Source organism: Eucalyptus grandis, chromosome 11 (assembly GCF_016545825.1).
Source record: "Eucalyptus grandis isolate ANBG69807.140 chromosome 11, ASM1654582v1, whole genome shotgun sequence".
NCBI lineage: Eukaryota > Viridiplantae > Streptophyta > Magnoliopsida > Myrtales > Myrtaceae > Eucalyptus > Eucalyptus grandis.
In genome coordinates this window covers 48396419-48518047 of record NC_052622.1, presented here as the reverse complement: position 1 = coordinate 48518047, position 121629 = coordinate 48396419, and the positions used below count along the sequence as shown (strand labels likewise).

Sequence of the window (121629 nt, the reverse complement as noted above, 5' to 3'; positions counted from 1 at the left end):
GGTTGGCCTTGCCCGAGCAAGGGTCGACTTGGCCGGGCTTTGCTTGGGTGAGGGCGAGCACTAAGGAGGGCTCCTCTCGCTAGATCTGGCCTAGGGTGACTCAGCTTTTTTTAAAGTTTGGAGGGAAGTTGCTTGGAGGATAAGCTGTTGAGCTAGCCAAGATCCAAAGGCTCAGCCGTGGCCATTTAGTTCACCGAGATCTCGATGGCCACAAGTTCAGCAAGCATGGAGGAGGAGTGTTGAGCTGGTCGATAGGGGGTTCGACGGTGGCGGTGAGGCAACATCATGTGGTGGAGGTTGTGATCGAGAATGGATTGGTGGCCAACCCTCACTTGGGCAAGGGTAGCCTTCATCGGTGCTCGCACTTGCTCGGGTGAGGCCAACCCACCCAATCATTACTTGTGGCCAGCCATTGTCAAAAGAAAGAAAAAATAGAAAATAGAAAAAAAAATCAACAAATTTAAATTTACTTTAAAATATTATCTAAAATTATCCACAGCAATGCCAATTGTACCATATATAAAATGGTCAACGTCTATATTAGTGATTTCCCATTAAAATTAATTCGATGGAATTAGTTGGCAAAATGTGAAAACGGTTAAGAATTAATTAACAAAATTGAAAGATTCATAACTGAATTGGTAAAAGTACAATAATTTTTTTTGACAATTTTCTTTAGCCAAAAAAGGGTAATAATTTGTTCCCCAAATTCCCAACTTTTTTTTTTTTTGGATAGTTGAGATCTGACTTGACTCGGGCTTCATCTCTTAAAAGTATGGAACTTTAATACGTTGCTCGTAGCAAAACTCATATCAAAGACCACGCTAGCTGGAGTTGAGGCTCGAACCACTATTTTACGAGTGCAATGAAAATTCGTGAATAAACTGTAGAGACATAGTTTAGATGTAAGAAAATTTCAACTATTAGGCTCACAGCGAATAGAAACCCAATTAGTTTATAAGTCAATCTAAATTCTGAGAGCTAGATAGCTCACTAATAACTCGACTGGTTTATGCTCTTTGGCGATTAGCTTTGTTGTTAGTAGTGTACAAGTTTCCTGACTATGGAACTTTGAGTCGTCGCCACTGGCAAAACTTAGATCACAGACCATGCCCGGCTTGAGTTGAAGCTCGAAATTGTACTCTACAAGTCCTGACTATGGATGTATGTAATCTTTGTACTTGGTAGAAACCTGGAGAGATGGAAGAGGCCTTTCTCGTTCAGCTATTCCTCTCAAGCCGTAACCCAGGCCCAGCTTGCGTGCCTAAGGATCCAGGATACTCGGGAAGGACCAAGCTACTCGAGGACCGTCAGGTCGACTTGCCCTCTTGGCTGAACGAGGACGACATCAACTACTACGCCACCCAATTCGTCCGGACCGACTTCGCCGGAGAATTCAACTATTATCGTTGTTTGGACTTGTACGTTCCTCCTCTCTCTAAGCTTATGCTCTCTTATGGGTTTACCATTGAAGATGGTATAAATATAAATTTGAAGAAAGTCATCAGCGGCTGTGCGATCTAGCTTGAATTAAGGCGAAAGTTTACAGGGTAGAAATCCAATGACATATGAGGGAAAAGTATAAAAAAAAAAAGAGAAGAGAGTCTTAAACCTATTGTATTGGCACAAATATAATATCAAATCTTTTAATTTGATCAATTTAGTCATAAACATTTTCATATTGGTACTAATCCAGTTTATTCTATCAATTTAGGCTAAAAATTACTGACATGATTATTGACGGTCCTACGTGACACCAATGGCGTTGACATAGACAAAGTTTAAAATTTTTAAATATTTTTCATATTTTTTTCTATTTTCTCTTTTCTTTCTTTCTTTTTTTTTTTTAAAATATTTTTTTTACGTGAGGTTACCGTCGACCCTTACTGACCATGGGTGAAGGCTGTCACGCCTTCGTCGGCCACTAGCAAGGGCGTCAACCCTTGCATAGATCCAAGTGAGGGCCAAAACCCTCGCCTATTGGTCGGGGAGGGCCTTTGTGCCCTCGTCGACCACGGGCGAGGGGTGTGACACCCTCACCTAGTCTAGGCAAGGCATCGTGGCCCCCACCTACCACAAGCAAGGGTTTTCATGCCCTCACTTAAGGCCAATGAGGGTGCAAAGGCCCTCGCTCATGGTCGGTGAGGGTTGCGACACTCTTGCCTAGTTTGGGCGAGGGCATCGCGCCCCTCGCTTGTGGTTGGCGAGGGCGTGGAGGCTCTCACCCTAACTAGCTTATGGCTAGCAACCTTGCTGGCCAAGAGATTAAAGAAAAGAAATAAAAGAAAATATTAAAAAATTGTTAAATTTTTTAAAATTTATTCATGTCAATGCCGATCGTGTTATATTGGATCATTGATAGGGGTGTGCATTGTCTAGGCGGGCGGTTCCCAACCTAGAACTGGGAACCGCTCGCTAAGTACCGGTTTCGAAAAATTGGAATCGGGATTCACCCATTTGTTGCATGGAATCCACCCGGGAACCGGACCGCTCTTGACGCGGGCGATGCTGGTCCTTCGGGATCTGCAGAAGGGTCGCTTGGGCTAGAGGTAGCGGCGGAGCTGGGTCGCAGGTCACTGAACTGGATCGCGGGTCGCTGGGCAGCTGAATGGCGACGGCGTCAAGGCTGAGATGAGCTCAGATCTGTAGTTGTCGAGTGAGATCAGTGTGGCTGAAGCATGGGACGCCGAGCGTTGGTTGCGGATGGGTCTCGTGGGTTGCTGGAGTCGCGGCCACCGGCGTGAAGAAACGAGTGGCGGTTGCGGTGCTGCACGTTGAGGGGAAGGCGGATCTAGCAGGACGACAATGGCGGAGGTGTGGAGCTATCACAGGTCGGCGGGCGCATGGGTATGAGATCGGAGCGACGCCGGCAGGAGGGTGGCGGACAATTGGGCTACAGCGGCTTCACGGCTCGGGCGGTGAGGCGGACGCACAGGTCACCGAGGAGGAATCGAAATAGCGAGAGGAACCGAGGAAGAGAGAGAGAGAGAGAGGGCAGCCGCGAGAAGAGAGAGAGGGCCCGCGAAACCGAAGTGAAGTGGAAGAGACAAAGAGAGAGAGAGAGGCAGCCGCAGAAACCGAAGAGAAGTGAGATGAGACGGTGAGCGTGAGACCTAGGTTTGTTTTAGTAATTTTTTTTTAATATTAAAAGGGAACTAATCCGGTTCGGGTGGGTGGGCGGATGGGCGGATCCGACCATGGAACCGGAAACCGGACCAGTTTCCAAAAATTGGAACCGGGAACCGGACCGGTTCCCTCAAGAATCGCCGGTTCCGGGCGGTTCCGATCCGGTTTCGGACGGTCCGGATAGATCTCCAGGTATTTTGCACACCCCTAATCACTGACATCCACATCAGTAATTTCCGATCTAAATTGATAAGATGGAATGAACTAGTGCGAATGCGAAAATATTTATAATTAAATTGGTTTAATTGAAAAGTTAATGGTTTAATTGATATCAATGCAATAAATTTAAGACTTTTTTTAATACTTATTCTCACGTATGAAGATGGTCTTGTATGTGAAGGGCAGCAGTTTATGATATGTCAATATATTCGTAAAATCGTTGGTGCCATTACTAAAATGGTTTTTTTTTTTTTTTTCCAATGGAAGTACAAAGCATTTCTTATCGAAGAAAACTTGCCGAGAGTCGTGTCGGTTTCGAGCTTAGGGTGCCAGTCGTAGTGGATTTGGATTTCTCTTGATTGATTCATATCGTGTCTGAATCGTGCTCTTCCATCGCGTCAGCAACAATTGCCAAGTCTAAATTTGTTGACATTTGCCCACTCATTCATGTTTATGGATTTATGAGGAGGAAAACACTAGAAATTCTCATGAACTTGATTTTGTACTCTCTCAACAAAATACAGGATGGAACTGTTGCTTTTTGCCCCACTCCAAAAAAGACGCCGAGCGTCTTGTTTCTTAATTTTCTGTCGCTTGATATTACAATGGGAATTATATGTTAAGTGATTTAACATATTATAGTCAAGTAATTTGAATAGATATATTATATTTGACACGTAATAATAACATATTATGATACTAAATACATCAATTTTGCATCCTAATGTTGTTGACTCGGCATTTCTCATCATGATATATATATTTGCCTTATTGCAGGGATTAAAAAAAAAAAAAAACTTGTTCTTATCTCTAGAAAAAATCACAGCCGGACTTTTAAAACTTGCCATGATAATTCGCTTCATGCTTTTGAATTTTAAGACTTGTCACAATTGACTGCGCCAATCATTTCCCTAACTTTGTTCGCTTTTCTTAGACAAATATTTTTTGTGGCATTTTTTTAATTAAATTTCCCTTTACTTTTGCAGGGGTGGCATGGCGTTGCATCATAAAAGACTAAGGATGCGTTTGGGAACCACTTTTGGGGAAAGTCTTTGAGAAAATACAAAAACTTTTGAGTTAAAGGTGTTTTTCAAAATGCAACTGTGTTTGATAAATTGCATTTTGAAAGCCCCTTTATGAAGTACTTTGAACAAAATGGTGTTTGGGGAATTACATTTACAAAGGATCTTTGTGATAAAAAAATTTTATCAAAATAAAATTTTTAAAAATTGACCAGCAAGGATAGCGGCTGCCGACGACCTCCGGCGACCCGGATGGGGCGGCGAGGTCACGCGACGCCACCTCGACCTTCAGCAACCTCGATCCGAGGCGTCAAGGTCGCGGGAGGACCTCGCCGCCCGATCCGGGGATCCGGGCGGCGAGGTCGCGCGACCCAAATCTGATCGCCGCTCAGCCTCCAGCACCAGATCTAGTCGTGACCAGACCTGCAACTAGATGGGTCGCGCGGCCCCGGTGAGCTCCGTGCGAAGGTTGCGGTGCGGCAGGCAACGGTCGTCGGCGACCGCGTGCGTTTGGCCACCAGATTTGCGACTCGCAGAGGTCACCCGAATCTCCAACGACGATCACCTAGGTCGCGGCGTCCCTTTACGCCCAGAGAAGATGAACAGTGCTCATACAAGGGCACACACCCGAAAAATCAAAAAAATTGTGAGGATGATTTCAGAAAATAAATAAATAAATAAATAAAAGAACGGTGCGGGGCATGGGCATGCCGAAAAAGCCGAAAGTCCAAGGAAGGTCTTCATCTGTCTTGGGCTTTCAACTACACAAGGCTGACATTTGGAGAATGGGGGTTCAAAAATTTTTGCCAAACGGGCTGGCATTTGCCCAAGGATCTTTAGGCCTCCAAAGGGCTTTGGGAAGTGGTTCCCAAATGGAAGTTAAAAACAAAAATTTAAATTAAGAATAAAATAGTGTAAAAAATTGGAGATAGGAGGGTGGTGGCGTTGCCCCTTTTTGTGGTCGGAGTGGGTGCCTTGCCCTCGATGGCGACGGATGGGGCGACAACGCCTCCCCGTGCCAAGTGAAATCACTTGCGAAGTGGATCCCCTCTTTTTAAACATATGAGTTTACTCTTCTGAATTTTAAGTTTCTTTTTCCAATTTTCATTTCTTTTAATTCTTGAGAAAATTTCAAAAAAAATCTAATAATCTCAAATGCTATCATTTTCTCAAATAAGAATTTAAAGTGAATATTGTTTCAAATATGAGGCCGAAGTACCATTACTTTCTCAAATAAATGTCTAAAATGAATCTTATTTCAAATAAAAACCCAAAACTATTATGTTTATTTCAAATAAAAGCCTAACTTTCTAGTGATTAATAACATTTTCGTCATTCTCCCTCTTTTCTTTCCTTTTTTTTTGGTGGCCACCAATGATGCCCACAAAGGGCTAGGCAAGGGTTGCCCTCACCCGATTCGGCGAGGGACAGGTGAAGGACAGCCTTGCCTTGAGGAGGTCGCCCCTCACAGCCATTAGCGAAGTTGGCCGTAGGTGAGGCCAACCCTCACTCGTGATTAGTGAGGGAAAAGAAAAAGAAAAAAAAGAAAAAAAAAAGATTTGGACAAAATTGCACTTAATTGGTCACAAAATTTAATCTATCGATAACCAGCAAAGTATCAATGAAGTAAGGTCTAGTTTAAAACAATCATGACTACTTCAAGCTTTTATTTGAAACAATCATAATTACTTTAGATTTTTATTTGAAATAATATCAATTTCAGACATTTATTTGAGAAAATAAGTGCACTTGACCCTTTTGAATTTTTCCCATTCTTCATTCTTTTTCCAAGCTTTCCTTTGTTGTTCCTTCTAGGAATAGGGTTTAGGGCTTTGCTTCAGTAAACAACGTTGTATTTTATGAGCAGCCAAGTGTATGAAAGAGGGGAAAGTGTTATAAAAGATATAAATTTATTGCATTTGTGTCAATTCAGTTATAAATTTTCAATTAGACCATTTAAACCTTAAACCATTTTTATATTTTGTCAACCGAATCCATCCAATCAATTTTGATAAAAAAATCATTGATGTGAATAAGTTTTACAATTTAAATAAATGAGTTTTAAATAACTTTTTCTTTTTTTTTTTTCATAGTGGCCGGCTCTAGTGGGGGTCACGATTTGCCCAAGCCCTTTGCCAAATTTGGGCAAGGGCCACAACCTTTACATGCCAAAATGAAAATTAAAAAGGGAAGAGGAAAAAATAATAAAAAGAAAGGAAAGAAAAGAAAAGATATTATAAAAATCAAAATATTATTCAAAAATATTAATGTCGGTGCATGTCGTGTTATGTAAGATAATCGATGTTCATATCAAATTATAAATGATGGACTCATTAGGAAATTGTGAAAAAATTATGTGTGACATCCCGATTTTCCGATTCTATTTTCAATAAATTGAGGCAGGCATTTCGTTGGCACGCATATAGTTCTTTCCCCTTGAGTTGGCCACTCATGTGGAAACTAATCTATCGGGTGAAGGCACAAGAGTTTCTAATGCATCGGACTCGAGAATTTGACCGGGAAGCGAACTTTCGGCCAGAGCTAGTCCGCAAAGGTCATTACGGACAATTAAAATCGATTAAAGATCGGAGATAGGTCGACTCGACGGATCGCATGTGATCGGTGTGGGTGATTCCACCGGATCGCACAATTCATGTCGATCGGCATTGGACCAATTTTCTATCGATTGGAGTGCTTGTGTTCGTATTTGAAACCTTGAGATTACCCCGACCACCGAAAGTCACCAATGTTTCAAAGATGTACATTGTGGCTTAAGATGATCAACCACGGGTCGAATGCGTGAAAATTTCTAAAGGCTACCGATAGGTTGGTAGCGCCAGTATCGTCTTAAAGTGAAATTAGTGGAATTGAGATCGAATTCAAAAATGGAAGCCTGGGTGTGTCCAAATCATTTTAGGATCATTGACTTATCTTTGGAAGATTTTTAAATGCATCGAGTTCTTTGGCAAATTAAATCCGAAAATGGCTAATTTGGCTCGAGAAATAGTAGGCTCGTCTTTGGTCGTCTTTTGGGACTTAAGTTGGTTAAGGGACAGTGAAGATGTAAATTGAAGTGTTGTGACATTGGATTAATTTTATGAACTTCATTGGACTTAATGAAAAGAGAATTGAATAGAATTGGAGAAATTAGAGTCTGGGTGGGGCGGAAAATGAAATTTGCAACCATGGAAGGGGTTGTGAAGGATTGGGTGAGTGGAGTGTGATGTCACCCACGACGTCGTGGTGGTGGGCCATTTTGTGGGTTAAAAAGAAAAGAAAAAGAAAAAGAAACTGGTCCCATCTCTCTCTCTCTCTCTCTCTCCTTCTTCTCTCTCCTCCCCCTCTCTCTCCCGTTGCCTCTCTTCTCCATTTCCATGGTGCGAAGTCCAGAAAAATGCAGAGAAGAAGAAGCCGCAGCCATGGCCGTCCGCTCCTGCTCGCACGCCGCCGTCGTCCGCCGCCCAGCGCCCGCGTGTGCGCGCCTCGCCGCTCCGCTCCGCCCAGCTCGCGCCAGCAGCCACCGTCGTCGTCCTCACTTGTCTTCGCCTCCGGGAGGTTGTTCGGCCAGCCAAGGCCGCGAATCGGCCGCCGTGAGCCACCGTGCGGCCCCGCCTTAGCCCGCCGGAGCTTCCCCTTGCCTCCACCGCCCTTGGCCGCCTCAACCGGCGCCGGATCCGCCCTCCATCGGCCCCAAACAGAATCTAGAAAAATGGGTATGGCAGCGGGTGTTTGGCCTGTTTTGGCCGCCTTCCCGAGCTCGGATGCTCGGCCCGCTTTGAGGAAAGTCGATCCTCGCGTCGTCCCCGTCGTTTTGGTCCGCTCGGCTCGCTAATCTGGTGAGTTTAACTCACTAAACCTTGATTAGACGGTTAATGATGCCCTAAGTGTGCTTAGCCTAAGTTAAGTAAGCTTAGTTGGTTAAATTAGTTTATTTGGTTGATGATTAGATTATGGTGTTTAATTAAGTTAAAGTGTGTTTAATTTAAAGTTAAGTATGTTTATTTTTAATATAAAGTCTTGATGTGACATAATAGGGTTTTAATTTTGAATTATTTAATTGCTTCGAAATTCTGGAAATTTATAATATTATATTAATTCCGAAATTATTAAATATTATTATTTAAAAAAATCAGAAAAATAATTTTTGACCCCATTTTAGTTCTTTCAGAATTTCGTCGGTCATTACAGGACATTCGGATTTTGAAATTGATGATTGGATATTATAAATCGAGTGTGGATTGTGAAAGATAGGGATATTATTATTTAATTAATTTTCGGAATAAATTTAATTATTAAATAAATTCCGAAAATTAAGTTGGGACCCTAAATTCTAAGAATTTTGTGCTGATCGTTCTTTGTGTATTCAGATTATGAATTTGATGATTAGATATTACAAATTGAGTGATGATTTGTGCAATTAATTATTGAATTGTTGTGTCTTTGGTTGAAAGACTCGGGTCGCGGTAGTGGCTAAGTGTGGATCCTTATTCTTCTAGAAATGCCGTCAAGAGAGTGACGTGGCTCGAGTCGTAGTAGTGGCTAGCCCGACTTGGATCCTTATTCTTCTAGAAATCTTTGTCAAAGAGAATGACGTGGCTTAGTCGCGATGAGTGGCGAAACCAGGCGGACCTTTATTTTTCTAGAAATGCTCGATAGAACGACGTGGCTTGGTCGCAGTAGTGGCGAGACCGGACCTTTATTTTTCTAGAAATGCGTCGATAGAACGACGTGGCTTGGTCGCGTAGTGGCGAGACCGACTAGACCTTTATTTCTCTAGAAATGCTGTCGATAGAACGACATGGCTTGGTCGCAGTAGTGGCGAGACCGACTGGACCTTTATTCTTTTAGAAATGCCGTAATGTTAGTAGATAGCCGACCCGCGAGTAGGCTATGCCCTCATGTGGCAGTGAATAATAATTGGAATGCATGCTAAGTGCGATTATGATTTATATGAAAGTGATGGCTTTCCAACTGTTTGAATTATTATTACTACCGAGATTGTGTGGTATAAATTGTGCTAATGTCTGCAAGAAGGAATTAAGACGAGGTAAGTCTTCGTGTGACGTGGCTAGGCCACCCGGGTGTATTTTCTTTCTAATAGGGGTTTAGGGGTTGAACTTCTTGAGACATCGTCTCATCCCGGGCCATTGTGGGATTAAAATTTCAGGTCCCTAGATGGCGGTCGTGGAGGACCCGAAGCCCTAAGTCTGGAAAGGTGGAGATTGAACTATCGGTGAACGTGACCTGCTAGTTGGTTTTAGGATTGTCCCCCTTTTGTCGAGCTGGTCTATTTTGTAGACAGTCCAGAGTTGTATTTAAACCTATTATTTGGTATTGTGATTGATTGCCTGATTTTCTATCCCAAGTTAAATGTTGTCAGGGGATTTGTTTCGCTTCCGCATGCGTAATAAAATGAATGGGTCGGCGACGTATCTTGGGATGTCGCATATTTGATCGACCGCAGTGGGATGTGTGCGCGCTCGGGGTTCGGGGCGTGACATTATGACTAAATTGATATCAATATGAGAAATTTAGAATTTTTTTGGTACTTTTACCATATTAGAAAAATAACAAAAAACCCCGCCTCAAACTTTTTCTGCCCGTCAAAGCTAAGAGAGCTAACAGAAGAATTATAAGTGGACCATTACGGCAAATTTTATGACTTATATACACTAAATTATAGTTATTAGGATTCAAGTGTATTGTTACGATGAGTTTTAGAATTACTACTATAACTATCCTCTGCCTTGTTTTCTTTTACGTTATATAGGTGTAGCTTTTAAATTAAGATACGTATCATGAATCAAAATTTTTAATTTATGAGACGTGAAACCGAATTGTACTATTCGCTAAAGTCCTCAATTTATAGTTTGTGTCATAAACATGTATACTGATGTAAATAAATTCGTGAGACATTAAATGGTGAGTAGATCTATCATTTAACAAAAACAAAAGATCTTAATTTCGAATCCATGTGATGAATTCTATTTATAAGAAGATATGTTTTCCCATTGTTTTATTAACACGCGAATTTATTGAAATATTAAAAAAAAATCTATGACATTTTATTTATTATTACACTGTAAAGTGCAAAATATATTTTCAATTATTTAGTTAGTGTCGAAATGTAATTAATCCATCATAAAATACAATAAAAGTTGCACATTGTTATAGGTATACATAAAATTGAGTCGTTTGGATCGCAAATAGATATTGAATAGTAGCTTCTTGCCATTCAATAGAGCCATTCCATAGACTAGCATAGCTTCTTGCCATTCAATAGAGCCATTCCATAGACTAGCATTTCACCTCAGAGATACTTAGGGGGTGCATAACAACCATTATGTTCAAGAAATAGTTTTGGAACAAAAATAGATTTTTCTATTTCTAGAAGAGTTTCTAAGCAAAAATAACTGTTTGATAACGACACAAAATTTCTACTCTAAAAATAGAAATTTGTTTGATAACGATACAAAAAATTTTCTTTTTGGACGGCGGTGGACTGGCGACTGGTGGTGGGCGGTAGCGGCGGCGGGCGATCGCGCTGCCGTCGGTCGCCAACCGCTGCGCGGCCACCCGGCCACCGACCCCAGGTCACTGATCGCCGCTGGCAACCGATGGCGGCCAGCGACCAACCATCGGCGGAGGCGGCCGGCGACTAACGGACGGTGGTCAACGACAACCAATGAAGGACCGGTTGACGAACATTGAGAAGAATTTTTATTTCTTATTTCTGTTCCAAAAATAGAGAAGTAGAAAAATAGTTTCTGATTTATATTCCAAACCTATTTCTGGAACAATAATCTATTTTAGAAATAAAAAAATGGAATAGGTTTATCAAACGGATTTTTATTCCAGAAACAGGTCTGGAATAAAACAATTATTTCTAGAACATAAATTTTGGTTATCATGCACCCCCTTATTACTTGGACCTCAAATCCGATTATACAATATGAATCAAGAATCAACTGATTTTAATAACTATGGTTGTAAGGTGTTCAACCCAACTAACAATAGAAAATCGACTAGCCTCCTATCATACGTGGTCAATGCCATCCAATTTACATCAAATAATTCTTTGAAGCACGCCGATCTCTATTCCTTAGGTAACATTTAAACTGACACTTGAGCAACTCATGGATTAGAACATTTAATTATAGTTAGTAAGATCATATTAACATGTTACACAAAACACATATAACATGATATAATTTATTCAATTAAGAAACATTGTTTTATCGAGTCGATAGTAATTAATGAATTGCGATCACTCTTATGATTTGCAAAGCAACTGAAAATGGATAGAATTCTCCTAATTAGAGGCTAGAGAGATCTTTCTTGTCCATAATTCTGCATATCTCAGCATAGCAATTAATTTCTTTTTAATTCTTTCCATTCAAATAAATTTTCCTTCCTTTTTTTCGTTGCTTAGTCAGCTCTTCTACTTTCCTTCTACGTTTCAAACAAACCCCCTCTGACCCAAAAAAAAAAAAAAAAAAAGAGAGATAGAAAAATAGACTTCCTTTGAGGGGGCGCCGCCCTGTACAGAACTTTTTCTGTCGATAGGGGAGATAATCCAACCGTTTTTTTTTTTTTTTTTCACACGTTTTATTGCCTAACTTTAATCATGAGAAAAGTTTTATTTCCTTGGCGGCTTTTCAGAAATTCAATCCCGTGAAGTGTGGGACTCCTCAACTTGCGAGGTGAACTTCCCAATCGCTCCTTTCCAGCAACGGGACAAGACAAACGGAACGTCAACTTTCTTGGTTCGATAGATCGACTAATCCGACGACGACCTCCATTTTCTGGCTCCAACCCAAGCTCGCTCGACGCTGAGAGAAGGACGCAAGAGCACCGCCAGGACTTCCGAGGGATGGAGACGATAGAGCACGCGACGGTCCCCACCAACGGCATCAACATGCACGTCGCGTCGGTCGGCGGCGACGGCGGCGCCGGCGGCGACACGGTCCTCTTCCTCCACGGCTTCCCCGACCTCTGGTACACCTGGCGCCGCCAGATGCTGTCCCTCGCCGCCCTCGGGTACCGGGCCGTCGCCCCCGACCTTCGCGGCTACGGCGACACCGACGCGCCACCCTCCGCGGCGTCGTACACGGCGTTCCACATCGTGGGCGACCTGGTCGGGCTCCTCGACGCGCTCGGCGTCGAGCGCGTGTTCCTGGTGGGGCACGATTGGGGAGCGGTCATGGCGTGGTACTTTTGCCTGCTGAGGCCCGATAGGGTTAAGGCGCTGGTGAACACGAGCGTCGCGTTTCTGCCGGGGAGTCGGAAGAGGAAGCCCGTCGATTCGCTGAGGGCGTTGTTTGGCGATGATTACTACATCTGTCGGTTTCAGGTGAGTGATAATTAGAGATGTGATCGTGGATTGGTTCGGTTACGTTGACTTGATTGACCGTGTTTATGTGAAGATTTTTGTTGGTTTTGGGATGTTTTAGCGAGTTTTTTTTGCCTAAATTGAGGCTGTGAATCAATGGAGCTGACTATCTTTGGTTTCCAATAGACTTGTTAAACGGGTAGATCGGATCATAAATGATTCAACATGTTTATAACTCATTTATTGTAATGCAAAATTTTCGACTTTTTATGATTTAAAAAAATGATATTGTTAAAATTTAATCGATAATTTATTTTCTTTAAATTGAATTTTAATTATTTTCATTTTAAAAAATTGAATTTTTAATTATCTTTATTTTTATTTTTTAAGAATATAATTTTTTAATTTTCTTTTTCTTTTTTTCTTTTTGCATTTCTTCTTCTTCTTGATCTCTGCTGGCGAGCTTGAGTCTTGCCAAATCGACGAGGCTTGAGCCTTGCCTGGCCGGTCATCGATCATTGCCATGCCGGCCACCGACTAAAGAACACGGAAGAAGGAAAAAAAAATGAAAGAAAAAAGAAAAAAATAATTTCTTTTTTTTTACAAAAAAATATTTTTGTAAAGTTAAAGAGAGAAAAGAGAGATTGTAAGGCTTTAGATGAAAATGGTTTAAGTCCATCCCATTTAAGACCTACTTAAGATCCATCTATCTTAAATCTTCAATTATTAAACCAATCTAATTAGTTTCTTCAAAAAATAAGTGACTCATATATGACCTACTAATGATTTAAATGGGTCATATATGGGTCTAAAACCTATTTTGCCACCTTTAATTACCAACAATGACTTGATAGTGATGGAGTTAACGGCTCTAGTTTTTGTGGCTTCTAATAAATCTGAAAAAATAAAACAACTTTTCCGTTTAAAAAAGTTGTCTGGAGAACAGAATTGGCTCTCAAATTGGGTCACCTTGAGTTTGTTGTTGCACCATTTGAGTAGATTTATAGGCGGATAATTGTATCCTACAAGAAGACCTTTCGTTTTGGTGTTTCTACGAATAGCAAGCGGGTCCTTCGTAATGATGGCTAAAACTGCTATGATGCTTTGATCTCATCTCTTACTGCTTTGTTGGTTTGACTTCACTTCTTGTTTCTAGTTGGGATGCTTTGAATTTAATGTGCTGCCCATGAATCAGACACGAGAGAGTTCCCCTTCTATCATCACAACCAACTGTGTTTATATGTGTTAAGTGCACGTGTGAGATGTGAATGCAGAGAACAGTTTCGCACAAGATGCCTAGAGTGAAAAAGGAGCAATATAATGCACCCAGTTTAAGCTTTCGACCCTCTTGGATCTCCCCATTATTAAAGTGTTGGACTTCGCTTGCCCCCAGATGAGCACTCTGGCCATTAACATGTGGACCACCTAAAATTTGATGTTTTTAACCAGTTTCAAGTTGTAGAACCAGAGCAAGTGATGTTGACTTCTGTTTTTCGCTATTAGTAAGCTGTGTTTTATATAGAAGGCTAGAAGAAAGTCCTCTGGTAGACAAAGTTCGATGGCCGTAGGGCTCCTATCCATGGTAACTTACTAGATTTTTCTGCATTGCAAGGATCTGTGTTCTAAAACTGCACATGTTGTTTAGTGCTCCTTGGAAACTTCGCTTAGTGCAGAGAGAGGACATGGAATATTATTCTCGATAAGATCCTTCCCAGATCTTCTGCGGCGAGAAGGGCCTCCACTACAATACAAGTACACATGTTGAGCATGTTTTGCAAGTATCATATTCATGTTCTAACTGAACACTGAACACTGTAATTGTTGATTCAATTAGATTTTACATTTTACCTTTTTATTGCTCAAGTGCCACTTTTATCCTTTCAGGTGGTTCCTTAATTCCTCCCTTATATGATTTGATCATTATATTTTTATTGCTCCTGAAAGGACTTATGATCTGTCTTAGGAACCTGGAGAAGCTGAAGAAGACTTTGCACGAGCTGATATCACAAAACTTATGAAGCTATTTCTCACATGCCGGAGTCCAAAACCACCTTGTATTCCGAAAGAAATAGGATGTTCAGGTTTGGCCAGCTCTCGAGATAAATTGCCCCCTTGGCTGTCAGAGGAAGACATCAATTTTTATGCCAGCAAATTCAGTCAGAAAGGCTTCACCGGAGGATTGAATTATTATCGAGCGATGAACTTGTAAGTGTCAACCTATTCTATTGGATTGGAGGCAGTTGTCTGTCGGATTGATATTCACAATATTCTGAAAGAACTGTGAGTATCTTCCCAACGTGGGCTAGAAGGTTTGACTGATGAGTAGTGAAAGATATAGTAGTGGGGCTGAAGTCCATTAGCAGTCCTGACATGTACCGTTGAACACAATCCTCTCTTTTGCGTAATTTGGATCTGATGTAAAGTTGTTCTCTGTGGAGGCTCTTTCACGAGTTTTGATACATCATCCTACGTGATTTTCTGTAGGACTTGAGTTTAGACCTAGTGAAATGTCAATCGCTTGGAACTAGCAAAGAGATAATTCCTTCCTTGTTGCAGAACCTGGGAGCTGGCCGCACCATGGACTGGAGTACAAATTAAAGTGCCGGTTAAATTTATTGTTGGAGACCTCGACATTACCTATCATGTACCTGGTGCTAAGCAGCACATTCACAATGGTGGGCTCAAGAAACTTGTGCCATTCTTGCAAGAAGTAGTCGTGATGGAAGGAGTGGCTCATTTTCTCCAGCAAGAAAAGCCAGAGGAAGTTACTAATCACATATATGACTTCATCAAAAAATTTTAAGTTTTATGCTCCTTCGAAAGTTCTCTTTGAGGAAGGAGAGGTGAATCGTTTCATCTCCGTCTCCACAAAATAACTGGAACGTTTGCTGAGGATGGGCTGTGGTGTTTAAGATGTTGCTTATTTTAGCTACTGGTTCAGAGTTATATGTACACATTTCTCACCTGTATTATGTCGTTCTTGTAACAAGGATAAGAGAAGTGGAACGATTTCTGAACACCCCATAAGTAGAGCTGGTCAAGAATTAAACTCCCTAGATCCCATACACGAACTCGCATGGTTTCACCTTTTCATGCTTCAATGCAGTGAAAACACGCCCCAATCACATTAAGTTAAGTTGAAGGACATCACAAATGCCATGACCATCATACGGCGTTTACTTGAGGATGCTCAAATGAATGCTTTTTAGAAGTTATGACACTAAAATAATCAGAAAAAAAAGTTGTGATACTTAAAGTTGTCTTTTTTCAACCATAAAGTTGCTTTGACATAGGGAGGTGGTGTTATTCTAAGCCGTGATGGTCCCATGATTCTTGTTTTGTGGTTCAAGGCAAGCTGTGTTGTATATTTGACTTCATATATTAGGGGCAACGAGCAGCTTTCCAAAAAATATTCAGGAAGCAAACCGATGCATCATGCTCATCTGTCCAAATTAATTGAGGTAGAGCATTTCTGGGCTGATGAATTGCTGCATGTGTTTTGATCGAGAGGCTGATGCTTATGTCGACGCGGGAACGTCTTGCTCGTCCCCTCAATCTGACAGAGCTTTCACGGGAGCAATTTGAGTCCAGGACTCAAGGAGGGTCTCGAGGACAATGCTCCAAGTAGTCAGGATTGAAATTTTTGTTAAAACAGAGAGGCGTTGGAATCGTCTCATGTAATGAATTAATTGGAAGCTGCTCTTGTGAGGACAATGTCACGTGCTCGTTGGCTGACGAAGATTTGGTAGGGTTATATTGTGAGACTAAATTGCTCATTTAGGTCTTTACATGATAAGAGGACGTTCTTGAAAATTTAGGTCCGACCATTATTTGAAATTTTTCCATGTCTTTTTTATGGCCATCACCCCTTAGGAAGGCCATTCCCATGTCCCATATATGGGGGAATTAGGTGGGCTTTTTCATTGGGCCTCGAGCTGCGAGCAATCTAGCAAAGCCGGTCGGCCAGCCTTGAACTTAAGTCTGCATTTTGAGCTTTCTATTGGATATTGTGAGGCGCTATTATAATAGCCACCCCTTGTCGGGAGAGACCCTTCATTTTTCTGTACCATGCCCCAGATACTTGGGGGAAGGCGTCGTGGGAATCTAGGCGGGCCACCCTTACCCCTTAAAGGGGTTTGGCCATGTTGGGCCATGGGGATAGAACATTTTTCGAGATCTGTTCCCCGCCTCTATCCAGTCTTTCCTGGATGTCATAGCCTTTTAAAGACATGCTAATGTCCAATTATATCTCTGTTATATGGCAAGTGTTAATGCATGATATTTTTTTTTTTTTTGGTAAAGAGTGTTAATGCATGATATTTATCTACTTAAAGATCAAGAAGAAGACATGAACCGTCGGGTTCATGCATTCCTCCGGCAACTGGCAAGAAGGGGTGGAAAATCGCCGCACGCAGGTGTCAAATCGATCTCAGACGTGTCACGAGCCCGCGTGCTCCTCTGCGAAAAACGCATCCGCGACTCGACTGCTCTGCCTCCAGATCATATGTCCAAAACAGTCCAGAGTCGACAACAATGCAGTCCATGACAATTGTATGATCCGGGACGTGAATGAAACGAGAATCTCCACGCTCTCTCCGTCGCAGTTCCCGTCCAAAAAAGCCTTCCTCGTCGATTCTTTCCAAGCCAAGAATCGTCGATCTTCGGCCATCAGAATCCATGTTTCCCACCGAGTCTCTCTACGCGACGGCCTTCTTTTTCTGGGTTGCCATCCTCTCGGCACCGGTCACTGGAGGGAGCGGTCGCCGTCGGCATACCAGGTGCTCCAGTCGTACGGGTTGCCGGTGGCTCTCCTCCCGAAGGGCATAACGGGGTACCAGTTGCACGAGGCCACCGGCGAGTTCACGGCGAGCATGAACGGGACGTGCAGCTTCACGCTCGAGAACTCGTACCAGCTCAAGTACGAGCAGAGCATCGAGGGGGTGATCGAGAGGGAGAGGCTGAGGAGGCTGAAAGGCGTCAGCGTGAAGGTGACGGTGGTGTGGCTGAGCATCGTGGAGGTGGTGCGGCAGGGGGGCAATCTGGAGTTCTCCATCGGGGTCGCATCTGCGGGATTCCCAGTGGAGAACTTCACCGAGTGCCCATGGTGTGGGTGCGGGCTGGCCTGCAATGCCACGGTGAGCGAGTTTAAAGCTTCCTCTTCTTCTTCTTCTTCGTCGTCTTCGTAGGAGGTGAGTTCGTGCTTCGTGGTTTGAGTCTGGAAGCACGCCATGAATGCACGTGTTGTCGTTGAAGTCTTCTGTAATTTCATCGCAACAACTTGTTCGGTTTTGTGATATGCCCTGTGTCTAAACGAGCTAACGGTGCGTATTCAGAGAAGCGGCATTTGAAGCCCGGAAACAGAGGATTTATGGTTATATCATCATTAATCGATTGAATCACGGCATACGTCCGATGTTCTGTATTACCATAGAAAGGATCGACCAAAAATTTGGGGCAAACAACTGGCGAATGGGACTCGTTCTTCGTGCGAACCAAACGATAACAGAGCCTCATTCGCGCATATCAGCCAAACTCCACTCGTTAAAATCATTCCTTCTGCCATAAGTGCTTTGCTCGCAGCTCAGCCACGTCGATCTCCTCGATGCAGTTGTCGGGTCTGTAACACCCGGTCCTCGGGTCGGGTGCCCAGGAGACCTGCCCATCTGAACTCACCATCTTCTCCTCCTCCCCTGTTTTCTCCTCGGCCGCAGCGCCGCTTCTCGTGGCGCCACCGGCCTTTGCCATTTGGGCCGTCGCGCCTTGTGTCGCTGCCGAATACCCACGCCTGTAATTTCGAGCACATCAAGCGCGTACCGGGTCAGTTGACTCGAATGGGTTTATTCGGGAGATGAAGAGGGACGCACGGGAAGCGTGGGGTTTACCTGGCAAAGGCGCTGGACATTGCGTCCGCGGCGAGAGCCGAGAGAAGCTTGGCGCTCGAGAGAGATCGAGTCATGACGAGGCAAAGATTCTGAAAATCCTAAAGAAACCTTCGCTTATTCACTGGAAATCTTCCCTCTCGCGATCCCTTCTTCTTCTTTCTTTGACGATGACAGAAGGGTAGGTGGGGGAGACTTTATATAGGGCCGAGACAGACGAGAGAAATGAATCTTCTGCTTCTTCGTCCACGAGGATTGATGGAGTCCAGAAGGGACCAGGTCCAAGGCAGGACTTTGCGGCGAGCCATCTGCGCCCACAAACAAAGCTTCTTGGCGTGCGTTTACGCATCAACGGCGCTTTTCCTTTTCCGGACCATATTTGTTCTTGACTGGTCAAGCGACTTTCTTCCCAGGGTCTAAACATGTCTAGAACTGACGTGAAAATAATTTTGAATGACCTTTCTTTAGAATCGATTTATATATGAGCTAGTCTCCCTTATTTCTTTAGGATGTTTACATATAAATAAATAAAAATCACTGACGACTAATCTAGAGTAAATTTAATGAAGTGACGTGAAAATAATTTTGCATTTGAATATCAAAGAAAGAAATATTTTTAGGCTACATTTGTTAGCTTGTATGGATACAATGATAACTTATAATATTTGGTGTTTGGCAACATACTTTTTTGGATAAACTCAAATTGGATAAAAAAATTAAAAATAATTTAATAGACCATGCTGTCTTTGCCTGATAAATTAATTAGGTGATGCATTCGGATATTGCTTCATCGGCCACCACCTGAGGACCACCACCATGATAGCCGATTGTTTATCACTCTCGATCACCATGTGATCATCTTCACCTTCAATCGTGTTTCAGGGTCCATAATTGAATACCATGCACACATAGTGGACTTACCGAGTAGATCTAGATCATTATCGAAGCCCTTCAGTTTATAGCTTATGGATTCAACGCCTTCCAAGGCTGATACACTGGTTTGGCGTGCGATTCTTTGAGCCTGCTAAGTTCCCGACATTGTTGAGCTTGCAAAACAAGCTGCAACAAAAAGATTTTTAAGCAGGAACTAGACGACTGTCGCTGAAATTTTGCTATCAGATATGTGTGCCCCATAAGGTCTTATGGGAAGATGTAGCAGCAATCAAAAAGAATATGAAACTGAAAAGGCAGGTTCTAGCTGGCTTCAAGTGAAAAATATAGTCCACAAGTCCTATGTAGGCGACATTTCACACCCAAAGGCACTAGAGATCTATGACAAACTGGACCAATTGATTTGGTAAATTAGGGCTTGTTAGGTAACTATTTTGTTTTTCTATTTTGCTATTCTTTTGTTCCCCTTTTCTTCTTTCATTTTTCATAACAGAAATCCATTTGATAATGTCATATTTTTTTTTCTCTCAAAAATAAAAGTGGTCAGTAAATAGATTTTGAATAAAAAAATTTCAAAAAACTACTTTTTTATCCTCGCGAACAAGAAGAAAGATAAGGTCATTTTAGAAAAATAAGCTCAACGTAATCTAATGTTTTTTTTTTTTTTGGGTAAAAGGTAAGAATATATATTAAACTTTGGATAAATGAACAAGAATTCGGCAGCGTAACTCACACTTTAGCTGTGGGGGCAGGGAGAGTGTGAGGGTGCCGAATCAAAAAGATACAGAGAGAAAGAAACATAGCAGCAACTACTCGGCTGAACTACAATTAAAAAACAGACTAATGACCCTCAGGCACCCCTCCAAAGATTGAAGAGATGGAGGAGAGCTAGGAAGAGGACGTCGAGCTGAAGATGGATGGATCGAACCCCCAACTTCTCTGGAGTCGCTTGTTTCTTGGAGTAGGCGGGACATTAGAGAACAAAAGAGCCTTATCCTTCACAACCTTGATCAAGTGATTCTTCATGGCCAGAATTGCCAAAGAGTCACCTCGAAAGATGATAGAATTCCTTTTTTTTCCATATGAAATGGCATAAAGCCCCAAAAGAGAAACGGACAATACTGTGAAAAAAATCTTTACCGAATAGGAATTTGAGAGCCCAAGAGAGGTTGTCCTTCCAAACTCTATTCTTCCAAGGTAAATTACATCTAGAAGCCCAAAAGAACGCAAGAGTCGCAGACGTTGTGCACTCAAAGAACGAATGGCCCATGGAGTCCGGAACGGAGCAGCAAAAAGCACAAACAGAGAACTCAATCCTCCCATAAGAGAGAAGGAGAGTCTAAGTTGGCAGCCTATTTTTTGCGAGCAACCACAAATGAAATTGAAATCTGGGTGCAAGGTCATTGTCCCAAATAAGAGGAGCCCAAGACACTCGATTCTTTTTAACCTTGATGTACTTTCGGGCGAGGCAACGAGAACGAACCCGATGGATCTTCTTGCCAGGTGAAGCGGTCAGAATCAGTAGAAAGAATGGGTACAGTAATTCCCATATTTGCGAGGAGGTCTCTCAAAAAGCACCCACACGGGAGAATAAAGGTCCGCCACTACGAATAGCTTGGAAGGCGACAGCTCTCCACAAGGTCCGGCAGTATAAGTAAGAGAAGCGGGCCACATTCCAGCCAATTGTCGTGCCATAAGGAAACAGAGGAACCGTGGCCAATCTTCCAAAAGAAAGAGAGCCTAAAGTGTCTTCGAAGTTGAAGGATTTTTTTCCACGCCCATGAACACGTAGTGGGTGTGGAGGAGTTCCAAAAGTTGTCATTCTTTAAAAAATAAGAATGGATCCAACGACACTAGAGAGATTCTCTATCGGTGAAGAGAAACCAGATGTACTTAAGCAAGGAAGCAGTATTGCAGTCTCTCAATTTCCGAATACCCAAGCCACCTTCATTTTTTGGGAGGCAAATGTCATCCCAAGATACTTTGGCACCGCTCGGCCAAGCGAGGTGCCCTTCCACAGAAACTGTCTTAGCAGTTGTTCAATTCTATCAAGAACAGAGATAGGCAGAGAAAAAACACTAGCCCAAAAGGCTTGGATAGAATGCAGTACCGACTTTATAAGTTGAAGCTTGCCAGCAAAGGATAAAAAGCGGTGAGCCCACAATTGAATTCTTGCAGTAATACAATCAATCAACGAAGCACAATCAGCTTTCCCAAGTCTTGAAGTAATGATGGGCACCCCTAAGTATCAGACTGGGAGTCAACCTTCCCGAAAGCCAAATGCATGTCGAATATTCTCTCTGATGGAAACAGGGCCTCCTGAGAGAAACACCTCGCTCTTGTTTTTGTTCGGAAGCAATCCACTCCAATATGATAATATATCAAGACTTCTCTTGAGGATCCTGGCGGAAACCCAATTAGCTTGACAAAAAAGAAAGACATCATCGGCAAAGAAAAGATGGGTTAGCTTTACCTTATTGCATCTCCAAAAGTATTTGAAGTCTTTCACCGAAGTATGGGAATTTAAAATCCCTGAGAACACATCCATAACAAGGGTAAAGAGGTACGGCGACAAAGGGTCCCCTTGGCAAAGGCCTCGACCTCCAGAGAAGAAGCCATGAAGTTCGCCATTAATAGAAACTGAAAACTTGGGTGTTCTCACACACACCATTATCAAATGGATGATCCATTATGGGAATCTGAAAGCTTGCAGAGTGAGTTCCAAAAAATCCCAGTCTATAGTATCATACGCCTTTTGAAAGTCCACCTTAACAGCACATTTCGGAAGGTAAGGATCTAAGTGAAAACCAGAGATCCTGAACAAGAAAAATGTTATCTCTAATTCTCCTTCATTTAACAAATGCATTTTGAGATGATCCAACCAAAACATTGAAAACAGCAGCCACACAATTAGCTAGAATTTTTGTAATAACCTTGTAGATGGTATTACTACATGCAATAGGTCTAAAATCTGTGACTGCAGTAGCATTCTGAACTTTGGGAATCAACGTAAGGATAGTACTGTTTACCTCTTTTAGGAGGAAGCCCGAAGCAAAGAAATCCTAAACAGCTTCAATAACCAATGGCCCGACAAGATCCCAGTTGGTCTTGTAAAATTCAACCAAAAAGCTATCAAGACCCGAGGCTTTTCCTCTTACTAGGGAGAAAAGAGTATCCTTGATCTCCGAATCTGTGACCGGGCAAGAGATGGAGCTACATTGAATATCCGAGAGATGCCGATGGATGAGCTCCTTCATCTCATGAAGAGACGGTTTTGAGAGGCACACCTGAGGTGAGAGCAACTTTGAGAAGTAGGACACAAACACTTGAGGCACAAGGGCTGGATCATCTATGAGGACACCGGATGAATCTATAACCGAGAGGATGTGGTTTCTGGCCTGTCTGTTCTTAACCGAATGGTGGAAGAATCTAGTGTTCCGATCACCCTCTTTCAACCAAGTCACACGAGACTTTTGGCGGTAAAAAGACTCCTCAAGGATCCGCAATTGGACAAAGGCACGTCGCTGGTTTTTTTCCAGGTCAACAAGAGATGAATTAGAAGGATCATCATGAAGCCCAACCTGAGTGATGCAAAGGGCTTCTCTAGCTTCAGCCGTCTTCATCGAAATGTCGGAGAAAGACTCTTTGTTGAGTAATATGAGGCGAGCTTTAACCAATTTCAGCTTGGACACGAGGCGGAACATCGGCACTCCGAAGACTGGCGAATTCCAAGCTTGATTGATGCAATACGAGTAATCCGGGTGTTCAGACCAAAAATGAAAATATTTAAACAGCTTCCTTCTCGACACCGGATCAAGCACTCTAACAATCATAGGAGACTGATCAGATGTACCCGGATTGAGAAAGGAGGCTTGAGAGAAGGAGAATCGATGGTTCCACAGATTGTTAATAAGGACCCGATCAATCTTGCGCATTTTCCTTACAGCACTAGAGGAAGTAGACCAGGTAAAACGGAGGCCAATGTATCAAAGGTCCACCAACTCGGTTTGAGCTAAACATAAACGAAACTCGTCAAAAGATGGAATCCAAGCGTTCGAACCCCCCATCCTATCCGATGGGTCCTTAATGGCGTTAAAGTCACCTGCTACAATCCAAGGCGAGTCTTGGAAGACTTCATTATAATGGATTAGATCATCCCAAAGGGGCCTACGACTGACAAACGTGTGATCAGCATAGATCGCAGAAATACAACAACTCATGTTAGAAGAAGTAGAAGAAAGAAAACCATGAACATCTTGCTTATTCGAAGAAATAGGAGCAAACTCAACTATACTTGGGTCCCAGCCAACCCAAGTTCTACCACGAGGAGCGTATTCATAGTTCGTCGTCCATTTCCAGCCTCTTAAAAAGGTCGAAGATATGGTATCAAACAATTCTTCGGGCACCTTAGTCTCAAAAATACCGATCAAGCAAAGCTTGTTGGAGAGAACAAGCTTCCTTACCTCAGCACACCTAACAGGATTGAGGATACCTCTAACATTCCAGAATCCAAAAAACATATGTACACAAAGAAGGGAGGCAGTTACCTCTTCATAGAGGCTTTGCGGCCAGTAGAGGTGGCCTTAGCAAGAACCGAAGTAGGAGGTTCAGGGAAGTAGACGATCCAACTGGTCTTGAATAGTCTGGCTTTGCACAAGACATCGTCCCCCGAGGTGAGGAACTGATGGATAGTAGATCATCATCCTCCGAGATAGTATGAATACTAGAACTAGCAATCTCATCCGAGCCAATAGAATGTCCCGAGCGGGAGGTGCGATCCAAGGTCTTGGCAGTATTATCATGTACCTTAACAGATGCTTTCAAAAGTCCCTTAGAAATCCTAACAGGAGGGAGCACAGGTGGTTTAACCAGTTTAGTGGAAGCGGTCTTCAGATTCAACTGTTGTCCACCTCTGGTAGCGCCTGCCACACTGATAGATGCCGCCTTCTTAGAAAAGGGAAGCTTTTTCTTTTTCTTTTTACCTACCACTTCATGCCATTCCTCACCCGCGGGAGGAATAAGTGGAGGGGAAGAAGCGAGGGCAGGCGCGACTTCACGCACTGTGACTAAATCAGAGGAATCAGCATCGTTTCTTGTAGGTATAGGCAGAGCAACCGAAGACGACACTTGGGAAAAAGCAGCGGCTTCTGCATGAGGAGCAACAAGTTCCCCACCGGCTTCCAAAGCATCGAAAGGCTGCTAGACTCTTTCCGAATCTTGCTGATGCGGGGCATGAGCAGCCACCAAAATAGGGGAAGCAAGGGAAACAGGGGAAGCAGGCCTGTCCTGGGGGAGCTGAACAAGAGCAGGAACAACTGATACAGGAGCCTTGGCTGCAGGTCTCCTCAAATTAGATGCTTGGAGAGGGGCTGGGGGAATGCAGTTGTAGCCAAAGATGCCGCACTTGAAACAAACTTGTGGACGCCACTCATATTCCACAGCAACAATACGGAATTTCCATTATGAACCAGCAGTATAGAATCACGAGAGGGTTGGTCTGCAGTAATTTCAACACACACACACGAGCAAAAGCTAACATATCCATTTGCTCAGTACGATGATCCACATACAAAGGTTTGCCAACCGCACTCGCAACTTTGCCAATAGCCTGGGCTGACCAAAAGGAGAAAGGAAGGTTTCTCAACTTGACCCACACGGGAACAGTTAAATGGGTGTCTTTCTCGAGTTCAAGACCAGGCTTCCATTGTTGCAGAATAAATGGAACCTTCGCAACTGTAATTGGGCCACCTTCGAGGAGCTTCCTCATAAAATCCATATCAGGAATATGTAGCACGAAGAAACCTTGTTCATCTGCCATGACTTCGGTGAGGTACGGGCTCCACGCCCTTTTAAGAGCTTCCTCAATGACTTTAAACGGAATTCTCCTACCTAGATAATAGCCAATCAAACAATCATGGAGACCTTGAAGGTCAAGGTCTGACAGCTCAACCATCGGTTTATCATCCAAAAATGCAGGAGGGGTGAATTCTAAATCGTAGCCTTTCCTCAACACTTGAGCAACAGATGCCCAAGAACGGCTAGATGGATTTGCCTTGCCCGTAGGCTGAGGCTGGTTCGGTCTGGATCTACCTCTACTTTTCGTGCGAACACCAGCATGGTTACGAACAGGGATGGGAATATCCGTCTGTCTCGAATCAGGGGAAAACGAGAGGCTTCGCCCCTTATCCTTGCACGAGGGCCCATCAAGAAAAGGTCGTCCTACAACTTGAGGGACATGGGTGAGAGAACTCAGCCCTTCATCAACACGAGAGGCCTGGCCAAAAGTCGAGGCCATCACAACAGCAATTCGAAATCCAGAACCTAAACGGGAGAAAAACCCTAATTGAATTCATCCATAATTGGTCCGAAAAGAGTGGACATACCAGGGCCAAGCTTTGGGGTTCGGGGTTCTTCCAAGACAGAGTTTGGCAACCGGTTTGGAGCTTTGGTGCGGGAAGTCGGGTGCTGGTGCAGATGTAGGCAAAGCAGGCAGCGGTAGCGTGGGTGCGAAGCTGGCTGTCAGGCACCGAGGAGAGGCGAGCAACGACGGTGTGGGTTCTAGCGGCGTTGGGTCGCGAGACCGGCGAAGCGGCGCAGGCGCGGTGCAGGTGGAAGAGGCGCAACGCGAGCGTGGGGGGAGCAACAGCGGGCGTCAGAGGTGCGACGATGGAGCTGCAGACGCGAGCGAGGCCGGCGGAGTGGCAGCGGCGGGTCGCAGGTGCAGAGGCACGGCGATGGGCGATGACTCAGGCAGCAGGAGTCACCGGTGGGAGAGGCTCCAGCGGCAGGCGGAAGGCCGGCGTGCGGTCGTCGGGCGCCTAGCGTTTGCGAGCGCGGGGGGAGCTTTTTTATGAAAAACGGAGGGGAGACTCTTGTTCTCGACTGCGAGAGGGAAATAACGTAATCTAATGTTTATCTCTACACAATCAACATAAGGTCTATCACTACTTAAAATTTCAGGTGCACCACCTAGGATTAATGGATTACTAAGTCTAAACTTAGTTTGGGCTCTCCCAAGCTTATACCAATTTGCGATTTATGTTCAAATATTTAGCATGCAAAAAATTATTAGCTATAAGTCGCAATTAATTAGTTTACGGTAAGTCGATTAGATACCTAAGTAAAATAATGAGAGATTTATTTTACTGCTGCGAACCAGAGATTATGAGTTCGGGAATTTGATTACGCTAAATTTCTCTAATGCTATTTCGGTACATTTCTCTATTTTTCTTTTATTTTGAAAAATGTTTTGTAGGTAGTTTTAATTAATTTTAATTTACTTCACTAACGAGGTGATCATGCGGGTGCACACACCACCAATTTAACGCCCAAATAAAATAATGAATAAATTACAAAACTTACATCATAACAATGAAAGCGTCTGCAATGTTATATCATAATTCATATCAACAACCCTAGATATGATTTCTAATTAACACGCAATCACTCCAAATTTTTAGGATTTTCCTTTGTTTAATAAATTCTAATCTATATACAATGCAATTTAATCAAATGACCTAATTCTAATTACGGACAAATTCTAATTAAATGGATCTAGCAATAATCACTAAATGACATGCATTTTATAAACATAATTCTACATGACATGCGCATGATTTTTTGCATTTTTTTTATAAAAATTCGTAACTAAAAAATAGAAATCTAATTAAAGTGAGATATTATCTATTTTAAGTTAGGAAATAAACCAATTTGAATCCTATCTTAACTTAGAAATTTATTTCGACATGCAATTTAATTCAAAGATATTATCTAACCTAGATACTACCTAAACATGCATTTTAATATAATTAGAAAAAAATCTAACTATTTTATCATGTAATTCTATCTAGGAAATCAATTATAATCTACATGATATGCAAATGCAATCCTTAAATAAAGCAATTAAAAGATAAGCAGTAAATCATTCACGATTATCAAAGACATTATCTATTGTTCGAATTCGGAAATGATATCTAATCAAATCTTATTATTTTGCTAATAAAATCGATAAATTGATCTTATGCTTTAAATATCAATATATCAATTAAATATTCCAACGTGATTTAAACCCTTATGGATGGAGTAAAAAATTTGCGTGCGGTTGCGAATTAGGTGATATGTCGGGATTTCAATCATGCATCAGCAAACATTTCAAATGAAGAAACAAAATATTAAAAAAAAAAAGCTACCTAATTTTGAATTTTTGTTTCCAAATCTGGCTTAACGAATGACGCCTTGTGTGGGTCACGATGGAAGCTCGGCATGGCTCAAGGACGGGTGGCCATGATGATGGACAGCCAAGGGTGATAGGCCACCATCGATCGGGGCTCCGGTGAGGGGACCGGAGGCGAGCGGAGGAGGTCATGACAGCAAGTGGCGGCGTTCAGCAAGCTGCTGTGGTGGCGTCGCTCGGAAGGGGGCGGCTGCTGGCGGAGCTAGGCGGGCTCGAGCAGTTGCTGCGACGGCGAGCAGTGGCGTCGGGCAGAAGGAGGTGCGGCAGCAACAGCGAAGGCGGTGCTCGCGGGATCTTGCAGGGGCGGAGACGCGGCAGGGCAGGCGCGCGGAGGCGGTGATTGACAGAGGCGCGGAGTAGGTCGCCGACGTCGGCCACGGCGAAGGCTCGAGTGCTTGGTGCTCGGGCGAAGGCACTTGCTGGTGCTCCGGGCTGCGGCGTCTCGGCGGTTCTTTGCGGCGAGGGTGCGGTAGCGGTGGAGGCACGGCAACAAAGATTGAGGCGCGACGGAGCAAGGGGCTGCTTCGGCGTCGGGCTGCGTGGCGCCGCTCGGAGGGGAGTGACTCGGACCGGCGTGCGAGATGGTGGGCGCGATAAGGAAGACGGAGTCGCGAGCGGGTGGGTCACGGGCCGCCACGGGCTCCAGGCGAGGAGGGGCGCGGTGGAGGCGAAGTGGCAGTGGTGCGGCCGCAGCGGCACGGGCGCAGCAGTCGGCGGCTGTAGTTGACGGAGGGAGCCCGTGAAGAAGAACAGTGCTCCTCCGCTTTCTTCTTCTTTTCTTTTTCTTCTCTGCTACACGTCACTTCTCTCTCTCTCTCTCTCTCTCTCTCTGTACTTCCTTTTGGTCCCTGCTCACGTCCCCTCTCTTACCCTCCTTCACTTTTCTTTGTTTTTTTTTTTGTTTTTTTATTTTGATCAATCTTACTCTATACACTCACTCTTAGACTTTTGCCATGTCTCTTGCAGGACGTGGAAGTCGAAACCCACTCCTGAAACTTACACGTCCCCATCCCATCTCCCTAAAAATGTGAGGATTTGAACCCCTCACCTCCCCCTTCCATGTTGGAAGAGTGGTCATAAAGCGAATCCCAGTGGTTTCATTTTTCTTTGTTGACTTTTCACTCATAGAAAACGAAAACCGAGGGAAAAGCCCCCCCAAAAACCCTAAAAAAGGGAAGAAATAAAATTTTCTCTTTTATCTTGAATTTTTGACTTAGAAACCAATAGAAAAGCCCCCTTCTCCGTACGCAAGCAACCTTTTATACGTTAAGGGCTAGGGCTTTAATTTCTTCCTCAAATCAACGTCCACAAAGATTTTTTTCCAAACACAATTTTCTTTTCCACATCTTTTCTAGATTTCCTTTGCAAAAATTAATATTCTCCATCGATTTTATCATATATTACTAAAGATTCAAAATTGTAATAGGATTTTTCTCAAATTTCAAATTTTACAAAGATGAGCTCGTAATATATATTCGGGTTTGGGCCAATTTACTTTTTTCGTAGCTTAATCCAACTTGTCAATTTAAAATTCAGAACCATCAAATCAAACACATCCATCACGGGTCCAATGCAAATGCAATAATAATAAATAAATGCATCTAAAATTATATTATACAATTAATCATTTTTTCAGGGGTTAAAAATTAATTCTTAATTTTTATGCAATAAATAAATAATGGGTTGCCAAAATTTATTTGTCAATAGTTGCCCCACTTTAAAGGTGAATTTGTAGAGGTTGCCTTCAATGAATAAATTGAGATCTAAATTTTAATCATGCGCGCACTGAATGATTTTTTTTTTGTTGGAAAATGAATTCCATTTTGAAATGCAATTTATGTGATACATGAAAATGCTAATACAGACAATAAAGGAACTTACCTGGAATAACTTACCTTTATTATAACTTACTTTCAAGGAGGGTAGAATAATTCAATATATTGAAGGTAGAGTAATTTAAGATAGTTGGTGTTACATATCCAGGACCCGTACCTTTTTACGGTCGCCCAGAATAGTAACAAGGCTTTGTAAGGAGACTGTTTTTTTAGGACTCGTGTTTTTCTAGGACTTGTACTTTTCTACGGTTGTCCAGTATGACAATATTTGGTTGTCTATGACCCGAATCTTTCTTCGGTTGCTTTGACAGAAAAAATTGTTTTCTCATGACCCGTACATTTCTATGATCGCTTAAATGAGAAATTGCTTTTCTAGATACCGTACCATTCTACGATCGCCTAGTATTGCGACATAGACCATCTGACCATGACTCGAACTTTTCTTCAGTCGCCTTAATCAGATTGAATCTGGAGAAAAATCTTTGGAGAACAGCTTGACCGAGTCGAGTGTCAATGCACTTGAGACCTCCTAAGCACGTCGATTTGATAAAGGGACTTTGAGTTACAGAAGCACGCCATGTCGATAAAAAGGTCTCCAGGCTACAGAAGTACACGCTACAAGAGTATGCCATGTCAATTAAGAGAGACATCGGGCTATGAAAGCACATCAAGTCAATGAAAATGACTTTGGGCTACAAAAACACGCTAGGTCATATTAAGGAATTTCGAGTTATGGAAGCACGCCGGATCAATAAAAATGGACTATGGGTTATGAAAGCATGCCAGGCCAATATAAATAAACACCAGGTTACGGAAGCATGCTATGTTAAGTAAGAGAAACATCAGGTTATGGAAGCATGCCCAATATAAATAAGCACCAAGCTACGGAAGCACGTTGTGTTAATTAAGAGAGACATCAGCTTATGGAAGCACGCTGTGTTAATTAAGAGAGACATCAGGTTATGGAAGCACGCCCAATATAAATAAACACCAGGCTACGGAAGGAAGCACGCTACGGAAGCACGCTGTGTTAATTAAGAGAGAGATATCAGGTTATGGAAGCATGCCCAATATAAATAAACACCAGGCTACGGAAGCAGGATGTGTTAATTAAGAGAGACATCAGGTTATGGAAGCATGCCCAATATAAATAAACACCAGGCTACGGAAGCAGGATGTGTTAATTAAGAGAGACATCAGGTTATGGAAGCATGCCCAATATAAATAAACACCAGGCTACGGAAGCAGGTTGTGTTAATTAAGAGAGACGTCTGGTTATGGAAGCACGCCGAGTCGATGAAAGGGACGTTGGGTTATGAAAACACACCAGATCAATATAAAGGGACACAGGTTACGAAAGCATGCCGTGTCAACTAAGAGCAGATCAATATAAAGGGACACTAGGCTACGAAAGCATGCCATGTCAACTAAGAGGGACATCAGGCTATGGAAGCATGCCGAGTCAAGAATCGATTAATTCTAATAACTATGGTTGTAAGGTGTTCAACCCAACTAACAATAAAAAATTGATTAGCCTCTTGTTGTATGTGGTTGGTACCATCCAATTTACATCAAATAATTCTTTGAAGCACGCCAATCTCTATTCTTTAGGTAGCATTTAAACAATTTTAGTTATAGTTAACAAGATCATATTAACATGTTACGTAAAACACATATAACATGATATAATTTATTCGATTAAGAAATATCATTTTATCGAGTTGATAGTAATTAATGAGTTGCAATTACTCGTATGATTTACAAAGCAACTAAAAATGGATAAAATTCTCCTAATTAGAGGCTGGAGGGATCTTTCTTGTCCATAATTCTGTATACTCAGCATAGCAGTTAATTTCTTTCTAATTTTTTCCATTCTAGAAATAAATTTTCCTCCCTTTTTTTTTTTCTTGCTTTAGTCAACCCTCCTACTTTCCTTCTACGTTTCAAGCAACCCCCTCTGACCCCCAAAAAAAAAGAAAAAAAAACCACCACCCCAACCCTCCCAAAAAAAAGAAGAAGAAAAACCAGAGAGAGAGAAGTAGACTTCCTTTGAGGGGGCGCCCCCCTGGACAGAACTTTTCCTATCGACGAGGGATAATCAAACATTTTTTTCGTTTTTTAACTTCACACTGTTTTTATTATTGCCTAACTTTAATCATGAGAAAAGTTCTATTTCCTTGGCGGCTTTTCAGAAATTCAATCCCTTGAAACGTGGACTCCTCGGCTTACGAGATCGCTCCTTTCCAGGAACGGGACAAGACAAGCGGAACGTCAACTTTCTTGGTTCGTCGTCTTCTTCGTCTTCTTTCTGACGAAGACTCGAAATTTGGTTCGATAGATCGACTAATCCGACGACGACCTCCATTTTCTGGCTCGAACCCAAGCTCGCTCGAAGCGGAGAGAAGGACGCAAGAGCACCGCCTGGACTTACGAGGGATGGAGACGATAGAGCATGCGACGGTCCCCACCAACGGCATCAACATGCACGTCGCGTCGGTCGGCGGCGCCGGCGGCGACACGGTCCTCTTCCTCCACGGCTTCCCCGACCTCTGGTACACCTGGCGCCACCAGATGCTGTCCCTCGCCGCCCTCGGGTACCGGGCCGTCGCCCCCGACCTCCGCGGCTACGGCGACACCGACGCGCCCCCCTCCGCGGCGTCGTACACGGCGTTCCACATCGTGGGCGACCTGGTCGGGCTCCTCGACGCGCTCGGCGTCGAGCGCGTGTTCCTGGTGGGGCACGATTGGGGGGCGGTCATGGCGTGGTACTTTTGCCTGCTGAGGCCCGATAGGGTTAAGGCGCTGGTGAACACGAGCGTCGTGTTTCAGCCGAGGAATCCGAAGAGGAAGCCCATCGATTCGCTGAGGGCGTTGTTTGGCGACGATTACTACATCTGTCGGTTTCAGGTGAGTGATGATTAGAGATGTGATTGTGGGTTGGTTCGGTTATGTTGACTTGATCGACCGTGTTTATGTGGAGATTTTTGTTGGTTTTGGGATGTGTAGCGAGTTCTTTGCCTAAATTGAGGCTGTGAATCAATGGAGCTGACTATCTTTGGTTACCAACGATGACCTGATAGTGATGGAGTTAATGGCTCTGGTTTTTGTGGCTTCTAATAAATCTGGGATAAACGACTTTTCCTCTGAAAAAAGTTGTCTCGAGAACAGAATTGGCTCTCAAATTGGGTCACCTTGAGTTTGCTGTGGCACCATTTGAGTAGATTTGTAGGTGGATACTAGTATACTACAAGAAGACCTTTCGTTTTGGTGTTTCTACGTATAGCAAGTGGGTCCTTCATAATGATGGCTAAAACTGCTATGACTCTTTGATCTCTATCTATTACTGCTTTGATGGTTTGACTTCACTTCTTGTTTCTAGTTGGGATGCTTTGAATTTAATGTGCTGCCCATGAATCAGACACGAGAGAGTTCCCTTTCTATCATCACAATCAACTGTGTTTATATGTGTTAAGTGCACGTGTGAGATGTGAATGCAGAGAACAGTTTCGTACAAGATGCCTGGAGTGAAAAAGGAGCAATATAATGCACCCGTTTTAAGCTTTCGACCCTCTTGGATCTCTCCATTATTAGAGTGTTGGACTCCCCCCCGCATGAGCACTCTGGCCATTAACTTGTGGAATGCTTAAAATTGAAGTTTTTCACCAGTTTACAGTTGTAGAACCAGAGCAAACTTGTTCTGAGCAGGGGATGTTGACTTCTGTTTTTCGCTATTAGTAAGCTAAGTTTTACATAAAAGGCTAGAAGAAAGTCATCTGGTAGACAAAGTGCGATGTCCTTAGGACTCCTATCCAGGGTAACTTACTATACTTTTCTGGACTAAAAGGATCTGTGTTCTAGAACTGCACATGTTGTTTAGTGCTCCTTGGAAACTTCGCTCAGTGCACAGAGAGGACAGGGAATGTAATTCTCAATAAGATCCTTCCCAGATCTTCTGAGGCGAGAAGGGTCTCCACTACAATAGAAGTACACATGTTGAGCATGTTTTGCAAGTATCATATTCCTGTTCTAACTGAACACTCTGATTGTTGATTCGATTAGATTTTACATTTTACCTTTTGATTGCCCAAGTGCCACTTTTATCCTTTCAGGCGCTTCCTTAATCCCTCCCTTTATATGATTTGATCGTTATATTTTTAATGCTCCTGAAAGGACTTACAATCTGTCTTAGGAACCTGGAGAAGCTGAAGAAGACTTTGCACGAGCTGATATCACAAAACTTATGAAGCTATTTCTCACAAGCCGGAATCCAAAACCACCTTGTATTCCGAAAGAAATAGGATATTCAGGTTTGGCCAACTCTCGAGATAAATTGCCCCCTTGGCTGTCAGAGGAAGACATCAATTATTATGCCAGCAAATTCAGTCAGAAAGGCTTCACTGGAGGATTGAATTATTATCGAGCGTTAAACTTGTAAGTGTCACCCTATTCTATTGGATTGGAGGCAGTTGTCTGTCAGATTGATATTCACAATATTCTGAAAGAACTACGAGGATCTTCCCTATATGGACTAGAAGGTTTGACTGATAATTAGTGAAAGATATAATGGTGGGGCTGAAGTCCATTAATAACTATTAGCAGTCCCGACATGTACTGTTGAACACGGTTCTCTCTTTTGCGTAATTTGGATCTGATGTAGCATTGTTCTCTTTCAAGGCTCTTTCACAAGTTTTGATGTATATCATATGTGGGTTGCCGTAGAACTTGAGTTTAGTCCTAGTGAAATGGCAATTGCTCACGAACTTGTGAAGAGATAATTCCTTCCTTGTTGCAGAACTTGGGAGCTGGCTGCACCATGGACTGGAGTACAAATTAAAGTGCCGGTTAAATTTATTGTTGGAGACCTCGACATTACCTATCATGTACCCGGTGTTAAGGAGTACATTCACAATGGGGGGCTCAAGAAACTTGTGCCATTCTTGCAAGAAGTAGTCGTGATGGAAGGAGTGGCTCATTTTCTCCAGCAAGAAAAGCCAGAGGAAGTTACTAATCACATTTATGACTTCATCAAGAAATTTTGAGTTTTATGTACCTTCAAAAGTTTTCTTTGAAGAAGGAGAAGTGAATCGTTTCATCTCCGTCTCCACAAAATAACTGGAACGTTTGCTGAGGATGGGCTTTGTTGTTTCAGATGTTGCTTATTTTAGCTACTGGTTCAGAGTTATATGTACATATTTCTCACCTGTATTATGTCGTTCTTGTAACAGGGATAAGAGAAGTGGAACGATTTCTGAACACCCCATAAGTAGAGATGGTCAAGAATTAAACTCCTTAGATATCAACCACAAACTCACACGGTTTCCCCTTTTTCATGCTTAACACATTGAAAACATGCCCCGAAAAGTTAAGTTGAAGGACATCATAAATGCCATGACTGTTGTGCGGTGTTTACTTGAATACATTCAAAATAACGTTTTTTTTAGAAATTATGACACTAAAATAATTGGAAAAAAGAAGAAGAAAAAGAAAAGAATCTATGACACTTAAGTGGGTATTGTATAAAAGTTGTAATACTTATCTTTTTCTCTATAAAGTTGCTTGGACAAAGGGAGGTGGTGTTATTCTAAGCTATGATAGTCCCATGATTCTTGTTTTGCGGTTCAAGGCAAGCTGTGTTGTATAATTCGACTTCATGTATTAGGGGCAAACGAGCAGCTTTCCAAAAATATTCAGGAAGCAAACTAATGCATCATGCTCGTCTGTCCAGATTTATTGAGGTGGAGCATTCTGGGCTGATGAATTGCTGCGTGTGTTTTGACCGAGAGGCTGATGCTTTTGTCGATGTAGGAACGTCTTACTCGTCCCCTCAATCTGACAGGGCTTTCAGGAGCGCAGTTTGAGTCGAGGACTCAAGGAGGGCCTCGAGGACAACGCTCCATGCAGTCAGGATTGAAATCCTTGCGAAAATAAAGACGTTGGAATCGTCTCATGTAATGAATTAGTTGGGAGCTGTTCTTGCGAGAAGAATGTCACGTGCTCGTTGGCCGACGAAGATTTGATGGGCTTACATTGTGAGACTAAGGCCCGTTTGTTTGTGTTTCTTTTTTTTGTTTTTAAACACTTTTTCTGTTTTTTGTTCCTAAAAACAAAAAGAAACAAAACGCGTTTGACACGTTTCTGTTCCTTTTTTGTTCTTTTCGTTCCCTGCGAAAAAAAAGAAATGTAAACAAAGAAACACAAAATTTGTGTTTCTTGTTTCAAACACTTTTGAGAAACACTTATTTTTTTTTTTTTTTTCTCTTATTTTCTTGTTCTTTTTCTTTTGGCTCTGTCGCCGGCCTCGGCCATGGCCTGGCGACCGGCCGACGAGGGACGGCGGCCTCGCCATGGCTTGGCGAGCTCGAGCTCGCCCACCCATGGGGAGGCCGACCTCCGCCGGCCCGGGCGACTCGATCTCGCCCAGATCCGACGAGGCCGAGCCGCCTAGCGGCCGGCGAGCCTCGGCCTCGCCGGATCTCGGGGCAAGTCGGGCGTCGCAGCTGCGGTGGCCCGAGGTCTCAGAGGCCGCGCCGCCGGATCAAGGCGAGGCCGACCCGCCGCGACCGCCAAAAGAAGAAAAAAATGAAAAAGAAAAAAAGAAAAAAAGAAAAAAAAATAGAAAAAAATAGAAAAAAAAGAAATAAAAAAAAATTATCCAAATTTACCAAACATGTTTCGTTTATTTTTTATTTCCGAACAAATTTACCAAACGCGTTGTTTTGTTCAAAAATTGTTCCCCTAACGTAAACACTTTTCTATTTCGTTCCCTAACAATTTTTAAACAGTAAACACAACCAAACGCGCCCTAAGTTGCTCATTTGAGGTCTTATCTTGATATAAGGACTTTCTTGAAAAAATAGGCCCGACTTTTATTTTGAAATTTTTCCATATCTTTTTTATGGCCATGACCCTCTAAGGAAGGCCATTCCTACGTGCGCATATATGTAGGGGGAATTAGGTGGGCTTTTTCATCGAGCCTCTAGCTGCAAGCAATCTAGCCAAGGCGGTCGGTGAGCCCTGGACCTAAGTCTGCATTTTGGGCTTTCTATTGGATATTGTGAGGCCCTATTATAATTGATTAATTACATCTCTGTTCTATGGCAAGTGTTAATATACGATATTTATCTACTCAAAGATCAAGAAGATGACATTAACCGTCGGGTTCATGCATTCCTCTGGCAACTGGCAAGAAGGGGTGGAAAATCTCCGCACGTAGGTGTCAAATCGATCTCAGACGTGGCACGAGCCCGCGTGCTCTGAGGAAACCTCTGCGAAAAACGCATCCGCGACTCGACTGCTCTGCCTCCAGATCATACGTCCAAAACAGTCCAGAGTCGACAACAATGCAGTCCATGACAATTGTGTGATCCATGACGTGAATGAAACGAGAATCTCCACGCTCTCTCCGTCGCAGTTCCCGTCCAAAAGCCTTCCTCGTCGATTCTTTCCAAGCCAAGAATCGTCAATCTTCGGCCATCAGAATCCATGTCTCCCACCGAGTCTCTCCACGCGACGGCCTTCTTTTTTTTCTGGGTCGCCATCCTCTCGGCACCGGTCGCCTCCTCCAGTGGCGAGGAGCGGTCGCAGTCGGCTTACCAGGTGCTCCAGTCGTACGGGTTCCCGGTCGGCCTTCTCCCGAAGGGCATAACGGGGCACGAACTGGACGAGGCCACCGGCGAGTTCATGGCGAGCATGAACGGGACGTGCAGGTTCACGCTCGAGAACTCGTACCAGCTCAAGTACGAGCAGAGCATCGAGGGGGTGATCGAGAGGGAGAGGCTGAGGAGGCTGAAAGGCGTCAGCGTGAAGGTGACGGTGGTGTGGCTGAGCATCGTGGAGGTGGTGCGGCAGGGGGGCAATCTGGAGTTCTCCGTTGGGGTCGCATCTGCGGGATTCCCAGTTGAGAACTTCGCCGAGTGCCCACGGTGTGGGTGCGGGCTGGCCTGTAATGCCACGTTGAGCGAGTTTAGGCCTTCCTCTTCTTCTTCTCTGTCGTCTTCATAGGAAATGTGTTCGTGGTTTGAGTCTGGAAGCACGCTATGCATGCATGAACCGTCGTTGGGGTCTCTTCTATAATTTCATTGCAACAACTTGTTCGGTTTTGTGATATGCCCTGTGTCTAAACGAACTAATGGCACGTATTCAGAGAAGTGGCATTTGAAGCCCAGAAACAGAGGATTTCTCGTAATATCATCATTAATCAATCGAATCATGGCATTTTTCCGGTTCTGTGCGAGTCTAGAAAGGATCGAACAAAAATTCGGGGCAAACAACTGGCGAATGGGACTCGTTCTTCATGCGAACGAAACGAGAACAGAGCCTCATTCGCGCATATCAGCCAAAACCCACCCGTCATTCCTTTAGCCTCAAGTGCTTTGCTCGCAGCTCAGCCACGTCGATCTCCTCGATGCAGTTCTCGGGTCTGTAACACCCGGTCCTCGGGTCGGGTGCCCAGGAGACCTGCCCGTCTGAACTCGCCATCTTCTCCTCCTCCCCTGTTTTCTCCTCGGCCGCAGCGCCGCTTCTCGTGGCGCCACCGGCCTTTGCCATTTGGGCCGTCGCGCCTTGTGTCACCGCCGAATACCCACGCCTGTAATTTCGAGCACATCAAGCGCGTACCGGGTCAGTTCACTCGAATGGGTTTATTCAGGAGATGAAGAGGGACGCATCGGAAGCGTGCGGTTTACCTGGCAAAGGTGTTGCACATTGCGTCCGCGGCGAGAGCGGAGAGAAGCTTGGCGCTCAAGAGAGATCGAGCCATGACAAGGCAAAGATTCTGAAAAATCCTAAAGAAACATTCGCTTATTCACTGAAAATCTTCCCTCTCGTGATCCCTTCTTCTTCTTCTTCTTTCTTTGACGATGACAGAAGGGTGGGTGGGGGAGATTTTATATAGGGCCGAAACAGACGAGAGAAATGAATCTTCTGCTTCTTCATCCGCGAGGGCTGATGGAGTCCAAAAGGGACCGGGTCAAAGGCAGGACTTTGCGGCGAGCCGTCGCCTACAAATAAAGCTTGGCGTGCGTTTACGCATCAACGGCGCTTTCCCTTTTCCGGAGCATTTTTGTTCTTGACTGATCAATCGACTTTCTTCCCAGGGTCTAAACATGTCTAGAGCTGACGTGAAAATAATTTTGAACGACCTTTCTTTGGAATGGATTTATATATGAGCTAGTCTCACTAATTTCTTTAGGATGGTTATATATATTTTAAAAAAAAATTGAAGTGAAAATAATTTTGAATTTGAATATAAAAAAAAAGATATTTTTATTAGTTCATACTTAAGTTCAAATAAAACAACAACTTATTATATTTGGTGTTTGGCAACGTCTTTGAGATTGGATAAGTACGAATTTGTTTAGATAAAATGTCAGGATAAGCCTAAATTAGATAAAAAAAAATTTAAAAACATTTAATAGGCCATACTATCTTTCCTTGATAAATTGATGGGGTGATGTTAGAGTTTATTATACTTCAATTATGGAAGGGGTGGGTGGTCAATTTATAAGTGTGAGGGAAAATTTCACCTCTTAAACTAGCTTTTGGGATGAGAGATATTCAAGATCACCCAACAGGTGATGCATTTGAATATTGCTTCGTCGGCCACCACCCAAAGGCCACTACCATGATAGCCAATCGTCTATCGCTTTCAATCACCATGTGATCCTCTTCACCTTCAATTGTGTTTCAGTTACCGAGGCTGAAAAGAAGTTCGCACTTGGAATCGGTGTCCAGAATTGAATACCATGCATGTGTCACAACCTGAAAGAAAGCATGTCCAAGAGGTTTCTCGATCGGCCCGTGACACATGCATAGTGGACTTTCTAGGCAGATCTAGATCCCTTGTCAAAGCCCTTCGGTTTATAGCTTATAGATTCAATGCCTTCCCGGGGGCGACTCTGGTTTGGCGTGCACTTCTTTGAGCTTGCTAAGTTCCCGGCATTGTTGAGCTTGCAAAACAACCTGCAACAAAGATTTTTAAGCAAGAACCAGACGAGCCTGTTGCTTATAATTTGCTATCAAATATGCATGCCTCAGAAGGTCTTATGGGAAGATGCAGCAGCAACAAAAAGAAGATGAAACTGAAAAGCCTGTTGTAGCTGGAATCAAGTGAAAAATATAGTCCACAAGTTCTATGTAGGCAACATTTCGCACCCAAGGGCACAAGAGATCTATGACAAACTGGACCAATTGGTTTGGTGAATTAGGGCCTGTTAGGTAACTATTTTGTTTTTCTATTTTGTTATTTTTTGTTCCCTTTTCTTCTTTTGTTTCTCGAATAAAAATCTATTTAGTAATGTCAACAAATTTTTATTTTCTCTAGAAAAGAAAAGTGGTTAGGAAATAAATGTGGAACAAAAATAAAAAGTAAAAAAAGAATTTTAAAAATAAGGTCATTTTAGAAAAAAAAAAAAAAAAAAAAAAAAAACAAGCTCAATGTAACCTAATGCTTGTTTTTATGCAATCAACAAGAGGTTTGATTTCTTGACCTGATTTGAGTCTCCATTTTTTGGAATAAAAAATTTAGGAGAAATCTAGAAATTAGATTTTTAGTATTTTTACTAGATTTTAATCATAAAAAATGTGAAAATCTTTCAATAAAAATTGGATTCAAAATCGGATTAGCGTTTGAAGGCTTTTACTATGCAAATTTTTGAATGTCATTTATTTTTAGAGACAATGTTAGGTTGTGAAAACTTGACGCTCTAGTCTTCTTTCCTTAAGATTCTATTAGAGACATCCTTTAAGATTGTTTACTATTCTATTTTAATAGAAAATTAGATGGCTCTAAGCCTCTAAACAAGTCTTTTGCATTATCATTTATCTTGTATTCATAGTATTCGAATAAGTCTATGCTCCATGGATTTTCGATGTCATTTGCTTTAAGGTTTTATGAGTTTATACAAATAAGCAAGCCAACTTTAGGATCGCACCATCATCAATTGTTTTGTCATTGCCCATTCCACCAAGCAACTTTTGTTCTTCTTCTTGTAGTTAAAAAAGCTCAAAAGATTTATGTACCTATTTACTTCAATCCAAAGATTTATTGTCAATGTCAACATCTAAATTTTGACATCCCATTGAGTAATTCATTATATAGAAAATTAGGGATCGACCTCGGCCCCTAGCAAAAATATTAGGTTAAAATGCATATAGATATTAGGAGCATTTTCATTAGTAGTTGATAAGCCTGTATATGCTGCGTTTGATTCAGCTTTTTTAATGGGTTTAAGGGAAACACATATGACTTTAGCTTAAAGGGTCTTCATGAAAAGCAAATATTATTTGGCAAACTTGGTTTAAAAAGCAACTTCCAATAGTAGTTGATAAGCCCATATAGGTTGGGTTTGGTTTAGCTTTTTCAATGGGCATTGCTACGACTAGGGTTTGTTCATTCCGTTGCTTGTCCATGGACAACACGTATAGCGAGAGAAGACTAACCAGTGGGGAGAAGATTCTGAGCGCAATTAGCCGCGTACAAAGACAAGATTCACCCCTGCAACATCTTCCCAACGACAGCAGCCACCATGGGCAAACTGAGATCCTACCTCCAACACTCAAAAAACTCGTTTTCTTCCACCGATTGATGATGGGAATCTGGAGATAATTTAGTCTGGCTGAGTAAGTCGACACATCCAAAGAACGGAGTAGTCGAGTGAAGAGGGAACTAGTGAAGCAAAAGAAAGAGGCGAGGCGTAACTCAGGGTTTTATTTTTTATAAAGGAGCAAAATTGGACTTTTAATAAGTTTTTGAGGGCAAAAAAGGAAACTGACCAAATTTCATTAATCTATGGCTTCAACATTTCGAAAATACTAAAAGCTCATAGGTAGTAAGGACTAGTCTTGAGTTTTCAGCCTTCTCAAGGCTAGCTTTCATCTCAAAGTACATAATATATATAGTTGCTAAACACTCCAAATTTTCACTAGGAGGCTTTAGGGTCTCAAGAGACTTTCAAAATACCAAAACCAAAATGCACCGGCGGCGGATGAACTTGAATGAATGGTTCTAAGCTTAATTGTTTATTCGAACTAAGCCCATGGAATAGCAAAACAGAGCCAAGCTCATTAGAAGGCTATGGTGACCGCATCCTGTACGTGCCGAAGTTCTAATTATCTAAAGTGAGAGTCTTGATTCATTTACCCATGTGGAAATTCTTTCAATCTTGCATGGCCACGAGAATTTCGGTGATTAAGGGGAGAGAAGGACGTGGTGGAGATGTCTTCAGAGAAATAAAGGCTGGATATAATTAATTTTCAGCAAAGAACAGGAAAGAAAAGAGTACGGGCAAGAAAGTTCAAAGAATTGACTGGTATCTTGGTGGATTATTAAAACATTCCGAAGACTTCATTCTGATATTCGAATATTGATAGAGGAGGAAAGAGGATTTGATTCTTTCCTTGAAAGCCTTGGCCGTCCTCACCTACGAAAGGGGGACAATACAGAGATTGAAACGACACGGCCGCAGAAAACACGTGAGAGGGTGAGGAGCGTTCAGCCAAGCATCACACGTCGAGCCTCTCGTAATTGCGACCTTGCTGATCCCACGGCTGAGCTTCACATCAGTTGTCGTTGTTTGCCGTCACGAGACGGTGACCCATTACCGCGCCTCCCTCTCGACGACAAGGTGGCCTTGCCGTGATATCTCCAGAAAGCTACGAGATCTACGGCGACTCGTTGCTTCCTTCCCGTTGAGCCCACGACATTGTTGCTGCTCCTAGTGTGGCCAGGGCTACCAATTCCATGGCAATCATCAAGGAGTCCAAGTGTTCAATAATTGCTCCATCAGATCTTCGTGGTCTTTTGGTCAACATCTTGCAGTCAGGGTAAGAGGCCACACAAAAGAATGCACGGCCACAATAGAGAGCCACGATTGAGAAATAGAGAGAAAAGAGAGGGAAAGATCTCTCTCGGCCACCCTTGGCCGAGATGCTAATGTCGTCACGCCGCACCACAATCATGTCCTCACCATCCGTGACGCCGCTTCCTTTGCCATCCAACCTCGACATCGTGAGCTCGCTGCCGATCCATTAAGCCACGGGTCTCCATGTGCTCGCCATCCTTTGCTACCACAAAGTCGTACGCAAGCCGCCTGAGCTACTGACCTGTGTCGCCTCCTGGCCGTCCTTGCTGCTTGAGTCGCAGAACCCCCTTCCATCGACGAGCCTTGATTGATCTGCTGTCGACCATCCCACAACAGACCTGCAGCGTTTTGCCGGGATCTCCGTTGAAAAGGTTGCTGTCCAGACATGCCACGAGTGTCCCGTTCACCGTTAAGTCCCAGCAACTCCAGATTGTCCAGCGAAGGCAGCAAGTCCACGTGAATTCCAGCAACACCTGGCAGATTCCCTGCACGTCCAATTCAGCATTGATTTCCCCAAAAGTCTAGAGACGTCCAGTTGGTTCATCCTTGATTCTTTCACCATAGATTGTTTAGTGAAAGTCCAGGAACATTGAAGTTCATCCTATTGCACTCAACTCTTCTCGACGACGGTTCGGTGAGCTTCGTCGTGAGCACTTCCTCGACAAGCCTTCAATGTCGGTGTCCTTACTTTGCTAATCACCGTGTGGACGAGCACCACCCGCGGCGACTTGCTTTTGCTCTGCCACAAGCTGCTCCCAAGCCCCTCGTCGCACCATCCGTGACCCTCGACCCTTGACGAATGCGGCTATGCTACATCGTACACCAACGTCAACCACCGTCCAATCCACCATCCAATTCAAATTTGGGAACAAATCCTCCAAATTAGGTAATCATCGCTATCCAATTCTATTGAATATCTTATTACCTAATTGGATTATTCCATCTTGATAGGCGTTGCCCCAAATTAGGATACATTTCCTATTGTACACCAACGTCAATTACCCTCCAATCTGTTACGAAATCGCACGTCGATTCCACAAAAAATAATGCTTGCAAACAATTCACTAGACAGAATATAGTAATAAAAGAACAGAATCAGATGAACACGTCAGAAAATTTGTTATCGAAGTTCACCTAAACCTGGGCTACGTCTCCGCGTAGAGGCACTCTGCGAATCCACTAGATTTCGAAAAAAAGTTGAAATACAACGATGATTTTCTCTCAAGATCAGAGTACAAAGAGATTGAGAACCCTCGTTAAGAAAAAACTCACTTTTTTCTTCTCTTTTTCTTGCCTCTCTATTTCCTATTTCAGCATCGTTTTTGGCTAGGGTCTTGCCATCGCTAATATAAAGATACCACTTTTAACCTAAAAGGAAATCTAATAGAAAAGACAAAAAAACCCCTAAAAACAAATATTTGGCTTCACAACACAATCCACCATCCAATTCAAATTTGGGAACAAATCCTCTAAATTAGGTAATAATCGCTATCTAATTCCTTTGAATATCTTATTACCTAATTGGATTATTCCATCTAATCAAGTGATAGGCGTTGCCCTAAATTAGGATACATTTCCTAATTCGCAATCGCACGTGATCTTTAATTCTTTCTATAAGGCTTTAGATGGAATTATTGATATATTTAAAATTGATATTTTCAAATGGAATTATTGATAGATTTAAAATTGATATTTTAATCTTCAAGGCTTCAGATCAATTTATCGATTTTATCTGTGAAATTCAAATTGATTAGATATCGTTTCCTTGTTTGAATTGATTGAATGATATTTACTGATCTTGAATGATTTGATCATTACGTTACTTTAATTGCTTTCTTTATCTTGAAAATGCAAAAAGATTGCATTGTATATTATGTAGTTTATAATTGATTTTCTAGGTAGAATAGTTTAGATACTTTTCTAATTAAATTAGAATGTATGTTAGATAATATCTTTGAATTGAATTGCTTGTTCAAATATCTTTCTAAGTTAAGATAGGATTTAGGTTAGTCTATTTCCTAACTTAAAATATATAATATTTCACTTTATGTAGATTTTTATTTTAGTAATTTTTAATTACGAATTTTGATGAAAAATATGAAAAATTTCATGTGCATGTCATATATAATTAGATCATGTAATTTGATACTTTCACATCATTTAGAAATTGCATGATACATATTAATTATTGCCTGTCACTAAAATTAGGCCATTTAGTTAAATTACATGACATATTGTTTAGTTTTCATTTTAATAAGATTTGAGTGGAAATATGTGATAATTAGAAATAATATATAGTTTGCTAAATGTGGTTTTCTAACTAACCCTGCCATCAAGATAAGTATTTTCTCTCCATATTTGCAATTTATTTGTTGTATTGTTTTATTGAGTATTTAATAATGATTGCACACCCGTATGATCATCTTATTTGTTCGAAAATATGTTAAAATCAGCCATCTGCAAAATATATTTGAAAATAAAAGAGAAAATATATCGAAAGTGCATTAGAGTAATTTAGCGTAATCAAGTTTTTAGATTCATATAATCTTTGGTTCGTAGTAGTAAGGTATTTTTTTTTTTTTGATGTTTTACATGGGTATTTAATTGACCCATCATAAACCAATTAGCAGTGACTCCTAAATAAAAAATACTTTGCGTGCTAAAAACTTAAACCTAAGTTACGAATTTGTATGGGCTTAGAGGACTAAGTTAAGTTTAGGCTTAGTATTCTATTAGCCAAACCCTAGATGGATCACCCGAGGTTAGGTTGCGACAAGTTGACGAGTCCATTGGAGACCTTATTTCGAGTGAACCACCTAGGGGTTGACTAATGGATTATTAAGTTTAGACTTAGCTCAGACTCTCCCAAATCCATGCCAATTTGCAACTTAGGTTTAGTTTTTTAGCATGCAAATAATTTTTACCTAGAAGTAACCACTTATCAGTTTATGATAGGTTGATTAGATATCCAAGTAAAGTATGAGGAGAAATACCTTATTTTTATGAACTAGAAAATAAATGAGTTAGAGGACTTGATTACGCTAAATTACTCTAACACCATTTTGGTACTTTTGTCTTTTATTTTCGAAAATATTTTATCGACAGCTTAAATTGATTTTAAGCTATATCTAACGTTCAAGGTGGTCATGCGGGTGCACAACCTCCATGAAACACTCAATAAAACAAGGCAACAAATAAATTGTAAGCATGAGGAAATACTTATATTGATGCAACGAAAGTGTCACGGTCCGTGAATCCTCCCGTACTCGTGACACTTGTGAGTGGCGCTTGGGATTATCTGATGAAGAGTGTGAGGCAGAAAGGTAGAACACAACTGATCCGTGGGAGTGGCGTCATGATGGTTGGTGCAACTGGTCCGTGGGAGTGGCGTCAAGATGGTTGGTGCTAGGAGTTCTGGGATAGAAGGATTACATTACTTGGGAGCTCTGAAGACGGGGTAGGCCTCCCGTGCACAAACTGGTCGAGAGCTGATGCCGCTCTCCTGATGAGGCCATGGCAGGCCGAAACCAGTTGTTGTGCCTAAAGAGAACTGTTGCTTTATTCGATGGACTAGACGCCCGAGCGAAACTGCGCGTGGTAGGATCTCGTACGAAGAATCATTCACCGTATTGTTCGTGGAACAACTAAAGAACGAAGGGCTGGCCTGGCGATTTCCGCTCGCTAGGTGTTGGCGGGTCGTTCCGAGGCCAAGGAAACTCTCGGCCCGTGACAAGTGGTATCAGAGCAGGAATCCCTCCAATAAGCAAGTGAGCAAGTCGGAGAATCAGACTCCTCACTCAAGTGCGGGTCAAGCAGATAAGTCCTAGTGGATGGGTGCTAGGACGAGTCGGCTTCTCATCGAGCGGAATGCAAGTTAGAGAAGAACCAAACCCTTGCTGAATGGGGATAACGTTCCTAGATCAATTGGTGAATTCGAAGAAGAGGTTTACTATCATGTTTTCAACAAGAAAAGAACCTCCATTGGTTTGCTGGGGTCAAGATGCTGGTTAGACTGAGGATGCTGCCAAAAGATGCAGTTGGCGAAATGTCACACTTGCCAAAAAGCGCAGGTGACTAAAGGGCCGAGCGGCTGAGATCAAAAGAGGCCACCAATGGAGCAAAACTTGTTTTGTTGGGCGAGCGTGACCATTCGATGTGAATTCCCAAAAGTGGCACATCAATGGTTAATTTACGCAAGGAAGCGACATAGCAGAGATCGCAACGAGGGTGTTGCGAATTGAGTGGGGGAGAATGTCACGGTCCGTGAATCCTCCCGTACTCGTGACACTTGTGAGTGGCGCTTGGGATTATCTGGTGAAGAGTGTGAGGCAGAAGGGTAGAACACAACTGGTCTGTGGGAGTGGCGTTAGGACGGTTGGTGCTAGGAGTTCTGGGATAGAAGGATTACACTACTTAGGAGCTCTGAAGACGGGGTAGGCTTCATGTGCACAAATTGGTCGGGAGCTGATGCCGTTCTCCTGACGAGGCCATGGCAGGCCGAAACCAGTTGTTGTGCCTAAAGAGAACTACTTGCCTTACTCGATGGACTAGACGCCCAAGCGAAGCTGCGTGTGGTAGGATCTCGTACGAAGAATCATTCACCGTATTGTTCGTGGAACAACTAAAGAACGAAGGGCTGGCCTGGCGATTTCCGCTCGCTAGGCACTCGCGGGTCGTTCCGAGGCCAAGAAAACTCTCAGCCCGTGACACAAGCATATGCAGGGTTAGTTAGAAAACCACATTTATCAACCCAAATATGATTTCTAATTAACACGCAATTCCACTCAAATTTCTTTTTGGGTTTCTTTTATTTAAATGAAAACTAAACTATATATCATGCAATTTAACTAAATAGCCTAATTCTAATGACAAACAAATTCTAATTAAATGGATCTATCAACAACTACTAAATGACATGCATTTTATGAATCTAATTCTATATTACATGCTCATGATAGTTTTGTATTTTTTATATTAAAATTCGTAGTTAAAAATTACTGAAAATAAAAATATATAGAAAGTGAGATATAACAATTTTAAGTTAGGAAATAGACTAACTTAAATCCTATCTTAACTTAGAGACTTCTCTTAACAAGCAATTCAATTCAAAGATATTAACTGACATGCATTCTAATTTGATTAGAAAAGTATCTAAACTATTTTATGATGCAATTCTATCTCAAAAACCAATTCCAAACCACATGACATGCGATGTAATTTTTTTGTCTTTTCAGGATAGAGAAAATAATCGGACCAAAATAATCACCAAATTATTCAAGATCATTAAAGATATCATCAAACCAATTTAAATAAGGAAAGAATATCTAATCAACTTGAAATTTTGCAAATAAAATTGATAAGTTGATCTTAAGCCATGAAAATCAAAATAACAATTTTAAATATTCTGGTATAATCAATGATTCAATCTACAGTCTTATAGATAGAATCAAAGATTATATGCAGTTACAAATTAGGAAATACATCTTAGTTTTGGGGTACGCCTATCACTCATAGATATTGATTAAATGGAATAATCAAATAAGAATATTCAATAGAATCAGATAATGGTTATTACTTAATTTGGAGAATTTGTTCCCAAATTCGAACCGTTGGACTGTGGATTGCACGATAATTGGTGATGGTGCATGGCAGTGGTGGAGCTTGCAGATGGGTGAGGTGCGGTGACTATGCCATAGAGTAAAAATTAATTGCTCTAATTTGATAAAGTTGCAAAGGGAAAGATAGGCGCGAGAGCAAGCGTTTCTCCAGTGCTGTTAGAAGATCTCGGACGCGTACCAAGAACACTTTTACTTTGACCATGCCCCTTAACTAATTCCACATCACCACTTGGATGGAGTCCACTAGACGTTCTGAAAATTTTTCTAATTTTTTTCTTTATTTCTCAATCCACCACGACCAGACTCAATTTCTTTAATGATGCTCGATGTCGCACACGACCCAAAGGTCGATGGAAATCGCGGATGAAGGTTGCACTTGTTGTGACGCCATGGACATTGGAAAACCAGAGAAAAGAGTTGTTGTGTTGATAAGCGATTCAACTCCTCCCGGTCCTATCATTGGGGGTTTATGAGCCTAGTATGCTAGGAGATGACAGTGACCTCCCTTCAGGCGGGATCCCAGCGCTAGAAGCGTTGTGGCCCTCCGGCCTGTGGGGCCGTTATCCCGCATTTCTTCCCCTCATTTGCCTAAATGACTTGTGGGGGAAGACACCTTAGGATGGCTTATTCAGGGTAGAGCAGTTTAAAGACCTGCTCAAGTCTATCAAGTGATCGTTGTTGAAAACTTGGAAAAGGTGCAAGGAGGCAGCAGCTCGTCATCGGGGCTCTGCAGCTTGAGCACGTCAGGATGTTGCGGTTCAAATGGGGCAACGAGCATCGACATCGGGGTGGGGCTTGGTGTCGCCTTGGCATGTTGGGGAAAACAAGTTCGCCAAGGAGCTCCACGTCTTGATGGGCGGCGAACGGCAGCGGCAACTGCGGCGTGACCATGGGCTGGCCGCTCTCTTCCTCACTCTCTCTCTCTCTCTCTTGTTTTCTTTTTATTTCCTGTTCTGGACGCTTAAAATATTATATTTTGTTCTTCCTTCACTTTGGTTGTTTCTTCCTTCCTGCTCATCACGCGCACTTTTTCTTGTTTTTAAGACAAGAATTATATTACTCGATATATGACCTATGTCCACCAATCTTCTCTTTGTAATTTATATATCCTTTCTGGTCCTCTCCGCACACTTGTATCCTTCCCGGTTCAAGCACGTGAATGTGTCCAAGATATCTCTTCCCATTTCATTTTATGGCCGAATTCTCATGATATTTGCATACTATTGATCTCCGATTTTCCAATTTTGATTATCCGTGTTCTGCACATGCAATTTTCGACCATGTGAGGAATTCATTGGGCTTCAATTTTATGCTTCCGCGGGCTTAGTCTAATTCTTCACCTTACAGGTTTTATTAAGCTCATAATCATTTAACACTCGTCACCAGTCCAATTAATGCAACATAAGAATTGAGCTATATGATAAACGCTTTTAAAAACTAGATGCAGTTTAATTTAATATTTTTGCTAGGGGCTAGAATTTAGTCCCTAATTTTCTATGCAATTAATAACTAACTAGGTTTCCAATATTTAAGTGTCAACAATCGACCTTCCATATTGTGAATTTTAAACCAGTGGCACACTTTGCTAAGACCATCCTAAAATATTTTAATCAATTAAATCCTTACAAAAGTCTAGTTTTATCCAAACAAAAATGGTAAAATTTTCATTGACATTTTTATAATTAAATAAAAAATAAATTGGGATTACCAAATGCATTTATGTTCTTTTTTTATATTAAGAATATAAATTTAATACAATTACCAAATACATTCTTTTTCTTATAAACTCGTTTAGAGAATATATATAGAAAAAAAGTGCATTGTAAAGTCTCCACTAACATTTTACAATTCACATTTGGATAAATTCTGCACATAAATTGTTTTTGAGAATAAAAATATTACCAAATGCACCCTAAAGGAATTGGGGGATGTTTTGAATACGGAATTTGTTCTTCAAGATGTGGAGGATGTACAAAAGAAACAATTATTTCTTCAGCATAGTGAAAAAGTTACGTTGTTTTTGGCCTTATAAGCACCTCTAGTCCGATATTTATCAGAATTTGACCTGTGAAGTACACAAGGAGTCGCAATCCTCACACTCAAGATTTACATAGACAATAGCAACTGCAAGAAGTCCAATCGAGAGGGCAATAGACAGGGTAGCAGACTCGAGACACAACGTTGTTGTCGGATGTGGCAGATGGAAGCTGAAGTAGCTGGTCACTTCTAATTTCACCTCGTCATATTCTATCCTAATTTGAATCCGGATGGCTTAACGCAGCCTTCAAAGTCTTTCGATTCGATGGGCTTTTTTTTTTTCCGGCAAAGAATGTGGCTCTAATTAACGGAAGCCCGGATTGGACGAGGATTCGGGGTTCGGAGGCCCATATCTGTGGCCCAGATCGAAGCCTCCGGCCTCGTCTCGTCGCGTCGACATCTTTCCTCAGACCAGGCAGGAGCCATAAACCCTCGACAATTCTGAAGCTCGGTTCACTATGGCTTCACCCTGCCCTCACTGATCTCTCTTCCCTCTTCGGTCCGAGCTCGAAAATCCGACACAGGCTCGCCCCGGCCAGGGTTCAGCACTAGGATCGGCGAGGGGAGAAGCGATGGCGGAGGCCAACACCAACAGCGAAATCTCTCCCAACATGACCATCTACATCAACAACCTCAACGAGAAAATCAAAATCGACGGTACGTGCGGGCGAACGGAGCCTTAGTAGGGCCGTCTCGCGCCCTTGTTCGTTCGGCATTTCGCTTCGGTGGATTGAGCGGGTTTTTTGTTCTCGCGGGGTTCTTTTTTTTTTTTTTTTTTTTTTTTCTGCAGAGCTGAAGAAGTCGCTGAGGGCGGTGTTCTCGCAATTCGGGGAGATTTTGGAGGTTCTGGCGTTCAAGACCCTGAAGCACAAGGGTCAAGCTTGGGTGATTTTCAAGGAAGTCCAATCCGCCACTAATGCCCTCAGGCAAATGCAGGATTTCCCCTTTTATGATAAGCCCATGGTAAGCCTTTGCTTTTGAGGAAAGACTCTTCCCAAAGTTATGTTCTTTTCACTGTGCGTCCCTCCTGTTTTATTTTCGTGCTTGCTATTATGAGGAGTAGCAAATTTGATTCGATTCGTGGGGGAAACATATCATACAATTACTTTGATCTTTGCTGGATCAATGAGAAATCTCCTCGGGCTTATTTGAATCTGGGTTGTTGTCGCCGAAGATGATGGATATGTCAATGCCGAGATAGGAGTGGGATTGGGATTGTCTCTTTGGATTGAGGTATCCTACTTGTGTTTTGTTGTCCAAAGGAACTCCGTGTATCTGTCTAAAACCCTACTGAAAAACTCTGGATGAGTCTAATTGCCGTTTTCCCTGACAAAGATGTTACATACTGGAACATGTTATGATATCAGTTGTGGAGGCGGTTGCTATGGGTGATAATCAAGAACATCCACGGGAACTTGTTGTTTTGTTGTTTGTGCTCATGGAGCATGCAACTAAACTACAATTAGGGCTTGGCATGAAATCAGATAAATAGGCACATAGGGTCTAATCACGATAATTTAGTCGCAATTCTAAGAACTTTCTTGCCCCACTGATGGATCAGATGACAGTTGCAAGTCCTAAGTGTTGGTTTTCTTTGAAGTTTGGCGTGACTTTCGAGAGTCAGTTTTGCTGTATATCACCTTCGTTGCAGTGGTTGCACTAGTAGCAACTTGCTGTCTATACTTCTTCATTTACAAGGATATCATAGTGCTTTACTGGTGGAATCCATTTTACTTCTCTTATAGAAATTATTGACAAGAAGAAAAAGGTGGCTTTATGTGCGAAAGTTATTAATTGCTGCCATTGCAGAACTCTAGTTTGCCACTTTAACTTTCATATAGTGCTGTTCTTGCTGTGAACCTTTCATGAATTTGAAGAATGCTGAAATATGACTGATGACTAGTTCTTATGCTTTTCTGCAACAGTGCAGCTGTAATTGCATGCCATAATTAAGCAAGACAGGGGCGTGGAGAAAAACAAACTTCATATCTTGATCAGATACAAAACCTGATAGTTTTGACCCTTTCATTTGGCTATTGCTTATATTTTTGCCTAAACAGATCCTACATGTATCTTCAGTATTGTAGACAGCCATTTGGTTATTTAAGGGCGTGTTGAAATAGACATTAATTTTTTGCTTTTTGCTTAATCTAAATCTTGTGGTGGAGGCAGTTTGACTTTATCTTATATCAAAGCTTAAAACTATAACAATGTACAAATGTTGACATGGACATTTACATATTAATTTTCCTAATTATTTTTTTAAAACTTGTATAATATATCTTAGGCTTTTGCTTGAAATTATAAAGTTGCGATTTCCTTTCTGAGAGAACGAGAGCAAACATGTTGAAGATTATCCTTTTCCATGATTACCGTTATTAATGAGCTAAATCCATCTCCCCTCTAATGTACTATATAGTTACTTTCCACTCTGACTCATTCCTTCCCCATTTTGGACATTACTGGCAATCACAATGGTACTAATCATGTTGCTCTTGTGGGAAACCATTGACAGTGGTCACTGTTTGGGTTTGTGGTTTCCTATTATTCTGTTTTGGTCTTGTACTTTCAAATTTGAGACCATTGACATTAGTTGCTTCTATGATGTTGAAGTTGTCTTAATATATGGAACTTCTGTGTTGGTTTAAGTCTACAGTGATGAATGTATTTTAATTGAACAGAGAATACAATATGCAAAGACGAAATCAGACATAGTTGCGAAGGCTGATGGTACTTTTGTTCCTCGTGAAAAGCGAAAGAGACACGAGGAGAAAGGTATGTAACTTTTGCACATATGCATGATGTGATTATCTGAAGGGAGCCTTGGGCAATTGAGATTTCGGAGTGCAACTTATTGTGCCTTGTTTGTTGCTACCTGTACAGTGCCTGCTATATCTTATGTTTGTGATTTGATTTCTTTCCTACGACTTGAAACTTTGGTACAGGAAAAAAACGGAAGGATCAACATGATGCTAACCAAGCTGGTGTTGGTGTCAATCCTGCTTATCCCGGTGCTTATGGTGCTATGCCTCCTGTAAGCAATTTTTCTGTTTCATAAGGATCTTATGCTGTTTTTTCTGTGAAATTTATTTGAGCAGGATGATTAAAATGGTGAAGCATTCAGCTTTTTTCCCTGGAACTTGCTTTCATTGTACATAAATTTTCAAACCAGAACAGTTTGAGCAATAGGACAAGTTGGGAATTCTGCTGCATGTCTAAACTCTAGCAAGCTGAGATGATGTTGGCTCTCTTTCAGTTGTTTTAGTTCTGGTTGATCGGGATAAGTGCATATCTAAATTTATTTGGAAACCTTTTCCTTCTGCTTAATCCTTTACTATAGGAAACTTTAATGCTAACACTATCATTAATTTTTCAAGCTCCATGTATATGTTTTCCTTTATAAATTTCTAAATTACAGACATGAAATGAAAATCTATAGAAATTATCACATGCGTATTCCACCCAGTGGGAGTTACATCCTTCCCCTTCAAGTACTGCACTGTCCAATTGGGCTCATGGTTCTACTTCTAGCTTTATGCTAATTTATGGATTATGCTTGTTTATGGATGTAATGCTTCTCTGGGATAACTGAAGAGTAATTGAGCCCTGCTTTGCTTGATATTTTTGGCTCAAAATGCTCTCTTAAAGCTATTTTCTCTACCATGCAAGAACAACAAAATGGCCAGTCATACTTTATAAACCTGTTGAGTAGCGGCACGAAAATACATAACTTTTGTTTTTTACTTATTTTTGGTACAATGCTGGACCTTTAAAAGTAAAATTACACTTATCTTATCATATTGAAATTAGCTAAAAGTCAACTTTAATAAGATTTTTTACTACTTCATCTGTTTAGATTATCATTTATTTATTAATGGAATTTGTCTTGAAAGCTAAAATTAGGTGGCGTCCATTCAGTTGCTTAACCTCCAGTGGAGTCCTAACCAACAATTCTATCTGTTTAATGATGCAGCTATCACAAGTACCGTATCCAGGAGGTGCAAAAGTTCCAGAAGCTCCAGCTCCGCCAAATAACATACTTTTTGTCCAGAATCTTCCTCACGAGACGACTCCGATGATGTTGCAAATGCTCTTTCTTCAATACCCTGGTTTTAAGGAAGTAAGGATGGTGGAAACAAAGCCGGGGATTGCATTCGTTGAGTACAGTGACGAGATGCAATCGACAGTCGCAATGCAGGCGCTTCAAGGTTTCAAGTTAACCCCGCAAAACCCAATGTCGATCACTTATGCGAAGAAATAGAGGGCCGACTTCTCACTGCTTTTTGCGATGATGCATCTTGTAAGAAGAACCCTTAATATAGTTCGGCTAATCTATCTTTAGGGTTTGTGAAATACTGTTTGATAGGATGTCTAGCATTCTTGTACCATTGTAGTTTTTCTCTTCTTTTCTTTCCATTAGTGCATGATCATTATGAGAGAAATTGGATTCAAGTTATTCGGATCAATCGTTTTGAGCTATCAACCGGCTTGGAACTCATACGATATACCTGCTCTGAATTGTCTAGATTGGATTTTAAGTATATCAAGTTGCCCATTCTGCCTTTCGTGTCTTATATCATCATGGGCAGGTCGGCTTTGCCTGCCTTAGCCTCTTTATGAGGTTGCATATTTCTAAATGTGAGGCCCCACGAGGTTTTAGATCAATGAAATCGCTTCATGTTTTCAGGGTCTGTTCTGAATACAACCGTACCGAAAAATGTGTGAGGCTTATATTTTAGGCACTTCTACAATGCAAGTATATCTGCCCTTTGCCATAGAGAGCGGAAAGAAGCTTCTATTTCTGGGCCTTGGGATGCGCCGCAGTTGCCAATTTCTTGATATCCCCGTACTGTCGGATTTAGAAATTTTGCGCACATGCAACCGAGGATCGGAAAAAAAATGCACAACGAATGGAGCACGAGGATTAAGGTTTTGCGAAGAATTGAGAGATCTATCTGATGAATATGTGTAGTGACGTAGTGTTGTCTGACGTTGGTTTTCCCACATAACTAATTTGTAGTGTTCGAGGCAAAAATCTTTTAGGTTCACAGGAAGTTGTTTTTAGCAATGATTTTAAGCCTGCCCGTTTGAGATTGTTTTTAATTTAAAAGAAAAAAAGGAATTTAGCCGGAAGATAGAAAATTTTTGTTAACGAGTGTTTTAGGGACTAATCGACGATGCAATTGGCTTTTATCTATTTCTTATATTGAAAAGATGGCATTTAAGGAATTTTTCACTGTTTTCAATAAGCAACTAACCTATAATTAGTCTTCTGAAAATCAAATCATTTATGCTAAGAAACGTCCTGATAAGCAGTCTCTTTTGTTTTTGGCCGAAGATAAGCAGTCAATTATTAACTGCGAATTGCTATTGGTTAGGTTCCCTAAACAAAGAGTCCTCTTTGTGGAGGCTAGCTGTTTCGCTCGCCTCAAACAGTTGGTTCGAAGCATAATTAAACCAACCCTTCGCAATTCCAACAAAATGTAACTGGACCTTATACGAGTTGTTGATCAAAATATATATAAGGATAGAACTTATAATGGGGTCTTGAAAAATAAATAATTTGTGCTAGGCCTTTATCCCTTTTTTTAGGTTCATTAGGATTTATATTAGTTGGATCTTCCAACTATCTCGATAAGAATTTAATATCTTTAGTTTTGTCTCAACAATTTTTTTTTTCACAAGGGATCATTTTTTTTTTTTACAATATCGTAGGCCTCCTTATTACTAGTGAACTCGTATTCTTTAATGTTGTGAATAAAATTCATGATATGATAAAATTTATCATATCCTACATTTAATGTCTATTCAAGACATGATAAAGTCAAATATAAATATGATATAAGTTAGATAAAATTATTCCATAGGGAGGTGGGGTAAAGATGGATATGATTTTTAATGTTCATAATAGGGAAGTTTTTTGTTAAATAAAAAAAAATTCTTAAATTAATAAATTTAAAATTATTTTTCTATACAAATAATAATTGAATTCTAATATAAAAGTTTCAAATAACAAAATAAAATTTTATTTTTAAATTTAATTCTATTTTTATAATATATTAAATTTATTCAATATATAAATATATATTTATATTTATTTATATATTTTATTTTAGGTATTCTAGTATTTAAGATATATTAATATAGTTTTCTATTCAGCTTTGAAGAACCATCTTTTTAGGGTAGTACAAGATAGGGCTAGCACTTTTAAGAATGTTGATGATAATTTTAGGAACATAAGATGTTGCAAAGTAGTTGGGACATCGATCCCATTATCTTCACGAGGACCCTTAAACAACCCATCTTTTCAGCCGACGCTTGAGGGAGTTGATGTTGCACTAAAGCTGAGGTCTTTTCTCCTCATTCGCTAAGGTGTTGTATCTCGTAGTCGGTTGTTTATGCCGTGCTTGTTTTGGTTGTTTTTTGTCTTTGTCCTTGGTGTTGGGTGCCGCATTTGTGGGTTTTACATCCTTCCACTCACAATGATATTCTTATCTTAAGTATAAGTTTTTGATGCCATGTTCTTTTTGTATAATTGACATTTCCTCAATATATTTATTAGCTTTTACCAAAAAAAATATAGTTTTCTATTAATAAACTTTTATTAGAAAATGATGGAAGCAAAAGAAAGAAATGAAAATTTAATTAAAAATAAAGGAAAATAAAAATAAAAATAATATTGACAAGAGTGTTATAAAATTTATGAATATATTTAATTTTATTACTGTAATTACTAAATAGTAAATAGGATATCGGATTTCACTATTCAGTACTATAGGCTAAAAATCTAGGCGATCAAATGTAGCACAGAGGAAAGTTCGCCGCCAAATCACACGCCCAGAGCAGAGCCGCTCTCCTCGCCTCCGCCGCTCCGCGTCGCTGCGAACCCTCTCCATCATGGTGGAGAAGAAGATGAAGAGCCGCGGCTCGGAGAAACCGAGCAAGAACCGCAGGCAGTCCACGTCCAAAACCCTACCTAATGGCAAGAACCGCAAGAAGCAGCACGTGAACCAGAGGAAGAGGACCGGGCCTCGCCTGCCGAGCGCGCTGAGGAAGGAGCTCGAGCGGCTGAACCCTAGCCGCCCGTCGGACAGCGAAGGCGAGGAGATTGATTCCGACGAGGCGGAGTTCGGCAACGGCCGCGACGTGTACGAGTACGAAGAGGAGGCGCCTCAGGAAGAGGCCGGGAAGAACCGCAGGTTCGATCCGGTCGACAATTTGGAGTACGAGCTGCCTGACGAGTTCGAGGTGATTGGAATTTGTTCGCTCTCGGTTTTTTCTTAGAAAGGAAGCGAATTGGCCATCCTCGAGTTGATGCGGCTCCTGCTTGGCCTTATTGGTTTTTGGGGTCAACTGGTTTCCTTGATGTGAACTGTTGAGGGTTCTGTTAGTTTGGAAATGAATTGGTCGTTCCTTTTGCCTTTTGTTGGTTTAGAAGTAAACTTAGGTGGTTACGCTTGGACCTTTGAGGAGTTTAGGGTTAGCCTGAGGTTTTGGTTTGCTCTAGAACATGATATATTTGAGAGCTGATGTTGAGACTGTTCCGTTAGGTGTTTTGGTCATTGCTAAAGTAGGATTTTTTTTTTTTTTTTTTTCTCTTCAAACTTTTTCCGCCTGCAGGATGAGAATGTTTCGTCTGATGACGACGAGGACCTTGGCCGCAGTGATGGGGCAGATCCATCCGATGCTGAGGCTGAAGATGAAGATGAAGGAAGGCACGTCAAAATGTTGCAGGAGATCACTGGAATGCCGAGCGAGACATTTCAGGGTAATGGCAGTGACGTGGATCCCCATGACTGAAAATTTAAATGTGCATGGCTGTGTGATTAGTTGGTTACAATAATGGCATTCTCATGGCTCAGTCAATATGCTTGCATCTTGTATACTCTTCAGTGTTGGATCTTCCACAGTTAAAAGTTTTGTGATGATGAAGCTGATGTGCAGTGAATGTTATTTCTCAGGCAAGAAGAGGAAAAAGAGTGATTTTGTTGTGTCAGAGGCATATCCGGAGTCCGAGTTCAATCCTAGCCATGACATGGGGGATGATGATGGACGCATTACCATTCAAGATCTTCTTGACCCTCTTCATGGAAAAGCTGGTTATAGTAAGCTTAGGAAGAGGACATCTCAGATGGAAAAAAACCTATGTCTATTCAAGCTCCACTTCCCAAGCCATATAGAGAGAAGTTAGAGAGGAAGGCCGCATACGAACAGTCAAAGAAAGACATAACAAAGTGGGAACCTTTGGTAAAGAGGAACAGAGAGGCACCCACTATATATTTTGATCAGGACTTAGACTTGGGGTTTTCAACTGTTGGGGCAATAGCTTCTGAATTTGAACCAAGAACTGAGTTTGAGAAAAAAATCGCTTCATTAGTTCATGATGACAAGGTTAAAGAAGCACATGACAAAGATGGTGCCAGGCTTCTTGAATTAAACAAGGTATTGTTTTTGTGAAGGTTTCCTATTTTGTTGTAATCTTGATTTTTAGTTTACTTTTATTCTGCAGTTTAATTACTGTAGTCCCTCCGATGATATATGATTTTCCACTGTGTTTACAAGTCTTGGACTTGTGAGTTTTCTTCGAGAATGGCTGTTTGTTTAGCAAGTTGATGCCATGCCATTATGCAGTCTTCCGGAAGAGACTTCTTGGGTAGCAAATCCTAGTTTTTAATATATGTTGAAATCATCGGTAAAGACTAAGTTTTGTCCCAAACTAGGCTCCCAAAGAAACCATCATCTGATTCAGGAGCAAGGGGTGATAAGTTGTGAAAAGTTTCTGTATGCACTGTTCGCACTGTTCATTAGCAAACAATTTGGTTGTTAAAATGTTGTGATGGTGCCATTTCCCTTATCTAGAACTAGATTGCTTCTATAACAGACTTATTTGGATGTAATTTTCCAGTCAGTACGATGTCTGCGATTTGGTTTATGTATGTGCTTTCATATACCAATGGTCATGCTTGCAGGATATGACAAACTCTGTATGCTTTCCATATTTTACTTCTTAGAATTAACTTTATGAGGTGCTCTCAAGTAGTGATTTATTCATTTGGTTGCATCATTAACATTACATTTAATTGAAATTTTCTCTCCCTAAATATTGTTTTCCAGACATCAATTGAAGATGAAAAGGAACGAAGGGATTGTATCGCTAAAATGCGCAGCCTTCTTTTTCGCCATGAGATAAAGCAAAAGCATATAAAGAAGATTAAATCAAAAACTTATCATCGATTAATGAAGAAGGATAGACTGAAAGCTACTTCTGCGCAAATTGAAATGGATCCAGAAGCTGCTAAAGAGCAGGCAATGAAGCAAGAGTTCAAACGGGCAGAGGTAATTTAATCACAAACATGCAGAAAGAGATTTTCCCAAGTAAACTAAAGAACTATTTGACTTATGTGAGCTGTGGCATCTGCTAATTTGGTACAGGAACGTATGACTTTAAAGCATAAAAACAGCTCAAAGTGGGCTAAGCGCATTTTGCAGCGGGGTTTGACTACCCAAGATGAGGGTACTCGTGGAGCAATTGCTGAACAGCTTCACCAACATGCCTTGTTGACCAGGAAAATGAACTCCATGAAGGACAGTAGCAGTAGTGAGGAGAGTAGTGATGAGGATGATGATGATGAAGAAAATTCTGCAGGCTCAGATCAAGATAAAGACTCCAATTTGTTAGCCAAAGCAAAGGAGAAGACACTCAAAGTATTTGAGGAAGATGATGAAATCCCCAACACTGGAGTTCTTTCTTTACCTTTTATGGTAATATCTTAAATCATTCCTTTTTCTATTTGAAGAATAAGAAGCATGAACATTTTCAGCTGCATGCATAGAAGAGAAATCTAATAAATCAGTTATTTTTATTATCATCTCTTGAAGCGTGCAATTGTTATTAGCTTTCTATGCTAATACAACATGCTGAGAAGAGTCTGCTGCCCCTTTACATTATGATTACGTGGTTTTGATGTCGAAATAATTTTTCCCCAAATATCCAAAAGTGAGGCTATTTGCATGTATTGTTCTTGAGAGGAGTCTGATGCTCTCGAATCATCTTCATTGTCCTAGGCACGTGGACTAAAGAAAAAAAGAGATGCAGCTGTAGAAGAAGCTAGACTTGCTCTTGAAGAGTATGGACAGATGGGGGATTCACAGGGAGCAGAAGATACAAAAGCAAATTCTGTGAAAGGTAGAATGGTATTTGGTGCAGTTAAGCAGCAAGCCCCAGGAGCAAACAATGTTAGAAAATCAGAAAGAACTTATGATGATAGTGATAGCGAAGATGACATGGAGACCAGAGAAAACATCAGTGGTGGGAGCCACTCTGGGGATGAAATGCAGGATGAACTTCAAAATAGTTCTACTGTGCTTCACCCTGACTCCGAGACACATGATCATTCTGTCTTCAAGGTGGATTTAAACTTCTTTCTTCCTGCTGAAAGTTGCTCCTCTTTTCTGTATATCTGATGTGCTCCAGAAATTCATATTCTCAGAGCTTTGATGATATTGTAAAGAACCCTGGTGCCAAGACAACATATGAAGTTGCTATGTTTGCATCAGATGGATGGAGAAAGGTTATGTAGTAGCTGAAATTTTTTTGTTGAGCTATTCTTTGGAGTGGACGAAATTTCATGCTAACCCTTTTTGCGTGATATGTGCAGATGAAAGGCAGCAATAAATTAGACTCTGCTATGGAAAAGAAGCAAGATTTCTTGGAACCTGATTCACAGAAGAAAGATCTGGAGGTTTGTGGAAGGGCCCTCGCCCCTTTCTCTACCTGCTCTCTCTCTCTCTCTAGAATAATTGATGAGCTTATGTAAATCTCTGTACAGGAAGCGAGTGGGGATAGTGATACTGAGAGTGAAGGACAGATGGTAGATGGAATATTATCTTCTGGCCCAACACAATCGTTTGAACTTCCTTCACAAGCGGAGCTTATTCGCCGTGCTTTTGCTGGGGATGATGTGGAAGAAGATTTTGAGAAAGACAAAATGGAGATTCTGAACAAGGAAAATCCTGAACCCGAGAAACCCATTTTACTTCCAGGTTGGGGCCAGTGGACCCATATCCAGCAAAAGAAAGGGTTGCCTTCTTGGATGTTGAGAGAACATGAAAATGCCAAGAAAAAGAGGGAAGATGCCCTTAAGAAGAGAAAGGATGCACATCTAAAGAATGTTATTATATCTGAAAAAGTAGATAAAAAGGTTGGTTTCTTTAGTGTTTACCTCATACCCATTTGTTTACTTCGAGGTCAATTTTTTGTTTGCTATAATATAATAGCCAGCAGGCAGCAACAGAATATGTGGAATAGAATCTAATGGATGTAATTGAAGTGTTTTTTGGTTTTGAAATTAATGCATGCTTCGTGTGAGACTCATTTTAAGTGGATGTGTTCTTTGTTTGTTTGGCAGGCTGAGAAGCTACATACAAAATCATTGCCTTTTCCTTTTACCTCTAAGGATGTTTTTGAGCAGAGTATTCGCATGCCCATCGGCCCTGAATTTAACCCAGCAACAGCAATTGGAGCTCTTAATCGCCCTGAGGTCTGTGTTTAGCTTCACCTTCTGTACGGTTTATTTTCTTCAGAGAATTTTTCCTCTCTTAAGTGAGTAGTTGAGCTTAAATCGAGTGAAAAAGGACCAGATTAAATACGTAGCATCACAAAAAGGTTGACGTGCTCATTTAGCGGAGTGGACTGGTTTCTTCTTATTTCCAACTGTGAACATGCGTATGTAATGGTAACTCGTTCTTTCTCTCTCACACTGTCAGTTGTTGACTGCTTGTGCAGGTGGTGAAGAAATCAGGGACAATCATAAAGCCCATCAAGTTTGAGGAGGTGAATCCTCATGAAAAAGCAGAGTACGAGAATGAACGGAGGCATTCGAGCAAGAGGCAAAAAGTTGGCAAGAGTAACAAAAAGAACAGAGCTAAGGCAAAAAATCGATAGGAGATGCTGTTTAGTTTCTTCCTCCCTTGATTTTAGGATTTATTGGTTCGCCCATTTTTGATGTATTTCCAGTTTTGAGAGCAGGAGAGGCTCAACTAAGCCTTTCCAGAGGAAAGCTAAGTTTAGTTTTCCACTGAGAAGCGATAGTGATTTTTTACAGCCATTGGGCATCCTTGTTTGTTATGTATCTTATGATATCTTTTGCATGGGCATAACAGCGGAGCATCTTTTAAATTCTGTACTTGTTCCCCATTAAATCCATTGTCCTCTTGAGTGGAGGTTGCGAGGAGGTATGGATTAAATTCATATTTAACCAATTTTAATTGAAGTAAGCACATAATTTGTCCGGCAACGGCAATAGAAAAAGATACGGAGCAAGAGGGAGGCTGTGGCGATGGCTGTTGCAGCTGTTGGCAAGCCCTCTCCTATCTCTCTCCTCGTGACCCGTCGTTCTCCCTCCTCCTCCTCCTCCTCCTCCTCCTCCTCCTCTCCAGCAAAGGATACCCCCAACCACGTCTACACGGTCGCAGCTGCCGTTACCACAAGTTGGTCTTCGGCTGGTTTGGCGGTGACTTTTCCCTTTCAATTTTCGTTTTAGGGAAGAGTTATGATATTCTCGCATTTCATTCTGATGTCAGCAAACACTTGAGTTTTGAAAGTCTACGATTAATATCCTAACTTATAATAACATTGTATTCTATTTACGAATATACTCAACTCCTGTTGCAGTCTGGCCATAGATGAGCTGCGACTCGTGGAGCTGTGCCTATTGCTCGACTTATATATATTTTGAGCTCTCTTGACTTCAAGCTCGAATTAGATCAGTTGAGTATAACCCATAACTAAGTTGAGCTCCGCCGGTGTCAGGTTTAACTCCAATCTATCGAGTTCTACCCAAATCCTAGTCAAACGCGACTCAATGCCAATGGAGCTTGACTAAAATTTAATGTTGGCCATGGACGAGAAGAGAGGGATGTAGATAACATAGCGAGAGAGAGACACGCACACACACGTAAAGGCTCAGTTGGGATTGGCGACGGTAATTCCTGGTGGTGGGAGCTCAAGAGAGAGAGGGAAAAAGGCAGGAATGATATTGGGTATAGACAAGGTAGATTGGCCTTTTCGAATTTAGAAATTCTGATTTGAGATGCAGATCATAGATTTTCAAAATTTAGGATGCACCATCGAAATTTATGATATAAATTGATATCGAAATAATAATGGAGATAGTTTTTGGAAATTCTCCATTTGTTACACAGATTTCTTAATTCAGATTATCTTTTTTACAGTCAATCATCCATAGAAAACAAAAAGAGTGAAGAGAACTAAAATCAAGCGAGCACGCAATTTTTTCTCCCCCGCCCTTCTCTTCGGCTGGGCTTCACGCATTCAAAAAACCGGGCTTCGTCTTTCCTCCTCTCCCTCTCCCTCCTCTCTCTCTCTAGACTCTCTCTCTTGGTGAGGAGTAGGAGGAGCTCCGACGCCATGAGTTCCTGCAATTCTCTCTCATCAAGCGCTCGTCAGGCCATCGCTCACCTCCGTTAACCCTCGCGGTTCCGCGCCGGTCGCCGCCGAAGAAAAGAGGCGCGAGCAAAACGATGCTGCACGAGCTCCTCCTCGCGCTCCTCGGCTACACCGGAGATCTCATCGTCGACGAGCGAGAGCACCGGCAGTCTCTCGGTCTCCCTCTCCCTCCCGACGCTCCCATTTCCGATGAGCGCGCCTTCAAGCTCGCGCCCGATGTCTCCTTCATCGAGCCTAGCGAGAGGTTACTTTGATTCCGCTGTCCTTTTCTCGCTGTACTTTTCGGCTTTCAAAGAGCGGGACTGTCTCGGTTTCGATGTGATCATCGCGTGTTGATCTCGCGGTAATGAGATGCGAGTTCCTGCTGATGTGTCGCATGGAAATTTTAGGAAATGCTATGGTTTAGTGTGCCTGGGCACGAGAATGTGTTTTGTTCAATGGCTATAGCGTTAAGGAATGTGGTCGCGAGTTGAGAACTTTTCAGATCATGTCTCGGGATGAGAAGAGAAGGTCGTGGTGATGTAGACGGGAAGAGAATTCGTGTGATTCCGAAATGCTGCTTACGTATCTGATTTAGGTCATGCGTGTCTGTGCTGATTTACTTAATTTAAGTTTTGATCTTCATCAGTCCTCGCTAAACATTCTGATGTTGCAGGGATCTCATCGAGAGGCTCATCACATTAGGATTCTATTATCGAGAGTTGGATAGGTTTGCCACAAAATCTCGAAATTTGAGTTGGATAAGGTCTCCCAACTTGTCTCCCTTGGAGAGAATTTCCGAGTTGTCGAAGAAGAAAGAAGAAAAACCGAGTGTTTACCGTAGGGCCATTGCTAATGGCATTGTTGAGATACTGTCGGTCTACAGGTCTGCTGTTCTCCACATTGAGCAAAACTTGTTGTCAGAATCTTTGCCCATTTTGGCCACTGTCACTCAAGGCCTCAACAAGGTTCTATTGCTTGCTGAGTTTTGTATCCTTGATATTAGTTTGTGTGATGCTTAAATCAACAACAGAACTCTTCCTCTTTTTTCTCAAACGTTTTCTGTATAATGGTTTCTTTTCCCAGTTTTATGTGCTCTTGCCACCCCTATATGAGCTCATACTTGAGATTGAACGCAATGATATTCGTGGAGGACAACTTCTTAATCTTTTACATAAGCGATGCCACTGTGGGGTACCTGAACTGCAGACATGCATTCAGAGGTATGTTTTCGGATGACTGTGTGATGCATGATTTCTACTTGATATGTTTCTTGGTTGCATTTATATACAGCTTAGTGGATGCCCTTACGACATTGCTATATATATTTTTGAAGAATGATGCGTTCCTTCATTCTTGGTGAATTATTTGGATAAAAGTAAGAAATTTGATAGTGGATTTGGTTGAAGGCTTGTAAACTCAATTTAGATGTTTCTTAGATATGCTTATAATGGTTAAGTGCTTGTTCTATGACATACTCGGTTGGCAATCATGCTATGATGTAGCAATCTCACCATCCAGTTGCAAGGCCTTGTCTGCCGTCAATGAACCGAAGCTAATGGTGACCTAAAAAGAAACTAAAGCTAATGAGTGCCTTTCTTTTTTCAAATGTTACAGGCTTCTGTGGCATGGGCACCAAGTCATGTACAACCAACTTGCATCTTGGATGGTCTATGGCATCCTTCAGGACCAATATGGAGAATTTTTTATTAGAAGGTACATACATGTACCGACTATTAACCGAATCACTTGGAAATGAACTTCTTTAGGCAGCTGTCATTGTTAATGTTGAAGTTCATGGAACAATGCTGGCTCAGATTGTCTGTGGTTAAAGTAGAGTTTTCTTTATAGGATCAAATTTTGCTAACATGTTGTTTTGCCTAACTGACCCATCTAAACAGAATGACAGTGCTTTGCATTATCATAACAATTTAAACAAGTTTGTGAGGGTACTTTGTAAGGGAAGACAATGTTGACAACTTGAATGTGAGTTATTAAAGAATGATATAAATATGCCTGGATATCCATTATAATGAGCTTGTCTCTCATGGAATTTTAATTAATTTATTTTTCTTATATTGAATCACAGACAGGAAGAGAGGGATGTAGATCATGGCTCAAGCCATGCAGATCTATCCAGAAGATTGTCTCGTCTGTCAACTGATGATACTTCTTTGACAGATTGGCACCTGGGATTTCATATTTGTTTGGTATGATGATGATATTTTAGATGTTTGTATTAGTTGTTGTGGTTTTTGTTTGTTTCCTCAGTCTGCTCAATGTGGAGTTTCTTATTTTCTTCAATATCCCTACCCCTTGGTGTTCATCAACAAACTCATATTCAAAAAGGGAAAAAAGAACAGAAATTAATATGGCTTTCGTTACTGAAGTGTGGCTTGCAAACTTGGATTGTTTTTAGGCAGATCTTTGTTGCTTTGAAGTTTGATGGATGAGAAGCGCTATTTTTCATATATAGCATCATGATCGGTTTTTTTTCCCTGTTTATATCTAGTATCATCAAAATATTATTCTTTATTCAGGCTTGTTCCTTTCTTTTATGCTTGTTTGCATTTTCTTTCCTCAGAGCGTTTGAAGTCGTCTTGCAGTTCTCTTACTTTTGCTGTAATGTGAGATAACTTTTATGATTCCAACTTTCAGAACTTTCTGGCTCTGTTTCCTTTAATTTCTTTTATGTTATTTTGTAGGATATGCTTCCTGAGTATATACATATGCGTGTCGCAGAGTCAGTGTTATTTGCTGGTAAAGCAATCAGGGTTCTCCGCAACCCGAGTACTTCCTTTCGGTTTCATGATACTGCAAGTCATCAACAAATGCAGAGAGGTCCTCACAAAATTCAAGGGTTTGTTGGACGATTCCCCTTCCTGAAGGAGCCCCTTGTGGACTCAAAGCTCAGTGGAGAGGAATTATTTCCGCAGTCTGAGGCTGATAAGATTGAAGCAATGCTTAGAGACTTAAAGGTCTGTACTGCCCATACTCTTGTTGCCAAGACTCAAGAACAGCATTGGACTCCATGTTCTCTTAACACGACTATAGTGCCTAAACTTCCCCTACATCTACTTTTACTTGGATTGATGTTTATAGGAGTCATCTGAGTTTCACAAGAGATCATTTGAATGTGCCGTGGACTCCATTCGAGCAATTGCTGCCGGTCATCTTTGGCAGGTGATGGATGCTTGTATCTTTACTCTTTACTCTCTGTTTTTTTTTCAAATTTCATTACTCATTCTTCTTTTTCTTCAGCTCGTGGTAGTTCGTGCTGACTTGAACGGCCATCTGAAGGCTTTAAAAGACTATTTTCTTTTAGCAAAAGGAGATTTCTTCCAGGTATGGAAGAGGGGTAAATTATATATTTGCGGATATTTTCTTAGATGTTGAACTCAATCTATATGTTTGCTCTGTGGAATCCTTTGCAGTTAAGTTAAACTTGTAGTTGTACTTTCCTTTCACTGTGTGAATCCTTTGGCCATCAAGGAGTTTGATTAAGTGGCTGATAAATTTTTTCCAGTGTTTTCTGGAGGAAAGTCGGCAACTGATGCGCTTGCCACCTCGTCAGTCGACTGCTGAAGCTGATCTTATGGTCCCCTTCCAGCTGGTAAGCTGTAGTTTTTGCATATTCTGAATTTATGCCCTATAGAATTTTAAGGCACAGCAGTTTATTTGTCACCGATTTCCTCCTTCAGGCTGCGCTAAAGACAATCAGTGAGGAAGACAAGTACTACTCTAGAGTGACCTTGCGGTAAGTGCTTATGTTGACTTTCTGCAGCGTTACATTCGAGACTGACTGAATCTGTAAATTTACCTTTAAGGCATGTTGCTAATGGCAAACTAAATTTGGGGATGTGTTAGGATGCCTTCATTTGGGATTCCAGTCAAATCTTCCCAAGTAGATTTAATAAAGGGGAAACTTAATGCTGCTCCTCCAAATGTGTTCTCAGAGATGTCCCTCGATGGATGGGATGGTATTTACCTTGATTATTCTATTGATTGGCCCCTCGAATTGTTCTTTACTCAAGAAGTTCTCTCTAAGTAAGATTCCTTTCCAGCAGTTCTTTATGTTGATTTACTGGGAGAAGGACCATCTGAACAAGACTAGTACCATTTTGGAAAGGAATTAGCATGCTAAACAATTGACTGTGGTTTGACATCATGAATTTTCCAGGTACTGTAGGGTCTTCCGGTATTTGCTACGGCTAAAGCGAACGCAAATGGAGTTGGATAAATCATGGGCATCTATGATGCATCAAGATCATGTAGAATTTTCCAAACATGTTAATGATAGTGTAAACAGCTCAAGGCCTCAGAAAAGACGTCAATACCTCAAACCTGCCTGGCGGGTTAGAGAGCACATGGCATTCTTGATCAGGAATCTTCAGTTTTATATCCAGGTTTGTATGTTCACTACCAAATTCTATTGGAAAAAAAGCTGCATGAGGTGCTGTGTCCACGGAAAGAAGGATGGTAGAAAACAGGGAGGGAAATCATGAAAAGATAGGGCAGCTTACGTAAGGGAGGAGAAGAACAATGTGGGAAGTTTTGTAAAAGTTGGGTATTAAAGGTCTACATCTTGGATTGGACCTATTATTAATTGCATTCGGTAATCAGTATAAGCTTTGGAAGGTTAGAGTATACTCTAAAGCAATCTCCATAATTTCATCTGGACATGTGTATCTTTATGATATCTTTCTGTACTGGAGAAGTCAACTGATCTTTTTACTTACCTTCATCCAGAAAGTATGCTATTCTTAGTGTATGGATCCTTCTGCAGGTGGATGTGATAGAATCTCAGTGGAATGTCTTACAAGCACGCATCCAAAATTCTAATGACTTCACTGAACTTGTTGGGTACCATCAAGAGTAAGTAAAATATTTTTATTGGCTTATGATTTATTCATTGCTTAAAGATAATGATTTTGGTTTATTATAGTATTAATAGCATTACAAAAGCACATATAACATCAGCAACCATATGGAAAATTGTGATAGATATCCTTTAAGAAAATATATGTTGTTTCGGTACATACGTGAACAAAATTTTATCTCCAGGGTGCACCGTCTGGTTTGTGATTATAGCAATATAGTATCTTCAAAATCAGGACACGAAAAGAGAAAAGAAATTACCTGTTACATTGATACATAAACTTGCCTAACGAGTGTGGAGAAATGCAATATCCAACAACCTACCCCTTTCTGGGGAGCTAACTTTGTGGATGAATTACAGAGATGGCCATGGAAGAATATGATGGCAGTGTCCATTCTTGGAAGCTTTTATTGATGGCGGAAATTATTTCATGAGGGCTACCAGAATAAACTATTTCACCACAAGATTCACTACTTCACTAGTGATCTGCGGTTCGAAATGCATATTCCAGATGTTTATTCTTTCACGTAATATATTCATGTTTTTATTTTGTAGTAGAAAATGTACTTAAACATAAAAATATTCGTTTTTACATGCTACTTGGTGTGTTGGCAAGTTTAAGTATAATGAGTTATCTATCTAATCTCAAATAATCATGTCTTATTGGTGCTGCATGCTCCAAAGAATCTTTCCTCTATCCTACCACATTTTGATAGGGGAATTTTTCGTCCCCCTTTTTGTTCCGCATACCAAAGTTTACCATGCTCCATGTACTTGAAGTGTTCTGGGGATCATGTTTTGCTGTCATATGGCCAATTTCTATTATGGGGAAAGTATGTGATTAAGGAAGCTTTATTTTTTACTTGTCTTGTTAGATGCTGACGTTGAATATAAGTGCGCTACATTTCTGTTTGTGGAATACCAGGATTAATTATTTATGCAATTCATCTCATGCGATTGCTTTTCTTCTGAAGTTGGTGGGAGGATTCCTGTGGAATAACTATTTTCTCCAAGCATCGTTGTCATCATCTGACATTTATAGTTAATTTTTTCTCGATGCATTCCCTTTCGGAGTAGCTTGGATTAGCTTCATTCGATTCATTGAATACAGTTGCCTCTCTGCTTAATTCAAGTTTCTTGTGGGACAATAATGGTTCCTAACCATCAACGTTGCTCTTCAGACGTTTTTCTCATAGGCATTTCCTTTTCAGATGGCACTCCCTTAGACTTCAGTTCTCATGTTTTGTGGTGGATCATTGTTGCTCTGATTGTTTATGCTTGCATCACAAGGCTTACATCTCAATTCCATCATGTGCAGGTACTTATCAGCCTTGATTTCTCAGTCTTTCTTAGATATTGGTTCAGTGTCAAGGATACTGGATAGCATAATGAAACTTTGCCTCCAGTTTTGCTGGACTGTTGAGAATCAAGATGGTTTTGCAAATACAGCTGAGCTGGAACAAATTACAGAGGTAGTTTATGAGTTCATTTTCATTTGTTCGGTTTGTGTTTGTCCAAGATCTACATGATTGACTTACAGCCTCACTATCGAGTGACAAAACGGTCATTTCTCCGACCTTTGACAGCTCTGTCAAGAATGTTTTCGTCCATTGAGAATTGCTACTTGTTAAACCCAATATGTAAAATAACAGAATTTGATCAGTGGCTTGATATAACTTTATTCTCATCTTAGCAGAGGAGAGTCAACCTTATTGGCAACAATATAAGAAGTAAAACATCAATGAAGAAAATACTGCATGTCGAGGCTGGCAATCCAGTGCCGTTATTTTTGTTGTGACATGTGAAAGTTCTAGCCTTGCAATGCTTTCCTGTGGACTAGCTGTGTAACATGCATTGGCTGATATACCCTTATAATAAGCATCGAAAATACTGCTGTGGGAGGTCTCTTGAAGGCACTCGTTCTCTATTATAACCTCACCTATTTTATGTGTTCCAGGAATTCAACAAGAAATCCAACTCCTTGTATACTATATTGCGTAGCAGTAGGCTTGCCGGAAGTCAACGGGCTCCATTTCTCAGGCGTTTCCTTTTGCGTCTGAATTTCAATTCCTTCTTTGAGGTAATATTTTCATGAGAAAAACCCAACAATTTTGGTCCTAGGATGTTCACAGGAGCTTTAACTACTCCCTTCTGTGACAGGCAACTGCAAAAGGTGTGCTGAATATAGTCAGATCGCATCCCGCCCTTCCTGTCCTGAACCAACCGTAGATCTCGCTTTGCTTTAAGCTCGGGCATCTACTCTGGTTATCCACCAGCCTTGATTTTGTTTTTCCTGAGGTGTTTTGCTGCGTATTATCTTTAGTGATGCCAAGTCAGTGAGTGAATTCCGGCCACCGCTCTCTCAACTCAAGTACGAGCTAAATGCCTTGGTTTGCTAACTGGACAGTGCTCGTTGAATGAGGGATGCCCAATCTGTCCCACGAGCAAGCCCAGTTAAATGTGGCATTTATTGATTGGCTGGAGATCGTGGATTGTCTGCAACTGACGGCCAAAAAACCAGTGAAAATCGGATCACCTTTTTGCAAGTCGATCTGGAGTCGTGTCTTTTTTTCTCCATGGATGCACAAATCACAGCTACACAGATGAATGCGCTTCATGTTTCATTCTGGTTGTTGACTCGAATTGCTTTTGACCCTATCCTTGCCACTAAATGATTCAGAGCATGAGCAGGGCAGTGAATATACAGGGTCTTGAGGTCACTTGGATCTCTAATGCTCTGTTTCTGGGTAACGAAATAGTTGTTTGCCTGTAGTTTATTCCCATGTCTGGGTTTGTAAAGTGTGGTTTTATGGTGTGTAGGTATGTAGGAGAATTTCTTTTTAGAATGCTTTGTGATGAGTTCAAAGGATCTTTGTAGTTTCTTGGAAACATGATATAAAAAATCTATGGCCTGAGTGATTCTGGCTGTCCAGTTAATTACAAATTTTGTGGGCATGATGTAGCCCTGTAACTGTATATGATTAGAGACCTGAAAACTGTTGATATACTTTGCCATACTGCAGGAAATAAATCATGGTACGACATCCGCTCGTGGACAAAAAGGGTGTTCATTTTCATTTATCTGCACGTTTCTAAATGTGCATGTGCTATACCATTAATCTCACAACACACATCCTTTTTAAAGGCTGGAGCAAGTGGTGCCGGCAATAATAGGCCGGCAGGCATGCACATAACATTTGGCACTCGAGACTTCGTACATCGAATGACATAGCAACAAGCATGGGATTCTTTCAATACATGGAACTTTGGGGGAAAAACAGGAAAAAAAAAGTTGAATGTATCTGCTCTTAATGCTTGGCATGTAAAGATATTTCTAATAAATATCAGTATATGCTTCTTCTTCTTCATCAAATGTAGCTCATCCCCATGCCAATTTGGTACATCTCTATATAAGAAATCTGACTCGAGAATACCTGCGATAGGAGAAGGCTTTTGAGGATCTGCCTCAACAATGGAAGTGTCCATGTCCGAGGCCCAGGGCAAACCACCCGATGGTGACGGGTTGTGAGGGCCAGAATGAAATCCAAGGTTCGATCGCCTGCGGTGTCTGGGCCTTTGAGTACTAGACGTCATCTAGCAAAACAGTGTATAGACGTAAGATTGGTGTTTTCGAAGGACAGTTTCCTGTCGCAGGATAAAAAGAGATACGACAATCAACAAAATTCAAAAAGGTGCTCTTGCTTGAAGAGATATTTGTGACTTACTATGCTCCCAAAAAAACACCTTGCGAAAAGTTTATTAGAAGCAAAACAAGAATAAAGAAAGGAAAAAAAAAAAACAACAAAGAGTGGTGATTATATAGGAAACCAACCTGAATAAATCCTTCCTATATGATGCCAGAAACTTTGAGAGAGGAAAGCGTCACAAAGATGATCCAGAGCAACATGAAAAAAATGCTGGTTAACCAAGCCCAAGGCTTTGGCCCCCCCAATTCCGCACCCAACGTGAGACGCCGAAGCACGAGAACTGATATACACCCCACAGATGTAGCAAAGAACACGATCAACGAGAAGCTAAGTCCGGCTGCATTTTGGACCCTCAAAGGTTCCCGATATGCAATGAAGTTGTATGCGGTGTCAATTAGCCACGGGACTCCTATGCCCACATATATGTTCACTGAATTACTACAAAACACAGCAAGAAAAAGAAAAGGGTCAGTTCAAAGATTTCAGTATACTCGTGGTAGTGCTGGATCATTTCTTTAAAAACCAGATGAACTCTGTGGATATGGTGCTGCAAGCAAGCTCAATAAAAGAAGCCACAAAACATGGCCTTAACACATCAGACAAGGTTGACATCAGACAAAGAATATTAATTGTTCAGTGCTCCCTGTTGAATTATCTTTCATCTCATGAATAGCTATGAGAGAGACAGTCAAAGAAAGTCACTTGTTCTCATATTTCCGAGTAAAATTTTCACATGGAAACTAGAAGAAACAAAAAAGGAGAGAAGGGCCCAGTATTTATTTATTTTTTGGTTAGCTATGGTACAATGGAGATTTAATAATCAGATCCGGTGAGTTTCTTTCAGTCAGCAGAATTATAATTTCTACATGCAATACTCTCCTGCAAATACCCCAGGATTATTGCTTGCCAACCATATGAAATGAATATTTTGGTCACAATAGGCTACAGAAAATTTTCCAAAGTTCAATCTCACAAGCGGCAGAGCAGGGCTTCATGATAAAAGTAGAACTGACAACTAAATGGTTTGAGAGAAACAACATCTATAATCGTGCACATGAGTGAATGCAAGTTTAGAAGGCAATGATATTTGACTAAGTAAACCTGCAAGTGATGTTTGCAATGGCAGAGTCAGCTGTCGTCTGCCTTTCGGCAGCAATCTTACTGGCAACTAAGTCTGGCCATGATGTTCCACTAGCCAGCGCCGTAAATGCTATGACATAAGCATTTATCCCTGCACAAACGATAAGAACATAGATGATTACCTCAGACAAAGAAAATTTGTGGCTGACCTCAAATTGCCACCCATTCTAAATTGAAGCAAAGATTGCTAACACTAACAGTAGCAAGGATTAGGTACCTGTCACGCAGCTAATTAGATCTGTGAGTTTGGTCACCACATAAGCTATTCCACTGATAAAGGTTAAACAGCAAACGAAAGCAATCCAACCATGAGCAATTTGGCACGGAGGAACTAAAGCAAACATAACCCTCCAAGGTGCAAGAAGTAACCGCCACAACATTTGCAAAGCCCGCACATATATGTTGCCCAACTTCTTTGTCTGAGCACTCTCTAACTGTTTAAAAAACCAGGAAGACTCAAAAAATAGAAATGCAGGAGATTGAAAAAGGACAAGGATATCATCATCACACAATGATGGTATAAATCATGAAGTTCCTCCAACACTGAATGATTGAATTTCATTGCTGATGACAACTAAATTATACAAACTAATTACAAATATGTTAAGTTTTAGTCCATCTTTTTATGGATACATCAAGCCAGGCCAAGAGAAAAAAAAAGGAAAAATTGAAAGATAGATGACAACTAAGAATTTATGTTCGGGCCCTAGCATGTAAATTAATTGGAAATGACTCCCACTTTTTTGTCATGTTTGCATGGCAAAAACAAAAGGAGAATATGCATTCCCAGCAAATCAAAGGAACTGGACCAATGCCCATTACAATAAGGTTCTTCTTCATAATCTTCAAATAGGAAAAACTACAGAACCGTCCTCAAGTTTCCCCAGTTGCACTTCGCATCCCCTAGTTTCAAAACCAAAACTTTACCACCTCAAGTTTCAAATCCAACTTTTTGCACCATGAAATTTTGAAAGGACCACACTTTGCGCCATCCATTTTCAATGGTCTCTTAATTCCAAGGTAAAAAGGATTCCGTTTTTGAAAAATCAGGGGGCAAATCTGTAGCATAAGAAAATGTTGGGATAGTTTACATTTTTTTCACTAAGCATGCAACCTGTAGCATAAGAGAAGTCGAGATTGTTTGTGTAATTTTCCTCAAAGCATCATTTTGACTCTCTACTAGAAGTTGAATAGTTGAACCAAAATTTAAAGATGCTATCGCTATGCGGAAAAGAGGGAAGTTGCATTCAATTCACTCATTCTATTAAGACTTGATTGTAATCCTTCATAGCACTTTCCTCCAATGAGAACACCATCAACTGATAGCCATGTTACACCATTTCATAAGCTCAAATAGATGTAGTTCTAACCATAGCTAAGCAGAGTACAGATCAAGTGAACCATATTAGGGGGCATAAAAGTAAAACAATTCAAGACAGTGTCTCCCATATCAAATGAATGATCTTGCAAGTTGCAAAAACAGACACCCACTATGTACACGAAGAAGCATGCATATGAAATTCGAAATGAAGGAAAAAAAAAGAAAAAAGAAAGAAAGGAAAGATGGGTGATGTAAGTAACTTCCTAAGTAATGACTTTTGCCTTGAAGTTGGACTTTTTGAAACAAGAAGTTGTTCAACATGATCAGTGGTGTCATTTGCGCTTTAAAGAGAGACATAAAAACCTGATCATACCATAAGAATGTTTTCATCCAAAAAGGTGAGAAAAATTTGAAGATTGCCCTTCATTTTTAGGTGGGTAGTCCAATAGAACTAATGCAGATAGCATAACTTACCATCAGTGCATCAACAAACTGTTCCTTCCAAAGTGAAAGCGCATGAAGTTCATTAGAGGATTCAGCTAAATCACTGGCAGGTACGTTGTGATACATTGGACCTAAAAGAATGATCCCCCTTAAATTAAAAGGTTCATGTACAATCAGAGTAGAAGCTGAACAGGTGGAATAAAGAAGCCTACCAAAAGCATACAGAACTACCAGAACTCAAATAAAAAATGTTACTCTAAGCATACAAATATTAATTGGTGTAAGAACTTCTTATAGACATTATTTTTTGCAAGCCAGGTCATTTACCACATGCACATTATATTGTCACATGAACCTGTTAGATCCCATGTGCTGAATGTGAATGTAACCAAGAGCAGCTGGACAGAGAAAAAATCTAAAGGGGAAAAATATGTTGGTGCCGACCAGAAAATAGATGTCAATTATTTACACGACACAAAATCTAATTAACAATAGCTACAGCATGTCACATGTTTGCTCACATGGACATGGAAGCAGTGTGTATACATCTGTGCCACTGGCAAAAGAACTTGTCAGCCAAGCAGGCACAAACAGTAAGTGAAGAATGTGGTTTAGCATTTCATGTGCAGCATACTACCAATAAAGCAAATAAGTGCAGGAAAGATCTGCAAGCAACAGCTTCAGAGATTGACCTGTTCTGCTTCCTGAATGGATGGAAAAGATGTCCACAATACCCCTTTCAAAATTTTCATCAATTTGAATTATCCTGGAGTGCTCATCATCAACATTGTCCACATGTTTATATGAAGTAGCCTCTTCTGGTACCCAGTCCTCTGGCCTCTCGCCCCTTGTTCTTTGGACAAGCAGGAAAAGCATTGTCAATATGATGCAATGCATTATGAGACGGTCAACTCAATTAACAGATATAATCTGATGAATCCTTAGTTGAAACAAAGGGTATGAGGGAGATTATTTAGACATACAAAGGAAGAGATAAGTAGGGCCAGCGCTTGTCTTGAGCATATGCATGTACCAGTAGTACCCCGAACTGTAACACAGTTAAAAGTGCCTCCCAAAGTGTCACAATGTCAGGAGTCCAAACCTGCATCGATGTCAAACATCCCTGAGTAACAGGTTTGGCAGCTAATGTCTCCTTTAACATATTCAAGCAATTTCTCTGATAACTGCATCAGATTCCAAAGCTCAATAATCTTAATAGTCAATATAACCATCTATGGCAGGAATTTGTCACTATTTCTTCGAAAAAACAGAATGTCACTCAGAAACACTTTCTCATATCTGTAACAGAAAGAAGCAAAGCGAGAAACTCTAATGTTATTGCATCCTGTCAGAAAATTCAATCATTTAAATTTTCGGCAATATCACCTTCAAAATTATGTACAGCCAAAAATAAGCCCAGAAAGACCAAAAGAGCTCCACTAGCCATACGCCAAGATCAGATATCTTTTTCAATTCACCAGCTTTAGGAACCACGACACAGACAGCATGAATAGGAAATAGGTCGAATGCAGCAGAGCCTACAAGCGTTCCAGGACCCAAACCTAGGATAAAAAGATTCTGCAAAATGTTAGCAAAGCATGATTTATCTATTTGTTTCCACAAAATTAAGCATGAACCAATGTAAATTATAGATCAAGCATTATGGCTGGAAATATCATAGAAGCTATAATGATCATATAACGTCCACAAGAGTTGAAGGAAAGGGAAAAGTTCGATCCATCTTCAAAATGAGCATAAAACAGAATATCTTTGTACAGTGTGTCATTTACTGTAAATAATTATATAATTTGCCTAAGATATCACAAGGAGAAATACTCAGATTGAAATTCTAAGCACAATCATTCATTATCTTCATAATGCCAAATGACAAAGAAAAGCGCAACCTTTTATTACTATGGCATGTTTAACATGACGATATCTGGTCTCTTTGACATATATAGCATAGGTTACTATTTCGTCCATAGCCGAATGGTTTGGATCTTCCTATTCTGAAGAAAATATCAAGTATCTTTTTAGAGAGAGAAAATTTTTTTAAGCTTGTTTAGAGGAAATAATGTGATTTCACTGTTGAGGAGATGCCATGAAATCGATATTAAGATGAAAGTAAATTGTATTTGGGGGGTTGCAAATAGGGATGAATGGTTCTAGGTTTCGTATAAGTTTCATATGGAACCTGGAGCCTACCAGTTGGAACAAGTTCCTCAAATTTTGGAACTTAGAATCTACCTTGTATATCCTAGAACTTAGAACCTATGTTTCATGATCGGTTCTAGAATCTATTCAGGTTCCACCTATATTATTAATTGAACAATTATAGTGAATTAAAATCATTAATGACTACCACTTGTTGCTATAATTTACTAACCATAAAGACACACGACAAATATGAAATTACAGGTTCCAGATTTCAGGTTCCTCTAACTTAGAACTTACAACCTACCTGTCAAAACATGTTACTCATTTTTTGAAACCTCAAACTTAGCTTGCATACCTTGAAACTTAGAACCTGCCAGTTCCCATCGATCTGTTTCTCAGATTCCAGGTTCTACCTTAGAACCATGCTCATCCTTAGTTGTAAAGGTATTGCTACTAGCCATTACTAGTTGCCAATGCAGTAAGAATTAGGTGAGCTGACATGTGCACAAGATAACATCTAGAATAGACGGAATACTAGAAGATTCTTTTATTGTCATAGTGGTAAAAGGTTAGATATTTTCTTGGTACATTTGAAAGGCCGTCTTTATTTTTAGTGTTGATATGCTTTGCTTTTTATACCTTTGAGAGGTTGTGTTAGATTTGTCATGGTGGTGAAAGGCTGTGTCTTATTTGTGGTATTTGGCCCAGAAAAGATCACGGAGTCTTTTATAGAATCACAATAACCGGCATTTTTGGGTCATCGTTTCTTCAAACTTCTCAAACCATTTTAGAGATAGATCGATTCCCTAAATCCAAAATAAATAGAATGTATCAATGCTAGCCGCACTCCATTTTGTTTGAGCAAAGAGTATCTCACAAACTTACAAGGAATTTAACACAAAAAGTCACAGCCTTGAACATAAATGGTATTGGCAAAGTAAGATTTCATTACTACAGAATGACAAATTGGAGATGCCTTTGTTAATAAACTTGCTTCCATTTCCCACAATTGGTAAAATTTAGAAGTTGTCCAGGTAAATGACACTCTCAGACAAACAAGTATGAGAGTCCAAGACTTACCTCCAGCATAGAGGTCCCCCAAGTTTTTTAGAGCATCAATTGTAGCTAAAGATATTTGAGGGAAGCTAGTTCCGAATGCCAGTAGAGTAATGTCTGCAATAGTGTAATTCCAGACCTTTTCTCGTCTAACTACCGTTGAATTTGTATGAGGATCTATCTCTACCACCTCACGAGTCTGCTTCACAACATTCTCCATAGAACGGAAAAACCTTTCAGTGATAGCAGATAATCCAATAAAGCAGTAAGCAAGACCAAGGAAATAGAGGAAGGTTCGCAAGGCATCTCCAAGGGCTGTTTCACCAGGAAAAAGCAAGTAGCTCTCACATACTTCATGGCCCAAAATGCTGGAAACACCGAGTGTGCTATTACTCGGTGGCTTATGAACTGAGTTCATATTTATCAAGCCCAAGGTACAGATCAACAGTGTGGGTGTATATGTCAAAGTTCACATCTCCTGCATCACATTGATCAACATAAACCTAACCACACTAGGCATCGGAGAGAAAGAGCACAAGCTTAAAAACCAGTTTAACAAAGCATATCCCACTCAAATAGAAAGAGGAATTCGGCTACATATTCCTATTAAAATGTCAGTCTTAGGAACAAGGACAATTTTATTAATTCGACTACATATTTGGATATTCCTATCAAAACCTCAGTCTTAAATGCACAGTGAAAAATCTATTTCCCTAGGTCTCGTTGACAAATTCAAATCACGACAACCACAAATAAAGCGTCGCAATATATATCTTGAGGACTTAAGGGGATTTAAATATCTGTAGTTCTGATGATATACTTTCAGAAGCACTTAAAGACAAGGGATACCCTCAATTCCAGCAGAAAGAGAATAGTTCCATCCCTCCAGTGATTTCCATCACCTAATCATCAGTGTCTCATCAAAATGAGAGAGAGAGAGAGAGAGAGAGAGAGAGAGGGAGGGAGGGAGAGATTTCAATCTCACCACGATGCTTGTTCACACACCACATAAGCTCCAAGGTTGCTGGAAAATTCACAGTAGACCCTACTCCTTCGGCCAATAAGCTCTCCCGAACTTAACTATCAGATTGCGGAACCTGAGACTAAACTCGCGAAAAAACGCAGCTCCAAGTGCACCATCCATTTCTACTAGCCATTGATAATGCACAAATAGGCCGCCCCACGCGATTTCACCGCGCAACTAACTATCGTCCACCACATCTTCAACCTCACTATAACAGAGAACACACACACACACACACACACACACACACACACACACACAGAGCACAGATTCAAAGCGGGAAATCAAATTGCGACGATCAGTTACCGAATCACGGATCGATCGAGGCAAACAAGATCCAAACAGAAGAGACCGTGAACCGAAGGGAGCAGCCGACAGAGGAACGCAACACATTCGAACCGCGTGCGCGGAATCTCTCGGTATGAAACCAAAAACGCACCGATCGACACACCGGAAGTTCGCACACGCAGCGCCGCGGACGACGACGCGAATGCGAACCGAACTGCGAAGAAGAAGAGAAGGAACGGACGGATGCACAAGCGACGAGCCCAACTTACGCGAGGAAAATCGCCGGGTGAAGCGGCGAAACGAAGCGGAGAGGAGCGGCAGAGAGCGGAGAAGAGGGACGGGGAGTTTCAGACGGCGTGGAGAGACGACGCATTGAGCGAAGCATTTGTGCATGGCTGGGGCGTGACATTTTCTTTTTAAATAATTGAACAAGTCACCTTTCAACTTTTGACTTATAATATGATGATTTAGCTTTTAATTTGCTGAATATAATTGTTTAATATGATCATAAACTTTTGATACACTCGATGTTATTCTTAATTTTTTTTTTTACATATTCAACTTAAATTTTAAATTAAATAAAACTATTCGATATATATATTTTATAATTCAAGGTTATATATATATATATATATATATATATATATATTATATATATATATAGATATATTTCATAATTCAAGGATTTAGTTGGATACATACCTAAATTTAAGGATTATAATTACGCATTAAAAATTTCATTAAATAAATTAAAATTTTAAAAATTACATTCTGTTTTGTTAGATTACTGGCAAAGAGCACCATTCCCCCTTTTCTTCTTACTTTTTTGCTACCATAATTAAATAAAGAAGTAAAGGTGCACATGTGACGAAAACTCGACCACGTGTTGCAGTTTTCAGGTCATTCACGAACCTTTACATGGTCACACGTGGTGCCTATTGTCCTTTCGATCGCGTTCGGTAGAGTTAATTCGTTTTCGAATTTTTATCAGGAAAAATTAATTGTAGGAAAATTCATTCAATTAATTTTCTTAGAAAGCTACACAAATAATTGATTAAAGGGATAAATACATTAAAAGTTCTAAAATTTATTATGAAAATACAATTAGATCCTAAAACTTTCAAAAAATAGAATTAAGTCCTAAAACTTGTCACAAAGTGTAATTAAGTCCTAAAAATTTCAAAAAATATAATTAAGTCCTAAAATTTGTCACAAAGTGTAATTAAGCGCTAAAATTTTCAAAAAATGTAATCAAATCCTAAAATTTGTTAAAATGGTTCAATCTAAATTTTTCAATTGATTTCACTTTTTGAAAATTTTAGAACTCGATTGTACTTTCGAAATAAGTTGTAGAACTTTATTGAATATTTTAAAAGTTTTAGGATTTGATTGGACTTTTGTGATAAGTTTTAGGATGTAATTGTATTTTTTCAAAGTTTTGAAACTCAATTGCAGTTTCATAATAAGTTTTAGGACTTTTAATGCATTTATCACTTGATTGAGTGAATTTGGCCGTCTTCCTATTCAGTGTCTTTGAGGACCGGGCAATTATTGACGATAGGACAAAATCATTAAAAGGCAAGCTCAGGAGCACAATAATACAAAAAGATGTAATAATTTCTATATGGGGCTCCCACATCACCGATACTAGATCCATTATAAAATTATAAAAAATAAAGAAGACAGAACACAATCATGGAAAATATACGGAAACTAAAGACTGTCCCCCGCAATGAAGACAGAGACAGGAACGTTTCGAAAAATTGGAAGCAAGAAGTCTACTTCAGGGCAAACGCCAATCAGGAGGATAACTTCCAAATCTCTGTTTTCCAACAACTAAAAAATAAAAAAATTCAAATTCTTTTTTCTATCTTACCAACTATGTTTCTATTTATCAAACCATGATAAAAAAATGATCTTCTTTAAATATTTATGATTTTAAATTCTCTTTATTTTTATTATCATCTCGATAAGAATTTTTGTGAAGTTGACTGTCAATAAATTGAATAAAATAAGTAAATATCCTCAGAATTCATTATCATGGAGCTCTCAGTAGTTGAGATAATGTCTATCTAGACACGTCCAATAGAATTGCATGATGATACCAAGTAATTCTGTGATGTAATGTTATGTAATAGATCAAATTAAGGCAGGATTTGTAGGGTATCTAGTGGAAAATTGCAGCACCGGTGCGGCAATTCATCATTTTTCCAAATGTGTTGATTTGGAATACCTTTACGTAGTCAAGCTAAGTAAAACAACATTGTTTTGATTCATATTTGATTTTCAATGTAAATTTTATTTTAAAATAATTTTAGAAATAGTTAAATTTAAAATAAATAAACAAAGGAAAAGAAACCAGTTGATGAGGACTACAAGCCCTTGCTGCTATAGCCCTATCATCATCGAGAAGTGCCAGCGAGGATTGCGACCCTCCCCTAGATAGGGGAGGGTTGTCGGCCTTGCCTAGACCTGGTCGACGACGGCCATTAGTGAGAGTTGGCTAGGTCTAGGTGAGGGTCGCGAGCCTCGACTAGGTTTGGGTGAGGGTCGGCAACAGCTGTTGGCCATCCCCCACCCTCGCAAGTCCTTTTCAATAATGGTGGGGCGGCGGCGATGGTGGCAATGTGGACTTGCAACCCTCTCCACTTTATTTCTCCTCCTTCCTTTGTTATTATTATATATATTTTTTAAACTTAGGTTATTTTTCAAAGTTAAATAACACTTGTGTTAAAAATAAAATAGATTTAAACGATGTTGTTTTAACATTATGTTTCATAATTTAGCCATGTCATTACCACGTAGGAGAGAGAAAATATTCAAAAAAGCCACATCAACATTTTCCATTGGTTAAATTGAACGTAGTTAACAAAAAGACTCCTGTGGTCAATGAGGGTGGCCGGCCCCTAGCTAGGGCCCAACAACTGTCGCTAGCCATCTCACACCCTTGTTGGCCCTTTCAGCAATGGTGGGGTGGCAGCAACAAGGGCTTGCAACCCTCTCCATTTAGTTTCTTTTCCTTTCTTTATTAGTATAATTGTCTTAATTTAACTTATCTTTTATATTTAATTCAAATAATATTTTTTTAAAAATCAAATTCGGACCAAAATGATGCTGTTTTAGCTCCATGTTTCATGGTTTAGTCATGTCATTGCTACGTAGGAAAGATAATATATTTAAAAAAGCCACATTAATATTTTCCACTAGTTAAATTGGACAGAGTTAGCAAAAGACTTAGTTGCACCACTTTAACAAGTTTTGTAACTTGATTGAACTTTTTGTAAGTTTCAAGACTCAATTGTACAATTACGACAAGTTTTATAATTTCCATCGCACATAATAAAAAAATGACAAATTATAGCCATATCAACAATGTTAATTGTTTAACGGACCACATTAAACAAACATTAACAAGTTCAGAGACAACATTATAAAGAAAAGTTTAGGATGATTTCGAATAATGAGAAAAAATTCAAAGAATACTATATCATTAGCCACAATTAGAATATGCCAAAATATAGTTGCTGCCAACAACAGGAAAGTGCACAAACACAAACCAACCAGAAGCCTTTTAACAGGTATCTGTTACCAACAGTCACGGTTCAGCCAGGGGCGATGCTTCCTCTCATCTCAAGGAAGGTCTTCAAATAAAACCTGCACAAATATCCAAAGTTTAATAACTTCTGAAGTAATTATGTGGGTTAGAGCTTGGGACCGCACAGATCATCATCATGCCAATTCTCCATGCACTGTAATTGTGAAGGGGAAAAATATCTTCATGATCACAATATTCGGGAGAATAATATGAATTTACAATTTCAAACAGATCTGAGAGGATTTTCAAGTTGATGTCCTCTTGGTGGATGACCATATTTTTAGATCTCTTGTGGTTCAGACCACTCAATATAATGCATAGTTCAAACTGAATCTTGACAACCCGGCATCTGCCTTTCCAGAGTATTTGACTACCAGAATTTCTGTGAATGATCTATTGTTTCAGTCAATGTTATGTCCAAATTTCTATTGCCTTGCTCACCTATGAAAATTAACGAGACCCCCATAGTTTCACGAAATTAAGCCAGAATATTTTACATCTACCAGAAATCTTTGCAAGAGCAAACTCCGTCATTGAAGTGGTGAAACCGATTGCAGTCCCTGATCATGATCTCACATCTGTAGACTTTGGATACCATCTTTATGGCAACATGAGAATCACCACATATTCTAAGGTTCTTAATGATTCGTATGGGAGTACCAGCACTTGTTTTTAAAGAGATCGACGGGTCTGGAAGGTCACTTGGATCTCTAGGTAAGGAAATAGTTGTTTGCCTGTAGATTATTCGCATGTTTGGGTTTGTGAAGTCTGGTTTTATGGTGGGTAGGGTAACGTAGGAGAATTTTTTTAAGGATGCTTTGTGATGAGTTCAGAGGGTCTTCCTAGTTTCTCGGAAACATAATATGATAGATCTCTGGCCCCAGCGATTCTGGCTCTGTCCATTTAATTTGTGTATAAATTACAATTTTTGTGCGCATGATGCCCATGACTGTATACTTAGAGACATGAAAACTGTTGATATACTTCGCCACACAGTAGGAAATAAATCACGGTACGACATCCACTTGTCGACAAAAGGGAGTTCGTTTTCATCTATTTGCCGTGTCTAAATCCGCATGTGCCATATCATTGATCTCATGATATACATATGTTTTAGAGGCTAGAATAGTAAAAAGAGGTACCGATAATAAAAGGTAGCAGACATGTGTCACGGTCCGTGCATCATCCCGTACTCGTGACACTTGTGAGCGGTGCCTGGGTTATCGAGTGAAGAGTGAGGAAGCAGATGAGACATACATAACTAGTCTGTGAGAATGGCGTCAGGACGGTTGGTGCTAATACTGCGTTTGACAGTCGGGATAAAATTCGGGATATGATATGATTTATTTTATCCTACATTTGGTGCTTGATCAGAACATGATAAAATCGGATATAAAGAGGATATATACATGATAAAATTATCCCATGGGGGAGGTGAGATAAAAATAGATAGGATTTTTAATATACATAATAAGAAAATTATTTTTCTCGAATAACAAACTTATTAAATTAATAAAATTGAAATTATATTTCAATATAAATAATATTTGAATTCTAATTTAAGAAATTAAAAATGAAAAAATAGAAATTTATTTTTAATTAATCTTATTTCATTTTATATATTCAACTTTAATTCTATCTTATAATAAACATTCAATCTATAAATTAAATATTTATATTTATTATATATTTTAGATTTTTTTTTTTTGGTATTTTAGGTATGTTAGTACATTTTACTATTTAATAAAATTTTATTAAAGAATGATGAACGGGTAAAAAGAAATAATAAAGAAAATAATATAAAAAATGGGAAAAATAAAATAAAAATAAATTAAGGAATAATGTTACGAGAGATTTTCACCATCTCCGTTTATGAACATTTAGGTTCATTTATAATGATATGCCATTTATATTAAAAAAAAAGTATATGATATGATGTGAATATATCCGACTTTAATATTGTGATTTACCAAACAATGAATATGATATAAAAAAATTTCAGAATTTCATATCCTATCCTATCCAATCATATCCCAATTAGAAATCTGGATCGATTGGTGAATCCAAAAGAGGGGGTCTACTGCCACATTTTCAACAAGGAAAGAACCTCCATTTGGTTTGCTGGGTCAAAATGCTTAGTAGGCAAAAATGGTGCTACTAAAAGATGCAGTTGACGAGAAATGCCACACTTGTTCTTGATGGATTAGACGCCTAAGCGAAACTGGACGTGGTACGATTTTGTACAAAGAAGCTATTCACCGTATTGTTCACTGGAACAACTATAGGAGGAAGAATGGCTTGGCGAATTCCGCTCGCCAGGCGTCGCACGGGTTGATCCGCGATCAAGGAAACTACCGACCCGTGACACATGCATGTGCTACGGTCCAAGTGATACAATCAATAGGATTTTTAAACTAGGGACCGTGAGTGTCCATGAATGAGCAACCCTTGAATATTTCTCAAATCTGAGGGTTTTCTCGAGTATACTCTTAGAATTGGGTAATATTGTAATTATATACTTTTGAAATAAATGCAGGTAAGTAGGTAGATTAAGTTATGTAATATCTATTGTCATATTGAGGAGAGATCTACAGCTACAGTTGAGTTTGTATTTATATATATAGGGATTTTCTTTCTCCATTTGTATCCATCTCATAAATGAAATACACTTTTGAGCCTCTCTTTCTACCATTCTCATTAGTGTGAGAGCAGCACGAACAAGGGAACATGCACAAAACATTCTGAACTCGAGAACTCGTGCATCGAATGATATAACTACATGAAACTTTGGAAAAAAAGGAAGAAGAAATCAATACGTCTGAGCCCTTAATGCTCGATCATGTAAAGATATTTCTAATAAATATATCGGTAGATGCTTCTTCCAGTAAATATCAGTACATGCTTCTTCATCAGATGTGGCTTATCTCCATGCCAATTTGGTACATCTCTAGATAAGAAATCTGACTTGAGCACTGAGAGTAACTACGATAGGAGAGGGCTTCTGAGCATCTGCCTAAACAATGGAAGCGTCCATGTCCAATGCCCGGGCCAAACAACCTGATCGTGAGGGTTTGTGAGGGCAATAATGAAATCCACAGTCGATCGCCTGCGGTGCCTGGGCCTTTGAATACTACACGTCACCTAGCAAAACAGTGTATAAACGTAAAATGTCTACAGAAGCATGGTATATTTTCTTTTCTGTCTTCTGATTGGCTATAGAAGAATGGACTTAATATAAATAAGAGATCTCAAATGTTCAAGCAGAGGAAACATTTGTATTTTGAAAAGACAGTTTCCTATCCGGGGATAAAAAGAGGTACGATAATCAACAAAATTCAAAAAGGAAAGTGCCCTTGCTTGAAGAGATTTATGTGGGACTTACTGTGCTCCACAAAATACCTTCCAAAGTGGGTATAGGAAGCAAAACAAGAATAAAGAAAGAAAAAATAAATAAAGAGCAATGATAATATAGGAAACTAACCTGAATAAATACTTCCTAAATGATGCCAGAAACTTTGAGAGAGGAAAGCACCAAAAAGATGACCCAGAGCAACATCAAGTAAACGCTGGTTAACCAAGCCCAAGGCTTTGGCCCTCCCAATTCCGCACCCAATGTGAGACGCCGAAGCACAAGAACTGATATACACCCCACAGACGTAGAAAAGAACACGATCAACGAGAAGCTAAGTCCGGCTGCATTTTGAATCCTCAAAGGTTCCCGATACATGATGAAGTTGTATGCGGTGTTAATTAGCCACGGGACCCCAATGCCCACATATATGTTCACTGAATTGCTACAAAGCATAGCAAGAAAAAGAAAAGAGTCACTTCAAAGATTTCAGTAAACTTGTGGTAGTGCTGGATCATTTTTTTAAGAACCAGATGAACTATGTGGATATGGTGCTGCAAGCAAGCTCAATAAAGGAGCCACAAAACATGGCCTTAACACATCAGACAAGACAAGGCTGACATCAGACGAAGAATATTAATTGTTCAGTGCTCCTCCTTGATGAAATATATTCATTTCATGAGTGACTGAGAGAGACAGTCAAAGATGGTGTAACTAAAATTGTTTGCATATTTCCGAGTAAAATTTTCACTTGGAAACTAGAGAAAAGAAGTAAGGCGAGAAGAGCCCCTGTATTTAAAGGAAATACTTTGTTAGCTATAATATAATGGAGATTTAATAATCAAATCTGGTGAGTTTCCTCCAATCAGCAGAATTACAGTTAGTGCATGCAAATACTGGTTCGCAAATGCCCCAGAATTATTGGTTGCCGACAATACCAAATGAATATTTCAGTTGCGATTGGCTACAGGAAGTTTTCCAAATCCTGATCTTGATTTGCGAATTATTATAGATTATTTATTGGTAAATGTAAGGAATTAGGAGAAGAAAGACCCACAGGTAATGTATGGGAAAATCGCAAAATCGCAATCTCACAGGCAGCAGAGGGAAGGCTTTAAGATAAAAGTATAACTAATAACTAAATTGTTCGAGAGAAACAGCATTTGTAATCATGCCCATGAGTGAATGCAAGTTTAGGAGGCAATGATATTAAATTAAGTAAACCTGCAAGTGATGTTTGCAATGGCGGAGTCAGCTGTTGTCTGCCTTTCAGCGGCAATCTTACTAGCAACTAAGTCTGGCCATGACGTTCCAGTAGCCAGCGCTGTAAATGCTATGACATAAGCATTTATCCCTGCACAAACACTGAGAACATAAATGACTACCTTAGACTAAGAAAATTTGTGGCTGACCTCTAATTGCCACCCATTCTAAATTGAAGCAAAGATTGGTAACACTAACAGTAACAAGGATTAGGTACCTGTCACGCAGCTGATTAGATCTGTGAGTTTGGTCACCACATAAGCTATTCCACTGATAAAGGTTAAAGAGCAAATGAAAGCAAACCAGCCATGAGCAATTTGGCAAGGAGGAACTAAAGCAAACATGAGCCTCCAAGGTGCAAGAAGTGACTGCCACAACATTCGCAATGCCCGCACATATATGCTGTACAACTTCTTTGTCTCAGCACTCTCCAACTGTTTAAAAAAACAGGGAGACTCAAAAAACGAAAACGCAGGAAAGCGAAAAAGGACAATGATATCATTGTCAGACAATGTTGATATAAATAATGAAGTCCCTTCAAAACTGAATGATTGAATTTCATTGCCGATGACAACTAAATTATACAAAGTGTAATACTAATTTGTGAAGTTTTAGTCCATCTTTTCATGGAGACATCGAGCCTGGCTAAAAGAAAACAAAAGGAAAAATTGAAAGATAGATAAGAACTAAGAAATCACGTTCGGACCCTAGCATGTAAACGGAATGGAAATGTCTCCCACATTGTTGTCATGTTTCCATGCCTAAAACAAAAAGAGAATATGCATTCCCAGCAAATCAAAGGAACTGGGCAAATGCCCATTACAATAAGGTTCTTCTTCACATACTTCAAATAGGAAAAACTACAGAACTGTCCTCATGTTCCCCCTCGGAACCGTCCTCAAGTTCCCCCGGTTACAATTTGCATCCCCCAGTTTCAAAACCAATACTTTACAACCTCAATTTTCAAAATCCAACTTTTTGCACCTGGAAATTTTGAAAGGACCACACTTTGCGCCATCCATTTTCAGTGGTCTCTTTAACTCCAACGTAAAAAGGATTCGTTTTTGAAACCTTAGGGGGTGTATGTATATTCTTAAAGTAGAGCAAGAAAACTGCAGAACAAGAAAATGTTGGGATAGTTTATGTTATTTTCACTAAGCAGGCAACCCGTAGCATAAGAAAAGTAGAGATGTTTATGTAATTTTCCTTAAAGGATAATTTTGACTCTCTACTAGAGTAGTCGAACAAACATTAAAAGATGCTATCTCTACGTGGAAAGAAGGAAGTTGCGTTAAATCACTAATTCTATTGTATCTTGATTGTAATCCTTCATACCACTTTCCTCCAATAAGAATGCCATCAACTGATACCCACGTTACACCATTTCATAAGCTCAAATAGATGTAGTTATAACCATAATAAAGCAGAGCATGGATCGAGCGAACCATATTAGGGAGCGTAAAAGTAAAACAACTCAAAACAGTGTCTCCCATATCAAATGAATAATTGAAGAAGCATGCATATGAAATTCGAAATGAAGAAAAAAAAGGAAAGAAAAAGGAAAGATGGGCGACGTGAGTAACCCTCTAGGCAATGACTTCTGCCTTGAAGTCAGACTTTTCAAAACAAGCAGTTGTTCAACATGATCAGTGGCGTCATTTGCACTTTAGAGAGAGACATATGAACCTGAGCATTCCGTTGTCATCCAAACAGGTGAGAAAAATTTGAAGGTTGCCCTTCATTTTTAGGTGGGTAGTCCAAAAAAACTAATGCTAATAGTGTAACTTACCATCAGCGCATCAACAAACTGTTCCTTCCAAAGTGCAAGCACATGAAGTTCATTAGAGGATTCAGCTAAATCACTGGCAGGTACATTGTGATACATTGGACCTAAAAAAATGAACCTCCTTAAATTAAATGGTTCATGTAAAATCAGAGTAGAAGCTGAAACTGCTGGAATAAAGAGGCCTACCAAAACTGTATGGAACTACCAGAACTCAAATAAATAATGTTACTCTAAGCATACAAATAGTTCCTCGGTGTAAGAACTTCTTATAGACATTATTTTTAGCAAGCCAGGTCATCTACACATGCACATTACATTGTGACACACACCTATTAGATCCCATGTGCTGAATGTTGACGTAATCAAGAGCAAGAGCATCTGGACTGAGAATAAAAGCTGAAAGGGAAAAATATGGTGATGCCGGCCAGAAAAACGATGTCAACTATTTACATGACACAAAGAATCCAACAATAGCTACAGCATGTCACACATTTGCTCGCATGGACAGGGAAGAAGCGTGGATACGTCTGTGCCACTGGCAAAAGAACTTATCAGCCAAGCAGGGACAAACAATAAGCGGAGAACATGGTTGCTTAGCATGTAATGTGCAGCATAACCAGCGATAAAGCACATAAGTGCAGGAATGATGGCACAGCAGCAACTTCAGAGATTGACCTATTCCATGTCCAGAATGGATGGAAAAGAAGTTCACAATAGTCCTTTCATAATTTTCACCAATTTGAATTATCTTGGAGCACTCACCATCAACATTGTCCACATGTTTATATGAAGCAGCCTCTTCTGGCACCCATTCCTCTGGCCTCTCGCCCCTTGCTCTTTGGACAGGCAGAAAAAGCATTGTCAATATAAAAATTTATGAGAAGGTCAACTCAATTGACAGATATAATCTGACAAATCCTTAGTTGAAACAAAAGGTATCAGGAACATTATTCAGACATACAGAGGAATAGATAAGTAGGGCCAGCGCTTGTCTTGAGCATATGCATGTACCAGTAGTAACCCGAACTGCAACACAGTTAAAAGTGCCTCCCAAAGTGTCACAATGTCAGGAGTCCAAACCTGCATCAATGCCAAACATCCCTGAGTAACAGGTTTGGCAGCTAAGGTATCCTTCAACAAATTCAAGCAATTTCTCTGATTCTCTGATAACTGCATCAGATTACAAAGCTCGATAATCTTAATAGTCAAAATAAACTTCTATGGCAGGAAATTGTCACTAATTTCTTCAAAAAAACATGTCACTTGGAAATAATTTCTCACATCTGTTAAAAAAAGAAGCAAGTCGAGAAACTATAATGTTATCGCATCCTGTCAAAAAGCTCAATCCTTAAAATTTTCGGCGATATTACCTTCAAAATTATGTACAGCCAAATATAAGCCCAGAAAGACCAAAAGAGCTCCACTGCCCAAACGGCAAGATCAGATATCTTCTTCAATTCACCAGATTTAGGAACCACGACACAGACAGCATGAATAGGAAACAGGTCAAATGCAGCAGAGCCTACAAGCGTTCCAGGACCCAAACCTAGGATAAAAAGATTCTGCAAAATGTCAGTGAAGCATGATTTATCTATTTGCTTGCACAAAATTAAGCATGAATCAATGTTAACTATATATAAGCACTAAGGCTGATTACATTACAGCAGAAGCTATGACAATCAAATTGGTATAACGTCCACAAAAGTTGAAGCAAAGGGAAGAGTTCCAGGACCATGTTCAAAATGAGCATAAAACAGAATATCCTTGTGGGGTGTGTCATATACTGTGAAAAAATATATAATTCGACAAAGATATCACAAAGAGGAACACTCAGATTGAAATTCTAAAATGCAATCATCCACTGTCTTCAGAAAATAGGCCAAATAACAAAGAAAAGCACAACCTTCTACTACTATGACATGCTTAACATAACCTTTCAAACTTATGGGAAAATTCACAATATCTGTCTGTTTGACAAAAATAGCATAGGTTACTATTTCGTCCATAGTCAAATGGTCTGGATATTCATCCGAAAGGTCTATTCTGAAGAAAATACCAGGTATCTTTTTAGAGAGAGAAAATCTTTTTACGCTTATTTAGAGAAAATAGGGTGATTTCCCTGTTAAGGAGACGCTATAAAATCAATATTAAGATGAAAATGAGCTGTATTTGGGGGGTTGTGAATGTATTGCTGCTAGCCATTACTAGTTGTCAACGCAGTAAGAATTAGGTGAGCTGACATGAGCACAAGATCACGCCTAGACTAGACAGAATACTAGAAGATGATATTTTTGTCATAGTGGTAGAAGGTTATGTATTTTTTGGGTACATTTGAAAGGCCTTAGTTAATTTGGTGGATACCTTTGATAGGTTGTGTTAGATTTGTCACAGTAAGAAAGGCTGTCTTTTTTGTGGTATTTGGCCCAGAAAAGATCAGAGTCTTTTATAGAGAATCACAATAACCAGCATTTTTGGGTCATCATTTCTTCAATAAAACTTCTCAAACCATTTTAGAGATAGATTGATTCCCTAAATACAAAATAAATGGATTTAATGCTAGCTGCACTCAGTTTTGTTTGGGCAAAGAGTATCCCGCAAAATTACAATCCATTTAACACAAAAAGCTGCAGCCTTGAATGTAAATGGCATTGGCAAAGTAAGATTTCTTTACTATAGAATGATAAATTGGAGACGCCTTTGATAGTGAACTTGCTTCCATTTCCCGTGAGAATGATACAATCAGTAAATTTAAGAAGTTTTCCAGGTAAATAACACTCTTAGACAAAACAAGTACGAGAGTCCAAGACTTACCTCCGGCATAGAGTTCCCCGAGGTTTCTTAGAGCATCAATAGTAGCTAAAGATATTTGAGGGAAGCTAGTTCCAAAAGCCAGTAGAGTAATGTCCGCTATAGTGTAATTCCACACCTTTTCTTGTCTAACAACCTTCGAATTCGTTTGAGGATCTATCTCTACCACCTCACGTGTCTGCTTCACAACATTCTCCATAGAACTGAAAAACCTTGCAGTGATAGCTGATAATCCAATAAAGCAGTAAGCAAGACCAAGGAAATAGAGGAAGGTTCGGAAAGCATCTCCAAGGGCTGTTTCACCAGGAAAAAGCAAGTAGCTCTCACATACTCCATGGCCCATCATATCTATCATCAATGTGGATGTATATGTCAAAGTTCACATTTCCTGCATCACATCGATCAACATAAACCCAACTGCACTGGGCATCGGAGCAAAAGGTCGCAAGCTTAAAAACCAACTTGACAAAGGATATCCCACTCAAATAGAAAGAGGAATTCAGCTACATATTCATATTAAAATCACAGTCTTAGTAAAAGGACGGTTTTATTAATTCTCGACTACATAATCCGATCGAAACCTCAGTCTTACATGCACAGTGAAAAATCTACTCCCCTCAGTCTCATCGACAAATCCAACTCACGACAACTACAAATAAAGCATAGTAATGGATATCCTGGGGACTTAAGGGGATTTCAATATCTGAAATTCTAATGATATACATCTAGGACATTTAAAGACGAGGGACGCCGTCAGTTCCAGTAGAAGAAAGAGAATAGAGTCACCCCTCCTGTTAACTCCATCGTATAATTTGTGTCTCATCAAGATGGGAGAGAGGGAGAGAAAAAGAGAGAGAGAGAGACTTGAATCTCATCGCGATGATTGTTCGCATGAGTTCCACGGTTGCTGGAAAATTCATAGTAGACCCCCTACTTATTCCGCCATTAAGCTCCCCCAAACTCAACTATCAGACTGCAGAACATGAGACTAAACTCGCAAGAACGCAACTCCGAGCGTACGATCCATCTCAGAGAACGCACCATAACAGAGAACGCACGCGAAAGAAGAGAAAAAAGCAGCGCATATCCATAGCAGGACATCGCATTGCGACGATCCGTTACCGAGTCGCGGATTGATAGAGGCGAAGAAGATCCAAAATAGGACAGACCGCGGACCGAAAGGAGCACCGACAGAGGAACGCAACACGTCCGAACTCGGTATTTTAATAATAATAATAATAAAAAACAAGCACCGATCGGTTTGGCATACCCGGGAATTCGAACACGATAAGAGAGGAAAAAGAGAAGAGGAATGGACGAATGCACGGACGCCGAGCCGAACTTACGCGAGCGAGAAATATCGGCGGGCGTGCCCGCGCGGCGAAACGAAACAGAGAAGATCGGAAGAGAGTCGAGAGAAGGAGAGAGAGAGAGAGGCGCACTGAGGCGAAGCAAGCCTGCATGGCTTCGGCGTGACCTTTTCCCCTTTTAAAAGATTTTTGACTGGGAAAGAGCGCCATCCCCCATCCCCCCCCCTTCCCCTTTTCCCCTCCTCACTTTTTCTATTTCCTTTTTTTGTTCTTTTATGGCTACCTTAATTAAATGAAAGAGCACGTATTTGCAAGTTTTCAAGTCATTTACGAACCTTCCCCCGTCCCGCTCCCATTCGGTGTTAACAGCTCCGGTACTTTGCATCGCGGTGGGTAGAGACGACTTCGTTCTCGAAATTTTATCACGAGAGATTCATGGTAGGAAAATTCGTTCACTTAATTCTTTTCAGAAAGTGGCACGAATAATCCTTGAACTTTGATTGCCGTCCTTCAATTTTTTATTTTATTTAATTCGATCTTTGAAATTTGACCAATTAGTTCCTTGAACCATTAATAGAAGTCCAATTTAGTTCGTGAATTATGTGAAAATGATGCAAATGGAATGATTAAATTGAACTTTTACCAGTGATTTTGGAAATGACATTGCACAGATTAAAAAATAACGAAAATATTACATATTGAACTAAAATTTAGATGTTGTAATATTAGTATCGAAACGAAGGGGATTTTTACAATTCAATCAATGCAAAAGAACCAGAAAAATAAACGGATACCAGAGATACACCTAGTTTGATCCGAGTATCAATATTTACATTCATAACGAGATATTTTATTTGTTATAATCATAAAATCGGAATTACAATTGTTCACAGGCACATGCGTTTTTCGTGGTTAGATTACACCAAATCTTAAAGTGTTTATAAATAAAATAATTCAATTGGATATAAAATTCACATCACAAAATTACTGTGAGTTTGTTCGAGCCCAAAGCAAAAAGCCCGCGAAAAAGTTAAGAGCTCCATCGTGTTCGTCCTTTTATCTTCGTACACCGCCGCTCCTTCGTGCGGGCTGCTCGCTTTCGCTTTGCGGGTTCTTTTGGCTCCGGGAAAAGCCCCCGCTGGCCGCTTTTTTCAACCCTCTGGACCCCAGCGTGCCCTTCCTTCTGTACAGTCCGTTTCCTTTCGACCGTTTCCCGCAACTTCGTTTGATTAAGACATGTTTTTTCAAGATGTGGAACTTTAGTTTTAATCCCAACACGAACTATATTTATTAGTTATGTTACGAGGTTAAATCCCAAACGTAACACATTAACAAATGGATTATACAGCACAAAACAGTTAAGGTACCGAATTCTTTTGTATAAAAATGCTTACTTGCAGTTACATATATATGAGCATGTTATGTTAACATATGGAACATTTCAAGTTGCTTAATCATGTTGGAAACAAGTAAAGGGATCAATTCTATTATTCATTACGATTGAGCTTATATGAATACACTAGCCCGTGTAGTCTGTATATCTTGTCAATTGCTTGTGTAAAAAAAAAAGGTTAATGATGAAATTGAACAAACAAATAAAATTCAAGCGTGAAATTGAGCCCAAATTATTTTTTTTGGACAAGTTAGTAACTTTAATGGCCATATCAGCAAAGTTTGTTAAATCTTTAACAGACCACGTTGAACAAACATTAACAAGTTCAAGGACAACATTAAAAAGAAAAGTTGCTGGATGATATCGAATAACATGAAAAAATTCAGGGACTACTAATATCATTAGCCACCATTAGAATATGTCACAATATAGCTACTGTCAACAACAGGAAAGTGTACGAACTCTAACCGGAGGCCTTTAACAGGTACCCATCACCAACTATAAACAGTGAGAGGCCTTCAACAGATACTTGTTGCTAATCATAAACAGCCACAGTTCAGCCAAGGGCGATGCTTCTTCTCACCTCAGGGAAGGTCTTGTAAATTAAAACCTGCACAAAGATCCAAAGTTCAATAATTTCTGAAGTAACTATGTGCGTTAGAGCTTGGAAACATACAGATCATCATCTTGTCAATTCTCCATGCAGTGATTCACTGTAATTGTGAAGGGGAAAAAAATCTTCATGATCACAATATTCAGGAGAATAGTATGAACTTTCAATTTCACACAGGCCTTACAGGATATTCAAGTCGATGTCCTCTTGGCAGATGGCCATGCCCCCAGGGCTCTTGTGGTTCAGACCACTCAATATAATGCATAGCTCAAACTGAATCTTTACAGCCCGATATCTGCCTTTCCAGAGTATTGGACTACCAGAATTTGTGTGAATGGTCTGCTGTTTCAGTCAATGTCATGTCCAAATTTCTGTTGCTACACGCACCTATGAAAATTAAAAGGTTTCATAAAATTAACCCAGAATTTTTTTCATCTACCAGAAATCTTTGCAAGAGCAAACTCCATCATTGAATTGGTGAAACCGATTACAGTCCCTGATCACGATCTTGCGTCTGTAGACTTTGGATATCATCTTCATGGCAACGTGACAATCACCACATATTCTAAGGTTCTTAATGATTCGTATGGGAGTACCAGCACTCGTTTTTAAAATGCAAAATGCTATAGCCAGTTTTTCACTGTGAAGGGATAGAGCAAGCTCTTTTGCTTCCTCATCCAAATCAAGCAATACTTCTTTTGTGTTTCCCACATAACCCGCCTTCTTCAGTTTCGCCATGATCTCATCAAGCATCATATATATCTCCTTGGTGTCCGGATGGGAATCATCTCCCACAAAAAACTCATGAAGTACCCCGTCAAGCTCTACTAAGCTGCACCCAGGGACTTTATAAATGCCCTTTGCTTCCATTAGGTTTCTGACTTGCCTCACTTCATTCCATCTACCCAATTTTGCATAAACATTTGATAGAAGCACATAGGCACCACTATTGCCAGGATCCAGCTGGATTAGCTTTTTGAGCGCAATCTCACATGTCTCAATGTCACCATGTGTCCTGGATCCACTCAGTAGAGCACCCCATATAAGCACATCAGGCTCCATAGGCATCGACTTCACCACAGTCCATGCCTCCTTTAGTAGACCTGCTCTCCCAAAAAGATCCACTAGACAACCATAGTGTTGAATCATCGGAATTATTCCATGCTCCTCACTCATTTGCCTGAAAAATTCCTTCCCTTGACTCACCAAACCTCCGTGAACACAAGTGCAAAGAATACCCAAGTATGTCACACCATTAGGTTTCACACCTTGCTGTATCATGTTGGAGAACAAATCGAGACACTCCCCAGGATGACCATGCATTGCCAAGCCTGATATCATAGCACTCCAAGCCATGACATCCTTATTAGGGCCCAAATTGCGGAAAACCAACCTCGCCCTCTCAATACTACCGCATTTAGCATACATGTCTATGAGACAAGTTCCCAACACAACATCAACTCGTATCCCACATCTGTCAATATAAGCATGAGCCCACTTCCCATGTTCCAGCGCACCCAACCGCCCACATGCCAAAAGCACTCCAGACATGGTAAACTCATTAGGCCTAACCAAAGCGCCTTCCGCGAGTTGCATCTCCCTGAACAAAGCGAGCGCTTCCTTAAACTCCCCACACCTAACGTACCCATTAATCATGGAACTCCATGATATCACGTTCCTGTCAGGCATTTCGTCGAACAGCGCACGGGCAGTATCACTCCGACCCAATTTCAAGTACGCATTGACGACCGAATTCCAAGACGGCAAATCCGGTTCGGCAATCTCGTCGAACACGCGACGTGCGAGCGGTGGGTCGCCGCACGAAGAGTACATGTTGATGAGACAAGTCTGGACGAAGGTATCCCGGTCAAGCCCAAAGACGAAAACTTGGGCGTGGGTCTGTCGACCCGACTGGAGATGGGGAACGGAATCGAAGGACTGGAGGAGGAAAGGGAAGGTGTGGAAGTCGGGTTCGACGCCATGGGAGCGCATGCGAGCGAAGACCGATAGTGGAGGGTGAAGAGAGGCAGGGGATTGGGATTGGGATTGGGATTGGGCATGGGCTCGAATGATGTTGTTCCAGACGAAGGATTCGAAGGTGCGGTGGGCGAAGTTGAGAGTCGGGTGCGTCAACGAAATGAGCTTCGCGCTTGTGGAAGGTCGCATCTGGAGAAGCTAGCGAGACGCATGGAATTTCAGCAGGGGGCGAGTTTCTCCTCATTATAGCTAGCAGAGGAGAGCTGCAAAGCTTGCAGCAATGATATGCATGCGGCCAAGATCAAACTGAAAAAATAGCGATGACCTCGTTCTAAATAAATAGATCTAGTTTTGGATTGAAAAAGAAAAAAAGAAAAAAGCCAAAAGGCGTTGGTATAAATATATTTTAAGAGTTTCGAGCATTTTAGATTGCAGCACCAAAATTGGAAAACAAGATTTAAAAATGTAAAGAAAAATATAAGAATCACCATGTAGAATAATTTACGTAGTATGGCATGAAATTTCTAGTAAATAGTTGAATATGCCGATAAATTCATGTAGTAAATATAGAATTTTTCCTGCACTTTTAATTTATGTCTCCCATTATTTATATAGTTCTTAGATCCTCGGAAAGGCAGATACTATATTATTCAGTCCTAAAGTATACAGGATCACATGCTTAATTGTTTGCATGGTCCGCTCGAGCCAATAAGACCAACGCATAAATCGGATGAGCTTGCACAAGTAATTTTCCTTCTTAGACGCAAACCTGCTTACGTACGTCTTTTTGGCCCACCCATGCAATGACGGAGAGTGGCACAATCGCTCAGCGACGTCACCACTGCGCCGCTGAGTGGGGGGACAAAAATGTTGTTCTATTCTCCTTTTTCTTTAATCTTTTTTATTTTTTGCTTGGGTACGTTCAAATTTATTTATCCATAAAATTCGGACAACTTATCTTGTCTTTTAGCTGATGTATCCGAATTTGTTCTATCCGACAAGCGTCAAATAGGATGAATTTGCTTTGTGTTCGAAGCATGTGTTATGCTTATTTAGCTTTTATCTCTTATAAGAACTGTCCGGTATTATCCTAAGGTGCATGCATGTGTATCAGCTTAAGTTGGAAGGTATGCGCTTCTTGGGGAAAAAAGAGGAACGGAAAGAAGGTAATTCACAAGACATGATAATACAATCGGCCCAAAACATAAATGTCGGATTAGGGTGAGCACAATGCTATTAGATTCAGTTTCATTGTCAAACTGAACCGAACCTTATAAACATAGTTCAAACATAATGGAACCAAACCAAACCAATTGTAGACTAGTTTGGAATTGAACCAAATCAACTATTTTTTACGATTTAGTTTGATATCGTTTTTTCTTCTTTTACTTTTTTTTTCTCTTTAATTATTTGTAATTTGCTGAGTTTAAATCAACTTAAAAGTAAGTTAGACAGATTATTTATTTCATAAAAACCAATTTCTACGCTCGTGACAATTCGTAATTTCATGCAAAAATGAAATCTAAGCTACTTCACAAGTAAAAACAGAGACTATTTCCCAGTATAAATGATAAATATAATAAGAAAAGTTTTCACAATTTGATTTGGCTTCGATTTATGAACAGGTTTTTTGCCCCCAAGAAAGTACTCTTGAACCATGGATTTAGAACTTTATAGGCTCACCCCAATTTAGAATTATACAATTTTTTCCTAGGAATGTGCAATTCTTAGGCTGTCTCCTTCCATGAAGGGAAAGAAGCGTCCCGTCAAACCAAATTGAAATGATTTGAGCTCTTTGATCAAACTCAAAGACAGCTATATTCGGAATTAGAAAACAGTGATCCAAGGGATTAACGTTATGAAGCTAACATGCTCCTTTCACTCCAAATTTAGGTTGTCCATGGCAGCTTCAGTATCAAACGTCTTAAACAAGACTCCTGAGCGTTGGGTTATTTTTGCTAAGGTCGAAAAAAGAGCCAAAACTCTAATCACTGGATAGAAGAAGAGCTGCCAATGGCCCAGAAGACCTCGTTGTGTTTGTGTTACTCGAATATTCCGAACCATAAACTAAACACTTTGCAATTAATGACCTTTTGATCCATTATGCCACTGAAAGTCACTGAACATCATGCAGACATTTTTTAATCGCGGCTTGGAAATCATCGGACTCAATGTCTGCGGGAGGGTACATGCGAAAAACATACGAGATGGGCTTGGATACCTCCATCAGTTTCTGGGTGGGAATAACATGCACCAATTCCCCAAAGCTCTGCTCGGCGAAAGGAAATGACTCGGTGAGGAAGAAGAAGCAGCTCCTTCCCAGCTTCTCCACCTGGAACAATAATCACAAAGTTGTCAAAACAACACGAGGGGCTAACGACGGATATCTAAAAAAGATGTCTTGAACACACCATTAGGAACTTTAGCGAAAGAGTTTAAAGATACCACTCCAAACCGAGCTGAAAGGTTCATCAGTGTAACTACCAATTAGCAAAGATACATTCGAGAACACCAAAAAAAAAAAAAAAATCTAGTTCACTGGTCATGCATGGAAATGGCGAGCTCTCTGCAGAGCACATGCAATTGCTGATCGGTCAATCACATGTTCCTTACAGGATCCCATGATCAAGCAAACGCACCAATGACAAAAAATTGTCACCATCTTTCAGAAACCGTAATTACCTGCAGGTTTGAGAACCTAAGGTTGTTCATGGTAAGAATGACCGGCATTTCACATAAAGCATCAGCAAGTAGTCGAATTGCCAGATACTCGAAGAAATTCTTCATGAAACTTCTCTGTCCCTCCAAATTTTTCCCATATCCGCAAATTTCAAAATCAGGAAACCACAAGACGCATTTCACTGACTTCCACAGAACTCGACTCTCCACAGATTTCCCTATGATGGTTTGGTATGGGTGATGGAGTCCCCACATAATCTTGACATCAGTCAATGACGGGTGGGATATGGAGGACTCTATAAGACGTGTGGTGGCAACCATTCTTAAGGGATCATAACTCCGGGCAATGTTGGAGGTAAAATGGAAGTTGGTGTCATCCAAGATAAGAATATTCCCTCATCAGCAAAAGGAAATAACCGAATAAGTAGTGCCGGGTCAGCATCGCCATTTTCTGGGATGCATGAACTTGGCTTAGTGACTGATGAAAATGGTGTGCCCAGATCATGAGAGAAGAAACATGAATCACCATTTCGACAACCCTGCAAGTCCAATTACACAATTAATTAATGAATTTCTTTCACTTTGCATTGGGGAATTAAGTGGCAGTAGAGATAAAAACAAGACTTAAGAGCATATGAGGAGAGTGTGGCATGACGTGGACATAATCAGCTAGAGGTTCACGTACACACGAGCAATCCCAATACCAGCTTTTTGAAACTCTTGCTTCAGACAAGGAGCTATTTAAGCTCAGAAGCCTCTAATCTCTTAGGAGGGCTACATGCAAATCAATCCCAATACCAGCTTTTGGAACTCTTGCTTGTGACAAGGAGCGGTCAATTTAAGCTCAGAAGCCTCTAATCTCTCAGGGGGACTATATGTGCGAAATCCAGAAGTTTATTTGCTTCTATGACCTTTCAACATACATGAAGCATCAACGGAATTCTTTTTATGAGTACCCTATCAAGGTTTGTTTAGCTTTGCAGTAACTTCTGTTATAACCTCTAGTGCTGTAGCCTGTAGTTGTGTCATACCTGTGGCTTTAAAATGAGCATAACAGAGCACGTTCTAAAAGTGATATAAACCTTCAAATGTAAAGTAAGTAATACAAACTCTCCAGATCAGAGCAACTTCTCCAGAAGCTGCTGAAGAATGAACACCATTGAAGGTTCTAACTGCACCAGCTTTTGAGTGCTTGCCAAGCATCTAAAAAGAATCGAAGCACTCCAAGAAAGCTAGAGCAGGTGCCAAGCAGTGCTCCTAGGCACATGTTCTAAGGCAACTTTCAATGTGAGGCCTCCGAATGACAGAATCATAAGATTTGAAATTCTTGAGAAAAAGAATAAATTCTCTCAAAAAATGTAAGAACATCAGGAGCTGGACAAGGTGTTCGTGGTGGTCTTAGTTTGATTAAATTTAATACATTACTAGATACAAAGAAACTTAGTGAAGCATGTACCACTGAGCATGAACAACAAAGCAATGGAATCTGATATGCCGACAACTAAGCACAAGCAGATATATTTACAATCACATATGGAGGGGTTACATCGCCCTATGATCAACACTTTAAAAGTGGGGAAGAATCTCAAGTATGTGTCATATGCATTATGTGAACAGAGTCTAATGAATTGCAGTAGAAGGCAATTTAAGAAGTTAACTATGAGATATAAAGCATGCCCCCGGCCTACCAACTTGTCAAAATTATCCACTGCTTTATTTGCTTCTATCAAGCGGAAAAATAATTCTTCAATCACATTCATGATAAAGCATAACACGTCACCAAACATTCACTTGGTAAGTGGGCACAAACTCTGAGAAAGGAAATTTATATTCTGATAACACATGCATTCATATTTTATAAGGTGAAAATAAAAGTCAGAGGGAAGTATAAACCTTTAAAGAGGTGAAGAATTTGCACGCAGGTTTTTTTGCTTGGAATGAATGAGAAAACGAGCAATTACTGCCCCTGTTGCAAGATCCTTTTAGAAAATGTCTACATAATTTACGGCCATTCTTAACAGAGAAACGACTCCTAGAAGAACTCTCGGGCTGATCACCGGGTGCCAATCCAACGTAGTGAGCTTTTATCTATAAAAACATTACAGACAAAGGAAACTTAATTCAATAGTTATCTACAAAAGGGCACGTAAAGTATGATACAGTACCTCTTTAACAACAGTTGTCAATGTGCCAGCCACATTTTTTGTTTGGAAGTCATTTGGTGCAACAAATGGCATAGCAACACATTCCCTGGTGTCGGCAGAAGAATTAAGTTTTTCGTCATCTAGGCCAGCTGCATCTTCATTTTCATCTTCATCTTCATCTTCATTTGGCGGACACTCAAGGAGGCATTTGTGTTGGAAGTCACAAGGATAGTAATAAGAAGGAAAACCTTCAGATGTACCAAGGAAGTTGGGCCGAAATCGATGCAATGAACTCAGGACATCTTCATCTGAGGAAAAGCAAATTCAAAATCAAAAGTCCAACCAAGTGAAGAAAGAAAAGGGGAAGAGAGATGACAGGAGAGAACTCTAAGGACAAAGTTGCAACTGTACATATTTCAGCGACATGATTAAGTGATGGCTGACTAAGATTATGAAAGAAGCACCAGTCTTCTTCAGTCTCTAGCACCATCTTCTCCGTATCATCAAATTGTAGAACTTGATTTAAATGCTTAGTGTGATACTTGTCCTTCAGAAGAATGCAACATACTATGAGAATGAATACCTTAAAGATCTTCAAGAATATATCATGAGAGTACCTTGAAAATGCGCTGCCAAAACTTAAAGGCACATGTTCGCCATTAAGATCACCTCCGTCAGAGGACCAAATGCGGGTTTTCTATTATCTCTGCTAAGGTAGCTGTCAAGGTACTTTGTGAACTGGAAAGAGAAGGGGAATAGCCAATGAGACTACTGTCTTTCACTAGTTGATGGATCTTAAAAAGAAATTGGCATTTGCTTGATAGGAAGTACCAAGTCATCCTCCCCAAAAAAATGGATGATGGGTCGAGGTTGCATATCCATCAATACACCAAGAAGAATGCCCTCATGCAGCAATCCAACCTCCCCAAACTTAATTATGAGCAGAGATGCATCAAAAGACAGAGAGAAACTGGCAAGCAGACGTCCATAGAATGTTGGCTCAAGCCTCCCTCTATGAGATGTCTGGAGTGCACCCATATGAACTAGCAAATCTAATGCATCCTGAACAACATCAGGATCAGGCGGGTCTAAAGCCTTCTGCAACAACACTGACATTATTTTTCAAGGATTAGCATTTCTATTAATCAAATAATACTGAATATGTGAATGCAGAATATCAGGGAATGTTAAAAACATAATCATGGAAATCTGTATCATGTATCTTAGAATTCTGGAATAGAGGCGAGTTCCCATTTAAAATCATCCAATGTCAATTTTTGCACAATCAAATAGTGATAAATGCAGTGGGGACGTGTCAGTAATATGGCTTCATAATATTTTCTCTGTGAAGTTTTCCCAGCAGTCCTAGCTAAGCACAAAAAGGAAAAGATCCAAATACAATACTTGTTAATAAAGATAAGCGATGACAATCCCCCTTTCGGTATCTTCTGAATAGCTTTAAACAGCATGCCTTTTCATTCATTTCAAGACTTCCATAATTTCTTCATAAACTATGTTTACATGAAAGTGTATGAAGTATCTATTTCTTGATTAGTCAATTGAAGGGTGACGAATTCTTTGTGAATCTTGAAAATGGGGTGTCTCACGGTGTTACTTGAGCTGAAGAATTTCCACCTTGTTGAAGAGATTCGCTCCTTCATCACTCCTTGTTGGCTGCTTAGGGTTCCAATATGGAGGGAGTTGATCGAACAAGAAAATTTTTGCAAGGCAGAATGTCCTGACCAATGTACTCATTGATCTTAAAAATGCAACACATAATGGGAATAGATGCTGTATGGGCAAGTCCACTGGGATAAAACGGAGGTCATCAGTTTTGGATTTCAGTGGTAGTGGAAGGAAGGCCATTAATGCTCTAGAAAGGTAAGGCTATGCTAAAAGAGGGAGGAAACAAAAGGACTTCTCAGTTTTGGTTTTGCCCTCGTCCCTACATTTTTTTTTTAATTAATTAATTAATTAATTAATTATTTATTTATTTATTATTATTATTATTATTATTATTATTATTATTATATTTCGCATCCTTTTGCATGGTTTTTTACGCATATGTTGGAGTCCCATTTTGCACTTCCAGTTCTAAGATAAGATTGATGGATCTGGGCAAGTTTGTAGATGACGACGGTGAAACAGGAAGAGAGGACATTTCAACAGCGCACTTGCCGTTTTATAGACAGAAGGAACATACCTCTGGGATCATTAATGGCCTCCAGTTCAGCACAACAGATAAGAAGTATTTGCCGTTGCAGCCGTAATCTCAGCATAGTTGGACACTCGTAATCCTCTAGATCACTGAAAAATGATCGAGTTACCAATCTATAGATCTCTCCATCACAGGTCCGACCGGTTCTTCCTATTCGTTGCTCAGCCTACATGTAACTTTGAATCTCATGAACATAACATAGAAACTAAGACTAAGTTACTGGGCTTTATATGATACCTGAGATTTGGACACCCACGTGAGCCCCGAGAATTCGCATTTCCTGTTACCGTCCCAGGAAACTTGTACTGTTCGACAAGAATCAATTATAAAAGCTACTTCCGGAATTGTCACTGATGACTCGGTAGCCAATATTATCTGATCAGAAAGAACTTTCAAATCAGAAGGAACTCAAATATGTGGTATGTTTCTTTAACTGGCTAATGAAAAGAGATTTCACTTAATAATAAACCCATATCATTAGGGGAAAAGTTGTACTTGTCTCACTTTTTTGACATTTCAATATCACCCTTACTCTAATTATGTTCACTTTATCAAGTAACCACCAATTTCATACCATTCTCCACTATCACAAGTCTTGGACATCTAGAGCGTTAAAATTTGACACAGGGAGATATTAAGTGCCAAAAGTTAGAAAAGTAACACTTTGCTAAAATCGAAACAAAATGGATCAGTTAAGTGCCAACGGCGTAGAACTCGCAAAATGGGTCATAAACCCATATTATGACCCTTTTTTAATTAAATAAATAAGTAAAATGAAAGTTAAATATGGGTTAAAAATGAGTCAAGTGAAAGTTAAATATGGGTCAGAATGGGTCTGAGAAAGTAAAAAAAAAAAAAAAAAAAAGAAGGTCTAAGAAGAAGAGAAAAAGAAAAAATAATTATAAAAAATTAAAAATTATATTTTAAAAATTAAAAATTCGATTTTTTAAAAAATATTTTAAAAAGAATTATAAAAATTTTCCATTAAATTTGTATTGCATAAAAATTGTTAAAAAATTTGTATTGCATAAAAATGTTTTAACAATACTTTTTTTTTAAAAAAATCATAAAAATAAGCTTTTTTTAGGTTTAGTTAAAAAATTTCCATGTTACGGTTTTTAGTTATTCAATGTTATGTTCACTTCAAATAAGAAAAGTATGTGCATAGTCTAATTTTTTTTTTTAAATACTTCAATTTATAGGTTTTTTTTTAAACTTTTTTTTTATTTACTATTTTTAATTTAATTTGAAGTTTTAATCCAATTAGTATATATTAAAAGTGGGTTTTCCTAGAATATTAATAGATTTTAACAATACGGGTTGGGTCGGGTATGGGTTGGGTTTGGTATGAGTCACTAGATTTACACTCCAAGAATTTGAGTCAAAATAGGTTAAATGTGTCAAAAATGGGTCGATCCATTTTCGACCCGACTCATACCCGACCCGACCCACCCATTTGCCACCCCTACAACGGCGAAAAAATTCGGCAAAAACACATATATGGTGTTTTCTGGTGAGGCAAGTGTAAAATGATGTCGTTTTGCACACCGATGTGGTTAGATAAGTGCAAAACGATGTTTTGCTGACGTGGTTAGATAATTAATATAAATATTAATTAAGTTAAAGTTAAAACTAAATTTATTCATTTATTTAAGAAAAAAGGAAGAAAATGAATAGTTGCGGCAACGAGGGCTCAGCCCTTGTCGTCACCTCCCCATCGTCGCCGAGTCCTTATCGTCGCTTGCAACCCCGGGCGACCGGCGACGGCTTGCGTGCACTCGCCCAAATTTGGGGTGCGGGTTGCCGGCCCTCCCCAAATCCAGCAAGGGTCGCTGGCCCTAGCCTAATGGGGTGAACACTGGGCCAAGGTCGTCGGCCCTTACAAGTCCTCCTTGTCGGTTGGCTAGGGTTGTCGACCCTTGGCCAAGGCTCAACAACCCCGACCAACCCTTCACCTACCGTCGCTAGCCCTTCCCATGACGACGGGAGGCGGCGACGAGCTAAGTTCTTGCCGTTTTACAACTTTTTTTTTTTTTTTAAAATTTGATTTTAAATTAAATTTAATTAATATTTCTATTAAAATTCTAATCCGCGCCAAAATGATGTCGTTTTTTGCGCTTCTATGCTAAGCTTGCTCTTCGGCGAACTACGTAGGCAAGCAATGTTAATAAAAAATTGTCACGTAAGATTTCCGGTGGGGTTCATCGAACTTGGCACTTAGGTATCTCATTTTTAAAAAAAGTGACATTTAAGTATTACTTTCATAATTTTTGACATTTAAATATCCTTTCGTGTCAAGTTTTATCATTTACGTTATTTTTTTACCCCACTATCACTATGTCTACTTCATTAAATAATCACCCAATTTCTCTCAATTTTTTTTTTCCTTTTGTCATTCATAACCTCCCACAATCATGCACGCACTTCAACACTAATAATGGCATAAGAAATGGTACGGTTCCACAGCAAATACTATAATGGTCTCGTACTAATTTCACATAGATACGTACACATAATTTCACAACCGTTCCTAACAAAAGCAGAGACAAACTAATCCATAGCCTCCTTAAAGAACGCAACATGAGGAGAAGCACATGGAGAAACATGCCTAAAAGATCTGCACCTATGCAGTGACATCAATAGGGTAATTGCTTCCCTTTTCTGCATCAGTTTATTGACATAAATGCTGCCGAAGATTAGAAGTCAACACAAGCAAGGTTTTTCATGTAAAATCTATTGATACAGTTTTCCATTGTGATAACTTTTTAGAAGAAGACAATCTTCATGTTTTATTGCTTCCTCAAATACTTCTACAAACTAAACAACATTTTAAACCAGGAAAAAAAAATATGAGAGGCTAAAGGCCTATTTGATAACATGCTAAATAGTGTCTGATTGTATTCTTTTATTTTTTGGAACTGAAAAAAAAAAAAGAAAAAAGAAATCCATTTAGTAACTTTGTTGTTTCTGGGAATGAATTTAGAACATAATCAAAAAGTAGAAAAAGTTATTTTTTTTTTTTCCGAGAACAATTCTAAAATCAAGCTAGATCGTTTTCTTTTTTTCTCTTTTCTTTTCTTCTTTCCCTTTTCTTTCCTTTTCTCTTCTTCTTCCTCTAACCAAGAAGAAGAAGAGGAGAAGGAAAAACAAAAGAGAGAGAGAGAGAGGAGAAAAAACAGAAAAATATAATCAAATTATTTAAAAACTAAAAGAAATTCTAAGTCACAAAAAAATTTAAGGGTCGTACAAAATGCATTTCTATTCCAGAAATAGAAATTTTGAGCAATTACCAAACGTACCCTAAATGATATGATGCCTTTGGATGGAGCACATTAATCTTAACTTAGTTACCAATATTCAGATCATGCAAGAAGCTAACATGCAAATTAAGAGAACTCCAATGCTGAAACATGAGAAGTTTATTTGAGCTTCCCAAAAGCGCATCTTACCTTACGGTGGGACTTCCGGATCTTCATATGCCACAAAGCTTGTTGTGTGTCTATACTGTCATGGAAAATGACTTTGAACGATGAACTTGAGGACTTCAAAAGACGCCATTGCTGTCCCCGTGAACGGTTTGTTGGCAGAAAAATTAATATACTCTTTTCAATGTCTGGCTCATTTTCATGTATATGCATTACCAAATCATGAATGAGTGTTTGGACTTCAGGTTCAAAATCTGCGTTGGCTGTTGAAGGGCTTTCCCCATTGCAATATTTCACCGACAATGACTCTGAACTAATTCCAAGCAATTTGGTTACCTGTTTCAGCAAATTTTAATAAATAACAGTATGCCTGTCAAGCTATATTTGAAAAAACCTCGAAGATACTCCTCTTCACGAGGAACATAGTAATTAACCTTTCTATAGAAAAGATAAAAAAAACAACTGTCTTTATTTATTTTATTTACTAATTTTTATTATTTAATTTACTTTTAAAATTTGCTGTGCAGTTTTTATTCAAGTAACAAATATGTGAAGAGCTAAAAGTGAATTAAATGGGTAGGAGTGGATTAACTTAAATTGAGTTAAATATGAATGTTTTTGGTAATATGGAGTGAGTCAAGTATGGATCGAGTTGAGCATGAGTCATCAAATTTCTACTACATGAAAATGAGTCAAAACGAATTAAATAAGTAAATATGGGTCAAACCATTTTTAACTGGACCCACTCATTTGACGGCCTTAACCACAAAGAATACTTGGGATCTTGTTCCTCAACTGCAAGAAAATGAATTTTGTTCGTTGCATGTGGGTCTGCAAAACCAAGCTTCATGCCGATGGAACTTTCGATCATCTCAACAAGTCGTATAATTGGCCCCTTTGGCAACTACTCGATGCCAAAAATATATTCCTTCACGGAGATCTTGATATTCCAATATACATGAGGCAGCCCCTTGGATGCCACAATCAATCTCGGCCTGATCATGTGTTTACTTCGACGAGCACTATATAACTTAAAACAAGGCCCACGTACATGGCTAGACAAGTCAGCTATGGATTTTTCTACAGTGTCAATGACCTCTCCCGCATCGCCCGCCGTGGTGATTCCAGCCATAGGCTTCGACACAGTCCACATCACCATCTCAGCTGAAGCCGTGATCTCTGTACTGACTTCCGAAATCATCTCCCAGATTATCCCAATCCGAATCAAATTCCTCTAGGTAAGCCAGTCATAACTATTGTTCCGAACCACCAGACTCCTTTGGACAGCTGAAGCTGCGGACGAGGATTATTCGTCCGCAGCGCTACTTTGTCAGCCCTTTCCGGGTTTTCCCCCGGACCGAGCCGCTCAACTAACGTGTCTAGAGTTAATCGAAGATTCTGCTCTATGCCCTGTTGAGATGCCTTCAGACGACGAGCAGCCGTCCACAAGGCCTGCGCCCCCTGATCTTCATCAGTGGGACGGTTGCTTCCATTGCCATCGTAACCAGACATGGCTCCGCTCACCAGCAATTTTACCGGTTTTGATACCAATTGAAGCAGCAGAAATGGGATAAACACGGATAAATGAATCCGCAAAACATGCACAAGATACAACACTCACAGATGAGCGGTTTTACATCAAAATAAAGAGCATATTTATGAAAACCTAAACTAGGAGGAAAAAGAAAATTAAAAGATAAACTAGGAAAATGTAACCAATTGATAAATAGAGACTAATTTGAATAAAATCAACTAAGATTATACTACGGATAAAGAAATAAAAGTAAAATCCTATTCACATTCTAATTAAAAAATCATCAACCATTAGGGTAATAAATCCACAACATATCTCGACATTATCTTGATGGACCCCCGCATCATGATTACAAAAGTATAAAGAAACTTTACGAGTATTCTCTAACATTTACAATAAAAAGTTTGAAAGGCCACAGCAGCAAAATCAGCCCTGGATTGCTTCGTGAAAATCTGCTTACAAGCTGTTTCAATCAGACTTCTAAAAGCAGAAGCAAGTACTTGCAAGCAGTGCCCCGAAGGCATTATGCTTCGCCGCTAAGAATCGCCACAAGAGCTACTTGCTAATAACTTTTCTAGCATTTGGTAAGTGCAAAAACATGGGTGGCTCGATAAGGTGAAAAGGCAGTAGAAGATTCCAGTCATCTTTTACTACATGATAATTTCAAGGACTAAGTTCAGTTCAGGATCTGTTTGTATTGGGCTTCTTAATCTACTTATGACTTTACGGCAAATATATATATATGACGTTCCCACCAAATATTCAAAAATAATTATTTTGAAAATAAAAAAAATCAGGAAAAAAGATTCTACATGTCTTTAAATGACTCAAATTGCTAATGATTAACGCTTTAAAAAATTCAAGGTGTTACGTAGTAAATAAAAGTCAAATATAAATACTAAAAGCAGAAAGTAAAGTCTATTTCTACAAGCAAAAATTACGCCGACAGACCTTGAAATTCCATGTGAAACAAGAATGCCAAATGATCAACCATTAAGCGGGTACTCTGGAAAATTAATGCTGCAATCTGGACTAATAATCGAGCTTTTACCTGCTTGAGATATAAAACTCTTCTTTTATAAATGGTTTGCTGGTTGGAGTTAGAAATGGCAACGACCTCTACTCTTTCACTCCTAGCAATATCTCCAAAGTAGTCCCTGTATTTTGCAATATCGGCTGTTGCAGACATTAATACCACCCTGTAAATTATCAAACAGGAGTTAAGTTTCTAAGGCCACGAAGTAACCGCTATCCATGAAACATTAAATCAAAGATGCGGTTTTCTGTATATATTGCCAGTGTAATTGAATCTTTCCACTTGGTTATTAAATCAAATGCATCCACCTTCTATTTGCACTACTACCTGATAAAAGCATGTTATTGATAAACCGCCTGTTAAGATTTATTTTCACAAGTGATGCATATTATAAAATGCCTGAAGATAAAGAGAATATTTCACTTCATCCTAAGCACAAACTCCCCAAGTATCACCAGCAATGATTATTGATAAGCTACTCGAAAAAGTTTATATGACCCCCTCATTTTGTGCAGACTAAGTTATAATCTTCGAACGACATCAATACAGGAAAAGATTAATAACCTGACCTGACGTTGTTGTTCTCTAGGAGAAACTGCTTCACGTAGATAAGAAGGAGATCAGACTCTACAGATCTTTCATGCACTTCATCTAGTATGATAGCCTTGAAATCAAGTGCATTCAGACCATTCTCACGTATTTCATCTAACAAAACTCCCGCAGTTTTAAAAGCAATCTTTGAGCTGTAGGTAGAAAGGAATAAGGACTTTAGTTTAGGATAGACACGACACAGATGCCTAGAGGCACTTCCAAATGGTGAATCAATCTAGAATTTGCATAAGCCACTGAAAAGAAAAATGGCTTAACCAATATATACATAGATAACAAATCAATGGAAGTGTCTCTTGCATTCACGTGTTTTACCATTTAAGACACGGTGTTTTACTTTCTTGAACATGCATTAATGACATAGATATATGAAATCGGAGAAAATAAAATGATTAATGAAATCTTAGATCACATTTGTGTGGAAAAATTCAATTACAATGCTGAAAATGGACCTATTTGGTCCAACTTATAACTTCTATTTTATGACTTTCCCTCCAAAATTTCAAAAATAAAAATAAAAATAAAAATTTTAAGTTTGGAAAATTGTGAACAAATTATATAGGATTTTACATTTCGACATTTATATAATTTGAAGTGTCCAAGTGTTTCACATTTAATAAAAATTCAGACGCTACAACAACTTCACATGCACAAGCTTGACGAATTACATAGTACATTTCACATGTTGTAACTATTTCATAATATGGTATGGTAATGACAGAAAGGTTCATCAGTTGTGTGGATGTTGAAGTCACCATGCTCATGGACATTTTTCTCACTACTTACGATGATCATAGAATTTAGAAACTCTTCACACACAAAATATAGGTGGGAAAAGAGTTCATATTTCTGTAATGGTATGGCTGAATATGTTGGGCCAACTTAAAAAACTGTCCACCTGTATTATTTATTAGTTCAGTAGAGTAAAAAAAAAAATACCAATCTGCAACTAAGTTCACCAAAGATTAGCTCAAAAGTACTGGAGGATAGATAAAGAAGGCAAAAAATCCAAACCTGCTGAAGGATATAAAGGACAGTAGATATTTAAAAAAATGCGTGACTTTGAGTAGTGCCAGCCGACATGTCCAGAAGCCCAAAGAAATAGACAGCATATTAACCATCATGGACCATCTCATTCTCGATATTAAGGAAATGGTGGGGGAGAGAGAGAGAGAGAGCATGCATGGCTACCTGGATGATATAATCTTTAAATGACCAACATGATATCCAACTTCCTCTCCCAACTCACAATTACGGGCTTTTGCAACAATTTTAGCCATGGCTACTACTGCAAATCTGCTAGGTTGTGTGCATATTACAGGATAGATATTTCTCTCTAGCAGAAACTGAGGTACTTGAGAGCTCTTCCCTGACATTTAGAATAGACAATCAGATCAATCCCAAGCAGCAAACTGTGGAGAACTAACAAATACAGGTCAGAGCATCAGTCAGATGCAGAGAAGTAGATAACACGGGTTCAAATGAAATTCGATTCCCAATCCACATTTGTAACTTCAGGGCAAGCACAAATACAATCATCCCAGTATTGGATTACACGGTTGAATTGGTTTAAAATCAACATTCAGCCAATGAAAACTTCTCATGATACAGATCTTGAAGGCCCCATCCTGAGTTTCTATTGAAAGCTTGCTTTAAATTGAAGGACAATCAAATATAGGACTAGACAAATCAAACTATTAGGATCCTAAATAATCTTTTTCACTCCTCTTAAAAGCTAGATAATGAAAGACTGTATTCAGCTTTAAAACAACAACAACAACAAATGGATAACATCCTGGCATCAAGCCAAATCTCCATATTCTAGATGCGTCTTAAGAAGAACACTAAGTGTACAATCCGCCGGCTTCCTTCTCCTGTAAGTTTTTAGCAATCAGAATCAGCGAATACAAAGTGCTTAACCGAAAATAATACACGGTCTATAAGTTTACCAGCTAAATGAGTTCATATCTTTCCAAATTTCCATTAAATAATCAAATCAACGAGATTAAGAATTCTTTAGACAGACATTTCATGCGTTAGCAATATTGCAGAGATTAACAAAGAAACTGAGTACGAAATGTTCATTCATCGGAATAAAACAAAAACGTTGACGTGATCACATTCCCACATCAGTACAAGCTACATGAGACCAAATAACACAGAGCTACGCTAAAGTGACCTTTTCATCATTCATGAACACTTTAGCTCCTTCGGTTTAGTTTCCAAAGCCGCGAAACACCATGAAATACAACAACAAAGTCCACGAACTAGCGATGGAAAGAAAAGGCGCGTGATGGATAATCGCAAACCAAAAGGCCGGGGAGAGAAAAAGGAATCTCATGCGCTCGATTCGCATCACACGAGTTCGAAAGCTTCTAAAAGGAGCGATGAAACACTCCTTCGTCTAAAGTCTCCCAATAACGACCCCGATCATCCAAAATCGCGGCGCCAAATTCAGAGTTTCAAATTCATCGTTCACCGCTCATACTTAAACGCAACAAAAATGGAATGCAGCAGAGCACTCTGCACACACACGCAAACACACACAGAGGAGAGTACCGCATCCGGTTTCGCCGACGATGAAGGTGACGCGATTCTCGAGGATCTTCTCAACGATTTTCTCGCGGAAGGCCATGATGGGGAGGGCAGGGAACCTGGAGGAGGATGACGAAGAAGATGGAAACTGAGAGGAATCCGAGGAGCTACCCGACGACGTCGGAGAAGAAGGCCTCGCCATCGTCGACGTCCCTTCGCAGTGCTCCTTCTCTCTCTCTCTCTCTCTCTGTTCGCCGATCGCAAAGGATGCTCGTTCTCTACTTTTCCAACAAAAGTTACTAACTTTTGTAAGTCGGTGATTTTAGAAAAGGGAAGTAAGGTCCGAATCTTCACATTTTCGTAAAATTTGAGTTGAAGCCAATTTAATTTTAAGTATAGATTTTGACTTGCACGATAAGAGGAAGTGTTTCAACTCTCACGCTTCAACTCTCACGCACGCTCTGGCGAGACAAAAGTCTTGGATTACAAGTAAATAAGGCCGACTTAAAAAAGATCTGTAAAGACAACAGAGGGCGGTCGCTCCCGCAGAGTCGTATTGGGAACTACACGTGTCGGCCTGTGGATGGGTTCTATGGGAGAACCCTTTGCCTTTGACTTGGACTGTCGTCGGTTGAACTGCTCGGGGAAGAGCGGCGTACGCTGGTCGCGGGAGCAGACGATGGTAAGGGTTGTTATCTTCCTCCGGGGAGAGGGAGGGTGGGTCCCGATGTCATTTTCTGGGCATCTTCGCTTTTTATCGGAAACGAGGAAGAAAAAAAGTTGATCATGGCTGGACCAGAGAGGACTTGTTAGACCGGGTTTGAATTACGCGAGATAACGGTCACCATCTCCCCTAACGAGCTCACGGCCTCCGTATCATGGAAAAATTGTTCAAAAAAATCTTAAATTTAATATATTTTTATCAATTCAATCCTTAATCATTCAATTATACCGATCTAATTATAAATTTTTTTATATTTTGCTAATTGAATTTATTGACACGGTTAATATCGACATGACAATTAACAATAATATTTTTTTCATTAATTTTTTAATTTTCTATTTAAATTTTTTTGTTTACCACAATGGCCAACACGGTGAAACTAGCCGACTGCAGGGGAAGTTGACCTCGTCCATAGCTACAAGGCCATAGCTACCTTCACCCAAGGCCGGAGGCTGGCCTCGCCCAAACCATAGCGAGATGTGGCCACAAGCGAGGCTAGACTATATCTAAGAGAATAAAGGCGTGAATAATAACTATTATGTTTTGAAATTAATTTCTAAAAGAGAATAAATTTTTCTATTTCTATTCTCAAATGAGTCTCTAAGCAAAAATACATGTTTGATAATAATGCAAAATTTCTGTTTTAGAATAGAATTTCACAAAATTTCTTTATCTTAGGAGGCGGTGGATGGTGGTGGTGGCAACTGGCGGCCAATGACCCCAGGGGGGCGAGCGCGACGGGCAATGACGACCAACCAACAACTAGGCAGGCGATGGGCATCAGCAGTCGGCAACCGGCAAGCAGGCAAGTGGCAGTCGACGACCCGCGGTGGCGACCAGTGACTAGCAACGGGTGAGTGGCCGACTAGTAAAGAGGATGAGCAATAAAAATAATTTTTATTTCTCATTTTTGTTCCAGAAATAGAGAAGTAAAAATTTTTTATTTTAATTTTTGTTCTAAACCTATTTTTAGACTAAAAATTTATTTCAGAAATAGAAAAATGATATTGTATTATTAAATCGATTTCTATTCCAGAAATAAGTCTAGAGTAGAGAAATAATTTTGAAACAGAAATAGAATGGTTGTCATACGCATCCTAAGCATGCACTTACAATTTCACATGGGCCTCACAAGATTTTTCAGTCGAGTAGCTCTTAATGGAAGAATATACTAAGGGTTCTTGTGGTTCATACCGGTTAAAATAATGTAGATTACAAATTGAACTTGATATCTAACAATCTACCTTTTAGTGTATTTAACTATCAGAATTTGTCTAGATGATTTATTGTTTTAGTCAACAACATGACCAAATTTTTGTGGCCACACACATTCAATTCACCTATGAAAATTGATAGAACCTAGAAACTATTTCATCTACCAGAAATCTATGGAAGAGCAAACTCCGTCATTAATTTTGGATATCATTTTTATGGTAACGGGACTACTATCACAAGCCAAAACCATCATAAATGAGGGATAACACGACCATCCTTTCATTCGAATGGCACAGCCTCAAAGCTCTCAAACATCCAACTCCCAAATGTCCCATCGTCGCTATCGCTCTTGTATTACTTATTGCTAGCTGAAGAACTTGAAAAGAATGGGGAAAATAGAGGGGTGAGCAACCATAGCTCAATGAGTAATGCATCTCTTCTAAGCGAATCGAGCACTCGCTATACATATTTACAAACCAAATCACAATTCTTTTAACCCAAATCTAGAATATAACGAACATATGATAAGAAAACAAGTTACATATGCTTCAATATAGTTATATTTATAGCAAAAATATTAATTTCACAATAATATCAAAACGAACACCAATAGTCCAATCTATTGATCAATTTCATTAATTCATATGTCAATAGTCCATTCCATTGGTTAATTTCATGCCACACATCAATAGTTTAATCTATTGATCTATCTCATATGAAATCACACGTTGATGGTCCATCTGAACGACTAACTTTAAATCGCATGCCGATGATCCATTCCATCGAATAAACTCAAATCACATATCAATAGTCTACTTCATTGACCAAACTCATATCACATGTCAATGGTCAACTCCATTGACCAATTTATTACTCAATATCAAACTATGATCATGATACAATAACTAATGACAATGTGATCAAGATTCCTCTCTTAGCAAGGTCTCTACTTATTATTAGCTAGTGGCTCGACCCATAAAAACATCCTAAACTAGTATGCACATACCCACAAGTCCCTCACTAGGCTTACAGCGATGTTGAGCATCAATACCAATCCACAACATCATCTAATACCATAAATCCAATCCATAAACAATCTCATTTATCAAAATAAATTTCACAAAACAATCACCAACAACTTTTGTAACTCAACTCACCCATCAGAAACACTTTTCATAAAACATTTTCAATCATTTCAAGACTCATCTTATGAACTAGTTTTATAAACCGAATCAAATCAAATGCATGTCATAAGACATTTTATAAATCGATATATATATATATATATATGTATGTATGTATGTATGTATGTATGTATGTATGTATGTATGTATGTATGTATGTATGTATAAGTCGTTTCCAGCTGTTGTTCCTCTCCTAAGGGCATAATCTTACGTGTGAAATGCCACTCAAACCCAAAGCTAGCTGGTTCTCCCCGAAATGTGATGTTGTTCCCCTCCCAAGGACAAGTTCTTACGCGTGAAATGCCACTCAAACCCAGAGCTAACTGGTTCTCCTCAAAATGCGTTGAGATGTAGCAATTGACTGGACATCTAAGGGTAAAACATTATTTCGGTGTGGGCTGCCGTATGCAATGCGCAAAAGATGCTTGTATGGTTGCTCAATTCTATCTTTTTTTTTTCTTTTTTTTATTCTTGATCTATTCTCCTCACCTCATCATGCGAGATAGAGGAACCATTTTTTATATTATCAAGCGAAGAAGGCCTCATTCTAGGGGGGGCCTGAGCCATCAGTGAGATATTATTATGGAAGAGCTAGAATTCTATAGCAATTTCTCTTGGATTTATTAGTCTAAGTAGGAGACAATATATTATGATATTATTGATCATTCTTTGATTTAAAGAATCATCCCACCTCAATTGAAAATGTAAATACCTTTTTAGGAAAAAAATCAAGCTCTGCTTCTGTGTTACTCTGATATTGTTTTTTCTTTCTATGTTTTTTCATATCAGAACTTGCATAATCTTCTCCAATAACTAAGGTTTCGCAAATCTAAAATATATAATATTTCTCAACTTCATTTATGAAAGAGAATGTATATTTTCACCAAACAATTCTCACACCATTCATAAATACCAGATTGTAGTAAATGTCAAATCCAAATTTTATGCAACAAATATGCTTATTCATAACTCATGATATATCAATCTTTATCATTTTGAAGATATGAGCTCATAAATTCTTAGAAAATATAGCATCACTCACATCGGAACGCCTACGTTCAAATGACAAAGATTACTTGAACAGTTGAACTCGCAATTTTATCAAATAAGTGAGAAATAACATTAAAATTTGAGTAACACACTACCTCAATTACAAAATGGCTATACTACACCTAAATACTAACAAAAAGACTCTTACACTCTAACAAACGCATACCCAAAGCGATTATTCAAGCTGTTCACAACGCAAAGGTCGAGCTCAAAACTTGGTCATGCCATAACTCTCTTCACCAAATCTTGTTTCAAACGGACCTATAGTTTACAAAAAGCCCTTTTAACATATTACAAGAATCTTAACTTGATTGTCCAAAAATTAAGCCAAAAACCGACGAAACACGGCCTCGAAATCCTAGACAGGCATTGTTCATCACACGAGGGAAAATTCAAAATTTTGTTTAAGACAAATCGTAAGCTCAACTCAAAATCTGTCAAATCCTACAGCTTCATAACACTCTAAACTACCATATATATAAGCAAAGATCCCACTGATATGCGTAAACAATAATTAAAATAACAATGTGATCCCATGCGGGGGCGGTAGTCTATACTTGAGTAGAGATCCCACCGATATGCATGATAAAAAAAAATGTGGCATTCTACAAGGGCGGTAGTCTGCCCATGGGTAGAGATCCCACTTAAAACAAAAGTAAAAGAATGCTAATAATATGAAGTGATAATGCCAACCAAAACTTGGTTGGTTATATTATTGAGTGATAAGAAAACTTACAGATAGTTGATACAAGTGTTTGGAGATGATTACAAGTGAGCGGAGATATCTTAAAGAAGTGATTACAAGTGATCGGGAGTGATTAAAGTGTTTGGGAAAAGATACAAATGAAGGATTTATGAAAATGAAAGGATGTAACCAAAGGAGGCTTTTAGGATAGAGGAAGGTAATAGCAAGACCACAAGTGAGCTAAAGGCAAGTGGTGATCCCCCCTTCTTCTGCTCTTCCTTTTATATGCAAAGCTTGGACGATTTTTTTTTTTTTTTTTTTTGCTTTTGGACGAATATGCAGCAGCATCTTCAGTCCATCGGTAGCATGTTGAGATTCTTCAAATGGAAGATGATGATGTGCTTTGAAAATTCTTTTTTTGTCTTCATCGATTTTTTCCGTTTTGGTTATTAGTAATTTCCTCTACCATATCCATCATCGTCTGACAGGTTGATGCCGTAGCAATCACCTTTATTGGTATTGCCACTATGATGGGATTGATCATCATAAGAGAAACTTGGAGATTTTGGAGGTGGTTTAGTGATTGGAAATTCTGACATGAGTTTTGCCAATGCACATCTATATTCTTCTGGTGACTGCATGGCAGCCGAATGAGTTTGGGTTACTGATTCTAGTTGAAAAAATTCAGTAATCTTGTGATCAGATGATTTGTGAGTTCGCCGATTTAGTCAATTTAGAACTACTTTCTCAAAAAGATTTTTTTGTGAATTTAAAATTGTCCACCAATTAGTCTTGAATCTCCTAAGTAGATGGAGGGGGTATGAAGGATGAGAAGGCTGGTTATAATTGAATTATCAGATAATTACTCAGGAAACTCGGAAATTGATGAAAAATGCACGAGATTTGAAAATTGTTATTCATAATTGGTTGGTTTGAAATGGGTGTAAAGATTTTCAAGTTGGTTTTAAAATGTAAAAATAATGTTTCAATGACGGGGCCAAAGTGACTCCACCACTTTTGTAATTGGGCATGACGGATGGGTTTCCACATCTCTAGAGCTATGACTTCGGGGATTGTGGCTATTGAATGAGTGATGTGATTCAGGTTTTCAGATGATGCAGAATGTTTAATTGTGACAGATTTGGTTTCAATAAGAATTTGTTCATAATAAGCTTGCCGTTTTGACACATCAGTTGGTGGCTAATGCTAATTTTCTAAAAAGACATGTTTTGTATAAACTTTTGGATTTTCATAGTGGAAATCTCTTTTAACTATCGCGAGGTCTTTTTGGTGATGAATTGTGATTTGGCTGAAGATTGTGATATGGTTATAGAAATAGTAGAGGTAGAGGGCTTTGCTATCACAAAGAAATGATATGGTTTTATGACAACTTCATTGTTTATCATTTTAAGTAATTGTAATTCTTTTAGATTGTGAGAAGCTTATAATGATGGATTTAATGTGATCTCAATTTGTTTTGATGGATTTTCTTAAACAATGTCTACCCAAGTTTTGATTGGAGCGGATAATGACGGTGATTTTTGGGTTTGGGTTTGTATTATGTGCATTGGAGTTTGAGATTTATGTGGTTGTGATCCGCCCGCCCGCCCACCCAGACCGGACCGGTACTATTTATAATTAAAAAAAAAAAAAAAGTCGCGAACGAAGCCCCCTGCCCCCTAATTCGCGAAGCCCTAATCGCGTTTCTTCTTCTTCAACCTCCGACTCTCTCTATTCCTTTCCTTCTCTTCGTCTTCGATTCCACGGTTCCACGGTCCACCCCGAGTATCCACGCCGCCGCCGCTGCTCCTCCGCCTGCAAGAACTCTTGACCGAGCCGGCGAGCCCCTTTTCCGTCACTCAACAAGGTAAGAAGCGCTAATTTGCTTCTCATCTCTTGATTCTCTTCCGATTTCTTCCTCGCTTTTGATTATCTCTGTTTCTTCCTCAATCTCTTCTCCTCGTCTTCGATTCCTCACCAAGCATTCATGCCGCCGCCGCTCCTCCTCCGCCACTTTGTCCGCCCCCTCGCGCCGGTCGCCACTCGCCACAGCCGCTGCTCCTCCGCCTCCGCTGTCCGCCCCCTCGCCATAATCGATTCCATGGATCCACCCAACAAACGGGTGGATCCCGGTTCCACCGGAACCCGGTCCTTAGCGGGCGGTTCCGGTTCTAGGTCGGGAACCGCCCGCCCGACCATGCACACCCCTAGTTGTGATGAAGCAATTTCTGGTTTTGCTTGGGAGAAACAGAGACAGATATGGAGTAAGATCAAGAGATATTGATTGTGGTAATGGCGTCTATTGGGTTTTGATTATATCTAACCATATCTGCAACTGCTAAGGTGATTGTGATGATGGTGATAATGATGGTGGTGATTGTTGGACTTTAGGTGATTGTTGAGCTTTCATTATATCTAACCAAGCTTGGAGCTGGTCTATTATTGGTGACTGGGATTGTGATCCTAAGGTATCAGTAATGGCTTTGCCTTTAGCTTTTTTGGAACTTTGGCATTGTTTTTCTTGCAAAAATTCTCTTATTAGAAAATCAGGCAAAGAATTTGATGATCCATTAATGAATTCAATATCAAAATCAAAGACAGATAGTATGACTTAAAATTTGTTTTGAAGCAATATTGAATACATGCTTTTGTAATACTTCTTTTGCTGATTTAAATCAATACGTAATAAGAACTTTTGATTTAAAATATTACCTTGGAATTTAATTATTGCCAAAACAATAGCTAATATTTCTTTTTTTGATAGTAGAGTAATTTTGTTGAATTTGGTTCCAATGTTTAAAAACAAATTATACTATTTGCTCTTTATTATATTTTTACTTATTTTAGAATGCCTCCATAACCTATGTCTAAAGCATTTGTTTCAACTATTTTGAAAGCAGGAGGATCAACAAGATAGAGGCAAGGTATTTCTTTAACATGGATTTTGGTTTGTTTAATAATATTAGTGTGAGCTGATGTCCA

The 121629-nt window shown here is 39.9% G+C and overlaps 12 protein-coding genes across 16 annotated transcripts; 6 read left to right on the top strand and 6 right to left on the bottom strand.

The window, feature by feature from the left end:
• Window positions 1-12040: 12040 nt before the first annotated feature.
• LOC104426776 (epoxide hydrolase A) lies at window positions 12041-15764 on the top strand. The gene is made up of 3 exons (XM_010039929.3): window positions 12041-12720; window positions 14663-14904; window positions 15256-15764. The coding sequence occupies exons 1-3, from the start codon at window positions 12241-12243 to the stop codon at window positions 15500-15502; spliced, it is 969 nt and encodes a 322-aa protein (XP_010038231.2). The 5' UTR covers window positions 12041-12240; the 3' UTR covers window positions 15503-15764.
• Window positions 15765-18119: 2355 nt separating this feature from the next.
• Window positions 18120-18722, bottom strand: LOC108956042 (protein SENESCENCE-ASSOCIATED GENE 21, mitochondrial-like). Its single transcript, XM_018864992.2, has 2 exons — window positions 18582-18722; window positions 18120-18484 (listed from the first exon to the last, which is right to left on the bottom strand). The coding sequence occupies exons 1-2, from the start codon at window positions 18653-18655 to the stop codon at window positions 18247-18249; spliced, it is 312 nt and encodes a 103-aa protein (XP_018720537.1). The 5' UTR covers window positions 18656-18722; the 3' UTR covers window positions 18120-18246.
• A 3809-nt stretch (window positions 18723-22531) lies between these two features.
• On the bottom strand, window positions 22532-23404 carry LOC120289980. Its single transcript, XM_039305401.1, has one exon. The coding sequence runs from the start codon at window positions 23402-23404 to the stop codon at window positions 22532-22534; it is 873 nt and encodes a 290-aa protein (XP_039161335.1).
• Window positions 23405-31725: 8321 nt separating this feature from the next.
• LOC104426775 (epoxide hydrolase A) lies at window positions 31726-34837 on the top strand. 2 transcript variants are annotated; one of them, XR_005547249.1, is made up of 4 exons: window positions 31726-32444; window positions 33727-33968; window positions 34330-34671; window positions 34702-34837. XR_005547249.1 is itself a non-coding variant. In XM_010039928.3 (3 exons), exons 1-3 carry the CDS (start codon window positions 31974-31976, stop codon window positions 34574-34576), a joined length of 960 nt encoding a protein of 319 aa, XP_010038230.2. In that variant the 5' UTR covers window positions 31726-31973; the 3' UTR covers window positions 34577-34829. The 2 variants fall into 2 exon arrangements, 1 of the variants encoding a protein (XP_010038230.2); XM_010039928.3 differs by having other exon boundaries at window positions 34330-34829.
• A 2182-nt stretch (window positions 34838-37019) lies between these two features.
• Window positions 37020-37538, top strand: LOC104427971. Its single transcript, XM_010040976.2, has one exon. The coding sequence runs from the start codon at window positions 37020-37022 to the stop codon at window positions 37536-37538; it is 519 nt and encodes a 172-aa protein (XP_010039278.2).
• Window positions 37539-50468: 12930 nt separating this feature from the next.
• Window positions 50469-54614, top strand: LOC104426774 (U1 small nuclear ribonucleoprotein A). The gene is made up of 5 exons (XM_010039927.3): window positions 50469-50709; window positions 50843-51015; window positions 52734-52827; window positions 52998-53086; window positions 54026-54614. Exons 1-5 carry the CDS (start codon window positions 50625-50627, stop codon window positions 54311-54313), a joined length of 729 nt encoding a protein of 242 aa, XP_010038229.1. The 5' UTR covers window positions 50469-50624; the 3' UTR covers window positions 54314-54614.
• Window positions 54615-56847: 2233 nt separating this feature from the next.
• Window positions 56848-62233, top strand: LOC104426773 (uncharacterized protein C57A7.06). The gene is given in 12 exon segments (XM_010039926.3): window positions 56848-57300; window positions 57673-57820; window positions 58014-58193; window positions 58196-58494; window positions 59167-59388; window positions 59485-59814; window positions 60118-60459; window positions 60543-60623; window positions 60711-60794; window positions 60882-61253; window positions 61461-61592; window positions 61838-62233. Coding segments are annotated over 12 exon segments (2700 nt in total). The 5' UTR covers window positions 56848-56949; the 3' UTR covers window positions 61997-62233.
• A 1110-nt stretch (window positions 62234-63343) lies between these two features.
• Window positions 63344-71354, top strand: LOC104426772 (gamma-tubulin complex component 4). The gene is made up of 16 exons (XM_010039925.3): window positions 63344-63764; window positions 64176-64467; window positions 64586-64722; window positions 65117-65215; window positions 65589-65709; window positions 66205-66477; window positions 66602-66682; window positions 66761-66844; window positions 67026-67112; window positions 67201-67256; window positions 67367-67546; window positions 67680-67905; window positions 68286-68374; window positions 69697-69850; window positions 70336-70458; window positions 70539-71354. The coding sequence occupies exons 1-16, from the start codon at window positions 63595-63597 to the stop codon at window positions 70605-70607; spliced, it is 2241 nt and encodes a 746-aa protein (XP_010038227.2). The 5' UTR covers window positions 63344-63594; the 3' UTR covers window positions 70608-71354.
• Window positions 71355-71446: 92 nt separating this feature from the next.
• On the bottom strand, window positions 71447-79893 carry LOC104426771 (magnesium/proton exchanger-like). The gene is made up of 10 exons (XM_039304852.1): window positions 79785-79893; window positions 78228-78681; window positions 76377-76552; window positions 75974-76092; window positions 75683-75843; window positions 75021-75121; window positions 73443-73659; window positions 73187-73316; window positions 72211-72523; window positions 71447-71972 (listed from the first exon to the last, which is right to left on the bottom strand). Exons 2-9 carry the CDS (start codon window positions 78619-78621, stop codon window positions 72226-72228), a joined length of 1596 nt encoding a protein of 531 aa, XP_039160786.1. The 5' UTR covers window positions 78622-78681; window positions 79785-79893; the 3' UTR covers window positions 71447-71972; window positions 72211-72225.
• A 5872-nt stretch (window positions 79894-85765) lies between these two features.
• Window positions 85766-93801, bottom strand: LOC104426769 (magnesium/proton exchanger). Of its 4 annotated transcripts, none has more exons than XM_010039919.3 (10): window positions 93663-93801; window positions 92320-92704; window positions 90879-91054; window positions 90470-90588; window positions 90271-90344; window positions 89512-89612; window positions 87940-88156; window positions 87684-87813; window positions 86592-86904; window positions 85766-86251 (listed from the first exon to the last, which is right to left on the bottom strand). In XM_010039919.3, the coding sequence occupies exons 2-9, from the start codon at window positions 92669-92671 to the stop codon at window positions 86607-86609; spliced, it is 1467 nt and encodes a 488-aa protein (XP_010038221.1). In that variant the 5' UTR covers window positions 92672-92704; window positions 93663-93801; the 3' UTR covers window positions 85766-86251; window positions 86592-86606. The 4 variants fall into 4 exon arrangements, with proteins under 4 accessions (XP_010038221.1, XP_039161487.1, XP_039161489.1 ...); XM_039305553.1 differs by having other exon boundaries at window positions 93587-93767; XM_039305555.1 differs by lacking the exon at window positions 93663-93801 and adding an exon at window positions 93439-93575.
• A 1586-nt stretch (window positions 93802-95387) lies between these two features.
• LOC104426770 (pentatricopeptide repeat-containing protein At3g62890) lies at window positions 95388-97895 on the bottom strand. Its single transcript, XM_010039922.3, has 2 exons — window positions 95817-97895; window positions 95388-95629 (listed from the first exon to the last, which is right to left on the bottom strand). Exon 1 carries the CDS (start codon window positions 97796-97798, stop codon window positions 96068-96070), a length of 1731 nt encoding a protein of 576 aa, XP_010038224.2. The 5' UTR covers window positions 97799-97895; the 3' UTR covers window positions 95388-95629; window positions 95817-96067.
• A 1542-nt stretch (window positions 97896-99437) lies between these two features.
• On the bottom strand, window positions 99438-114090 carry LOC104426761 (DExH-box ATP-dependent RNA helicase DExH8). Its single transcript, XM_039305400.1, is given in 18 exon segments — window positions 99438-99941; window positions 100292-100680; window positions 100683-100827; window positions 102182-102376; window positions 102454-102740; window positions 102844-102979; window positions 103102-103170; window positions 103264-103541; window positions 104636-104816; window positions 104888-105025; window positions 108100-108411; window positions 108803-108979; window positions 109127-109259; window positions 109346-109594; window positions 110551-110808; window positions 111215-111388; window positions 112446-112623; window positions 113814-114090. Coding segments are annotated over 18 exon segments (3693 nt in total). The 5' UTR covers window positions 113992-114090; the 3' UTR covers window positions 99438-99725.
• Between the last annotated feature and the right edge of the window lie 7539 nt (window positions 114091-121629).

Excerpts from the sequence above, each read along its gene's own strand:
- LOC104426776 (XM_010039929.3), top strand. The coding sequence starts at position 12,241 with ATGGAGACGATAGAGCACGCGACGGTCCCCACCAACGGCATCAACATG. Across the intron at positions 12,721-14,662 it reads ACTACATCTGTCGGTTTCAG|GAACCTGGAGAAGCTGAAGA; the intron begins GTGAGTGATAAT and ends GATCTGTCTTAG. Across the intron at positions 14,905-15,255 it reads TATTATCGAGCGATGAACTT|AACCTGGGAGCTGGCCGCAC; the intron begins GTAAGTGTCAAC and ends TCCTTGTTGCAG.
- LOC108956042 (XM_018864992.2), bottom strand. The coding sequence starts at position 18,655 with ATGACTCGATCTCTCTCGAGCGCCAAGCTTCTCTCGGCTCTCGCCGCG. Across the intron at positions 18,485-18,581 it reads ATGTCCAGCGCCTTTGCCAG|GCGTGGGTATTCGGCAGCGA; the intron begins GTAAACCCCACG and ends TCGAAATTACAG.
- LOC120289980 (XM_039305401.1), bottom strand. The coding sequence starts at position 23,404 with ATGCGCAAGATTGATCGGGTCCTTATTAACAATCTGTGGAACCATCGA.
- LOC104426775 (XM_010039928.3), top strand. The coding sequence starts at position 31,974 with ATGGAGACGATAGAGCATGCGACGGTCCCCACCAACGGCATCAACATG. Across the intron at positions 32,445-33,726 it reads ACTACATCTGTCGGTTTCAG|GAACCTGGAGAAGCTGAAGA; the intron begins GTGAGTGATGAT and ends AATCTGTCTTAG. Across the intron at positions 33,969-34,329 it reads TATTATCGAGCGTTAAACTT|AACTTGGGAGCTGGCTGCAC; the intron begins GTAAGTGTCACC and ends TCCTTGTTGCAG.
- LOC104427971 (XM_010040976.2), top strand. The coding sequence starts at position 37,020 with ATGTCTCCCACCGAGTCTCTCCACGCGACGGCCTTCTTTTTTTTCTGG.
- LOC104426774 (XM_010039927.3), top strand. The coding sequence starts at position 50,625 with ATGGCGGAGGCCAACACCAACAGCGAAATCTCTCCCAACATGACCATC. Across the intron at positions 50,710-50,842 it reads CGAGAAAATCAAAATCGACG|AGCTGAAGAAGTCGCTGAGG; the intron begins GTACGTGCGGGC and ends TTTTTTCTGCAG. Across the intron at positions 51,016-52,733 it reads CCTTTTATGATAAGCCCATG|AGAATACAATATGCAAAGAC; the intron begins GTAAGCCTTTGC and ends TTAATTGAACAG.
- LOC104426772 (XM_010039925.3), top strand. The coding sequence starts at position 63,595 with ATGCTGCACGAGCTCCTCCTCGCGCTCCTCGGCTACACCGGAGATCTC. Across the intron at positions 66,478-66,601 it reads CAATGCTTAGAGACTTAAAG|GAGTCATCTGAGTTTCACAA; the intron begins GTCTGTACTGCC and ends TGATGTTTATAG. Across the intron at positions 66,845-67,025 it reads CAAAAGGAGATTTCTTCCAG|TGTTTTCTGGAGGAAAGTCG; the intron begins GTATGGAAGAGG and ends AATTTTTTCCAG.
- LOC104426771 (XM_039304852.1), bottom strand. The coding sequence starts at position 78,621 with ATGAACTCAGTTCATAAGCCACCGAGTAATAGCACACTCGGTGTTTCC. Across the intron at positions 73,660-75,020 it reads AGTTTGTTGATGCACTGATG|TTAGAGAGTGCTCAGACAAA; the intron begins GTAAGTTATGCT and ends TTTTTTAAACAG. Across the intron at positions 73,317-73,442 it reads TCTAATTAGCTGCGTGACAG|GGATAAATGCTTATGTCATA; the intron begins GTACCTAATCCT and ends TCGTTTGTGCAG.
- LOC104426769 (XM_010039919.3), bottom strand. The coding sequence starts at position 92,671 with ATGATAGATATGATGGGCCATGGAGTATGTGAGAGCTACTTGCTTTTT. Across the intron at positions 88,157-89,511 it reads AGTTTGTTGATGCGCTGATG|TTGGAGAGTGCTGAGACAAA; the intron begins GTAAGTTACACT and ends TTTTTTAAACAG. Across the intron at positions 87,814-87,939 it reads TCTAATCAGCTGCGTGACAG|GGATAAATGCTTATGTCATA; the intron begins GTACCTAATCCT and ends GTGTTTGTGCAG.
- LOC104426770 (XM_010039922.3), bottom strand. The coding sequence starts at position 97,798 with ATGCGACCTTCCACAAGCGCGAAGCTCATTTCGTTGACGCACCCGACT.